A 143,197-nucleotide genomic window follows, 5' to 3' on the forward strand; every position below is an offset into this window, starting at 1 on the left:
GTGGTTTTTATGACAATGTTAAATGAGTAAATAGTTTTCACCCTGGCCTCTTTGCTTGTGGCGTTTCTGCAGCTGTCTTGCCGTTTTAGGAAAAGCTAGTTAGCCTATCTCCCAGAAGTTAACGAGCTGCTAAACTAATGTTCTACTACAGGTAGTCACGCTTATGTTTCGTGACGTTCTTGACATAAGTGACTGTGGCTAGCAAGTTAGCCACCGCTAGCTTCACTTTTCGCCAAAAACACTTAATTCAAGCCTAAACCGTCAAACGGAACGTTCGCGCGAATACAAGCAACTCAATCGGACCAAGACGAACATTTTGACACCGACGTTGTCTATGTTGTGCAAAGTTGTAGCCTACTCTTGCCGAAGGCCAGCACACCCATCAAAGGTTGTGCTCTTGTCGAAGGCAGGCACACCCAACTAGAGATAGGGAGGACAAACGTTCTGCTCTCAATGTAATCACAACGGAGAGTTCCAAGCGTCAACAAATGCTAAACTGAACTTATTGCTCATTTAAAATTGTCATAAAAAACACACTTGTGAGATTTAATGTACAATACGATGTACGATGAGTAGTAGTCAATTTTCGCTTGTTGACTGAGACGTTAGCATAATTAGCCTGTTGGACGACATATACGATAGCGGTCTGTGATACATCCGTTTTCAATCGTTAAAATAATAAACATGGCTCACATATCAATGAACGTTTTATGATTTATTATGAGATAATATTACTAGTAAACAATTAATGGGTACAGTTATCATTATATACCTGTAGTTTTAAGCCAGTGTAGCTCACTGTTATGCTGTACGCAACGCGGTTTAGAGAAACTTCTATTGCTGTTTACATTTACATTTAGTCATTTAGCAGACGCTCTTATCCAGAGCGATTTACAGTAAGTACAGGGACATTCCCCCGAGGCAAGTAGGGTGAAGTGCCTTTCCCAAGGATACAATGTCAGTTTGCATGACCGGGAATCGAACTGCCAACCTTCAGATTACTAGCCCGACTCCCTCACCGCTCAGCCACCTGACTCCCATCTGACTGTTTAGGAAGCCAAACGGCGACAGTAAAATCTCGGCCCTCCCCTTACAAAAATCAAAATTCCCAGATGAGTTTTTCAATTGGTGAATCAACCTGTCACTCTAATTAGAGCCAATCCCTGTGCGAATACCATCCCGTATGTGGCACAGAGATTTTCCCATTTTAACACGTCTGTAATGGGCTGAGAGTACTTTGAGCCATTGGCTACTAACCTGAACTTCAATGCCACAGCCTCAATTTGATGTAATTCTGTTCATGAAGGTCTCCTCTACAGGACTGTGAAAACCGCTAACCTTTCCCAGCTGGTTTTTTTTTTAATAATCGAGCTTAAGTCCGAGGAGTGCCTGTGATTTACTGAATTCTGACAGTAGCTACCTAGCTTGGAATGCCCACGACAGACTGATGTTATACTGGCTTTGTTTTAGTTTTACAGTGCCTAAGTGGCATCATGACATGGTTGCGTTTTGACGTTTTTGGTACATTGGGCTTCATATAACATTTCTATTTTGAGTATACTTGTATCTTGCAAGGTTTGCTATAAAAAAAAAAAAGTATGTTCATACTCGGAAAAAGGCGCGTTTTTATATTCCCTTCAACTCCGCCATCTAGTGACTTTTTTTGTGAACTGATCTGCATTATCTTCAATCACAAGCACATAATGAGACAATTATATATCACATAGATTAAACAACACATTTAGCCAATCCCAAATTTAAGTAGGCTATTGTGTGAAACGTGGTGGACATTTGGATTTGAATGAGTGACAGTGATCAGCTCAACGTGACTTTCACTGAGCGCATTAGTGAACGTTTATTTTGGGGTTATTTAGAGCCTTTGTTGCTTTTAGGCGGGAGTCTTCACAATATCTTGCTCAGACCTGAGTGGACATTCAACAGAAACATTTCGTTGCCCCTGAAATTTAGGTGAACGCTGTCCCTAAAATAACAATCATACTTATGATGGATGTTGCTGTTTCGGATGCCAGACATGCCCCTATCAGCCAGAAAGGCGGCTATGCGGGCATTCACACGCCTTCGGGCCCGTTCAATCCCATACACACTGGTACCAGGTACATGGTTCCGATAGACCCGCCGGATGATATAAGAAAATATGATCTTGGTACTGGGGTACTTTTGCAGTAACCATCCAAGATCGTTCCTCATTTGGATCATCAGAGAACACGACGTTTGAGAGGCCAGGTTGTTTCCGCCTAGATGTACGATCATTACGTCGGGACCTGGACCCGGTGTTCTCTGGAGAAGAGGCAGGAGCTGCTCCCATATCATACCCCTCTTCCCCATCCACTCAATCTGGCACATCAAGCCGAGGGTGGCTGTGTCCCGTGGCCGTGTCGCAGTCAGGTGGCGTTCAAGCCAGTAAATCAGCGAGCTGCCGATTATCCACACGCGTGGCTTTCGAAGGAGTTGGAGTTTGTTTTCCATAATTGTTGGTAAGTAAAGTCTGAAGACAAATGCACTTATATTTAAACCCCCTTCTATTTTTTTAAAGGGACGAATAACTGCTTACTATTGGTCTATCATAAAAGGGCGGGAACATGTTACAATTTACCACAGTGACAGGGGGGAGGGGCACAAGTGAGTGACAGGGGATATGATCTTATTGGGTATTAATCAGAGTAAACAAACCAATTATATCCAGCTAAGCACCCTTCCCCCCAGCAACACACACAAACACCCCAGCAACACATTGTAACTCATACAAAGATTAAGCCAATCAATTGTTACTGTCCACCCCTCCCCCCCTGTCAGTGAGGAGTTACTAGTTAAAATCTAATAATTCATTACTGACAGAGACAAGCAAGACAACATGAGCTGCAGCAAAGAGACAAAGAGTGAAGGTAGTATGGTGTTCAGGGAATGTGAGAGATTAGGTGTAGAGTTGCATAATTTATCAGGAGAGAAAGATAAGATCGATATCAAGTTGTTGACCAATAGGGTCTTGTTTGAGATTCACAGGTTTGTATCTTTGATGGATGTAGGTACAGTGATTCAAAGTGTGGTTGACATTTTGTGTTACAACTTTGTTTTAAATGTAGATGATCGCAGGGCTCTTGAGAGGTGGGTAAGTACATATATCAAGAGAGCGTTGTCAAGGAATCGTAGATTTGTACATAGAGAAAGGGTCGCTTTTGAAGAGAAATCAGTTAATTTTGGTCAATGTACACAGGCTGAGAGCCAGGAGCTAGTAGCTAGTATCGAACTGGAATGTGTCAGGGACGTAGACAAGGTTGTTGTGGATGTAGAAAGGGAACTGAAGGAAAGGGATCAATTAGTGCAGGACTTTGAGGTTCTGCTTAAAGAGAAAGATAGGATAGACAATGATAGGAAAGAGAGAGGTTTGAAGCTGTATGAGGCTGAGGTTAAGATCAGCAGCTTGCAGTGTAAGCTAGACAAGTGTAGTCAGAGGTTCTCAGATAACCATAGCTCTAGATCCCTGGTTAAGAAGAAGTTGAAGAGGAGGGAAGATAGGCTAGCACTGAAAGAGCAGGAGGCTGAGAGCCTTAGGCTTCAGAACAGTGTGTTAGAAGTGGCCAAGGAAGAGTTAGAAGAAAGGTTAGTAGGTCTGAGTCAGGGACTATCACAAATGAAAATTGAGAAAAGGAGGGAGACTCTGCGTTCTAATTATTTAAAAAGAAAGACCGATTAGGTAAGTGGTAGAGCGTCTAGTTTAGTAGAGCAGGTTCAGAGTTTAAATGAGCAAGTGCAGTTTTGGAAAGGGGAACATGCTGCCGCACAGGAGGAACTAGACAGGTTTATACAAGGGCAGGTCCCCACTTTTGAGCATGGTAGGTATTCAGATGTTGTTAGGGAGGTGTACATGGATTTGATCACAACTATGGGGGTGAGTTCCACCAAAGCATCTGAAGTTGTGAAAGTTGTGTTGCAGAAGCTTGGCAGGTCCAAGATAGGAAGGCTTCCTAGACAGTTTTTTTTGTAAATATATGGTGTTGGAAGCAAGACAGGTGTCGTTACAGCATCTGCAAAGTACTCTGTTGTCAGAGAATAACTTGACCCTTTGCACAGATGCAACAAGTACGTTTGGACACAAATATGGCACTGCAGGCATCTTTTTAAAGGATGGTACTAGACTCCATTTAGGTGTGAGAGAACAGGCATCCGGTTCTGCCCAGTGCACGTTTGATTATGTGCGGGAGATGATTCATGATGTTGTTAGCAGTGGTGGTGAAGAAGTTAGTGATTTTTGTGAGAAAGACATTTTCTCCAAAATTAAGAACCTGATGAGTGACAGGGCTAGCACAGAGAAGAGGTTCAAGGAAATACTAGCTCAGTACAGAGCCAGTATCCTGCCTGACATAGTTGAGGACTTTGATCAGTGCAGTGAGGTAGAGAAAGCAAGACTCTGTGTGGTGAATGAGCTGTTCTGTGGTTTGCATCTCATTGATGGTCTGGCCCATCAAGCAAACACTGCCTTGTCTACCTGGGAAGACATGTTTTTTGGAAGTGCAGAGATTGGAAGCTCTAGGCACCCCGGTTTCCAGAAGAGTTGTGGTGAAAGCGGAGCTGTACACCTTTTGAGAATAGTGTGTAAGCTCATTCAAGAGCGTGGCTGTGAAAAGAGTGGCAAGCCGGTTCAATTTCGAATTTTTTTGATGGAACGGAACGGATTTCGTTCCCCTTGCTCCTTTTAAGGGAAACAGGGCAAATGTCACCTTTTACAAGTCAGCAGGTTTGTATTTTTTGAGTAGGGATATTTTGGATTTCTCTTGTGCCAATAGAAGTGCCAATAGGTTAGTAGAGGCTGTGTATGAGGATCTTAATGTTCCTCATTTCCTTGCAGGTTGTCGGGCCTTGGGGCTTGTAGGGAAGTTAGTTGTTGATCCTGTGTGGGAGGCACTTTCTAGGAAGGAAAATGTGATGGTAACTAGAGAGGGTACAATTTCTGGGGAAATTGTAGGGTGTGCTTGCTTGCTTCGGTTGCACAGGGGTCCGTTTTTGAATGACATTTTTACAACTGATATATCTGTATATTTTATATTAAAATGCATACTTATTATTTATAAAGATTACATAGATTTAAAAGCATTTTTTTTGTGCTGCTCATTTACAACTGAAAATACGAGTGAAGTGTAGAATTAAATATGATGTCTTCTCATTTCCCCTGCAAGAGGCAGCCTCATAGCTGAATCAAAACGAATAAATTTGGCAGACCGGTGTAAAAATTGACCTAATCTCTATGACTTAAACGTCCTTTTAAGTTTTCCCTTCTCGTGATATTTTCAGGCATTTAGCCTACTCATATTGCATTCATTCATGAATAAAGAACCCCCTTTGAAGATTATTCTACGACGTTACTGGCAGTAGAAGATGGAATCGCGATTCAAACAGTACCATCTGCTAACTGAAAATATGCCCCCAAAAACGTAAATAAGATTGACATGTATTTAGTGGAAAATCGCTCATTCATAAAAAGCTCACTGGTAGCGATCATTGTCAGTAACAACGCAAAATGCGATATAGCCCTGTGTGGAGAAGCTGCCCCGGTAAATTGTACTACTACGGTACAGTACTAGACTACTGCTGTGTTCGTCTCTGTAGCGATTGCGTTGGTTGAATTGGATTTAACGTTCCGTTGTACGGTTTAGGCTGAAATTAATTATTTTCATGAACAGATTGACAAAGTTTAGGCTGTGGCAATGAAGTTCAGGTTAGTAGTTAGATAGACTTTTGATTTAAGTAAGGGGAGTGCCGAACATGTTCTGTCGCCGTTTGACTTCCTACAGCTGTGTAGATGTTTTTGTAGTGTCTCGCGTAGGCTACAGCGTTGCAGTGATACACTGGATTGAAACCACAGGTAATGATAATTTCACTCACAAATCGTTTACTTGTAATCTAATGTCATAATAAATCCTACAACGAAAATGTATATGTGAGGAATGTTTATTTTAACGATTGAAAACAGATAACGCTACATCATAGACCACTGTAGTATGTGTTGCCCGGGCAACACAGGCTAATGTCATGATGCTAATACTTCAGTGAAATAGTAGACTACTGTTTCCGAAAGTAGATGTACTTCCTTAATAATATCAGCTTATACTGTACATTACACATCACAATTGTGTGTCATATCACAAAGTAAAATGAGTAAATAGTTATCACCCTGGCCTCTTTGCTTGTGGCGTTTCTGCAGCTGCCTTGCAGTAAAGCTATAGTTAGCCTAGCTATCCCCCAAGTTAACAGATGCGAAACGAATGTTCTGCTTAGAGAGTGGCAGGTGGATGGAGCTTCACTTCTTACAGGGGAAGTGACTCTCTTTGAGGACATAGCTGTCCATGATAGTCCTGTTTTAAAGTGTTTGACTAGAAAGACTGACATAGATTTTGATGGTTTGACAGTGCAGGCTGTCGAGATAGTTTTAGCCAGCCTGGTTAAGGTGTGTGGCAGCATGCTAGCGGACCACTTAGTGCATGGACGCTATGCAGATGTGTCTGAGGAATTGGTTGACCAACTTGCCTCAGCACCTAAAACCCTAATGTCAGTTGTGAGCGCGACTTTGGGGTTTTTGATAGGCTTCTTCGAGAGAAAGCTAGGGCAAAGGTCAACACACTAGAGGGCATGATGCTTTTCAAGCAGAATCGGTCTTGGGAATGGCTGTCAGGGTTAGATAGAGACAGGACAGGTGTTATCTGTAGCTGGAGCATCAGTGCAAGAACAGAGAGCCGTTTTCTGTGAGTGTGCTCAAGCCATTAGGGATGAGAGACTTAGAATTTTGCAGGCGTCTAGGGTCAAAGAGAGAGAGAGAGGGAAGTTAGGGATGTTGCCACAAAGCAAAAGCTGACATTGGAGATCAGTAAGTATGGGGGCTTGTGGACAACTTTAGATGAAATAGATGAGCAACTAGAGAGTTTAGGTGAGAGATCCAAACTGTTAGCTGTATCAGCACAGTTGAGGTTTAGACGGGTGGTACTAGGGATGAAAAATGAGAATGGTGTCTTCAATCTAAGTAAGGACAGGAGAAGATTGCCTTCAGAGACTCTTACTAGGAATCTTAGGAGTGTAGTTCAGACACCTCTGGAGTTGGAGGACACTGAGGATAGGCAGTATGGGTGTGCATCAGCACACCCATACTGCCTATCCTGCATACCCATACATTTACCCATACTGTATCAGCACATGCACGGTCTGGTTGCGTGCATAGACTGTCGCTACAGTGATTCTAACAAATAAATTGCAGTCATTCAATGCATTCTGTATGAAAGCAAGGTTTAGTTTAGTCCACAGACTTGTTGTGTTAATTGAGTGCTAAGCGTTTTGTCATTTCAGTACGAACAAATGTGCTTAACCAATTGTAATTTTTTTGTTGCTGCTTGCCACACTGTTTTTCTAATCTGTTTTGGATAGGTCACCGATTTCGGTACAACACCTACACCTGTATTGTTTAGTCTCGGGCTAGGGCAGAGATTGCAGAATTCAAGCAACAAACAACTGCAACAGGTGATTTAACTTTATTTTCAATTTGACCAAATACCACAATGTTTTATTCTCCATCATTCAATGTAGGTTTGAACCTCGCAAAGTCATCGCAGATTAAAATTACTATTCAAAATATGTATTGCTTTTATGAGGTGGCAGAACCTATCGCTTATTGCCTGATGTCCAGTGCCCTTGGCTCGAGCACTCACGCCACCAGCATAACAAAGCTGAAGGGGTGCATTGACGCTGAACGAACTTGATGGGTACGTTTGACGCTGAACGAACTTGGTGGGTACGTTTTTTAGGGGTAAGTCTTGCCTCATAAAATCATTCACAGCTGGGACACTCAAAGATTCTCTAAAAAGAGAGAACTCTAAAAGAGAAAATCATTAATGAGTTGTGTATCTCAACACTTGCCAAACTTAAAGGTCCTGTAAAAGTGGACCTAGAAACGAGTTTTAAATTTGCCACACCACAGAATAATGTGTTATTAACTACCCATCCAAATTCGAATGAAAAAATAACACCGACAAGTATGTTAAATTAGGCTTTGAAATCGTGAAAAAATCAGCAGTCTTCTCTGCTTGAGACTGGGGGGGCGTGTCGCCTGAAGGAGCTGAAGCTCCGCCACTCGCTGCCTAGTGCCTACCTCCGACCCAGACAATGGACGCTATGTCAAGCCGAACAAAACCGTATAGAATTACAATTTATTTGTTCAATGAGGGAAACATAAAGATGCATATAAATGAAATGTTCCCCTGAGCTGTAACAGTAAAAATGGACACCAGAGACAGCAGACAGTGAGCTCTCCAACTAGGCTACTTCTAACACATTAGCTATATCACCAAAATACCATCATTCTACACCGAGTAGCCTAATATCAATTTAGCGGTTTGCACTAACTCATAGCAGAGATTAGCCTGACGTTGTCATACTCATAATTCTAGTCAGAATATGAGTCTGAAAACTCCGTTGGGCTGTGACTACGGGGCGTGTTTCAACCGAACTCGTAAAACAAATGCCTCTTCGCTCAATTGGATAGACCTACAACCAATCAGAGCAACGTAATATGTTGTTTGTTGAAAACGAATTCAACCCAAGGGCTCTTTTGTGACGTTGTTGATTACGTTACTGTTGATCATCTGTCCATCATCGTATAAAGCCCGCCCTGGCAATTTCATTGGTCCGCCCAGATCCTGGTTTTATGTAGTTGTTCCCAATACGAGACCCTCCAGACCCAACTTCCCGACCAAATTGTTTTACGGGCGGGGAGAAGTTGGGCTGGCAGCCAGGCTAAGCAGAGATACCTCTGGAAAAGTTATCTAGTATAATTATAACAAGCACACAGAACCGAGTGATGAACTGCTGGCGGCGGTGGATGGTCCAGGTGCGACCGGAGGATGAACGGCCGGAGGGGCGATGCTCGGTATGGCTCCGCGCTGCAAGAGAAGCCGCGGCTTCTCTTTGTGTGTTGGTGAACCCCGTCTGTCTCTGGTCCATGTTAAAACTGTCCGCCGTGAAATGGTCAGTGCAGAGGCGGCTGTTGGAGTTTATCCGAAGCTTTCCATGAGCGTGGCTCTTCACAAAATCTATCCACCTATTTTTCCTTTCATTATCAATAGGGAACTTAAATGGCGTTGCAGCGCAGCTGGATTTCTTGCATCCAGGGAAGATGCAGTTGTGGGTGGTGGGAGACATCCTGAAGCTAGCTAGCTAGCTGATGTAGGCTACAATAACAGTACAGCAGGAGGAGCCATTCAGTGATCTGGCGTAGATAGGGCATTTTTTGGCTCCGCCCATTAAAACCTGATCTGAAAACGGAAGAGAAACTGTTCTTTGGTTTAACTCCACATTTCAGTGTGACAAAGTCTTAGCGCTTTGCACATGCTTTCAGGAACTCATTTCACACGTATATAATGTACTTAGAAGCAAAACATGGAATTTACTTTACAGGATATTTAAAATAAAATAATATTACATTGTACAACATTGTATCCATAGAAGAACTTGACACAAAGTATGGTGTCAAAATGAAGACTTTAATTAGAGAATCAATAAAAACATGATCATGAAACTATAAACACTATAATTAAGTAAACAACAATAAAAAGAAATAGGTAAAAATAATGCCTGTCTTGCTTGTTCTGGTTTTTGATCTTCTGCTGTACTTTCTATGTGCACAATCTGGTGTTTTTAGCATGACGTACAGTGAATGAAATCAAATGTCAGGTCCTCAGACAGGTCTTTCCAAAGCCTTGGGGTGCTAATGGTAAAATCCTTAACAATCCTTCAGTATTGACACAATTATCAGAGTTCATCAAAACTACTAAGTATTGTATTCCTTAAATTACAGATACAGTTTCAGATACCTGCATGACCCTCAACAGCTCTTGTAATTAAAACAATAAACAAATCAACCAATTTTACTCAACTGATGGGTCAAACACACAGACACTCTAAAGGGCTACAGAGATAAAGAAGTCAACCAGAAATTAATATTGAGCACCTTGATGGGTTTCTTATGAAATTACCAATGTGTGCTTCGAAAGTGAAAGGTGTCAGCCAGTGTTTACCAAGATTCTACCCAGTCTGACACAGATTCCCCTCCATTGTTACAGGGATAGAGTATCTTCCCTGTGTCCTGTCATGTTGGACTGTAGATCTTGTGTTACTGCAAGTGCTGTCCCAGTCGGTGCAGGCCAGTAATTCTTCCAGCTGTGGGTCATTCGCAAGCTCTCTCAGGTGGTGACTGCTGAGACAGCTTGGCCCCAGACATCACTGCTTTGGGGTTTTTCTATGGTGGACACACAGGTGACTCTTCAGATGGCTATTTGTTTTACCTGAATAGTCACAGAGGTCACAGCTGTAGGGCTTCTCCCCAGTGTGGATTCTGCGGTGATATGTGAAACTGCTACCACTGCTAAAGGTTTTACCACAGAGGTCACAGCTGTAGGGCTTTTCTCCAGTGTGGATTCTGCGGTGAACTGTGAAACTGCTACCACTGCTAAAGGTTTTACCACAGAGGTCACAGCTGTAGGGCTTTTCTCCAGTGTGCATTCTGCGGTGAACTGTCAATTCCCCAGCCTGGCTAAAGGTTTTACCACAGAGGTCACAGCTGTAGGGCTTCTCTCCTGTGTGGATCCTGCGGTGATCTGTGAAACTGCTAGTATGGCGAAAGGTTTTACCACAGAGGTCACAGCTGTAGGGCTTCTCTCCAGTATGGATTCTGCTGTGAGTTTTCAAACTTGAAGCCTGGCTAAAGGTTTTACCACAGAAGTCACAGCTGTAGGGCTTCTCTCCAGTGTGGATCCTGCGGTGAACTGTCAATTCCCCAGTCTTTTTAAAGGTTTTACCACAGAGGTGACAGCTGTAGGGCTTCTCTCCAGCTCTTGTGGAGGTCTCAAGCGCCTTAATAGGGGGATAAAATCAAGTCATCTGGCAACCAAATCCTTTACCCCCAGACTCGGCTTCAAGCGCTTTGTATTGTGTTTGTGAGTCAGCTTGACTAGTCTCCATCGGAATTTACGCTGCTTGCGCTGTTCTCTTATCGAACACACTGAATAACCTTACTGGATTTTATTATTGACATTTTATATTCTACTTTGAATATCACAATGATATCGGCGAGGGAACCATGGACTGTTTCTCAGAGTGGAATATAGAGGGGGCTTTAATTTCGTCGCCTTCGGTTCTCTCACCCCTGTTCTGAGAGAGCTTTGAACCCAGCCACAGGCTCGTGCTGGGTTGTTGTATTTCAGGTAAAGGTATAAGTGTTGCTAGCTTACAAAATATCGGACGGATATGTGGATAAATATCCCCCCCACCTAAACAAAAATAAATACATAAAGGACAGATTTTTCTCATTAGTGTCCTTTGAAATTTGAACTTTACGGCATTGTTTTATTCCTACCAATTATGCACAGGTTACCAATACATAAATAGAATGAATACATTGCACGCAGTATTATTGTTTTATCTGTTGCACAGTCAGACTTTCACTACTGACAAGCTGTCAAAAATCCAAACCTGCTTAGTTATGTGCTCCTAAGTCGCAGTATATTACAAGTGAATGTTTACACAGATGTCTTTTAACAAGACAAGTATGTCTGCATTTCTGTATAAATAAACTTGATATGCAGGGGAGATTCTAGGGCAAGCTGGGGCCAGGTGTACTGTTAGCGGGGCCAGTTACATTCAACATTATTGTTGTCAAGCAGTTTTCTTCATCTTTTCACACATTAACAGGCAAAATTCCATTATGTTTATGATTATTCTCCTTTCAGGGCTTGTGTTCAGGTTAGATATTAATCAGACAAACACCTATGTGTTCTCCCCAGGGGAACGCATTGGTGGGCCAGGCCTTTGAAAGGAGCAGTTAAGAAGTTATAGCCACCAGTCGTCTCACTAAAGGCTGATAACAGATGGTGTCGGCAAAGTGATGCGTGTCTAACTAGAGAGGGTACAATTTCTGGGGAAATTGTGAGGTGTGTTTGCGTCAGTTGCAGATGGGTGCGTTTTTTTCTAACTTACATTTTACAAGTAATATTTCGGTCATTTAAATAGGTAGCCTATGCATACTTATTATTTATGAAGATTGCATAGATTTAAAACCATACATTTGTTGCTGCTCATTTACTAGGTTATTCCAAATACTAAGAGTGACGTCGTAGCAACCCAGGGGCCTTGAAGGCCTGATTTACAATGAAATAGGACTCAGAGACATTTAGCGTTTACATAAATTGTCCTTTAATGACGGATGTCAGGGTAAGGGTATGGGACAAACTTTTAATCAGGATTCTTCCCGTCCGGGGTCTGTTAGTCTTCATGGGGTTTGGTCTTGTGGGGGTTATCTCATCAGTTCAATATGTAACATTTAGCAACAACAACATTTAGCCTAATGCATAAAAAAATGATGAACAATGATTTGATACACATAGCCGTTAAATGTATGGCTATGGTAGTTTGTGATTTCAAATGTTTAGGCATCAGGCATAAGCCTATATCTCAATCTAAATTATCCAAGTATAATTATCATAGCTATACCTATAATTGTTAACAGTAGCCTACAATTGCAAAACGAACCTAAAATCCATATCCTCCATTTTCCCGACACAAAAACCATGTTAAAAAGTTAGGCTACTGGATAATGTAAAAAGTAAAAAAAAGTTAAAAAAAAGTTTACTGGAAGCAATCATTGTCAGTAACAACGCAAAATACAACCGTTTGGTCCAAGTTTGTGTTCCAGGTTGAGGTGGTTCACGATCTGTTCCTCACAGATCATTTCTGGAAAAAAGCATGCTAATTATAACAAGGTCAAAATGAACGATTCAAGTAATTACAGGGGTATATGTTTCTTTCAGGGGCATCAATACAGTATATGCTCTATTGATTAATTTACTGAAATGGCTTTAAATAAAAGCCATCTAACATAAAAATGTGTAGACATCCATAAATATCAACAAACTACAATCTTCATGTTTGTTTTACCTGGGATTGGGAGCAACAGTGGAAACGCACGTCATTGAGAGATGTGTGGTCGATCAGCCAACTCTTGTACTTGTCCATCTTGGTTTCAATGCCGCAGATGCCCCCATTGCGACATTCCTGGCTCCAGGTGCCGTACTCTCCCCACTCATAGCCGTTACCCTCCAGAACTGGGTCGCTGCTGCAGCGGAATTTGATGTTATTGACGGCAGTGTCGTCATCAAATATGCCCAGGTGTGGCTCCACACGCAGCTGGAAGGAGACGAGTGTTCCCGTGGGGCAATACTGAGGGCTCGACCAGTCACCATAGCTGGAGACAATGAGTACAATGGGGAAGGGAGAGGGGGAAAAAGGTCAAAGAGATCATGAGGGAGCATGGAACAGACAGAGGGTGCTCTTTTGGTGAATTACCGGGGATATACAGGTAAAGTTACTCAAGTTTCCTCAATTCTCATATCTTAACAACATTTTTACTAAGAAATTGAACATGATCAGACAGAAGCCTGACCTGTACCCTATATTTAATCTACTCACACAAGGCAGAAGGCCAAAGTTTACAAAGAAGTTTAACAAGTCCGTAAGAGCTAAAGTGTTATCTTACTATCCAATGTGAGACTCGATTGTATGAAGGTAGCGCCTGTCCTCGCCTTTGGCACAAATGAGGCGAATGCCATTGAGGGAAGTGTCATCCCTAGAATATTGACGAGGTTGCACCTGAAAGAGAGTAGATAGACACATGCTAGCATGAAATTAACCCAAATAGTAGTGTGGGTTACTTCTATGCACAACTGTATTGATTCCAAAACTGACAAACATTTGAACCAAACTCTCACAAACTTGCAATTTGTAAATTGACACACACAATACATAGTTTTTACCCTCAGACTGAACCCAACAGCATAGAACGTGTCAGGACACATCTCAGGCCATTTCCACGTCCCAAACTTCTCTCCATTGGACACGATAAGCACAGATGAGTAGGGTCTGCTACTGTATGCAGTGCCTGCACGCTCTATGGACGTCTTCTCCCCATATGCAGAGAGGCCAGGGGACAACGTAGCAAGGACCACAGCAATTGGGAGAAAGATGGCCATGTTTACAGTCTCTCAGCCTGAAGACACAGAAAGCCAACTGAGAACTGATATCTCTTATAGCTTGACCTGGCCTAATGTGGCCTCCACATTGTAAATAATTAACATATAAATAACAGTCTTTTTACCAGCATGGGTGGTAGAACAGGGGGGGGGTTCAATGCCAACAGGGGGGTTCCAGTAAGCGAGTTCAACAAACTGTGAACCTAACCCTGGTCTCTGACTTGATTTACTGTAAAATGGGAATCCTTTACTTTTCGGTTCCAGTAAAGCTGATATGAACTAGAGAGCAAGGCCGTAGCCATAGAGTCAACATTGGGGGGGGGGGATGCAGACCTGCAACCTGCAAAAACTCATTTCAGGGAGGTGGCTCTTAGGGGTAGCTTGGCCCCTGCCTGATGGGAGTGTTGTTATCTATATGTTGATTATTTACAGTCTTGTGAACCAGCATGGGTAGTAGAACAGGGGGGGGTTTCAGAAAGTGAGTTCAACAAACTGAACCTAACCTAAGTTGATTTACCGTATTTTGCGTCACGGAAGCTTTAGGTATATGCAGGTAGCAAAATGGTGTTAACTTCACTTATGTACTGAACCATACTATTTAACTTACTATAATATTATCCTAAACCGTGCAACGATACAGCGACGCAACATTTCTTTTTGAAAATGTGTTTTTTGGGGAGCTAAAGGTGACGTAATTTTACAACAAGGGGTCTTACAGGGTTAATATGGCGCCGCGACCACTGTGTGACGTCACATGAAACCCATGAATAGGCTACTTGCTCAGGTGCGTTAGGTGCGCTAGGTTTATTTGCATTTAAAATACCTTTGTTATTGGTTGCTCTGAATGTAGCGTTTGTTTTCTCTATTGATTTTGTTACATTGTCATCATGATTATCTTACTATTTGTTTTTTGCATTTTAAGTTACTTGTCCTTGTGTCTGCTTTCAATTGTTGGACAATAGAAGTGGCTGAACTCCTAAGTCACTCTATCAAGAGAGAGAGCATTTTTATGTGTCCCTGACAAACAAGAGGTGAATATGAGTTGTATGTGCTGGTTTTAAAATGTAATCCTATTTCATGTATTTTTTGTTATTTTATGTGTCCACAGGAGGATTGTGTTGTGAACTTGAATCGCTGTTTTTTCAACCACCACTGTTCTACCATTTAGTCTGATTGTTAGCTGAGTTCCAGTTCAAGTCTTTTATGGTCAGATGCACAAAACAACACAAGGTCATACTGGGCACTGAAATTCTTAGGACAAGACAACGCAAAGCAACCTGGCATAACACATGCATCACATTCTAGTAATGTTTTCAGTGTTGTAAAATGTATATTTACTGGTTTTATAGCCAAGAGTTTTTTCGTGCAGAGGCCCAAAATGTGTTTACTTATTCTCTTGTCTTTGCAAAGATATATTTGGCCTACTGCAGCCACCGAGTACCGGTGATAGGCAATTTGAATTTGAATGTGTCAGGCAATTGTTCTTTCATATAGCCGGCGTCGCTATTTTGGTTTGCAGGATGGGTTTACAAAAGGAGAAGCTAAATCAATCACTGAGTTTGATTAGCCTACTATACTTGCTCAGGTGCGTTAGGTGTACTAGGTTTATTTGCATTTAAAATACCTTTGTTATTGGTTGCTCTGAATGTAGCGTTTGTTTTCTCTATTGATTTTGTTACATTGTCATCATGATTATCTTACTATTTCGATGATAAACTGTTTGGTGTGAATGTCACATTTTTATCTTCTCTCTCTCTGTAGATCTGGAGGAAGTACGACGCAGACAGCAGTGGGTACATATCTGCAGTGGAGCTGAAAGTAATTTTGACCTTACCGTAAACAGACTCAAAGTAAAGTCCAGAAGTCTCCTAAAATAAGGATGTTTAATTCCCTGTATTGTTATTTTGAACTATAACGTAACCCTTTCATCTGCACCAGCATGTCAAACCCTAACCCTAGTTTGTCTTACTCTTACACTGGTGTGTCTGTCCTTTAAAACAGAGTTTCCTAAATGATCTGTTTCTACAACAACAGACAACTGTATCCTCCAGCAAACTGGAGGAGTACACAGATGCCATGGTAAGAGGTGACATCATTGCGTTTGCCTGAAGGAACATATACCGTATATGCGTGAAACCGTCCGTCAAACTCCTGAAGTTTGCGGACGACACCACCCTTATTGGGCTCATCTCTGGTGGAGACAAGTCTGATTATAGGTGGGAAGCAGCCAACCTGGTGACCTGGTGCAGCCAGAACAACTTAGAGCTCAATGCTCTTAAGACAGTGGAGATGGTTGTGGACTTCAGGAAGAACACAGCCCCACTCACCCCCATCACCCTGTGTGACTCCCCAGTCAACACTGGGGAGTCCTTCCGCTTCCTGGGCACTATCCTCTCCCAGGACCTCAAATGGGAACTGAACATCAGCTCCCTCATCAAGAAAGCACAACAGAGGATGTACTTCCTTCGGCAGCTGAAGAAGTTCAACCTGCCAAAGACAATGATGGTGCACTTCTACTCAGCCATCATTGAGTCCATCCTCACCTCCTCCATCACCGTCTGGTACGCTGCTGCCACTGCCAAGGACAAGAGCAGGCTGCAGCGTATCATCCGCACTGCTGAGAAGGTGATTGGCTGCAATCTGCCTACCCTCGAGGACCTGCACACCTCGAGGACCCTGAGGCGAGCGAGGAAGATTGTGGCCGACTCCTCCCACCCTGGACACTCCCTGTTTCAGTCACTCCCCTCCGGCAGAAGGCTGCAGTCCATCAGGACCAATACCTCACGCCACAAAAACAGTTTCTTCCCTTCCGCTGTTGGCCTCTTCAACAAGGCGAAGGGACCACACTGACTCTAATGACTTCCTGCTTAAAACACTGCTTTTTGCACTGCATTACAAAATTGTATCTTGTACATTTGTATTTTTTGTAATATTTGTATTTTTATATTGTAATTTACGGCAACTTATATTTTATTTTATTGTATATTTAATTTAATTCTAATCCCACTTAGTACTGCTAGTTTATGTACCCTTAGTATAGATAGTCCACATATTTAAATTTTAGGTCCCTATATGTTTATTGTATGCACCTTCCTGCCAAAGCAAATTCCTTGTCTGTGCAAACTTTCATGGCGAATAAATCCCATTCTGATTCTGATTCTGAACACACATGCAAGCAGCTAATACAACCCAAACTCTTTCCCTATAACAAAGTGATTTATTCCTCTACAGGGTGCGGCCTATGAGATCAGACAGCAGTCTAATTAGCTTAATGCAACCATCACCCTCTAGTGTGGCCGACATTAACTCGGTCCATAAAACAGTTTTTGGCTCATCTTCATCTTGGCGCAGCATCAAGCATTTCAGCTGATGTGACAAAAAACGATAATTTAAACACATGACTTGAGCACCTGACATGAACGTTCTGTATGAAAAGTTAGATTTATATTTCATTAATAGAAATAGAGGAAACTCCTAATGTACACTACTCGTGCTGTGGAGCTTGTCCAATATTTCTCATCTGCCAATACACTGTTCCACAGACTCCATTTCAGAATTTGTAACTCAGACAAACGTTAAATTACCCTCTAGACTCATAACCCCATTTAGAGGAGAGCAGCTCTGACTCTGGGCAGACAGGGAGATCACAGCGCTCCAGAGAGACTAAGACAGACACCAGCTGAGTTTTCTGAAGTAAGTGAAATAAAGATTTTTCTGTCCCCTAAATGAATGAGACTCTCAGTCACCAGAGCTTCAGGAGAAACTGTGACTATCTGGTCACTCTTGGTCTGTTTACCACCGGCCAGCACTGCATCTGGAATGCCTTAGTCATATCATGTCATATGTCATATCATATCTCTATGTCATGTCAGGATTCGGAGAAAGTTGACTCAACATTGTTCTCAAGTCCTTCAGACTAACTAACAAAATTGTTCAACATACACCAATCCCTCTTTTTAAAAGATGAAGATCTTTTACAAAAATAAAGATGGATGCTTGGATTTGAACGATTTGGCCAGGTATTATATACCCTTCAGTCATTCTGCTAGACAGGCATTATATACCCTCCAGTCATTCTGTTAGACAGGTATTATATACCCTTCAGTCATTCTGCTAGACAGGTATTATAGCCTTCAGTCATTCTGCTAGACAGGTATTATAGCCTTCAGTCATTTTGCTAGACTGTGTTTGGTGTTCTTGTGTCAACCACTACATGTTTGTGGAGATCTGAAGGAATGTGACAGTTTTGATTGGCTACTTGGAAATGCTGCCATACTGCTTGAACCTGTACAACACCTCAGATCTCCACAAGTGCATAGTCAGGGGTATAGTGTTTGATATTTTCCTTCTCATTTCAACATCGAAAGGATTTTCTGAACTAATAAGAGTTACATGTAATACCCCTAATAGAATTCTGTCTCTGGAAGAGAACTTCCTGCTTGAGTTCAAACTGGATGTGAGTCCCTGCCTCCTTCGTCTCTTGTATTCCACAGCTTCATTTTCTTAGGAAAAACACAATTAATCTGCCGCTCTGTTTCTACAGGCCTGCAGCAAAGAGGAGCGGAAGAGAGACTTTGAACACATCTTTGACCACTATGATGTTGTGAGTGAGCCTGACTGAGAAAAACAAGATATAGATGCAAGGCTTCCTTTCAGATTAAAATGATACACATGTCCAACAAGAAACTATTATATATTATTGTGTTGTAGTTATGCCAATGACCGTCCCACTGTAGCTATGCAACAAGCTCATCCAATAAAGTCACCCTGATTCTTCTCTAATGAATAGGATCACATTAATTAAAATCCAATAAAAACAATTAAAAAACAATAAAAAACTAAACAGTGGAATGTTAATGATTATATATTCAATATGCATATTGTACACAATATTTTACATGTTGTTTTTTTTCTGCTTCTCAGAATACATCATGTAAGCAAATCTTAACAGGCAAACTGTACATATTGTTCTCTCCTACCCCATTTCCTCTCTCCCCACCCTCCTACTCTTCCCAGCCCAGCATCATAGGTCCTGAGCTGGACAAGCTGCAAGCAGTGTTGCTTGGCCACTGATTTTAGTATGTAGTGGTTTTCTGTTATACCAGAGGCCTGTTCCATAAAGGCCGCTCAGAAAAGTTGGACTGAAAGTCCCAAACCTGACTTGAAAGCCTTCTAAAGCCTAAAGAATCTCTTCTGTGCTGTGAATTATATTCATAGGCAACACTCAGTCACACACCAATTTATATGGTAAGTCTACATTGTGATCCTTGCAGGTGTGCGCCAGCCGCCAGACCGTTATGTAAATCTGACTTTTGAGGTCAACAACGATACAAATCCTCGATCGCTAATTTTCCTGGCAGGACTACGCTGTCTCTACAGTGATTCTAACAAATAAATTGCAGTCATTCAATGCATTCTGTGTGAAAGCAAGGTTTAGTTTAGTCCACAAACTTGTTGTGTTAAGTGTGTGCTAAGAGTTTTGTAATTTCAGTACGAACAAATGTGCTTAACCCTTGTGTTATCTCCGGGTCATTCTGACCCATCAGTCATTGTGACCCACCGTCGTATTGCGACATCTTTACCGCATACAAAAACAAAGTGAAGCATTTTCTTTTAACCGTTGGGCTGTCTCAGACCCCCCACATTGCAAATGTTAAAAGAAAATTATTTGTATTTGTTTTTGTATTGGGTAAAATTGGGTAAACACAACGATGGTTCATTATGAACCTTTGGGTCATGTGACCCGAAGGCAGCACGAGGGTTAACCGATTTTTTATTTTTCGTGATTTTTTTGTTGCTGCTTGCCACACTGTTTTGCTAATCTGTTTTGGATAGGTCACCGATTTCGTTACAACACCTACGTATTGTTTAGTCTCGGGCTAGGGCAGAGATTGCAGAATTCAAGCGACAAACAACTGCAACAGGTGATTTAACTTTATTTTCTATTTGACCAAATACCACAATGTTTTATTCTCCATCTTTCAATGTATTTTGCCTGTACATAAATGAACCTCGCAAAGTCATCGCAGATTAAAGTTACCATTCAAAATATTTATTGCTTTTATGAGGAGATGGCAGAACCTATCGCTTATTGCCTGATGTCCAGTGCCCTTGGCTCGAGCACTCACGACACCAACATAACAGAGCTTAAGGGGTGCATTGACGCTGAACAAACTTGATGGGTACGTTTTTGGGGGGTAAGTCTTGCCTCATAAAATCATTCACAGCTGGGCCACTCAATGATTCTCTAAAAAGAGAGAACTCTAAAAGAGAGAATCATTAATTAGTTGTGTATCTCAACACCTTTGCCAAACTTAAAATAAAATGATATTACATTGTACAACATTGTATCCATAGAGGAACTTGACTCAAAGTATGGTGTCAAAATGAAGACTTTAATTAGAGAATCATTAAAAACATGATCATGAAACTATAAACACTATAATAAAGTAGACAACAATAAAAAGAAATAGGTAAAAATAATGCCTGTCTTGCTTGTTCTGGTTATTGATCTTCTGCTATACTTTCTTTGTGCACAATCTGGTGTATTTAGCATGACGTACAGTGAATGAAATCAAATGTCCTCAGGCAGGTCTTTCCAAAGTCTTGGGGTGATGATGGTAAAATCCTTAACAATCCTTCAGTATTGACACAATTATCAGAGTTCATCAGAACTACTAAGTATTGTATTCCTTAAATTACAGATACAGTTTCAAGAACAACCTGCATGACCCTCAACAGCTCTTGTAATTAAAACAATAAACAAATCAACCAATTTTACTCAACTAATTGGTCAAACACACATACACTCTAAAGGGCTGCAGAGATAAAGAGGTCAACCAGAAATTAATTGAGCACCTTGATGGGTTTCTTATGAAATTACCAATGTTTGCTTCGAAACTGAAAGGTGTCAGCCAGTGTTTACCAAGATTCTACCCAGTCTGACACAGCTTCCCCTCCATTGTTACAGGGGTAGAGTATCTTCCCTGTGTCCTGTCATGTTGGACTGTAGATCTGGTGTTACTGCATGTGCTGTCCCAGTCGGTGCAGGCCAGTAGTTCTTCCAGCTGTGGGTCATTCGCAAGCGCTCTCAGGTGGTGACTGCTAAGACAGCTTTGCCCCAGACATCACTGCTTTGGGGTTTTTCTATTGTGGACACGCAGGTGACTCTTCAGATGGCTATTTGTTTTACCTGAATAGTCACAGAGGTCACAGCTGTAGGGCTTCTCCCCAGTGTGGATTCTGCGGTGATATGTGAAACTGCTACCACTGCTAAAGGTTTTACCACAGAGGTCACAGCTGTAGGGCTTTTCTCCAGTGTGGATTCTGCGGTGAACTGTGAAACTGCTACCACTGCTAAAGGTTTTACCACAGAGGTCACAGCTGTAGGGCTTTTCTCCAGTGTGCATTCTGCGGTGAACTGTCAATTCCCCAGCCTGGCTAAAGGTTTTACCACAGAGGTCACAGCTGTAGGGCTTCTCTCCAGTGTGGATCCTGCGGTGATCTGTGTAACTGCTAGCATGGCGAAAGGTTTTACCACAGAGGTCACAGCTGTAGGGCTTCTCTCCAGTGTGGATTCTGCGGTGAACTGTCAATGCCCCAGTCTGTTTAAAGGATTTACCACAGAGGTCACAGCTGTAGGACTTCTCTCCAGTGTGGATCCTGCGGTGATCTGTGTAACTGCTAGCATGGCGAAAGGTTTGACTACAGAGGTCACAGCTGTAGGGCTTCTCTCCAGTATGGATCCTGCAGTGTACTCTGAATGTGCCAGCCTGGCTAAAGGTTTTACCACAGAGGTCACAGCTGTAGGGCTTCTCTCCAGTGTGGATTCTGCTGTGATTTTTCAAATTGGAAGCCTGGCTAAAGGTTTTACCACAGAGGTCACAGCTGTAGGACTTCTCTCCAGTGTGGATTCTGCGGTGAACTGTGAAACTGCTACAACTGCTAAAGGTTTTACCACAGAGGTCACAGCTGTAGGGCTTTTCTCCAGTGTGGATTCTGCGGTGAACTGTCAATTCCCCAGTCTGTTTAAAGGTTTTACCACAGAGGTCACAGCTGTAGGGCTTCTCCCCAGTGTGGATCCTGCGGTGATCTGTGTAACTGCTAGCACAGCTAAAGGTTTTACCACAGAGGTCACAGCTGTAGGGCTTCTCTCCAGTGTGGATTCTGCGGTGAACTGTGAAACTGCTAGCACAGCTAAAGGTTTTACCACAGAGGTCACAGCTGTAGGGCTTTTCTCCAGTGTGGATCCTGCGGTGATTTTTCAAATTGGAATCCTGGCTAAAGGTTTTACCACAGAGGTCACAGCTGTAGGGCTTCTCTCCAGTGTGGATTCTGCGGTGAACTGTGAAACTGCTAGCCCAGCTAAAGGTTTGACCACAGAGGTCACAGCTGTAGGGCTTCTCTCCAGTGTGCATTCTGCGGTGAACTGTCAATTCCCCAGTCTGTTTAAAGGTTTTACCACAGAGGTCACAGCTGTAGGGCTTCTCTCCAGTATGGATCCTGCAGTGTACTCTGAATGTGCCAGCCTGGCTAAAGGTTTTACCACAGAGGTCACAGCTGTAGGGCTTCTCTCCAGTGTGGATCCTCATGTGCTTCTTAAGGTTACTGGATGAGGAAATGCTCTTCCCACATGTATCACAGTGATGTGTCTCCATAACTCAGCTCTCTCTTTGTTCTCTGTCTAGTCTCTCTGGATCCTGTCTTGTATCTAGTCTCTGGAAGCTTGTTTCTCTCGTTGATCCTCTGTCTGGTTACTGCTGTTTCTGGTTGAGTCTCTCTATGGTTGAGTCTCTCTCTGTAGTCTCTCGGATTGAGTCTCTGTTGTCTCTCTGGAGCCTTAAGATATCTTCTCTGTCTAGTCTCCGCCCATGACCAAGTATAATTGGCCAGTAGGGGATCTGGATGAAACAGTTCCAAGTTAATGAGAACTCAGCTTTCCCATATGAAGGAACTCTTTTGTCTGTCATAATGTCCACTTTTCACATGTAATGTTGATCATTTGGTAAGATGTGTATGTTTTTCAGGTTTGTTTTTACTGGAGAAAAACACAACTCTGTGACAAAAAAACTTTATCTCTGGCATACAACTCCTCTTTATTTTAATTGGGTTTTCTTCAAAATTATAGGCTATATGATTAACCTACACAATACGGATTAAATGCAAATTAACCATAAAATGACTTTGGATTGGAATTGCAAAGTTTTAAATCCAAATCTCTATTGTGTGTGTCTCAAGTTCTATTTAAAAACTGAGAATTTGTTGAGGAAAGTAATCTATGCTTCTATTTAATATGTTCTATATCTCTGTTGAATGATGAATATAATCTATGCTTCTGTTGAATAAAAATACAATCAATGCTTCAGATATACCAAAATGTGTAATAACCATGTTGAACATATATTCCAGATACAATTAATGCTTCAGATAAAATAAGTAATGATTATGATTATGCACCAGTACATGACAGTGTCTGAGAGAGTGAGAAGAGGGTCATTCTCAGATAATGTATCCTTTCATGAGAAGAGGAATGCAATTAGTCAGCATACTGGCAGGCAGGGGTGCACGGGGTGATTTGATTTGCTGCAGAGAATGTGGAAGTCAAGGCCAGTAAGAGGTAAAGGATAGGGGAGGCAAGATTACCACCGCACCATGACCGCACAATGCCCGTACCATGACCACACCATGACTGCACCATGACCACACCATGACCACACCATGACCGCACCATGACCGCACCATGACCGCACCATGACCACACCATGACCGCACCATAACCGCACCATGACCACACCATGACCACACCATGACCACACCATGACCACACCATGACCGCACCATGACCACACCATGACCACACCATGACCGCACCATGACCACACCATAACCGCACCATGACCACACCATGACCACACCATGACCACACCATGACCACACCAAGGGACAAGGAGAGGGAACAATGGGCCTCACAACTCTTGAGAGTCAACACCAGGTGAGAAGAAACCAAAGGCTTTTGTCTTCTCTACTCTACGATGCTAGACTGGTAACATTGACTGGTATCGCCGATCTACACTGAGACACCTTTGGTGTATTGTATTCATTGTTTGATTTGCATAATTTTTCATTTTATTAAACTATTAAGAACTTGGTCTGCCATTTCACCTGGTGTTCTTCTCCACCCAAATTAGAACCTCAACAAATGGTGACCTCCGACGTGTTTGGGGGATAGATCTGGAAGAGTAGGTCCCCAAGAAGGGAACCCAGAAGATGGAGTAAGGGGGCAGGGCGGTGGTGGTTGACTGACACTCACTCGGGCCCATCATAACCAGGTAAGCAGAGCCTGTTTAACCGAAACCTGCATAGCTTAGGACCCAGTAGCTTTAGGAGTGAGTGTCTGTAAACTGCTGTTAGGCCTGTGACCAAAGACTGCTAGAACCAAAATGACACTGTAAAGATACTTGTAGTTCAGATAAACGTTGATGCAAACTCAAAGATAGATAGATCCCTGATGTAATTTTTAATTTAAAGAACAGCATTTTTTTTCCAGAGCAGCTGTAGGATTAACCAGACACTGAGTCTTGGAGCGATATAGGATGGAATACTAGCACATATGACTGGGGATACAAGCCCAAAGCAGCAGTAAAGAGGGTTAGTGGGGGTAAGAACCAGCTGGAAAGGTTTTCAGTAATCAGAGGGAAGGCTAGGGTTAGGCTGTCAGGGATTGCAAACCAAAAAATGTGTAACCCTTGAAGAGGTCTGTCCTTCAGTAACCACTGATTAGTTAACAATGATTAAATATAATGATTACTTTATTACTTTTATACTGTTTAAAATGCTCTGAATATAATAAACAATGTTTGATCTATACCCTGCTAAATTAAGCTCAGGAGCACATAACCCTTGGTTATATCCGGGAGAGAAATATGCCTATCTATTAATTATGTTTCTTGTATCATTGATAAACCGTTATTATGCTGTTTTCTTATGCCTGCATGGCCATAAGTTCGTTATTTGTCAGGTGCGACTAGGAAATGCCTGTGACACTTGGGTAGGTGAGAGGTCACAATATTACCAAAGTGTATAATGCCATGCAACTTTTAATTAGGAAAATAGAAGGAACATCAGGGCCATTTCTAGGAGCCCTATCTAAAGACCTAAACAAAAGCTATCTAGAATGCAGTGTCCTTTTTTCTGTGCTTGTGATGGCTATGCTAATCGTCTCATATCCTCCCATATTGTGATACTATTTAAATCTATTTAACTCCCTTGATTTCCTGTATTCATTGTCCAGCCTTCTGAGACACTCAAGTTGAGTATATCAGACACCTGCACCTTACTGGATGTAGTCCACGGTATGGTAAGATGTGTCTGTGATACAGCCCCCTGCCCCGACAAAGGGCCCAGTCCACTGGAAGTGCTTCTCATCTGTTGTGCATGGACATCCCCCACCCTACAAAGGACAAAGTTAACCTTGAGAGTCTGCGTTCCTGTTTCTGTGTTATGGTTCTACTGCAGTGTTGCTCCCCTCAAGCTTGCGCTCGCCACCCCGGCCTTGGACACAGCTGTGGCTTGCCGCAAGCTTTTGCTCCAGCCTATCTCCACCATCCCTCCCACACACCCAGCCTGAGAGCCAGGCTGTATAGGGTGGGCGTAAGGGCAGGTTGGTCAAGGCCTGGGACTGTCAAAAAAGCCTGCCTCAAGCCTAGGGCTCTCCCCTTTGGTCCTGGGCGGGCTTGGTGACCACAGCTGTGGATCAGGGCTGGACTGTGATGTTGTGGGGGTTGGTGGACAGAGGGGTGAGTGTGGGGGCGAAGGTGCCATGTTTTCTGTATGTGTCTCCTGTGTGTCGTAGGAACTACATTTACATTTAGTCATTTAGCAGACGCTCTTATCCAGAGCGACTTACAGTAAGTACAGGGACATTCCCCCTGAAGCAAGTAGGGTGAAGTGCCTTGCCCAAGGACACAACGTCATTTGGCACGGCTGGGAATTGAACTGGCAACCTTCAGATTACTAGCCCGACTCCCTCACCGCTCAGCCATCTGACTCCCGTAGTTACTTGCTGCAGAGAGGGTCACAGTCGGTGGTAAATAATCAAATGGTAACAGAAAAAGGCAAATTCTGTAATCACCACATAAAGTTTCTAACTAAAGTTACATTCAAAATGTTGGCTACGAAAGTAGCCTAAACACTGAAGATCATTCACCATAAAAACCAAGAGAATATACGTGCAAATGGACTGGATTCTTTATTCAGATCAATAGAAAATCATTAAATGTAAATCAATATTATATAGGCTATATTTTTTGTAGACGCTGTGAATTTGAAGCAATCTAGGCCTATAGCCTATACATATCCCATTATTACATTTAAACTGTCACTATAGTGAAACAGACTTGTCTGCCGTAATGCTTCTGGGTTTCTTAAAATTGATGAGAAATGACTCAATTCTGACAGGAAAATCGAAATATTGAGTAATTATATGAATTGTTACTAAATTAAAATGTATAACCAAATGTATACAGAAGGCAAATATAGGCTACTTTTAGTATTAACCTAATATAATAAAAGCATAATTTAGGCATAAAACATGTATGAATAATTTATAGTGACCAAAGTCATGTTTTTAACACTGATATTATCTTGATCGAAGAATTTAAATGACAAGAAGATCTTTGAACACAAGAGATTACTTGATTATGAACCTTTCCTATATTTAGGCTTCTTTCTGCACCGTCTCCGAAACTACATAATCTGGCCAATAACCCACCACTCATTACATTTAAATTAAATGAGTTATCATTATTAAAACGGATCCATTTGAGCGTATATAGCTATATTCAGAAAATTACAAGTATTTGTAAATTATGTAATTTAACATCAAAATAATTGAACATGAACATTCACCAGTTGATGACAATGCTCACAATGATGATTGTGAGGCTGGTGATAAAATATATAGTAATATGTATACGTTATTATTACCTTATAATTAACAACAATAATAAGGATGGAAATTATTTGTACGATCAAATAATCAAATAATTCATAGCCCAACATGATTTGTAATTTAAATGACATTGTTACACAACATATGTTTGTAATTGAGTGTTTGAGTCGTTTCACAATAATTTTGTAAAATATTTGATCGTGCAATAATCCAACATGCACAAACTTGCAATAGTGACTTCTAAGGTAAAGCAATCTGATTATAAATACTTCGATTTTTGAACAAGCATCTGTACTGGGTAGGCTTCCTCTAAGATAAGTTCAGGAGAGAACTACATGAACGACAGCCTGAGGACCAACGTGTTTGTGAGGTTCCAAGGTGAGCCTGTGCCTGCATCTTCCTCACTGCCAGAGCCCTGCAGGTGGGTGGTGTAGCTCTCTCCTCTTCTCTCTTCCACCCCACATCTCGCCCCTTCACCTCTCTCCTCTTCTCTCTTCTATCCCACCTATTTCCCCTTCAGCTCTCTCACTGTTTGTAGATACCAGTTTGATCTCCAGTTGTATTTAATCTTGCTATCCTTCTCTCTAGATGCCCCTGCCCTCTAGACCTCACTGGTATCTGCTGTTCGGAGCCACTGACGAGGAGATCAAGGAGATCTGCCTAACAACTATCAAACTCTACACCAGGAAGAAGGTAACACACACAAAAACTGTCCGCACTAAGCCACATACATATTATTCTCTGTCTCCTCAGCCTAACTACGATCATCTGGAGAAGGAGGTGAAGAGGAGGAAGATGTTCCTGCAGGAGGCCAAGCTGAAGGTCAAGGGGCTGAATCCTGACGGGACCCCCGTGCTGTCTGCCCTGGGGGGCTTCTCCCCCGGCTCCAAACCTTGTGAGGGCAACCTTTTAGTCTTCATTCAACCTTTATTTAACAAGGAAAACCTGTAGAGACATAATCTCTTTTTCAAGGAGACCTGGACACGAATGGCAGTAGAGCGATATTCAAAAGTTACATTGACCACATGTATGACAGTACAAAATCAGTACGCAATGGTTATAACATCCAGTTATAACCATTCCTTGTTCAGTAGATTGGACTGCAGCTTGGTCCACTACCAGAGGATGACGCGTGCGTGTGTGTTCTCCCAGGTTCTCCTAATGCTGTGAAGTCAAGAAGGATCCTGACAACCCTGCGCTCCAAGAGCCCACACAATGGGTGAGACCCCTACACACAAACATATACCCACGCTACTACACACACACACACACATACACATATACACACACTACTGCACACACACACACACACCACTGCACACTACTGCACACTACTGCACAAACACGCACCACTGCACACTTACTTCATACTCCCTCTAGGCCCAGAGCCGTGTGAAGCTCATCTCCTCTGAGTGTAATGCCCTCCCCTGCCTCTCAGGATGAGGAAGGAGGCCAGGATTGGCAGGAACAGCAGGAGTGGGAGTGGCTCCCGGTCCAGAAGACTGCAGACAGTAAGACACCTTTCCTGCATCTTTAACCTGGGGTTATTGGGAGTTGATGTCTAGATGAGTTTGGTGTAGGCCCTCTCGTGCCACAACGAGAGGGCTCTCGTGCACGAGAGTGGCGGAGGCCACCACCACCACTGTGGCGGGGGCGAGCGGAGGGAGAGGTCCCGGTCATACGAGCGGGAGAGAGAGAGGGAGCGCGCTCACAAGATCAAGCACCACGGCAGCAGCGGCCACTCAGGGCACGGACGGCACCGCCGCTGAGACGGGCCGGGAGAGGAGGCCGGACCCTGACGATGACTCCTCCTGGGGCTCCTCTGACTCAGACCAGGGGGACGACGCGGCCCAGAGGAGCTCAGCTCTGCGGCCTCCTGGAGGGCTCCCGTCCTGGCCTGCAGCGGCCTCCTTCATTCAGCTTTGATTTCTTTCTCTTCGTCCTCTGCAAACACTCCAGCACAACCCTTTTTTAGTTTCAATGTAAAGTCATGGACTATGGAAGTGTAAATGTCATTTCCATAGTCCATAACTTTAGGCTTTAAAAGAACTGCTGACGTATTGTGAACGCTTTGATTTATAAAAGCCCTACTCAGTGGAAGAAGGAATGAGTATAAACAACAATAAAAGGATCGTTCAGGAACGACATCACAGCTTTTTGCACAAAATAGACTATAACAGACAACTTACAAGGGTTGTGTTTGTTAGATTTATGATTTGGACAAGCGTGCATTCTTCTAAACCCGTATTCTGTACAGAGTACATGCCTCTAAGCCCCCAAGCCCCCAACACAAGACCCCTCTTCTAGAACGAGGTGCTGCGACGGGACGTGTATCACTGCACTTCGTGCCGCTCAGTGGGGGTTTCATAAACAATTTATTCCACACATGACATTGTACAGAACACGGTCTGGTTGCGTGCATTACCACAGTCTACCACTAGATTGGAGTGGTAGCCTGTACAGATGTGCAACAGATGCTCATGTACTCACTGTGTCAACTCATTGAGAATCTCTTCTGTGCTATGAATTATATTCATAGGCAACACTCAGTCACACACCAATTTATATCGTAAGTCTACTTTGTGATCCTTGCAGGTGTGCGCCAGCCGCCAGACCGTTATGTAAATCTGACTTTTGAGGTAAAGGGTCAACAACAATACAGATCCTCCATTGCTAATTTTCCTGGCAGGACTACGCTGTCTCTACAGTGATTCTAACAAATAAATTGCAGTCATTCAATGCATTCTGTGTGAAAGCAAGGTTTAGTTTAGTCTACAGACTTATTGTGTTAATTGTGTGCTAAGAGTTTTTTGATTTCAGTACGAACAAATGTGCTTAGCCTAACCAATTGTATTTTTTTTGTTGCTGCTTGCCACACTGTTTTGCTAATCTGTTTTGGATAGGTCACCGATTTCGGTACAACACCTACACCTGTATTGTTTAGTCTCGGGCAAGGGCAGAGATTTCAGAATTCAAGCGACAAACAACTGCAACAGGTGATTTAACTTTATTTTCAATGTGACCAAATACCACAATGTTTTATTGTCCATCATTCAATGTATTTTGCCTATACATAAATGAACCTCGCAAAGTCATCGCAGATTAAAATTACCATTCAAAATATTTATTTCTTTTATGAGGAGGTGGCAGAACCTATCGCTTATTGCCTGATGTCCAGTGCCCTTGGCTCGAGCACTCACGACACCAGCATAACAGAGCTGAAGGGGTGCATTGACGCTGAACGAACTTGATGGGTATGTTTTTGGGGGGTAAGTCTTGCCTCATAAAATCATTCACAGCTGGGCCACTCAATGATTCTCTAAAAAGAGAGAACTCTAAAAGAGAGAATCATTATTGAGTTGTGTATCTCAACACTTTTGCCAAACTTAAAATAAAATGATATTACATTGTACAACATTGTATCCATAGAAGAACTTGACACAAAGTATGGTGTCAAAATGAAGACTTTAATTAGAGAATCAATAAAAACATGATCATGAAACTATAAACACTATAATAAAGTAAACAACAATAAAAAGAAATAGGTAAAAATAATGCCTGTCTTGCTTGTTCTGGTTATTGATCTTCTGCTGTACTTTCTTTGTGCACAATCTGGTGTATTTAGCATGACGTACAGTGAATGAAATCAAATGTCAGGTCCTCAGACAGGTCTTTCCAAAGCCTTGGGGTGCTAATGGTAAAATCCTTAACAATCCTTCAGTATTGACACAATTATCAGAGTTCATCAGAACTACTAAGTATTGTATTCCTTAAATTACAGATACAGTTTCAGATACCTGCATGACCCTCAACAGCTCTTGTAATTAAAACAATAAACAAATCAACCAATTTTACTCAACTGATGGGTCAAACACACAGACACTCTAAAGGGCTACAGAGATAAAGAGGTCAACCAGAAATTAATATTGAGCACCTTGATGGGTTTCTTATGAAATTACCAATGTGTGCTTCGAAACTGAAAGGTGTCAGCCAGTGTTTACCAAGATTCTACCCAGTCTGACACAGCTTCCCCTCCATTGTTACAGGGATAGAGTATCTTCCCTGTGTCCTGTCATGTTGGACTGTAGATCTGGTGTTACTGCATGTGCTGTCCCAGTCGGTGCAGGCCAGTAGTTCTTCCAGCTGTGGGTCATTCGCAAGCGCTCTCAGGTGGTGACTGCTAAGACAGCTTTGCCCCAGACATCACTGCTTTGGGGTTTTTCTATTGTGGACACGCAGGTGACTCTTCAGATGGCTATTTGTTTTACCTGAATAGTCACAGAGGTCACAGCTGTAGGGCTTCTCCCCAGTGTGGATTCTGCGGTGATATGTGAAACTGCTACCACTGCTAAAGGTTTTACCACAGAGGTCACAGCTGTAGGGCTTTTCTCCAGTGTGGATTCTGCGGTGAACTGTGAAACTGCTACCACTGCTAAAGGTTTTACCACAGAGGTCACAGCTGTAGGGCTTTTCTCCAGTGTGGATTCTGCGGTGAACTGTGAAACTGCTACCACTGCTAAAGGTTTTACCACAGAGGTCACAGCTGTAGGGCTTCTCTCCAGTGTGCATTCTGCGGTGAACTGTCAATTCCCCAGTCTGTTTAAAGGTTTTACCACAGAGGTCACAGCTGTAGGGCTTCTCTCCAGTGTGGATTCTGTGGTGAACTGTGAAACTGCTAGCACAGCTAAAGGTTTTACCACAGAGGTCACAGCTGTAGGGCTTTTCTCCAGTGTGGATCCTGCGGTGATTTTTCAAATTGGAATCCTGGCTAAAGGTTTTACCACAGAGGTCACAGCTGTAGGGTTTCTCTCCAGTGTGGATTCTGCGGTGAACTGTGAAACTGCTACAACTGCTAAAGGTTTTACCACAGAGGTCACAGCTGTAGGGCTTTTCTCCAGTGTGGATTCTGCGGTGAACTGTCAATTCCCAAGTCTGTTTAAAGGTTTTACCACAGAGGTCACAGCTGTAGGGCTTCTCTCCAGTGTGGATCCTCATGTGCTTCTTAAGGTTACTGGATGAGGAAATGCTCTTCCCACATGTATCACAGTGATGTGTCTCCATAACTCAGCTCTCTCTTTGTTCTCTGTCTAGTCTCTCTGGATCCTGTCTTGTATCTAGTCTCTGGAAGCTTGTTTCTCTCGTTGATCCTCTGTCTGGTTACTGCTGTTTCTGGTTGAGTCTCTCTATGGTTGAGTCTCTCTCTGTAGTCTCTCGGATTGAGTCTCTGTTGTCTCTCTGGAGCCTTAAGATATCTTCTCTGTCTAGTCTCCGCCCATGACCAAGTATAATTGGCCAGTAGGGGATCTGGATGAAACAGTTCCAAGTTAATGAGAACTCAGCTTTCCCATATGAAGGAACTCTTTTGTCTGTCATAATGTCCACTTTTCACATGTAATGTTGATCATTTGGTAAGATGTGTATGTTTTTCAGGTTTGTTTTTACTGGAGAAAAACACAACTCTGTGACAAAAAAACTTTATCTCTGGCATACAACTCCTCTTTATTTTAATTGGGTTTTCTTCAAAATTATAGGCTATATGATTAACCTACACAATACGGATTAAATGCAAATTAACCATAAAATGACTTTGGATTGGAATTGCAAAGTTTTAAATCCAAATCTCTATTGTGTGTGTCTCAAGTTCTATTTAAAAACTGAGAATTTGTTGAGGAAAGTAATCTATGCTTCTATTTAATATGTTCTATATCTCTGTTGAATGATGAATATAATCTATGCTTCTGTTGAATAAAAATACAATCAATGCTTCAGATATACCAAAATGTGTAATAACCATGTTGAACATATATTCCAGATACAATTAATGCTTCAGATAAAATAAGTAATGATTATGATTATGCACCAGTACATGACAGTGTCTGAGAGAGTGAGAAGAGGGTCATTCTCAGATAATGTATCCTTTCATGAGAAGAGGAATGCAATTAGTCAGCATACTGGCAGGCAGGGGTGCACGGGGTGATTTGATTTGCTGCAGAGAATGTGGAAGTCAAGGCCAGTAAGAGGTAAAGGATAGGGGAGGCAAGATTACCACCGCACCATGACCGCACAATGCCCGTACCATGACCACACCATGACTGCACCATGACCACACCATGACCACACCATGACCGCACCATGACCGCACCATGACCGCACCATGACCACACCATGACCGCACCATGACCACACCATGACCGCACAATGCCCGTACCATGACCACACCATGACCGCACCATGACCACACCATGACCGCACCATGACCGCACCATGACCGCACCATGACCACACCATGACCGCACCATGATCGCACCATGACCGCACCATGACCGTACCATGACCACACCATGACCACACCATGACCACACCATGACCACACCATAACCGCACCATGACCACACCATGACCACACCATGACCACACCATGACCGCACCATGACCACACCATGACCACACCATGACCGCACCATGACCACACCATGACCACACCATAACCGCACCATGACCACACCATGACCACACCATGACCACACCATGACCACACCAAGGGACAAGGAGAGGGAACAATGGGCCTCACAACTCTTGAGAGTCAACACCAGGTGAGAAGAAACCAAAGGCTTTTGTCTTCTCTACTCTACGATGCTAGACTGGTAACATTGACTGGTATCGCCGATCTACACTGAGACACCTTTGGTGTATTGTATTCATTGTTTGATTTGCATAATTTTTCATTTTATTAAACTATTAAGAACTTGGTCTGCCATTTCACCTGGTGTTCTTCTCCACCCAAATTAGAACCTCAACAAATGGTGACCTCCGACGTGTTTGGGGGATAGATCTGGAAGAGTAGGTCCCCAAGAAGGGAACCCAGAAGATGGAGTAAGGGAGCATGGCGGTGGTGGTTGACTGACACTCACTCGGGCCCATCATAACCAGGTAAGCAGAGCCTGTTTAACCGAAACCTGCATAGCTTAGGACCCAGTAGCTTTAGGAGTGAGTGTCTGTAAACTGCTGTTAGGCCTGTGACCAAAGACTGCTAGAACCAAAATGACACTGTAAAGATACTTGTAGTTCAGATAAACGTTGATGCAAACTCAAAGATAAATAGATCCCTGATGTAATTTTTAATTTAAAGAACAGCATTTTTTTTTCAGAGCAGCTGTAGGATTAACCAGACACTGAGTCTTGGAGCGATATAGGATGGAATACTAGCACATATGACTGGGGATACAAGCCCAAAGCAGCAGTAAAGAGGGTTAGTGGGGGTAAGAACCAGATGGAAAGGTTTTCAGTAATCAGAGGGAAGGCTAGGGTTAGGCTGTCAGGGATTGCAAACCAAAAAATGTGTAACCCTTGAAGAGGTCTGTCCTTCAGTAACCACTGATTAGTTAACAATGATTAAATATAATGATTACTTTATTACTTTTATACTGTTTAAAATGCTCTGAATATAATAAACAATGTTTGATCTATACCCTGCTAAATTAAGCTCAGGAGCACATAACCCTTGGTTATATCCGGGAGAGAAATATGCCTATCTATTAATTATGTTTCTTGTATCATTGATAAACCGTTATTATGCTGTTTTCTTATGCCTGCATGGCCATAAGTTCGTTATTTGTCAGGTGCGACTAGGAAATGCCTGTGACACTTGGGTAGGTGAGAGGTCACAATATTACCAAAGTGTATAATGCCATGCAACTTTTAATTAGGAAAATAGAAGGAACATCAGGGCCATTTCTAGGAGCCCTATCTAAAGACCTAAACAAAAGCTATCTAGAATGCAGTGTCCTTTTTTCTGTGCTTGTGATGGCTATGCTAATCGTCTCATATCCTCCCATATTGTGATACTATTTAAATCTATTTAACTCCCTTGATTTCCTGTATTCATTGTCCAGCCTTCTGAGACACTCAAGTTGAGTATATCAGACACCTGCACCTTACTGGATGTAGTCCACGGTATGGTAAGATGTGTCTGTGATACAGCCCCCTGCCCCGACAAAGGGCCCAGTCCACTGGAAGTGCTTCTCATCTGTTGTGCATGGACATCCCCCACCCTACAAAGGACAAAGTTAACCTTGAGAGTCTGCGTTCCTGTTTCTGTGTTATGGTTCTACTGCAGTGTTGCTCCCCTCAAGCTTGCGCTCGCCACCCCGGCCTTGGACACAGCTGTGGCTTGCCGCAAGCTTTTGCTCCAGCCTATCTCCACCATCCCTCCCACACACCCAGCCTGAGAGCCAGGCTGTATAGGGTGGGCGTAAGGGCAGGTTGGTCAAGGCCTGGGACTGTCAAAAAAGCCTGCCTCAAGCCTAGGGCTCTCCCCTTTGGTCCTGGGCGGGCTTGGTGACCACAGCTGTGGATCAGGGCTGGACTGTGATGTTGTGGGGGTTGGTGGACAGAGGGGTGAGTGTGGGGGCGAAGGTGCCATGTTTTCTGTATGTGTCTCCTGTGTGTCGTAGGAACTACATTTACATTTAGTCATTTAGCAGACGCTCTTATCCAGAGCGACTTACAGTAAGTACAGGGACATTCCCCCTGAAGCAAGTAGGGTGAAGTGCCTTGCCCAAGGACACAACGTCATTTGGCACGGCTGGGAATTGAACTGGCAACCTTCAGATTACTAGCCCGACTCCCTCACCGCTCAGCCATCTGACTCCCGTAGTTACTTGCTGCAGAGAGGGTCACAGTCGGTGGTAAATAATCAAATGGTAACAGAAAAAGGCAAATTCTGTAATCACCACATAAAGTTTCTAACTAAAGTTACATTCAAAATGTTGGCTACGAAAGTAGCCTAAACACTGAAGATCATTCACCATAAAAACCAAGAGAATATACGTGCAAATGGACTGGATTCTTTATTCAGATCAATAGAAAATCATTAAATGTAAATCAATATTATATAGGCTATATTTTTTGTAGACGCTGTGAATTTGAAGCAATCTAGGCCTATAGCCTATACATATCCCATTATTACATTTAAACTGTCACTATAGTGAAACAGACTTGTCTGCCGTAATGCTTCTGGGTTTCTTAAAATTGATGAGAAATGACTCAATTCTGACAGGAAAATCGAAATATTGAGTAATTATATGAATTGTTACTAAATTAAAATGTATAACCAAATGTATACAGAAGGCAAATATAGGCTACTTTTAGTATTAACCTAATATAATAAAAGCATAATTTAGGCATAAAACATGTATGAATAATTTATAGTGACCAAAGTCATGTTTTTAACACTGATATTATCTTGATCGAAGAATTTAAATGACAAGAAGATCTTTGAACACAAGAGATTACTTGATTATGAACCTTTCCTATATTTAGGCTTCTTTCTGCACCGTCTCCGAAACTACATAATCTGGCCAATAACCCACCACTCATTACATTTAAATTAAATGAGTTATCATTATTAAAACGGATCCATTTGAGCGTATATAGCTATATTCAGAAAATTACAAGTATTCGTAAATTATGTAATTTAACATCAAAATAATTGAACATGAACATTCACCAGTTGATGACAATGCTCACAATGATGATTGTGAGGCTGGTGATAAAATATATAGTAATATGTATACGTTATTATTACCTTATAATTAACAACAATAATAAGGATGGAAATTATTTGTACGATCAAATAATCAAATAATTCATAGCCCAACATGATTTGTAATTTAAATGACATTGTTACACAACATATGTTTGTAATTGAGTGTTTGAGTCGTTTCACAATAATTTTGTAAAATATTTGATCGTGCAATAATCCAACATGCACAAACTTGCAATAGTGACTTCTAAGGTAAAGCAATCTGATTATAAATACTTCGATTTTTGAACAAGCATCTGTACTGGGTAGGCTTCCTCTAAGATAAGTTCAGGAGAGAACTACATGAACGACAGCCTGAGGACCAACGTGTTTGTGAGGTTCCAAGGTGAGCCTGTGCCTGCATCTTCCTCACTGCCAGAGCCCTGCAGGTGGGTGGTGTAGCTCTCTCCTCTTCTCTCTTCCACCCCACATCTCGCCCCTTCACCTCTCTCCTCTTCTCTCTTCTATCCCACCTATTTCCCCTTCAGCTCTCTCACTGTTTGTAGATACCAGTTTGATCTCCAGTTGTATTTAATCTTGCTATCCTTCTCTCTAGATGCCCCTGCCCTCTAGACCTCACTGGTATCTGCTGTTCGGAGCCACTGACGAGGAGATCAAGGAGATCTGCCTAACAACTATCAAACTCTACACCAGGAAGAAGGTAACACACACAAAAACTGTCCGCACTAAGCCACATACATATTATTCTCTGTCTCCTCAGCCTAACTACGATCATCTGGAGAAGGAGGTGAAGAGGAGGAAGATGTTCCTGCAGGAGGCCAAGCTGAAGGTCAAGGGGCTGAATCCTGACGGGACCCCCGTGCTGTCTGCCCTGGGGGGCTTCTCCCCCGGCTCCAAACCTTGTGAGGGCAACCTTTTAGTCTTCATTCAACCTTTATTTAACAAGGAAAACCTGTAGAGACATAATCTCTTTTTCAAGGAGACCTGGACACGAATGGCAGTAGAGCGATATTCAAAAGTTACATTGACCACATGTATGACAGTACAAAATCAGTACGCAATGGTTATAACATCCAGTTATAACCATTCCTTGTTCAGTAGATTGGACTGCAGCTTGGTCCACTACCAGAGGATGACGCGTGCGTGTGTGTTCTCCCAGGTTCTCCTAATGCTGTGAAGTCAAGAAGGATCCTGACAACCCTGCGCTCCAAGAGCCCACACAATGGGTGAGACCCCTACACACAAACATATACCCACGCTACTACACACACACACACACATACACATATACACACACTACTGCACACACACACACACACCACTGCACACTACTGCACACTACTGCACAAACACGCACCACTGCACACTTACTTCATACTCCCTCTAGGCCCAGAGCCGTGTGAAGCTCATCTCCTCTGAGTGTAATGCCCTCCCCTGCCTCTCAGGATGAGGAAGGAGGCCAGGATTGGCAGGAACAGCAGGAGTGGGAGTGGCTCCCGGTCCAGAAGACTGCAGACAGTAAGACACCTTTCCTGCATCTTTAACCTGGGGTTATTGGGAGTTGATGTCTAGATGAGTTTGGTGTAGGCCCTCTCGTGCCACAACGAGAGGGCTCTCGTGCACGAGAGTGGCGGAGGCCACCACCACCACTGTGGCGGGGGCGAGCGGAGGGAGAGGTCCCGGTCATACGAGCGGGAGAGAGAGAGGGAGCGCGCTCACAAGATCAAGCACCACGGCAGCAGCGGCCACTCAGGGCACGGACGGCACCGCCGCTGAGACGGGCCGGGAGAGGAGGCCGGACCCTGACGATGACTCCTCCTGGGGCTCCTCTGACTCAGACCAGGGGGACGACGCGGCCCAGAGGAGCTCAGCTCTGCGGCCTCCTGGAGGGCTCCCGTCCTGGCCTGCAGCGGCCTCCTTCATTCAGCTTTGATTTCTTTCTCTTCGTCCTCTGCAAACACTCCAGCACAACCCTTTTTTAGTTTCAATGTAAAGTCATGGACTATGGAAGTGTAAATGTCATTTCCATAGTCCATAACTTTAGGCTTTAAAAGAACTGCTGACGTATTGTGAACGCTTTGATTTATAAAAGCCCTACTCAGTGGAAGAAGGAATGAGTATAAACAACAATAAAAGGATCGTTCAGGAACGACATCACAGCTTTTTGCACAAAATAGACTATAACAGACAACTTACAAGGGTTGTGTTTGTTAGATCTATGATTTGGACAAGCGTGCATTCTTCTAAACCCGTATTCTGTACAGAGTACATGCCTCTAAGCCCCCAAGCCCCCAACACAAGACCCCTCTTCTAGAACGAGGTGCTGCGACGGGACGTGTATCACTGCACTTCGTGCCGCTCAGTGGGGGTTTCATAAACAATTTATTCCACACATGACATTGTACAGAACACGGTCTGGTTGCGTGCATTACCACAGTCTACCACTAGATTGGAGTGGTAGCCTGTACAGATGTGCAACAGATGCTCATGTACTCACTGTGTCAACTCATTGAGAATCTCTTCTGTGCTATGAATTATATTCATAGGCAACACTCAGTCACACACCAATTTATATCGTAAGTCTACTTTGTGATCCTTGCAGGTGTGCGCCAGCCGCCAGACCGTTATGTAAATCTGACTTTTGAGGTAAAGGGTCAACAACAATACAGATCCTCCATTGCTAATTTTCCTGGCAGGACTACGCTGTCTCTACAGTGATTCTAACAAATAAATTGCAGTCATTCAATGCATTCTGTGTGAAAGCAAGGTTTAGTTTAGTCTACAGACTTATTGTGTTAATTGTGTGCTAAGAGTTTTTTGATTTCAGTACGAACAAATGTGCTTAGCCTAACCAATTGTATTTTTTTTGTTGCTGCTTGCCACACTGTTTTGCTAATCTGTTTTGGATAGGTCACCGATTTCGGTACAACACCTACACCTGTATTGTTTAGTCTCGGGCAAGGGCAGAGATTTCAGAATTCAAGCGACAAACAACTGCAACAGGTGATTTAACTTTATTTTCAATGTGACCAAATACCACAATGTTTTATTGTCCATCATTCAATGTATTTTGCCTATACATAAATGAACCTCGCAAAGTCATCGCAGATTAAAATTACCATTCAAAATATTTATTTATTTTATGAGGAGGTGGCAGAACCTATCGCTTATTGCCTGATGTCCAGTGCCCTTGGCTCGAGAACCCACGACACCAGCATAACAGAGCTGAAGGGGTGCATTGACGCTGAACGAACTTGATGGGTATGTTTTTGGGGGGTAAGTCTTGCCTCATAAAATCATTCACAGCTGGGCCACTCAATGATTCTCTAAAAAGAGAGAACTCTAAAAGAGAGAATCATTATTGAGTTGTGTATCTCAACACTTTTGCCAAACTTAAAATAAAATGATATTACATTGTACAACATTGTATCCATAGAAGAACTTGACACAAAGTATGGTGTCAAAATGAAGACTTTAATTAGAGAATCAATAAAAACATGATCATGAAACTATAAACACTATAATAAAGTAAACAACAATAAAAAGAAATAGGTAAAAATAATGCCTGTCTTGCTTGTTCTGGTTATTGATCTTCTGCTGTACTTTCTTTGTGCACAATCTGGTGTATTTAGCATGACGTACAGTGAATGAAATCAAATGTCAGGTCCTCAGACAGGTCTTTCCAAAGCCTTGGGGTGCTAATGGTAAAATCCTTAACAATCCTTCAGTATTGACACAATTATCAGAGTTCATCAGAACTACTAAGTATTGTATTCCTTAAATTACAGATACAGTTTCAGATACCTGCATGACCCTCAACAGCTCTTGTAATTAAACCATAAACAAATCAACCAATTTTACTCAACTGATGGGTCAAACACACAGACACTCTAAAGGGCTACAGAGATAAAGAGGTCAACCAGAAATTAATATTGAGCACCTTGATGGGTTTCTTATGAAATTACCAATGTGTGCTTCGAAACTGAAAGGTGTCAGCCAGTGTTTACCAAGATTCTACCCAGTCTGACACAGCTTCCCCTCCATTGTTACAGGGATAGAGTATCTTCCCTGTGTCCTGTCATGTTGGACTGTAGATCTGGTGTTACTGCATGTGCTGTCCCAGTCGGTGCAGGCCAGTAGTTCTTCCAGCTGTGGGTCATTCGCAAGCGCTCTCAGGTGGTGACTGCTGAGACAGCTTGACCCCAGACATCACTGCTTTGGGGTTTTTCTATTGTGGACACGCAGGTGACTCTTCAGATGGCTATTTGTTTTACCTGAATAGTCACAGAGGTCACAGCTGTAGAGTTTCTCTCCAGTGTGGATCCTGCGGTGATTTTTCAAATTGGAAGCCTGGCTAAAGGTTTTACCACAGAGGTCACAGCTGTAGGGCTTCTCTCCAGTGTGGATCCTGCGATGATATGTGAAATTGCTAGCTCTGCTAAAGGTTTTACCACAGAGGTCACAGCTGTAGGGCTTCTCTCCAGTGTGCATTCTGCGGTGAACTGTCAATTCCCCAGTCTGTTTAAAGGTTTTACCACAGAGGTCACAGCTGTAGGGCTTCTCTCCAGTGTGGATTCTGTGGTGAACTGTGAAACTGCTAGCACAGCTAAAGGTTTTACCACAGAGGTCACAGCTGTAGGGCTTTTCTCCAGTGTGGATCCTGCGGTGATTTTTCAAATTGGAATCCTGGCTAAAGGTTTTACCACAGAGGTCACAGCTGTAGGGTTTCTCTCCAGTGTGGATTCTGCGGTGAACTGTGAAACTGCTACAACTGCTAAAGGTTTTACCACAGAGGTCACAGCTGTAGGGCTTTTCTCCAGTGTGGATTCTGCGGTGAACTGTCAATTCCCCAGTCTGTTTAAAGGTTTTACCACAGAGGTCACAGCTGTAGGGCTTCTCCCCAGTGTGGATCCTGCGGTGATCTGTGTAACTGCTAGCACAGCTAAAGGTTTTACCACAGAGGTCACAGCTGTAGGGCTTCTCTCCAGTGTGGATTCTGCGGTGAACTGTGAAACTGCTAGCCCAGCTAAAGGTTTGACCACAGAGATCACAGCTGTAGGGCTTCTCTCCAGTGTGGATCCTGCAGTGTACTCTGAATGTTCCAGCCTGGCTAAAGGTTTTACCACAGAGGTCACAGCTGTAGGGCTTCTCTCCAGTGTGGATCCTCATGTGCTTCTTAAGGTTACTGGATGAGGAAAGCCTCTTCCCACATGTATCACAGTGATGTGTCTCCATAACTCAGCTCTCTCTTTGTTCTCTGTCTAGTCTCTCTGGATCCTGTCTTGTATCTAATCTCTGGAAGCTTGTTTCTCTCGTTGATCCTCTGTCTGGTTACTGCTGTTTCTGGTTGAGTCTCTCTATGGTTGAGTCTCTCTCTGTAGTCTCTCGGATTGAGTCTCTGTTGTCTCTCTGGAGCCTTAAGATATCTTCTCTGTCTAGTCTCCGCCCATGACCAAGTATGATTGGCCAGTAGGGGATCTGGATGAAACAGTTCCAAGTTAATGAGAACTCAGCTTTCACATATGAAGGAACTCTTTTGTCTGTCATAATGTCCACTTTGCACATGTAATGTTGATCATTTGGTGAGATGTGTATGTTTTTCAGGTTTGTTTTTACTATAGAAAAACACAACTCTGTGACAAAAAAACTTTATCTCTGGCATACAACTCCTCTTTATTGGGTGTGCTCAAGCCTTCGGCGAAAGCACAACCTTTGTTCTCTCACATATATATTATTGGGTGTGCTCAAGCCTTCGGCGAGAGCACAACCTTTGTTCTCTCACATATATATTATTATTATTCTTTTTGCCCCCCTAAAACTCAGTCAATATTTGGCCTACATAGACAACCTAGGTGTCAAAAGTTTCGTCTTGGTAGCGATTGAGTTGCTTCTATTGGGATTTACGTTCCGTTGCATGGTTTAGGCTCAAGTTACGTTTTTGTGGCGAAAAGTGAAGCTAACGGTGGCTAATTTGCTAGCCACAGTCACTGACGTTACTAACGTCACTACGTCACGAAAACACGCGTGACTACCTTTGGCAGAACATTCGTTTCGCATCTGTTAACTTGGGGGATAGCTAGGCTAACTATAGCTTTACTGCAAGGCAGCTGCAGAAACGCCACAAGCAAAGAGGCCAGGGTGATAACCATTTACTCATTTTACTTTGTGATATGACACACAATTGTGATGTGTAATGTACAATATAAGCTGATATTATTAAGGAAGTACATCTACTTTCGGAAACAGTAGTCTACTATTTCACTGAAGTATTAGCATCATGACATTAGCCTGTGTTGCCCGGGCAACACATACTACAGTGGTCTATGATGTAGCATTATCTGTTTTCAATCGTTAAAATAAACATTCCTCACATATACATTTTCGTTGTAGGATTTATTCTGACATTAGTAAACGATTTGTTGGTGAAATTACCATTACCTGTGGTTTCAAACCAGTGTACTGTAGCTCACTGCAACGCTGTAGCCTACGCAAGACACTACACAAACATCTAGCTACACAACTGTTTAGGAAGTCAAACGGCGACAGAACATGTTTGGCACTCCCCTTACTTAAATCAAAAGTCTATCTAACTACTAACCTGAACTTCATTGCCACAGCCTAAACGTTGTCTATCTGTTCATGAAAATAATTAATTTCAGCTTAAACCGTACAACGGAACGTTAAATCCAATTCAACCAACGCAATCGCTACCAAGACGAACACAGCAGTAGTCTAGTACTGTACCGTAGTAGTACAATTTACCGGGCAGCTTCTCCACACAGGGCTATGTCGCATTTTGCGTTGTTACTGACAATGATCGCTACCAGTGAGCTTTTTATAAATGAGCGATTTTCCACTAAATAAATGTCAAGCTTATTTACGTTTTGGGGGGCATATTTTCAGTTAGCAGATGGTACTGTTTGAATCGCGATTCCATCTTCTACTGCCGGGTAACGTCGTAGAATAATCTTCAAAGGGGGTTCTTTATTAATGAATGAATGCAATGAGTAGGCTAAATGCCTGAAAATATCATGAGAAGGGAAAAACTTAAAATGACGTTTAAATCATAGAGATTAGGTCAATTTTTACACCGGTCTGCCACATTTATTCGTTTTTTTCAACGATGAGGCTGCCTCCTGCAGGGGAAATGAGAAGACATCCATTTCATTCTACACTTCACTCGTATTTTCAGTTGTAAATGAGCAGCAAAAAAATGCTTTTAAATCTGTCATCTTTATAAATAATAAGTATGCATTTTTATATAAAATATACAGAAATATCAGTTGTAAAAATGTCATTCAAAAACGGACCCCTGTGCAACCGACGCAAGCAAGCACACCCTACAATTTCCGCAGAAATTGTACCCTCTCTAGTTTTAATTGGGTTTTCTTCAAAATTATAGGCTATATGATTAACCTACACAATACGGATTAAATGCAAATTAACCATAAAATGACTTTGGATTGGAATTGCAAAGTTTTAAATCCAAATCTCTATTGTGTGTGTCTCAAGTTCTATTTAAAAACTGAGAATTTGTTGAGGAAAGTCATCTATGCTTCTATTTCATATGTTCTATATCTCTGTTGAATGATGAATATAATCTATGCTTCTGTTGAATAAAAATACAATCAATGCTTCAGATATACCAAAATGTGTAATGACCATGTTGAACATATATTCCAGATACAATCAATGCTTCAGATAAAATAAGTAATGATTATGATTATGCACCAGTACATGACAGTGTCTGAAAGAGTGAGAAGATGGTCATTCTCAGATAATGTATCCTTTCATGAGAAGAGGAATGCAATTAGTCAGCGTACAGGCAGGGAGGGGTGCACGGGGTGATGTGATTTGCTGCAGAGAATGTGGAGGTCAAGGCCGATGAGAGGAAAAAGATAGGGGAGGCAAGATTACCGCACCATGACCGCACCATGACCGCACCATGATCGCTCCATGACCGCACCATGACCGCACCATGACCGCACCATGACCGCACCATGACCACACCAAGGGACAAGGAAAGGGAACAATGGGCCTCACAACTCTTGAGAGTCAACACCAGGTGAGAAGAAACCAATGGCTTTTGTCTTCTCTACTCTACGATGCTAGACTGGTAACATTGACTGGTATCGCCGATCTACACTGAGACACCTTGGTGTATTGTATTCATTGTTTGATTTGCATAATTTGTCATCTTATTAAACTATTAAGAACTTGGTCTAAGAAGGGAATCCAGAAGGCGGAGTAAGGGGGCAGGGCGGTGGTGGTTGACTGACACTCACTCGGGCCCATCATAACCAGGTAAGCAGAGCCTGTTTAACCGAAACCTGCATAGCTTAGGACCCAGTAGCTTTAGGAGTGAGTGTCTGTAAACTGCTGTTAGGCCTGTGACCAAAGGCTGCTAGAACCAAAATGACACTGTAAAGATACTTGTAGTTCAGATAAACTCAAGGATAGATAGATCCCTGATGTAATTTGTAATTTAAAGAAAAGCATTTTTTTTCCAGAGCAGCTGTAGGATTAACCAGACACTGTGAGTCTTGGAGCGATATAGGATGGAATACTAGCACATATGACTGGGGATACAAGCCCAAAGCAGCAGTGAAGAGGGTTAGTGGGGGTAAGAACCAGCTAGAAAGGTTTTCAGTAATCAGAGGGAAGGCTAGGGTTAGGCTGTCAGGGATTGCAAACCAAAAAATGTGTAACCCTTGAAGAGGTCTGTCCTTCAGTAACCACTGATTAGTTAACAATGATTAAATATAATTATTACTTTATTACTTTTATACTGTTTAAAATGCTCTGAATATAATAAACAATGTTTGATCTATACCCTGCTAAATTAAGCTCAGGAGCACATAACCCTTGGTTATGTCCGGGAGAGAAATATGCCTATCTATTAATTATGTTTCTTGTATCATTGATAAACCGTTATTATGCTGTTTTCTTATGCCTGCATGGCCATAAGTTAGTTATTTGTCATGTGCGACTAGGAAATGCCCGTGACACTTGGGTAGGTGAGAGGTCACAATATTACCAAAGTGTATAATGCCATGCAACTTTTAATTAGGAAAATAGAAGGAACATCAGGGCCATTTCTAGGAGCCCTATCTAAAGACCTAAACAAAAGCTATCTAGCATGCAGTGTCCTTTTTTCTGTGCTTGTGATGGCTATGCTAATCGTCTCATATCCTCCCATATTGTGATACTATTTAAATCTATTTAACTCCCTTGATTTCCTGTATTCATTGTCCAGCCTTCTGAGTCACTCAAGTTGAGTATATCAGACACCTGCACCTTACTGGATGTAGTCCACGGTATGGTAAGATGTCTCTGTGGTACAGCCCCCTTTCCCCCGACAAAGGGCCCAGTCCACTGGAAGTGCTTCTCATCTGTTGTGCATGGACATCCCCCACCCTACAAAGGACAAAGTTAACCTTGAGAGTCTGCGTTCCTGTTTCTGTGTTATGGTTCTACTGCAGTGTTGCTCCCCTCAAGCTTGCGCTCGCCACCCCGGCCTTGGACACAGCTGTGGCTTGCCGCAAGCTTTTGCTCCAGCCTATCTCCACCATCCCTCCCACACACCCAGCCTGAGAGCCAGGCTGTATAGGGTGGGCGTATGGGCAGGTTGGTCAAGGCCTGGGACTGTCAAAAAAGCCTGCCTCAAGCCTAGGGCTCTCCCCTTTGGTCCTGGGCGGGCTTGGTGACCACAGCTGTGGATCAGGGCTGGGCTGTGATGTTGTGGGGGTTGGTGGAAAGAGGGGTGAGTGTGGGGCCGAAGGTGCCATGTTTTCTGTATGTGTCTCCTGTGTGTCGTAGGAACTACATGAACGACAGCCTGAGGACCAACGTGTTTGTGAGGTTCCAAGGTGAGCCTGTGCCTGCATCTTCCTCACTGCCAGAGCCCTGCAGGTGGGTGGTGTAGCTCTCTCCTCTTCTCTCTTCCACCCCACCTCTTGCCCCTTCACCTCTCTCACTGTTTGTAGATACTAGTTTGATCTCCAGTTGTTATTTTATCTTGCTATCCTTCTCTCTAGAAGCCCCTGCCCTCCAGACCTCACTGGTATCTGCTGTTCAGAGCCACTGACGAGGAGATCAAGGATATCTGCCTAACCACCCTCAAACTCTACACCAGGAAGAAGGTAACACACACACACACTGTCCGCACTAAGCCACATACATGTTCCACCACACTGTTTCCTACCTTTTTGGGATCCTTGATTGCAAGGGCATCTTCTCTGTCTCCTCAGCCTAACTACGATCATCTGGAGAAGGAGGTGGAGAGGAGGTAGATGTTCCTGCAGGAGGCCAAGCTGAAGGTCAAGGGGCTGAATCCTGATGGGACCCCCGTGCTGTCTGCCCTGGGGGGCTTCTCCCCCGGCTCCAAACCTTGTGAAGGCAACCTTTTATTTTTCATTCAACCTTTATTTAACAAGGAAAACCTGTTGAGACATAATCTCTTTTTCAAGGAGACCTGGCCGCAAATGGCATTGGAGCGATATTCAAAAGTTACATTGACCACATGTATGGCAGTACAAAATCTGTAGCCTACGCACAACTTCCTGTTATAACCATTGCCTTCCTTGTTCAGTAGATTGGACTGCAGCTTGGTCCACTACCAGAGGATGACACGTGTGTGTGTGTTCTCCCAGGTCCTCAATGTTGTGAAGTCAGAGGACAAGTCCCCAAACCCCCAGAACCTGAAACCTGTCAAGAAGGAGCCGGACAACCGAGCACAGGGCTCCAAGAGCCCACACAATGGGGGAGACACACACAAACACTACTGCACATTCACACACTACTGCACACACACACACTACTGCACACACACACACACTACTGCACACACACACACACTACTGCACATACACACACTACTGCACATACACACACACTACTGCACACACACACACTACTGCACACACACACACTACTGCACACACACACTACTGCACATACACACACTACTGCACACACACACACACACACACACACACTACTGCACACACACACACACCACTGCACACTTGCTTCATACTCCCTCTAGGCCCAGAGCCGTGTGAAGCTCATCTCCTCTGAGTTTAATGTCTCTTCTCTGCCCCCCCCCCCCCCGTCTCTCAGGATGAGGAAGGAGGCCAGGATTGGCAGGAACAGCAGGAGTGGGAGTGGCTCCCGGTCCAGAACACGCTCTCACTCGTGTTCCCGCTCTCCTCGCAGACAGTAAGACACCTTTCCTGCATCTTTAACCTGGGGTATGTAATTTCCATAGTCCATAACTTTAGGCTTTAAAAGAACTGCTGACGTATTGTGAATGCTTTGATTTATAAAAGCCCTACTCAGTGGAAGAAGGAATGAGTATGTATAAACAACAATAAAAGGATCGTTCAGGAACGAGCTTTCTCGTTCCTGCTTTTTGCACAAAATAGACTATAACAGACAACTTACAAGGGTTGTGTTTGTTAGATCTATGTTTTGGACAAGCGTGCATTCTTCTAAAAACGTACTCTGTACAGACGCAAAGATTAACCGGGGGTCTCCAGAATGAGAGAAAGGGAGGCAATATTTTTTACAGCTGGATGCAGACTCTTGATTTCCAAACCTTTTAGGATTGTGGTGAATTTGTTACACTGGTTTTTAGTCTGTGTTCATGTCAGATTTTTACTCAATAAAAAAAAAAAAAACCATGACAGCCGCGTCACTGGGTTCTGTCTATGAAGCTGGTTGAACGCAGAAGGTGGGTCAGGCTTCTCTGTGTGAACGTAAAAGCAACATGAAGAATGGTGTCTTGATGTCATGTTCTGGTATACATGCCTCTGAGACCCCAAGCCCCCAACACAAGACCCCTCTTCTAGAACACTTTAAGGTGCTGCGACGGGACGTGTTGAGCTAGCTTTATGGAACCGAATGAACTAGAAATGAGTCCGACTAACTGACACAAGTCTGGCTTATTCAGTAAACTCGCTTTATGGAACAGGTCTCTGTTTTCTTTGTTATTGTAGGTTTTGATATATGATATGATATCTTTTAAAATTAAAAGAAAGAAATGGTGTAAAGTTAAATGCAAAGTACTCTAGGGTTGCCACCCGTCCATTAAAATACGGAATCGTCCCGTATTTGAGAATAAAATAGTGCGTCCCGTTTTGAATCAATACGGAACGGGTTTTGTCCCGTATTTTCAGAGTTGTCTTCAATGCAGCATCCCATGCAAATCATCCCACCCGCATTCTGTGAAGACTCGTCATATTCTACCCCTGATTGGGTAATACTCGCTGCCATCGTTGGTTTGATGGTTTGTTTCAGGGTCACGGCCAATCAGAGTCAGAGGGCGGGTCTCTTGGTGGAGAGTATCTGGAGCTCCAGATACCCCCCCACCCCCACCCCCACCTAATAAGAAGTACACTTATAAAAGGAAGTAGGCTTGACATGCTCCAATACTGCAGCCTACTACATCTGGTCCAGTGATGTTATCATGTTCATGATGTTCATGGAAGATCCTTTGCAAGTCTCCTGCACCAGCCTATATATATTTTTTCCCAATATACCTTTTTGAGTATCAAAGCATTTGTTTAATTTAAAGTTAATAAGTTATGGATATGTTAATTTAATAAGTTAATAAAATATGGTTCACATCTCACAAGTTCCTCCAAAAGTCTCACTGTCAAACTTTGTTGGCCTATGTTTATTATCGTCATAGCTGTGTATTCAGCTATGACGATATGACCACTTGAGTTGTGATAGAGAGAGACTGAGTGCATCTGTTCACACTGATTTCAATAGCAGATATCTTTTTATAATGTCCATGTATCAATCCCCCCCCCCCACCCCCCGCTGCGGCAGGCGTCCCTTATTTTTCTGTATTGAAGGTGGCAACCCTAACTTTGTTGTTTCTATAAAATATCAAGAATGACACCCGTTTCCTTCATACATATGCTGTTCCACCGACAGATAGCACAGTGTAACGATGCAGCAGGCTAACAGAGGGTCAAACGTTTGAAACACTTATGCCACAGCTCAACACTTAGCAAGAGGAAAAAGGGAACCCAATTGTGTGTGGGTGACTTCCTGCAAAGCTGCAATGAGCCGTATACTTCTTAGGCAAACAAGACACTACACAGGCACCCAATAGACTGTAATGATGCTAGTCTTAAGTGGATACAGGCTTAGATCCCTCGCTATTTGCTCTCATTGTTCAGTGAGATGTGTGTCGTGGTGGACTGTGTTTGGTTTGTTATCTGGGAGTGGCAGGTGGGCGGGGGGATGAGTAAAAAAGCTGCCCATTGACAAACAATGTACTGCTTTTAGGGTTGTATGCTATGTTCAGAGGACTAACTTTAACATTGGTGCCAGATGTTTCTATTTGTTTGGGGGTAAGCATGAAGTCTGTTAGTGTCAGGATTGCGTTTTAGATATCGAAGTCTGTTAAATCACATTTCTTCTTCAGATCTCAATATTTCCTGTTTATTACCATGAAAGCATTTCGGATCAATCGTGCATTACAACAGAGGTCCGTGTCTGATGAATGGAAGGCTTCTGAGCATGTCCAGGTGGGATACTAATGGAACAGGAAGATGTATTAACAGAACACAGTATGGTGTCTCATGGAGAGCGTGGGTTTCCATGGAAACCACTCCGCCCCATTCATCAAGAGAGGCAGGGATGGCTTCCTCCCTGGATCACAAGTAATCACCTGACCTGTGGGCCACACAGTGGTCCAGTCAGATACAGCTAACACACTGTACACACACATATATTTTATATATATATAAATCTCAATATAAAGTTGAATCTGAACACAAATTACATCATTAAGAAGCACCAATATAACCAATGTTACCAATAATACATAGGAGTGTAACAAAAGTGTTCCTTAGGAAACACTATGCTAAAATGTACTTTACCATAGGCCTTCTAAGTATCTGACTAATATGGCAATGAAATCACACATCAGTGAAAGTTTTCCCGTAGGCTGATGCAGCAAAAGACTTCCTCACAGTGTATGTACCATATACTGATCCGGAAGTTTATCTGCAAAGAAAGCAACCCATTATCAGATATGCAGTCAACAAACATGAGTAGAACGTTAGCGTGATAATAGTATCAGCTGCTGGAGCTGTGACCATGAACACACGTTTATTAGTCTGTTGACAGTTACCTGTCAGGTGTCTCACCTACCACGCGATGGTTGGCAACAGACACCCTGATAAACAGATAGCATATGTGTGGCGGCCAGCGGAAACCCGTCAAATGTCGCGGCCGCTCATTGTTGGCTATAAGCCAGAGATTTGTTTTGTATAGCCTAGTTAACACCCTAAACTTCATTGTAATGTACAACAAGTTGATTACTTGTGAAAAGCAGTTAATTTCAACGGGTTTTGGACATGTTAGCTAGCAAGATTTTCAAGCCATGTCAAATCGAATTATGAAACGGAGTGGAATCTTTGAATGCAGTTTTCTAGCTTAGGCCTATCGCTTTTTGACACAGGCCAACTTTAAAATGGTGTAACTTCAGTTGTGATAAAGATATTTGAGTGATTTAAACAGATTTGTATTCAGGGGAGTTTGTAGTTTCCAAATATGTATAATACCCAGAAAGTCACATTTTCACCATGTGAAGGGTTTCCGCAGGCCGCCACACATATACTGATATAAAATAGAATGATTTGGCAATTACATGCACCTGCTCACACACACATGCTCTCTCTCCACCTCCTCAAATTTACCCATCTTAATATCTAAGTGTAAGGGAAGGGAGACCTCTCCCGGTAAGGAATCATTACAGAGAACATTTGAATTGTTTCTCAGATAGGCTACCTACTGTAGCTAGGCTTCTGCTGTTTTGTTACACACAGTTGACCGCTCAGGCATTTTGCTCTTGTAGCCACTAGGTGGTGCAAGATTACCGAAAGCTGCCGTGCTTCAAACTGTTAGGGTTGCCAGGTTTGAATATAAACTAAAACAGTTTACGTGGCTTTCAAAGCCTTAGACGAATAACATATTGATTATAGAACAAAAACTGTCAGCATACATATCCTAAAAACGTTGACTGCTTTGCCTTAAATATCTGTAGGTATTGATGGTAAACAACGTTGGTTCAAAAGAAACATATTAGGCTACAATGTGTAGGAAGCCCATGATGACGTCCTATAATTGGTCTAATGAAAATATGTTTGGCAGAGGCATCTGTGGGAAGAGCACAACAAGCTCTTGTGGAGGTCTCAAGCGCCTTAATAGGGGGATAAAATCAAGTCATCTGGCAACCAAATCCTTTTCCCCCAGACTCGGCTTCAAGCGCTTTGTATTGTGTTTGTGAGTCAGCTTGACGAGTGTCCATCGGAATTTACGCTGCTTGTGTTGCACACTTGAAGAAAGTGATACTCTCAACAGTGTGCGGGGGGAGATTGTCTTCTTTTATTCAAACTTTAAGGTTTCACTTCCACACAACGACTGCTTCTTTGTCTTTCCCTCGACAACTCGTCTAGCTTAGCTTTTTTCTTCTTCCTAACCGTCATGCAACTGCAGTATCATTTCTTACTAACAGCGCCATCTAAGGCCAAAACATGCAACAGCATAGTAAATTAAGAAAATAAAAGGCCACAAAATCATGAAACGGGACCAAAGAAAAGACAAAATGGGGGGTATGCCACACTCTCCCCTGCTTAACTAAATGTCGTCCCGACATTTCCCGGCTCAGTTCCTTCTGTTTTAAACAGTTTGATCACTTACAGGTTCGAGTCCATTATTCAAGACACACATCTGATGACAGATTTCACATCTATCTCAACTTAATGCCATGTGTTAAACAGAGGAAGTCATTGTGCACTACGACAACCATCCATTTACTCCGCTGTGTTCACGGGTAGCTTGTCTTGACTGGAATAGGCGTGACCTTTGACCTGTAGTGTAATCACATCAAATAGAATCTCATACTTCAATGATACTAATAACACATCACTTTTCCTCATATCGTTTTGTTATAAGATTCTTTTCAGTCTTTTCAACCATACTCCTGTAAACACATTATCTTACAACCACCATTTCTTCTTCAATTATCCTTGTGCGATTCTAAGTGTACAAACTGACTTTGTGTGGGCCTATACAAACTAAAAGTAGCTTTTCTTAAACATTTTCTTCACAACACATTTCCATTTTCACTCCATCCTATGACTTTGACATGAACAGGAACTTACAAATTGCATCCATCCTAATACTGGATGGCAAGAACTGGCATCTCTAAAATGCATCATATGATTTATAAACCTACATAAACCTAATTCAGTTACGGTGGGCTGAGTCCGGATAAGCACTCTTCCATGCTGTGCTGGAATTCGGAGGGTGCGGCCGACAAGCCAAAAGGGATTCGGATCCACTTGTATAGGCCCCAGGGCGTTATAAAGGCTGTGAGTGGTCTACTACTCTCTTCCATGAACCCTTGATGGTAGGCCTTGCCTTGGTCTAACACTGAAAACCAGGCACTACCATGTAAACTATCAAGCATATCTTGAATGCGGGGAATAGGATGGCGATCTGGCAGAGACTTACGGTTGAGTTCTCTATAATCACAGCACAGACGGAGGTTCCCATCTTTTTTCCGCACACAGACAATGGGAGATGAGTAGTGTGACCTTGATTTTTGGATCCAGCCCCTGTTTAACAAGTCCTCTAAGTACTCTTTTACTTCTTTGTGAAGTGGCTTAGGCACAGACACATAGGTACGTCTTACAGGTGTTGTATCTGTGAGTCTGATTTTCAGTTGTAGGGAAGGGATGTATCCAACGTCATCATCGTCTCTGGCGAACGCTTTGCATTCCTCCCTTAACATCTGCTTCACTTGTCGCTGCTGAGCCAGGGGGAGGTGAGTCAGTGTGAGTGGTGGGTCCCACCTTTCCTCGTCCTCCGCTGTCCTTCTCTCAGGCTCAGGCTCGTCCTCTCTGCTGGCCTCTGGACATTCAACGGGAGAAGCTGGCCGGGAAGTGACTGGCTTGGCGTCCACTGGATAGACAGCTTTGACAAGTTCAACCTGTCCCAACACTGTGCGTGGGCTCAGGGTGACATCATGACTGGTGTTATTGGTGATAGGCAGTGCTATGCGAGAATATGTCCCTTTCCTAAGAGTCATCATGCTCTCTGACATACTCAGGCCATCTGGCCAGGAGGCATGTTCATCAGGCAGAAAAAGAGCTTCTTGACTGGACAGTAGCGGACCTGTTCTCACTGCGCATTTTACAGTTCTCACCTGACCAGCTGGGATCACTTCCTTCTGCCTGCCCACTCTCACTAGGCCGTCACTGCCCTGAGGGTCACTGTTTTTAATAATGTTCACTAACATTTCAGTCTTCTTACAGTTAAAAGAGAAAGCTGTGCTCACAGCCTGTGTTATTACTTCATGTGGACCCTCCACACCCTTCTTTAATAACAGTTCAATTACATTGTAACCAATGATTGGTTCTTCTGCTGCTCCTTTCTCACCTGTCACAAGCATGGGCACTTGAAGCGTGAACTCTGGAGCATGTGATGGGTCTAGCTGGAACGTGACCTCCACCCACCCTAGGAAAGTGATGTCGGTCTGGTTGACAGCTTTCCCCACAAGTGAACCAGGGCCAAGGAGATCTTCAGTGCTCCGTACCTTCACCTTTGGGATGCACTTCTTCCTCCAGATGTCATTGATGAGACACACTTGCGATCCAGTGTCCCATAAGGCTTGGGTCTTCACTCCATCTAGGTAACAACTCACCATGCATCTCTTTCCAATAAGACGCAGCAGCTGTGAATGATGTCGAGGGGAGATATGGCTAACATAAGCAGACCCTCCCAATCTTCCACCTGGGGAACACCTTTCTGCTCGCAGTCTCTCTTCTAATTGGAAAATGCTTTCTCTGAGAATAGTTGGGGTGTAGGGTGACCCGCTCTGTTGTTCTGGAGTGGCAGGGGAGGTATATTCTACGGTCTGTCCTTTGATATTAGCTGAATCAGTGCTACCTCTTGTGTTCCTTTGGCCTCTGCATCCTTTTGAGAAGTGTCCACTCAGGCCGCATTTGAAGCAGTGGTCACACTGTTCATCTTCTCCCCGGTCTTGACATCCTCTGCATGCCCTCTTCCCTCTGCTTTGGAACTGGCGAGATGGTCTTGCTGAGTACTGAACATTCTTTCTCAGCTCAGCCACTTCCTCTCTCAATTGTTTCACTGCATCCATCAGTTCAGTTTCTGCTGGACTTTTTGCAGCTTGTATCTTCTGGCTTTTAACACTGGCCTTGACTGAAGTGCTGTGTTCAGACGGCTGGCCAAAGTCTGCTTCCCTGTCACTATACAGCTGGTAAGTAGTTGTTTCTGTTTGTAGCTCATTTATTCTGGCTGGCTTATTCTGGATACTTTTCTTCAATTTCTGCTGTGTCTCCCAATCAACAGCAGCATCATTCATTTTCTCTATTAGTATCTCGTCAGTCACTCCTAGATCATCCAGGTGAGATTTCAGCTGCATTTTAACATTATCACTCAGTAGTCCTGTACTGACTGACCTAAGAAACTTCTTCTGAATGAGGTCTGGGCTATACTGTACGTCTGAGCTGGCATCTTTTGCAGCTGCCAGTAGCCTCTCTTTGAGTTCAACTGCACGAAAAATAAAGTTTTGAGGGGATTCTTTTGCATCTTGAGTTATGTTAATGAGTCTGTGGAACATATCTGTAGTACTGTTTTCTTTGAAATGGGCTTTGAGAATCGTCTTCAAGTGCACCAGTGTCAAATTACTTTTAGCTTCCAACATCTCACGTAAACTGAGCCCTGGTGTAGCCACTTTTACTACCGCTTCAACAATTTCGAAATCACTGTGGCCCTTACGTTTTCCAGAGTCTATTTGGTGTATGAGGTTAGTGTACGATAACTTATCTTTCTGCCCCAGCTCACCGATCTGGCCATTAATTCGAAACTCACGTCTGATAACCACTTCAGGAGCTCTGGGGAATGGAAGCTCTGGTGAGCTAGGCGTTCTGTTAATTTTCTCCCGAAGCCGACTTATTTCTTCCTCGAGCATTTTGGTCGACGTCTGGAAATTAAACTGCATTTCAGCATACCGTTTTTGTAGCCTTTGTAGCTCCTCATCATTTTCTTCATCCCTCCTTGGTTTGGGCGCGGTTTCTCTCAAGCGCTCAGCTGTAGCTAACAACTCTTGCACAAATGTCTCTGCTATGTCATATTCCTCCTCGTCAAAAGCTTTATCCACTGTCTCATTAATTTCTCGGATCAACGTGTGCCTCTTCTCCTTATCTGGTGAAACTTTGGCTTGGATACACACCTCTCTTAGCTGTTCAATCGTTAGCCGACACAGTAGCTCCGTTAGCTGATCCTGTAGCTGCTCCAGCTCCATTTTGCGTATTCCAACGTTTCTTCTTTTTTTTCAGACGTCTTTTTGCATCACGTTGGGTCCCTGTTCGGGCGCCAATTTTGTTGCACACTTGAAGAAAGTGATACTCTCAACAGTGTGCGGGGGGAGATTGTCTTCTTTTATTCAAACTTTAAGGTTTCACTTCCACACAACGACTGCTTCTTTGTCTTTCCCTCGACAACTCGTCTAGCTTAGCTTTTTTCTTCTTCCTAACCGTCATGCAACTGCAGTATCATTTCTTACTAACAGCGCCATCTAAGGCCAAAACATGCAACAGCATAGTAAATTAAGAAAATAAAAGGCCACAAAATCATGCCACACTTGCGCTGTTCTCTTATCGAACACACTGAATAACCTTACTGGGTTTTATTAGTGACATTGTGATATTAAAAGTAGGATATACAATGTCACTAATAAAATCCAGTAAGGTTATTCAGTGTGTTAGATAAGAGAACAGCGCAAGCAGCGTAAATTCCGAATGGACACTCGTCAAGCTGATATCGGCGAGGGAACCATGGACTGTTTCTGGAATATAGAGGGGGCTTTAATTTCGTCGCCTTCGGTTCTCTCACCCCTGTTCTGAGAGAGCTTTGAACCCAGCCACAGGCTCGTGCTGGGTTGTTGTATTTCAGGTAAAGGTATAAGTGTTGCTAGCTTACAAAATATCGGACGGATATGTGGATAAATATCCCCCCACCTAAACAAAAATAAATACATAAAGGACAGATTTTTCTCATTTGTGTCCTTTGAAATTTGAACTTTACGGCATTGTTTTATTCCTACCAATTATGCACAGGTTACCAATACATAAAAAGAATGAATACATTGCACGCAGTATTATTGTTTTATCTGTTGCACAGTCATACTTGCACTGCTGACAAGCTGTCAAAAATCCAAACCTGCTTAGTTATGTGCTCCTAAGTCGCAGTATATTACAAGTGAATGTTTACACAGATGTCTTTTAACAAGACAAGTATGTCTGCATTTCTGTATAAATAGACTTGATATGCAGGGGAGATTCTAGGGCAAGCTGGGGCCAGTTGTACTGTTAGAGGGGCCAGTTACATTCAACATTATTGTTGTCAAATAGTTTTCTTCATCTTTTCACACATTAACAGGCAAAATGCCATAATGTTTATGATTATTCTGCTTTCAGGGCTTGTGTTCAGGTTAGATATTAATCAGATAAATGTGTTCTCCCCAGGGGAACGGATTGGCGGGCCAGGCCTTTGAAAGGAGAAGTTAAGAATTTATAGCCACCAGTCGTCTCACTAAAGGCTGATAACAGATGGTGTCGGCAAAGTGATACGTGTCTAACTAGAGAGGGTACAATTTCTGGGGAAATTGTGAGGTGTGTTTGAGTCAGTTGCAGATGGGTGCGTTTTTTTCTCACTTAAATTTTACAAGTAATATTTCGGTCATTTAAGCCTATGCATACTTATTATTTATGAAGATTGCATAGATTTAAAACCATACATTTGTTGCTGCTCATTTACTAGGCTATTCCAAATACTAAGAGTGACGTCGTAGCAACCCAGGGGCCTTGAAGGCCTGATTTGAAATGAAATAGGTGAAAATAGATGAAATAGGACTCTTAGACATAGACATTTAGCGTTAACATGAATTGTCCTTTAATGACGGATGTCAGGGTAAGGGTATGGGACAAACTTTTAATCAGGATTCTTCCCGTCCGGGGTCTGTTGGTCTTCATGGGGTTTGGTCTTGTGGGGGTTATCTCATCAGTTCAATATGTAGGCTACATTTATAGAAAATCAATTTAAATAAGAACATTTAGCAACAACAACATTTTGCCTAATGCATTAAAAAATGATGAACAGTGATTTGATACACATAGCCGTTAAATGTATGGCTATGGTAGTTTGTGATTTCTAATGTTTAGGCATCAGGCATAAGCCTATATCTCAATATAAATTATCCAAGTATAATTATCATAGCTATACCTATAATTGTTAACAGTAGCCTACAATTGCAAAACGAACCTAAAATCCATATCCTCCATTTTCCCGACACAAAAACCATGTTAAAAAGTTAGGCTACTGGATAATGTAAAAAGTAAAAAAAAAAAAAGTAAAAAAAGTTTACTGGAAGCAATCATTGTCAGTAACAACGCAAAATACAACCGTTTGGTCCAAGTTTGTGTTCCAGGTTGAGGTGGTTCACGATCTGTTACTCACAGATCATTTCTGGAAAAAAGCATCATGCTAATTATAACAAGGTCAAAATGAACGATTCAAGTAATTACAGGGGTATATGTTTCTTTCAGGGGCATCAATACAGTATATGCTCTATTGATTAATTTACTGAAATGGCTTTAAATAAAAGCCATCTAACATAAAAATGTGTAGACATCCATAAATACCAACAAACTACAATCTTCATGTTTGTTTTACCTGGGATTGGGAGCAACAGTGGAAACGCACGTCATTGAGAGACGTGTGGTCGACCAGCCAACTCTTGTACTCGTCCATCTTGGTTTCAATGCCGCAGATGCCCCCATTGCGACATTCCTGACTCCAGGTGCCGTACTCTCCCCACTCATAGCCGTTACCCTCCAGAACTGGGTCGCTGCTGCAGCGGAATTTGATGTTATTGACGGCAGTGTCGTCATCAAATATGCCCAGGTGTGGCTCCACACGCAGCTGGAAGGAGACGAGTGTTCCCGTGGGGCAATACTGAGGGCTCGACCAGTCACCATAGCTGGAGACAATGAGTACAATGGGGAAGGGAGAGGGGGAAAAAGGTCAAAGAGATCATGAGGGAGCATGGAACAGACAGAGGGTGCTCTTTTGGTGAATTACCGGGGATATACAGGTAAAGTTACTCAAGTTTCCTCAATTCTCATATCTTAACAACATTTTTACAAAGAAATTACATGATCAGACAGAAGCCTGACCTGTACCCTATATTTAATCTACTCACACAAGGCAGAAGGCCAAAGTTTACAAAGAAGTTTAACGAGTCCGTAAGAGCTAAAGTGTTATCTTACTATCCAATGTGAGACTCGATTGTATGAAGGTAGCGCCTGTCCTCGCCTTTGGCACAAATGAGGCGAATGCCATTGAGGGAAGTGTCATCACTAGAATATTGATGAGGTTGCACCTGAAAGAGAGTAGATAGACACATGCTAGCATGAAATTAACCCAAATAGTAGTGTGGGTTACTTCTATGCACAACTGTATTGATTCCAAAACTGACAAACATTTGAACCAAACTCTCACAAACTTGCAATTTGTAAATTGACACACACAATACATAGTTTTTACCCTCAGACTGAACCCAACAGCATAGAACGTGTCAGGACACATCTCAGGCCATTTCCACGTCCCAAACTTCTCTCCATTGGACACGGTAAGCACAGATGAGTAGGGTCTGCTACTGTATGCCGTGCCTGCACGCTCTATGGACGTCTTTTCCCCATATGCAGAGAGGCCAGGGGACAACGTAGCAAGGACCACAGCAATTGGGAGAAAGATGGCCATGTTTACAGTCTCTCAGCCTGAAGACACAGAAAGCCAACTGAGAACTGATATCTCTTATAGCTTGACCTGGCCTAATGTGGCCTCCACATTGTAAATAATTAACATATAAATAACAGTCTTTTTACCAGCATGGGTGGTAGAACAGGGGGGGGGGTTCAATGCCAACAGGGGGGTTCCAGTAAGCGAGTTCAACAAACTGTGAACCTAACCCTGGTCCCTGACTTGATTTACTGTAAAATGGGAATCCTTTACTTTTCGGTTCCAGTAAAGCTGATATGAACTAGAGAGCAAGGCCGTAGCCATAGAGTCAACATTGGGGGGGGGGGGGGGGGGGGGGGGGGGATGCAGACCTGCAACCTGCAAAAACTCATTTCAGGGAGGTGGCTCTTAGGGGTAGCTTGGCCCCTGCCTGATGGGAGTGTTGTTATCTATATGTTGATTATTTACAGTCTTGTGAACCAGCATGGGTAGTAGAACAGGGGGGTATTTCAGAAAGCGAGTTCGACAAACTGTGAACCTAACCTAAGTTGATTTACCGTATTTTGCGTCACGAAAGCTTTAGGTATATGCAGGTAGCAAAATGGTGTTAACTTCACTTATGTACTGAACCATACTATTTAACTTACTATAATATTATCCTAAACCGTGCAACGATACAGCGACGCAACATTTCTTTTTGAAAATGTGTTTTTTGGGGAGCTAAAGGTGACGTAATTTTACAACAAGGGGTCTTACAGGATTAAGATGGCGCCGCGACCACTGTGTGACGTCACATGAAACCCATGAATAGACTACTTGCTCAGCTGCGTTAGGTGGGATAGGTTTATTTGCATTTAAAATACCTTTGTTATTGGTTGCTCTGAATGTAGCGTTTGTTTTCTCTATTGATTTTGTTACATTGTCATCATGATTATCTTACTATTTGTTTTTTGCATTTTAAGTTACTTGTCCTTTTGTCTGCTTTCAATTGTTGGACAATAGAAGTGGCTGAACTCCTAAGTCACTCTATCAAGAGAGAGCATTTTTATGTGTCCCTGACAAACAAGAGGTGAATATGAGTTGTATGTGCTGGTTTTAAAATGTAATCCTATTTCATGTATTTTTTGTTGTTTTATGTGTCCACAGGAGGATTGTGTTGTGAACTTGAATCGCTGTTTTTTCACCACCACTGTTCTACCATTTAGTCTGATTGTTAGCTGAGTTCCAGTTCAAGTCTTTTATGGTCAGATGCACAAAACAACACAAGGTCAGACTGGGCACTGAAATTCTTAGGACAAGACAACGCAAAGCAACCTGGCATAACACATGCATCACATTCTAGTAATGTTTTCAGTGTTGTAAAATGTATATTTACTGGTTTTATAGCCTAGAGTTTTTTCGTGCAAAGGCCCAAAATGTGTCTACTTATTCTCTTGTCTTTGCAAAGGCATATTTGGCCTACTGCAGCCACCGAGTACCGGTGATAGGCAATTTGAATTTGTATGTGTCAGGCAATTGTTCTTTCATATAGCCGGCGTCGCTATTTTGGTTTGCAGGATGGGTTTACAAAAGGAGAAGCTAAACCGATCACTGAGTTTGATTAGCCTACTATACTTGCTCAGGTGCGTTAGGTGGGCTATGTTTATTTGCATTTAAAATACCTTTGTTATTGGTTGCTCTGAATGTAGCGTTTGTTTTCTCTATTGATTTTGTTACATTGTCATCATGATTATCTTACTATTTCGATGATAAACTGTTTGGTGTGAATGTCACATTTTTATCTTCTCTCTCTCTGTAGATCTGGAGGAAGTACGACGCAGACAGCAGTGGGTACATATCTGCAGTGGAGCTGAAAGTAATTTTGACCTTACCGTAAACAGACTCAAAGTAAAGTCCAGAAGTCTCCTAAAATAAGGATGTTTAATTCCCTGTATTGTTATTTTGAACTATAACGTAACCCTTTCATCTGCACCAGCATGTCAAACCCTAACCCTAGTTTGTCTTACTCTTACACTGGTGTGTCTGTCCTTTAAAACAGAGTTTCCTAAATGATCTTTTTCTACAACAACAGACAACTGTATCCTCCAGCAAACTGGAGGAGTACACAGATGCCATGGTAAGAGGTGACATCATTGCGTTTGCCTGAAGGAACATATACCGTATATGCGTGAAACACACATGCAAGCAGCTAATACAACCCAAACTCTTTCCCTATAACAAAGTGATTTATTCCTCTGCAGGGTGCGGCCTATGAGATCAGACAGCAGTCTAATTAGCTTAAATGCAACCATCACCCTCTAGTGTGGCCGACATTAACTCGGTCCATAAAACAGTTTTTGGCTCAACTTCATCTTGGTGCAGCATCAAGCATTTCAGCTGATGCTACAAAAGTGACAAAAAACGATAATTTAAACACATGACTTGAGCACCTGACATGAACGTTCTGGATGAAAAGTTAGATTTATATTTCATTAATAGAAATAGAGGAAACTCCTGATGTACACTACTCGTGCTGTGGAGCTTGTCCAAGATTTCTCATCTGCCAATACACTGTTCCACAGACTCCATTTCAGAATTTGTAACTCAGACAAACGTTAAATTACCCTCTAGACTCATAACCCTATTTAGAGGAGAGCAGCTCTGACTCTGGGCAGATAGGGAGATCACAGCGCTCCAGAGAGACTAAGACAGACACCAGCTGAGTTTTCTGAAGTAAGTGAAATAAAGATGGATGCTTGGATTTGAACGATTTGGCCAGGTATTATATACCCTTCAGTCATTCTGCTAGACAGGTATTATAGCCTTCAGTCATTCTGCTAGACAGGAATTATACCCTTCAGTCATTTTGCTAGACAGGTATTATAGCCTTCAGTCATTCTGCTAGACAGGTATTATAGCCTTCAGTCATTTTGCTAGACTGTGTTTGGTGTTCTTGTGTCAACCACTACATGTTTGTGGAGATCTGAAGGAATGTGACAGTTTTGATTGGCTACTTGGAAATGCTGCCATACTGCTTGAACCTGGACAACACCTCAGATCTCCACAAGTGCATAGTCAGGGGTATAGGGTTTGATATTCTCCTTCTCTCATTTCAACATCGAAAGGATTTTCTGAACTAATAAGAGTTACATGTAATACCCCTAATAGAATTCTGTCTCTGGAAGAGAACTTCCTGCTTGAGTTCAAACTGGATGTGAGTCCCTGCCTCCTTCGTCTCTTGTATTCCACAGCTTCATTTTCTTAGTAAAAACACAATTAATCTACGTTTTTCTTTTAGCTTTCGCTTTGATATTGTTATCAAAATCTATCTTCGTTTTAAGAATGTTATTCTCATCACAGGGATGTAGAGAGAGTTTATCCCCCTTCCGTGTTTGACAGAGCAAGACTGGAGCGTTGGAGGGGCCTGAGGTGGACGGCTTTGTTAAAGACATGATGGAATTAGTTAAGGTGAGCAGGCATATTTATATTCCCCAAAATAAATAAATGGTGTAAAGTTAAATGCAAAGTAGCCTACTCTAGGGTTGCCACCCGTCCATTAAAATACGGAATCGTCTCGTATTTGAGAATAAAATAGCGCGTCCCGTTTTGAATCAAAAAGGAACGGGTTTTGTCCCGTATTTTCAGAGTTGTCTTCAACGCAGCATCCCATGCAAATCATCCCACCCGCATTCTGTGAAGACTCGTCATATTCTACCCCTGATTGGGTAATACTCGCTGCCACGGTTGGTTTGATCGGTTTGTTTCAGGGTCACGGCCAATCAGAGTCAGAGGAGGGCGGGTCTCTTGGCGGAGAGTATCTGGAGCTCCAGATACCCCCCCCCCCCCCCCCACCTAATAAGAAGTGCACTTATGTTCATGATGTTCATGGAAGATCCTTTGCAAGTCTCCTGCACCAGCCTATATATATTTTTTCCCATTATACATTTTTGAGTATCAGAGCATTTGTTTAATTTAAAGTTAATAAGTTATGGATATGTTAATTTAAGTTAATAAAATATGGTTCACATCTCACAAGTTCCTCCAAAAGCTTATTTTTTGTGGTCTCACTGTCAAACTTTGTTGGCCTATGTTTATTATCGTCATAGCTGTGTATTCAGCTATGACGATATGACCACTTGAGTTGTGATAGAGAGAGACTTAGTGCATCTGTTCACACTGATTTCAATAGCATATATCTTTTTATAATGTCCATGTATCAATCCCCCCCCCCCCACCCCCCGCTGCGGCAGGCGTCCCTTATTTTTCTGTATTGAAGGTGGCAACCCTATAGCTACCAAGACGAACACAGCAGTAGTCTAGTACTGTACTGTAGTAGTACAATTTACCGGGGCAGCTTCTCCACACAGGGCTATATCGCATGTTGCGTTGTTACTGATAATGATCTCTACCAGTTTTTATGAATGGGCGATTTTCCACTAAATAAATGTCAAGCTTATTTACGTTTTTGGGGACATATTTTCAGTTAGCAGATGGTACTGTTTGAATCGTGATTCCATCTTCTACTGCCGGCTAACGTCGTAGAATAATCTTCAAAGGGGGTTCTTTATTAATGAATGAATGAATGCAATAGGAGTAGGCTAAATGCATGAAAATATCACGAGAAGGGAAAAACTTAAAAGGACGTTTAAGTCATAGAGATTCGGTCAATTTTTACACCGGTCTGCCAAATGTATTCGTTTTGATTCAACTATGAGGCTGCCTCTAGCAGGGGAAATGAGAAGACATCTATTTCATTCTACACTTCACCTGTATTTTGAGTTGTAAATGAGCAGCAAAAAAAAATGCTTTTAAATCTATGTAATCTTTATAAATAATAAGTATGCATTTTTATATAAAATATACAGAAATATCAGTTGTAAACGGACCCCTGTGCAACCGAAGCAAGCAAGCACACACTACAATTTCCCCAGAAATTGTACCCCCTCTAGTATTGTATTATGTTATGAATGTTCTGAAAATAATAAATAATGTTTGATCCATACCCTGCTATATTGGCTTATGAGAACATGACCTTTGGTCATGTCCAGGAGAGAAATATGCTATATCTATGAATTATGTTGCTTGTGATATTGATAAATGGAGTTTGGTATGGTATGATGTCTCTGTGGTACAGCCCCCTGCCCTGACACAGGGCCCAGTCCACTGGAAGTGCTTCTCATCTGTTGTGCATGGACGACCCCCACCCTACAGACACCCAGCCTGAGAGCCAGGCTGTATAGGGTGGGCCTAAGGGCAGGTTGGTCAAGGCCTGGGACTGTCAAAAAATCCTTCCCTTAAGCCTAGGGTTCTCCCCTTTGGTCCTTGGCGGGCTTGGTGACCACAGCTGTGGATCAGGGCTGGGCTGTGATGTTGTGGGGGTTGGTGGACAGAGGGGTGAGTGTGGGGGCGAAGGTGCCATGTTTTCTGTATGTGTCTCCTGTGTGTCATAGGAACTACATGAACGACAGCCTGAGGACTAACGTGTTTGTGAGGGTCCAAGCTGAGACCATCGCCTGTGCCTGCATCTTCCTCGCTGCCAGAGCCCTGCAGGTGGGTGGTGTAGCTCTCTCCTCTTCTCTCTTCCACCCCACCTCTCGCCTCCCGTCCTGGCCTGCAGCGGCCTCCTTCATTCAGCTTTGATTTCTTTCTCTTCGTCCTCTGCAAACACCCCCCCCCCCCCCTTTTTTTGTTTCAATGTAAAGTTATGGACTATGGAAATGACATTTAAAGTGTAAAGATGGTTTAAATGCTGACGTATTGGGAACTCTTTGATTTATAAAAGCCCTACTCAGTGGAAGAAGGAATGAGTATGTACAGTACCAGTCAAAAGTTTGGACACATTTTCCCATTTAATTGAATGTACAACAATAAAAGGATCGTTCAGGAACGAAATTTTTGCACATAACAGACAACTAACAAGGGTTGTGTTTGTTAGATCTATGATTTGGACAAGCGTGCGTTCTTCTAAAGCCGTATTCTGTACAGACACAAAGATTAACCGGGGGTCTCCAGAATGAGAGAAAGGGAGGCCATATTTTTTTACAGCTGTATGCAGACTCTTGATTTCCAAACCTTTTAGGATTGTGGTGAATTTGTTACACTGGTTTTTAGTCTGCACGTGTTCATGTCAGATTTGTACTCAATAAAATAAAAATAAACCATGACAGCAGCGTCACTGGGTTCTGTCTATGAAGCTGGTTGAACGAAGTCCTACCCTGCAGAAGGTGAGTCAGGCTTCTCTGTGTGAACGTAAAAGCAACATGAAGAATGATGTCTTGATGTCATGTTCTGGTATACATGCCTCTGAGACCCCAAGCCCCCAACACAAGACCCCTCTTCTAGAACGAGGTGCTGCGACGGGACGTGTATCACTGCGCTTCGTTCCGCTCAGTGGGGGTTTCATAAACAATGTATTCCACACATGACATGGTACAGTACACGGTCTGGTTGTGTGCATTACCACAGTCTACCACTAGATGGGAGCGGTAGCCTGTACAGATGTGCAACAGATGTACTCACTGTGTCAACTCATTGAGAATCTCTTCTGTGCTGTGAATTATATTCATAGGCAACACTCAGTCACACACCAATTTATATGGTAAGTCTACATTGTGATCCTTGCAGGTGTGCGCCAGCCGCCAGACCGTTATGTAAATCTGACTTTTGAGGTAAACAACGATACAGATCCTCGATCGCTAATTTTCCTGGCAGGACTACGCTGTCTCTACAGTGATTCTAACAAATAAATTGCAGTCATTCAATGCATTCTGTGTGAAAGCAAGGTTTAGTTTAGTCCACAAACTTGTTGTGTTAAGTGTGTGCTAAGAGTTTTGTAATTTCAGTACGAACAAATGTGCTTAACCGATTGTATATATATATATCTCTTTTTTTTTTTGATGCTTGCCACACTGTTTTGCTAATCTGTTTTGGATAGGTCACCGATTTCGTTACAACACCTACACCTGTATTGTTTAGTCTCGGGCTAGGGCAGAGATTGCAGAATTCAAGCGACAAACAACTGCAACAGGTGATTTAACTTTATTTTCTATTTGACCAAATACCACAATGTTTTATTCTCCATCATTCAATGCATTTTGCCTGTACATAAATGAACCTCGCAAAGTCATCGCAGATTAAAGTTACCATTCAAAATATGTACTGCTTTTATGAGGAGGTGGCAGAACCTATCGCTTATTGCCTGATGTCCAGTGCCCTTGGCTCGAGAACCCACGACACCAGCATAACAGAGCTGAAGGGGTGCATTGGGTAGGATGGGTACGTTTTTGGGGGGTAAGTCTTGCCTCATAAAATCATTCACAGCTGGGCCACTCAATGATTCTCTAAAAAGAGAGAACTCTAAAAGAGAGAATCATTAATTAGTTGTGTATCTCAACACCTTTGCCAAACTTAAAATAAAATGATATTACATTGTACAACATTGTATCCATAGAGGAACTTGACTCAAAGTATGGTGTCAAAATGAAGACTTTAATTAGAGAATCATTAAAATCATGATCACAAAACTATAAACACTCTAATAAAGTAAACAACAATAAAAAGAAATAGGTAAAAATAATGCCTGTCTTGCTTGTTCTGGTTATTGATCTTCTGCTGTACTTTCTTTGTGCACAATCTGGTGTATTTAGCATGACGTACAGTGAATGAAATCAAATGTCCCCAGACAGGTCTTTCCAAAGTCTTGGGGTGATGATGGTAAAATCCTTAACAATCCTTCAGTATTGACACAATTTTCAGAGTTCATCAGAACTACTAAGTATTGTATTCCTTAAATTACAGATACAGTTTCAAGAACAACCTGCATCAACAGCTCTTGTAATTAAAACAAACAAATCAACCAATTTTATTCAACTTATGGGTCAAACACGCAGACACTCTAAAGGGCTACAGAGATAAAGAGGTCAACCAGAAATTAATATTGAGCACCTTGATGGGTTTCTTATGAAATTACCAATGTGTGCTTCAAAACTGAAAGGTGTCAGCCAGTGTTTGCCAAGATTCTACCCAGTCTGACACAGCTTCCCCTCCATTGTTACAGGGGTAGAGTATCTTCCCTGTGTCCTGTCATGTTGGACTGTAGATCTTGTGTTACTGCATGTGCTGTCCCAGTCGGTGCAGGCCAGTAGTTATTCCAGCTGTGGGTCATACACAAGCTCTCTCAGGTGGTGACTTCTAAGACAGCTTGGCCCCAGACATCACTGCTTTGGGGTTTTTCTATTGTGGACATGCAGGTGACTCTTCAGATGGCTATTTGTTTTACCTGAATAGTCACAGAGGTCAAAGCTGTACGGCTTCTCTCCAGTGTGTATCCTGCGGTGATATGTGTAACTGCTAGCATGGCTAAAGGTTTTACCACAGAGGTCACAGCTGTAGGGCTTCTCTCCAGTGTGGATTCTGCGGTGAACTGTCAATTTCCCAGTCTGTTTAAAGGTTTTACCACAGAGGTCACAGCTGTAGGGCTTCTCTCCAGTGTGGATCATGCGGTGAACTGTCAATTCCCCAGTGTGTTTAAAGGTTTTACCACAGAGGTCACAGCTGTAGGGCTTCTCTCCAGTGTGGATTCTGCGGTGAACTGTCAATTCCCCAGTCTGTTTAAAGGTTTTACCACAGAGGTCACAGCTGTAGGGCTTCTCTCTAGTGTGGATCATGCGGTGAACTGTCAATTCCCTAGTGTGTTTAAAGGTTTTACCACAGAGGTCACAGCTGTAGGGCTTCTCTCCAGTGTGGATTGCGGTGAACTGTGACACTGCCAGCGTGGCGAAAGGTTTTACCACAGAGGTCACAGCTGTAGGGCTTCTCTCCAGTGTGGATTCTGCGGTGAATTGTCAATTCCCTAGTCAGTTTAAAGGTTTTACCACAGAGGTCACAGCTGTAGGGCTTCTCTCCAGTGTGGATTCTGCGGTGAATTGTCAATTCCCCAGTCTGTTTAAAGGTTTTACCACAAAGGTCACAGCTGTAAGGCTTCTCTCCAGTGTGGATTCTGCGGTGAATTGTCAATTCCCCAGTCTGTTTAAAGGTTTTACCACAGAGGTCACAGCTGTAGGGCTTCTCTCCAGTATGGATTCTGCAGTGAATTGTCAATTCCCCAGTCTGTTTAAAGGTTTTACCACAGAGGTCACAGCTGTAGGGCTTCTCTCCAGTGTGGATTCTGCGGTGAATTGTCAATTCCCTAGTCAGTTTAAAGGTTTTACCACAGAGGTCACAGCTGTAGGGCTTCTCTCCAGTGTGGATTCTGCGGTGAACTGTCAATTCCCTAGTGTGTTTAAAGGTTTTACCACAGAGGTCACAGCTGTACGGCTTCTCTCCAGTATGGATTCTGCGGTGAGCTGTTAAATCCCCAGTCTGTCTAAAGGTTTTACCACAGAGGTCACAGCTGTAGGGCTTCTCTCCAGTGTGGATCCTCATGTGCTTCTTGAGGTTACTGGATGAAGAAAGGCTCTTCCCACATGTATCACAGTGATGTGTCTCCATAACTCAGCTCTCTTTTTGTTCTTTGTCTGGTCTCTCTGGATCCTGTATCTGGTCTCTGGAAGCTTGTTTCTCTCTGGTTGATCCTCTGTCTGGTTACTGCTGTTTCTGGTTGAGTCTCTCTATGGTTTAGTCTCTGTTGTCTCTCTGGTTGAGTCTCTGTAGTCTCTCTGGAGCCTTACGGTGTCTCCTCTGTCAAGTCTCCGCCCACGATGAAGTATGATTGGCCAGTAGGCAGTTTTCACCTATAAATGTAAACTTTTGACTGTCATAATGGGCCACTTTGCATCTGTAATGTTGCATCTGCCTTCCGGACATCCAACTCCGCCTTTTATCCAACCACACCTCATTCTGCGTTCTTCTGCGGCGAAGACCCTCTTTGGGATGTTCAGAAACTACACCTGTGGGTTTTCATAAACGGCACCCCCTCATGTTGACTACATGTTAAATCAGTCGACATATTGCAATTATTGTCATGTTTAGCCAAGTCCCCCACCCCTAATCCTCAGAAAAAGCCTGTATGGATCTTGGTGGTGAGGTAGCTAGGCTATTGATTTTCTTTTTTGGCATTATGCTCGTTCCTCTTTCCCAATAATGTTTTCAATTCAACGCAGGATACATGCGACAGCCATCCTGTGAATGCACAGGCTACACGTAGGCTACTTATCGAAAGCAGGCCTTTACTCTCACTATGAACACCTTTATAAGCCTTTTTATTGTTATATTTCAAGGAAATTATTTTATCTTTAAAGAATAGAAGCCTTCTTAACTGTAGTGTAATTTTGTTTTTTTGTTGAAACTATGTTGAACGCATTAACCCCAGACAAAACAAAAGGATGAATTTCATTTGTACCCACATCATAGGTAATGAGGGGATGGGGGCTCAGCGTTGAAACGGGAGGTGTGTGTGCTTCATTGTGGGTATTATGGAAGAGAAAAACAAACTTCTGGGACACGGACATCATGGTGGTTGGATTAGCGCAGGGGTAACCCTGGTCCTCGAGAGCCACTCTCCTGCATGTTTTAGATGTTTCCCTGCTCCAACACACCTGTTTCAAATGAATGGGTTGTTATCAAGCTCTGTAGAAGCTCTGTGTTGGAGCAGGGAAACATCTAAAACATGAAGGACAGCGGCTCTTGAGGACCAGGGTTGCCTACCCCCGGATTAGCATATCACATTAGATTCATATTTAGGAGTGAATCAGGACAAACACACTCACTAGATGATTGATAAACAAGTATTCCATTATAACTGCTAGTGGATAAGATGATCTTTTCTGAGCAACTTGTAATGTTCCGTCATGGCAGTAATTCTCAGAGATTCATAAGGTTTAACAATGGTAAAGTGGTTGAGAACAGATGTTTGCAAATCAGTGTTGTAAGGCTGGGTGTCAACCTGCCCCACCTCTCATATGGTAAAATCTGGAGTTACTGGACGGAGTCTCAACTTGTTGGCTCTCACACCTCATTGTGTAACTTACTAGCATTTCTAGTCATATGTTGATAAGTAAGGGTCAAGAAGTGGTCTGATTGGTTGTCCTTGTGTATAAAGGGAAATGTGAAGCATTGTTCTGTGGATTCTTGATCTCATGAGACTTGATCTCCTCAGCTCTGGCTTTGTCCTTGTACTCATTTTCTTTGCTCACCTCTTGCTGTCTCTCTGATTTACAATAATCATGGTAGCGTGGGTTACACTTAACCTTCATGTTGTAACATGTTTGCCTTGTAATTGATTTCATTCATTTGCAATGTTATTAAATGTATATTTCATTTAACCTTACTTTGACCATTCTTTCTCTGATTTAACAAACTAGTCAAATAACTGTAATTCCATTGGTATTGGAATTATTTGGTTCATGCTAATACACTGTTCAGTTTTTCATCTTCCTTTAAACCATAAGGGAATGCGTTTTGGTTGTTTGGACAATATTTAACCCCTTACAGTGTTGTAGAAAAAACATCACACTGCTGTAATTATGACGATGGAGAAATGATCATGGTTTATAAGATTGATATAGAACCACTTAATTACCTTTTTTTACTTGTATACGCTATATTATTGAAAACCAGATGCAAAGCTGTTGATGGATTAGAATTGCCACTAAAACATGGCCAAATGTGGAAGTCCAGATACATGGGGTTTGAGTGCCGGAGAGAAAAGAATGTGTGTAGGCCTCTCCCATGAAGGACTACATAGCCCAGATATGGAGAACTACAACCGCCTGATATCAGGGGACAGATTTATGTCCTTAGACTCAGTGTCCCTGTGCCGCTGGGGGCCAGGGTTACAGCCACGCAACAGTGACTTCTGACTCAGCAAGAATCAGAAAGACAAGCTTATACTTACTAGTGTTTGTGTGCCTCGTGTTGTGTGTGTGTCGTGTGTGTGTGTCTTGGGTTGTGTGTGTGTGTCTAGTGTATGTTGCAGCATCCCAGGCTGAAAGACCTGTGCTGACACTGTCGAACATCACCCTTCTTGTCCAATTAGTCCTGCACTGGGCTGAAGTGACAGCACACACTCGCTCACCTGTGTAATTACCTCCTCTAGCAGATTATACAACCAGAGCTCTCAACACTGCTGTTGGAACCACAACAAGACTTGCATCTTAGAGTGGGAGAATGACACACACACACACAGGATACACACACACACACAGGATACACACACCATGCTACCCCAGCGTACCGGTCCTGCAGGACAGTGAAGTAGTGGTGACAGTGGGAGCCGTTGATGATGACATCACCGGAGCCTCTGTCTGTCAGCACCACCGAGCCCGTCGCTGACTTCCTCCTTCCTGAAACACAGGAAGAATTAAAGAGAAAGTAGGGGGAATGTACAAGCAATGTAAATTTTGTGACCATTGACCAACCAGGCGTAAAATGCATACATCTGAGACCAGAGATAATGTACCAATGACAAAAGATCTCAAAATAATGGAAAGCAGATATATAGACAAATGTCCGGAGAAAAAGTTAGTCGGACTCCGGGCTCTACTCTCTTTTGTTGGAATCGTTCTTCTGTGTTGGATTCTAATAAAACACTTTGCATCTTACTTTGCTGCCTTTTCCGTGCTCTTTCAAAAACTTGGATATTGGATGAAAACTTGGATATTGGAATACATAGTTGGATTATTTTACTTCGACAACAGTGTTAAACGATTACTTTGGTGCAAGTAATATAGACATGTTAAGGGGTATACTCTGGACATTGTTGTAAATCTCTGCGTATGTCCGTCTGGTAGAAAAAGAGACACATGTTCGTTTTACAGGGCAAATAAAACCACAGAGACGTCTGTGTTTGTATTCCATCTATTCCATTATCTTCATTTATCTTTTTCATCCTGCATATTTACTGGTCACTGATCCGTTGGTCTAAGATGATTCATATGAAATGTTCCAATAAAGTTGAAAATGTTTCCAGCTTTGCAAAATATTTATATAGACCGTACATTTATCATCCAGTAAGAGAGGGCCTCTCCTAAACCATACAGACACCCAACACACATGTAGGCTGTGCTCTTTTCACATTTACCAACTATTATGAATATTAACTCAGTAAAATACTGCCCATCCTCAGATTTTTACTCGATAAAAAAAAAAGACCATGTCACTGGGTTCTGTCTATGACGCTGGATGAACGAAGGTAAAGTCATACCCTTTAGAAGGTGAGTCAGGCTTCTCTGTGTGAACGTAAACGCAATATTAAGAACATGTCTTGATTTCATGTTCTGGTATACATGCCTCTGAGGCCAACACAAGACCCCTCTTCTAGAACATTTTAAGGTGCTGCGACGGGACGTGTATCAATGCACTTCATGAAAAATATTTATTCTAATCGTGACAGGGGAGTACAATGTGGTTGCGTGAATTACCACATTCTACCACTAGATGGTAGCTGTAGCCTGTGCTCGGTAGTAAATCAAGGCAGGCACAGAATATTTCGTTTTGGACTGATGCTACACTACACTCATAGGCATTTTACTGCGGGTGTAGGGGTGCATTTGTACCCTCTACTGTTGGGATGGAAAAAATACATTTCCAAATTAATGGAAATGTATTTAGCGTGATGTCAGAGTTTTATCATGGTTTGTTGTACTGACTTTTTAATTTTTAACACTCATCAGTCATCATCGACTTAATGTGTGATTATGCAACAGATGCTCATGTAGGCCAACTCATTGAGAATCTATTCTGTGCTGTGAATTATATTCATAGGCAACACTCACACACCAATTGATATTGTGTGTGTGTTATGTAAATCGGACTTTTAAGGTAGGCCAGGCCTAAAGGGTCAACAACAATACAGATCCTCGATAGCTAATTTTCCTGACAGGATGCTGTCTCACAAAATGTAACTTTAATGATTTTAACAAAATCATTCAATGCATTCTGTGTGAAAGCAATGACGCTCCCATGTTACCCCGCTCTTCATCTCCCTCCACTGGCTACCCATCACGGCCCGCATCAGATTCAAGACTCTGGTACTGACCTTTGGAGCGGTGAACGGGACTGCACCTAACTACATCCAGTATCTCCTCCAGCCTTACACCCCCACCCGCCACCTTCGGTCTTCTTCTCACAACCGTCTGGTGGTCCCACCTCTCAAGAGCGCCCGCTCCCAACCGAAGCTCTTCTCCTGTCTGGCCCCTCAATGAATCATCTCCCCACCTCCATCAGAGTCACTCACTGTTTCTCCACCTTCAAGAAAAGGCTAAAGACGCACTTGTTCCGGGAGTACGGTAAGAGAGATTTGTTGGATCAGATGTTAGTTTATTTCCTCCAGATAAACAATGACACGTATTGAGGGACTTGTTGTACTTGTTGGTTGCTCGTAACTGATTAAACTGTAGCCTTACTCGCTGTGAATTATATTATGGTTGCTTGCTTTCCTCCAGGTACTCTAGCACTTTCGAGGTTCATGTTGTTTAATTGTAATTTGTTTAAGTAGCCTCCATGCTCTTCTGGCTCTTCCCATTGGCACTTATTTGCGTTTCACAATGTATGCTTCATGTTTTGGCTATTCGCAAGCTATCTCGTTATGATCATTGACCTATATGCACTTTTTGTAAATCTCTCTAGGAAGTCCCTTTGGGTAAAAGCGTCTGCTAAATGAGTAAATGTATCCACAGTTTAGTCCACAGACTTATGTTAATTGTGTGCTAAGAGTTTTGTGATTTCAGTACGAACAAATGTGCTAAACCAGTTTTGATTTTTGATGTTGCTTGCCACACTGTTTTGCTAATCTGTTTTCGATAGGTCACCGATGTTGGTACAACACCTGTATTGTTTATAGCCTCAGGCAAGAGCAGAGATAGTAGAATTCAAGCAACAAACAACTGCCACAGGTAATATAACTTTATTTTTAATTTGATCAAGACCACAATGTTTTATTGTCCATCATTCAATGTATTTTGACTATACATAAATGAACCTCGCAATGTCATCGCAGATTAAAATTACCATTCGAAGTATTCATTCCTTTTATGAGGATGCGGCAGAACCTATCCATCGCTTATTACCCGATGTCCCGTTTCTTGGCTCGACAATCAAGACTTAATGGGGCTGAAGGGGTGCATTGACGCTGAACGAACTTGGGTAGGCCTACGTTTTTGGGGGACATGTCTTGCCTCATAAAATCATTCACAGCTTGGACACTCAATGATTCTCTAAAAATAGAGAACTCTAAAAGAAAGAATCATTAATGAGTTGTGTATCTCAACACTTCAGTTGCCAAACTTAAAATAAAATGATATTACATTGTACCACATTGTATCCATAGAGGAACTTGACTCAAAGTATGGTGTCAAAATGAAGACTTTATACAGAGGTCACAGCTGTAGGTCTTCTCTCCAGTGTGGATTCTGCGGTGAACTGTCAATTCCTCATTCTGTTTAAAGGTTTTACCACAGAGGTCACAGCTGTAGGGCTTCTCTCCAGTGTGGATCCTGCTGTGATCTTTGAAATGGCCAGCCTGGCTAAAGGTTTTACCACAGAAGTCACAGCTGTAAGGCTTCTCTCCAGTGTGGATCCTGCGGTGATATGTGTAACTGCTAGCACGGCTAAAGGTTTTATCACAGAGGTCACAGCTGTAGGGCTTCTCTCCAGTGTGCATCCTGCGGTGATATGTGTAACTGCTAGCATGGCTAAAAGTTTTACCACAAAGGTCACAGCTGTAGGGCTTCTCTCCAGTGTGGATTCTGCGGTGAACTGTCAATTCCCCAGTCTGTGTAAAGGTTTTACCACAGAGGTCACAGCTGTAGGGCTTCTCTCCAGTGTGGATTCTGCGGTGAACTGTCAATTCCCCAGTCTGTTTAAAGGTTTTACCACAGAGTTCACAGTTGTAGGGCTTCTCTCCAGTGTGGTTCCTGCTATGATCTTTGAAATGGCCAGCCTGGCTAAAGGTTTTACCACAGAGGTCACAGCTGTACGGCTTCTCTCCAGTATTGATTCTGCGGTGAGCTGTTAAATCCCCAGTCTGTCTAAAGGTTTTACCACAGAGGTCACAGCTGTAGGGCTTCTCTCCAGTGTGGATCCTGCGGTGATATGTGTAACTGCTAGCATGTCTAAAGGTTTTACCACAGAGGTCACAACTGTAGGGCTTCTCTCCAGTGTGGATTCTGCGGTGAACTGTCAATTCCCCAGTCTGTTTAAAGGTTTTACCACAGATTTCACAGCTGTAGGGCTTCTCTCCAGTGTGGATCCTGCAGTGATATATGTAACTGCTAGCACGGCTAAAGGTTTTACCACAGAGGTCACAGCTGTAGGGCTTCTCTCCAGTGTGCATCCTGCGGTGATATGTGTAACTGCTAGCATGGCTAAAGGTTTTACCACAGAGGTCACAGCTGTAGGGCTTCTCTCCAGTGTGCATCCTGCGGTGATATGTGTAACTGCTAGCATGGCTAAAGGTTTTACCACAGAGGTCACAGCTGTAGGGCTTCTCTCCAGTGTGGATCCTGCGGTGATATGTGTAACTGCTAGCATGGCTAAAGGTTTTACCACAGAGGTCACAGCTGTACGGCTTCTCTCCAGTGTGGATTCTGCGGTGAACTGTCAACTCCTCAGTCTGTTTAAAGGTTTTACCACAGAGGTCACAGCTGTACGGCTTCTCTCCAGTATGGATTCTGCAGTGAGCTGTTAAATCCCCAGTCTGTCTTAAGGTTTTACCACAGAGGTCACAGCTGTACGGCTTCTCTCCAGTGTGGATTCTGCGGTGAACTGTCAACTCCTCAGTCTGTTTAAAGGTTTTACCACAGAGGTCACAGCTGTAGGGCTTCTCTCCAGTGTGGATCCTGCTATGATCTTTGAAATGGCCAGCCTGGCTAAAGGCTTTACCACAGAGGTCACAGCTGTACGGCTTCTCTCCAGTATGGATTCTGCAGTGAGCTGTTAAATCCCCAGTCTGTCTAAAGGTTTTACCACAGAGGTCACAACTGTAGGGCTTCTCTCCAGTGTGGATCCTCATGTGCTTCTTGAGGTTACTGGATGAAGAAAGGCTCTTCCCACATGTATCACAGTGATGTGTCTCCATAACTCAGCTCTCTCTTTATTCTTTGTCTGGTCTCTCTGGATCCTGTATCTCTGAAAGCTTGTTTCTCTCTGGTTGATCCTCTGTCTGGTTACTGCTGTTTCTGGTTGAGTCTCTCTATGGTTGAGTCTCTGTAGTCTCTCTGGAGCCTTAAGGTGTCTCCTCTGTCACGTCTCCACCCATGATCAAGTATGATTGGCCAGTAGGAGAAAGGCAGCATTCAACTATAAATGTAATCTTTTGTCTGTCATAATGGGCCACTTTGCATATGTAATGTTGATCAGTTGGTGAGAGGTGTATGTTTTTGATAGGATTATTTTGACTGGAGAAACACAAAACACTGTGACAAAAACTTATTTGGCATACAACTCCTCTTTATAGTCATTTGGTTTTCTTCAAAATTATAGGCTATATGATTAGCCTACACAATATGCATTAAATGCAAATTAACAATAAAATGACTTTGGATTGGAATTGCAAAGTCTTAAATCCAATGATAATAATATACACTGTCTCTATTGCATGTCTCAAGTTCTATTACAAAATAGAAAATAAATTACTGAAGTTTTATGAGCACTCATATTAGCTCCACTGAAACAATACAGCACTATTTGATGACGCCCACGAGAGCGGTAAAAACTTTACTAAACAGGACTAGCTACATAGTACGGTGGCCCTGAAGTGCAAATCACATCCACTAACATGAGTGCATCCCCCAAATGAAAACACTCCCCCCAAATACGAGTCAACTCCCCCCAAATAGGATGACTTGCTCACCTCCCCCCAATACAAGGACACGCTCCCCCAAATGGGAAACGACATTACATTAACTCAAAAACACATTACATTAACTCAAAACGGAAAGGGTTGGTACTACACTTCGTTTCTGAATGGATGCAGTAACTAACAAGAAATTGATCGACAGAAGTACAAAATGCAATAGCTTGACAGAGTTACGTGCACCAGGACATTTGTTTGGCTATCGAAGCATGTAGCAAGTAGTAGGCTACTAATGCAAAAGTATAAATTGCATGTTAAACGTCAAAATCGATAGTGAAACAACCATCCTGGTCCACGTAACTTCCATTACCATGAAGTTGATCGTTTTGGTTGGAAGAAAAGAAGAAACATTTGTGTTAACAATTCAGTCATGACTTGCACTACTCTATATTTTAATCAGGGACATTCCTATGAAATAATCTTAGATATGCTGTTAACATTTCACAACATTAAAATAAGTAGCCTATGCGCACGCTAAAAACACAGTTGAAGGAAGCAGGACTTTTCAGAAGAAAAACTAATAGTCCACAACAGAAGAACGAAATGCCACAAAGTTATGTGGACCAGGATAATTGTTTGGCTATCGATTTTTACGTTTAACACGCAATATATAGCCTACTTTTGCATAAGTAGCCTACTATTTGCTACATGCTTCGATAGCCAAACAGATGTCCTGGTGCACGTAACTCTGTCAGGATATTGCATTTTGTACTTCTGTCGATCAATTTCTTGTTAGTTAGCCTACTGCATCCATTCAGCAACGAAGTGTTGTACCTACCCTTTCCGTTTTGAGTTAATATAATGTGTTTTTGAGTTAATGTAATGTCGTTTCCCATTCGGGGGAGCTTGTCTTTGTATTGGGGGGAGGTGAGCAAGTCATCCTATTTGGGGGGAGTTTACTCGTATTTGGGGGGAGTGTTTTCATTTGGGGGACGCACACTCATGTTAGTGGGTGTGATTTGCACTTCAGGGCCACCGTAACATAGGTACTTTGAGAGACACAGCTATCTGGTGACTGTCTTCCGGACATCCGACTCTGCCTTTTATCCAACCCCTAATACAACCCCACCTCATTGGGTGTGCTTTGCCTTCGGCAAGGGCTCAACCGTGCTTGTTCTCTCACATATATATTATTGTTATTTTTATTATTTTCCCACACCTAAGGATCAATCAATATTTGCGCTACATAGACAACGCCAGTGTCAAAAGGTTCGTGTTGTTTGCGATTGCGTTGCTTGTATTTTTATTCAAGTTCCGTTGCACGGTTTAAGTTGAAATTACGTTTTTGTGGCAAAAAGTGCCTTTTGTCGCCCAAGGGAATCAGTGCAAGCCCAACGTCACAACGTCAGCACACGTTGGCAACGACGCGTAACTACGACGTGCATAGATGTAGTGTAGTGCATTTTTTGATAAAATATACAGAAATATCAGTTGTAAAAATGACAGTTAATAAACGGACCCATTTGCAACCCACGCAAGCAAGCACACCCTATAATTTCCCCAGAACTTGTACCCTCTCTAGTTAGTATTGTTAGTTTCATTTTGTACAGCTAGATTGCAGGGAAATAGTAAATCAACAAGCCACTTGACTACTTTAGGTAATGAAAGTTTACTGCAATATCTAATAATAATAACAATACAAATATTATTTATGTTTTATTATGTCAAATTTTGCACCATTAATTAGAGATGTTAAATTAATTCATGGACTCTATTTTGAGTGTTTTATCTTTGTGTCTCGTTTATATTACATAGAATGAGGCACAGGAGGAGCACAACAATTCCTTTGACCCAAAGCCTGTCCGGTGAAAGAAGCGCAACAGACAAGGGCTTGTAATTCCTCAAAGGCCGCCATCCAGTAGGAAGACCAGTTGCATGCCACCTAGTCAGTAGTCTCACTCATATTTATAATTTTAAATGTTTGCTTCAAGTTTTTGCCTTTTTAGTTTTTGTATTTTCTTTAAGGATAATGTCATTACTTAATTTATTAACACAGAACTCTCCAGATGTGAGCCACCAGATGTGCGTGTTGCCAATGTCAACCCAACAAAAGGTACTTACTTGTATGAAATGTGTATTGTAATTGCCTGGATATATTCAGCTTTTAATTTGTTGAGGTGTCATTTATGCAGCCAGAAGTAATACAACCAACAATGTTTGGTTTACTTTCTGTCAGAGTTTATTTATTTATAAATTATTTCCTGTCAGTGTCTGAAACTGAGGTGCTTCGTCAGAAGCTCCTTGAGATGCTGGTGGATGGAGTTGAGGACAAAGCAGTGACTGGTGAGGCGTCACCTGAGTCAACTGCTTATGCTACTGATTGGGAGATCAGAAACACTGTGTCCTCACAAAAGTGGAATTGAAAATATGTTGGCTAGTCAGGATCCACATCCAAACAGCAGGTGCCAGTGTGGCAAACAAGCCGTTGTGAGGTGTCTGGACTGCCTGCCTCTCCCATTCCTTTGTGAGGACTGTGATGCTGCTGTTCACACACACTTTGTCCTGCACAACAGAGAGGCAGTAACTGGAGGGGTTTTGTGGATTGGGGGGTGTATGCTGTTATTGTTTATTTAAACAATTAACATTTACAGTTTTTACCATTTGTTTTTCATTGTTAATGCGGCTGTTACCTATACCGAGGCCAGATCGTGTCTGTGGCTGTTCAACAGGCGAAAGTCATGTTTCACATGGCAGAAATGTGGCTCTTATAACCATAAATGGTAAGTGGACATTTTGTCACAGACTATACACACAATGCATGTTAAATGATTTTAGTGCATGCGAGAAGTCGCACAATCTGAGTGTTGGGTTAAGAGATCAATAGCTAAGGGTTAACATAAATCTGTTCTGGTTATTAAAAGTCACGTTTATAACTTCACCGGAAGTGTAGACGTGATTTATTTATTTCCGGAAATGCGTATCACTGTCTTGTGCATATCTATGGTGCATAAACCCAAACAATGTATATAACACTGTATATTCACACAAAACCAGGGACCACCTTTGTCCCGTATTTCATAGAGACAAAGTTGGCAACCCTACATATGTCATTTAGCGAATGGTAGCCATTTAAACAACAAAATCGCTTGGGATCTGTAGACGTTTCCAAGGTGAAAACAATTAAGGCCACATCATAATGGAAATGGTGTATAAAGTAAGCTGGGGTTCCAAGATACATTTCATTAGGAGTCTGACAACGAAAGCCTAAACATGGGCTGTATTAACTCTTCAAATGAAAATATGCCCTTACTGTCCTGGCAGTTCCACAAAGGTTTGATTTAGCTTCAAAATCATATTATTATGATAAAATACATAAGTAAATGTATTAGAATATGATATTAGAACATTTATTGATCTATTCTACTCTTGGTAAGAGTAGAATACTCAAGCCCTGAATGATCACTGTCACCTATTCACGGACAGTAAAAAAATATGTCGTTATTGTATGCACTGCTGTTTGCAGACTAGCTCCAGCGCTCGTTGCTGCGTTGCTAAATGATAGCAACTCACCAGGACACTTCACCAACTCTCCACTCTTTCTCCTTGGACCATGCATTTAATTGGCTTTGACGGCCTCAAGTCTCGGCAATTCCTTATTCGCCCTCTCACATCTAACAGGTCCGAAATTATACGGCTGCGGGCCATCATACATATTGTGGTTTTTGCCACCTCTTCCTCATCCCAGTCAGTCGCCATAGTTCTAGTACAAGGTTGAGGCTAGTCTCCTCCACGTCTCCCCAACGTGACGTCATCAACGAATTGCGCTAATTAGCTAATACCAAAAACGACAAAAACTGGTGGTCTTTAACACCATTTGGAGACACCATTTGGAGATTTTTAAAATGATATACATATCTTGAGTGCTTTATGTACCCATTAATCGACAGTGGTGGTTAACCTGCAACATTGCCTTTAAAGACTGTTTAAAACTATGGCTACGGGCTATTAATCAGAAGGTTGTTGGTTCGATTCCTGGCCGTGCCAAATGACGTGTCCTTGGGCAAGGCACTTCACCCTACTTGCCTCAGGGAGAATGTCCCTGTACTTACTGTAAGTCGCTCTGGATAAGAGCGTCTGCTAAATGACTAAATGTAAAACAATACAACTGACAAACAACAAAACAAAGTTAATGTAGGAAGACTACAAATATCAACAAAGCCACTGACTTATATTTAAAGTTAAACATGAATCTGGATGTTAATAACTACAACTACTACCGTTTGAACTTCTTCCCTTTCTTCTTCTCCACCAGAGCCCGTCTACGGAGAGCCTGTCCACTCCCTATTAAGCCCCATTGTACCGAATTTGGTTGCAGTTCCACTGGGGGTGATCGCTGGCATGAGGCAATGAGTGCAAAATGAATGAGAGTCTATGGAGCTAGACGGCTAAATTGGACTCTTTCGCCTGATTGTCGTTGAGAAATCTCATATTTGATTGTAGTTTTTGCATTGATTCAACATTGATTATAGGTCGAAAGTTGAATGAACGAGTACTTATGTCCTTTCAATTTCTTACAGGGTGAGTCGTTGTTGCCCATAACATTATGGCCAACAACAGCTAATGAATGCTGATTGTATGACGTCATAGACATTTTAAAAGGATTTCTAGAACAAAAAGCAATAAAAAAAAAAAGCAGCTGGAAGGTGTGAGGAAGGTCACGGTCATCTTATTTATTTGGACCTTGGCTATGCACGGTCAGCGATCTAATCCCTTACATTTGTGACTTGGTACATCTCTGGTCTTGCTGCTTAAAAGACGGATCCACTTCCTGGACATGAAGAGAAAAGGGGAGGTGCCACTTTCAATCACAGAGGTTATCTTCTGTGATTGGCTGGCTTCTCAAGTCAATAATGTCCTTTACTGCACGGTAAAATCAAATCATTAGGGTCACCCAACACTGTTTAACCAAAAGCTAATGAGACAACAAAACGATATCTCAGGTGTGATTAAAACATCAGGTATTTAGAAAGACAGAAAAGCTACAGTACTGTTGTTTTTGTGAAGGATGTGGAGGAGCACTTTGAAGGATGGCTGTGAGTTGGCCTGGCTGGGAAGAACACAGTCAGAGGAAGAATCAGACAGACCAAAGTACACTGGCCTTCAGGTGGTTCTCCAGACTCCTTAATAACATAATAATTAATTTGTTTCCTTTCAGAACTTTGAGATCAACACCATCCTCTACATAGCCAGCATGCTCTCAGAGGCCAGCAAGAAGCTGAAGGCACGGCGTGCTGCATCAGCCAGTTAGACCTAAATCTGTCCTAGTCATGTTTGGGATGGCCCCAGACGCCAGTGTGGAGACTGGACAGAACACTGAGGAGAGCTCAGCTGCCAAAGCCACAGAGGTTAGTGACTTAGTGAGAGATTCAATTAATGGAGCTTGGAAAATGTGGGATATTCCTTTATCTGTAAATGTCATACTGCATGTGTTTTTCATGTCAGGCTCTGATGGATGTTGACTTGTTTGGAAAGTCTGACAATGTGGATGCCCCCATTATTGAGGCCCCTGTTGTTGAGGCTCTGATCATTGCGGACCCCATCATTGAGGCCCCCACCTCACCCCCCACCTTGAGAAGGCAGATATTGCTGAGGTCTACACCATCAATGAGGCCCCAACTGTTGAGGCCCTCTTTCACATCGATGATGCTCTCACCTCCGTCCCCAGCAAGATCCTCCAGCCAGGTAGGAAACTCACACACAAAGACTGTGAGGTGATTTTACATGGTGAAATAATGCCTGAAATTAAAATGCCTGCTTTGCTCTTCGCTCGCATCTTCCAAGCCATGTGCTGCGGATGTTGCCATGCCTCCCGCGATTAGGGAGCCTACCGTCTGGCTGTTTCACTTGCCAATCATAAACCAATGGTCTGGTCTTGTTCCTGGACAACCTCTGACTATTTAGAAAACTAGGGGGATACAATTGGACTTATTATTTCATTAGGTGTGTATTTGAACTTATTTAAACAAACCTCCCCTGAATGTATGTTCCCCTCTTTGTCACATACAGAGCACACACTTACCAATTCATTCTCTAAGGTCCATCACACAATGATGCACACTGGTAACATGAAGTCAGCTACCATACAAGCATTGTCTTTATTAGTCAGAAATGAAGGTGGATGTTTGACAGTGAAATGAACACTCCAGCACTGATCTAGCAGCCTAGTTTGAGTCAACTGAAGCTTGTTAAGATCTCTCCTTGCTGCTGCTTATTATGACTACCCAATAATTTGACTTGATTCATGTTCCACTCAGTACTACACAGTTTACACGTTTGGAAAAAAATATTGTATGTGCTGATGTAGGCTATACCAGGTGCATTTTAAATAAAAGCTTCATTGGCACACACATTTGTATCACAAAAACCTACATTTCACCGTTATTTGGGCCCTGGCATAAAATGAGCAGCTAACATAATTCCACTGAATCATATCATCAGCACATAGGAAAGTGTGAAAAATTTATAGTCAGGTGAAATCACTATCATTCTGATTGCATTACGAGAGCAAATTGATTGTTATAAAAGGGGGGATTCTTTGTTTTTATTGAATGTTTTTGCCAAAAAAAAAAGCCTTTAAAACTAATGAAATTTGAATAATTGTTTTCCAGTATACAATAGAAACATGTGAAATAATCTACAATTACCGCCCCAGCCAATATTGCAAAAAAATAAAGAAATTGTCACTACCAATACTTTTGGCCACGACAGTACATTCTATTGCTGCATGCTACACCTGTGCAATAGCGCCTGAGGAAGGTGTTGATTGTATCATATGAAATGCAGTCTGTGACAAGTGTGTGTATATATGTCTGAGTCTGTGTGACAATGAGTGACAGTAAGTACAAATTCTCAACAGCTGACAGAAGAGAACAATTGACTTCAGACTGTAAGATTAGAATGACACCAGAAGGAGTCAGGAGAGTCTTAGCAAGACTCTTCACTTCAAGGTCAGAGAGCTCCATGAATACAGTAGAGGAAGAAGAGATGAGGAAGAGACAACCCAGATGGAGGTACTGAGAACAAAGACCTGACGTGTCCCCTCTGGTGAACAGATTGAGATTACTGTAACCGGGATACACATTTGTAAGTCTGTGATTGTTGAACCATATACTATTATTACTTGGGTCATTCCTTCCAAAACATTATATTTGTTCTGCTTTAGTCATACCGTTCACTATTACATTCATTAAAACCTTCAGCGAAAATGATTACTGATATATGATTCTATTGTGTGATTATTCTGAATTTGTTTTATAATCAGTTGTACTTTTCCTCTGACAAAACCAGATCTTTCTTTTTCAATGTGTGACAGGAGTGATGATCAGAGGGGCAGAGTTTTTACCTCCATCATTCAGACAGGGACTGAAGTATGGATAGAGTTTCTCAGTGAAGGTGCAGCCAGTGAAAGAGTAGATATGAGACCTGGCCTCCACATTATAAAAGGAGACCAGACCCTCCTCATAGTCCACAAACACCCCCACCTTCTGGGGCTTCTGTCTCAGGGAGAGGAGGACAGAGGGGCCAGCCAGAGCCCAGAATTGATCTCCATTCCTCAGACATACAGTCCAGTATCCATTAATAGGGGTCAGTCTGATGATCCCCTTCCTGTTGATGGACTCTCTGGCCACTCCCAGATCCCCGTCAGTCTTCCCCTCAACCTGCACCTCATAGTAGAACCTCCCTGAGGAGAAGCCCTGCTTTCCCAGGACACAGGGACAAAGACAAAACCTCTCTGGGTTGTCAGGGAGATTCTGCATTCTGTCTCCAAGTCTCACTTGTTTCCCATCTTCAGACAAGATAAGGTTGGAATAAGCTGTATCAGGGTCCAGAGTCACATTCACTGCATACTGCTGAATCCTCTTCAGTTCAGTGTCAGACAGCTTCTCCATCTCTTTATTGAGTGTCTCCTCCAGCTGAGACACAGCTCTCCTCACTGCCCCAACACTCAGACCACTGTGGACACTGATCTCAGACCAGTCCTTGGTGTGTGGAGGGGTGCTCAGGGATGGGAAGCTCTGGAGCAGGTGGAGGTGGTCCTCAGTGTGTGAGAGCTGCTCCAGCTCAGTGCTTCTCCTCTTCAGCTCAGTGATCTCCTGCTCCAGATCTTGAATCAACGCTTCAGCCTGTTTCTCTGCTGCTTTCTGCTTCTCCTCAATCCCCTCAATGAGCGCAGCCTGGCTTCTCTCAATGGAGCGCACCAGAGCAGTGAAGACCTGAACACTGTCTGATATCTCTCTCTTTGCATCTCTCTTGCTGGTCTCTACTGAGAGTTTGATCTCCTGAAGATTCCTAGATCTTTCTTCCATCATCTGCTTCATCTCAGCCATCATCTTCCCAAGATCATTCTTTTTTGGTCTGTACTCGTCCTTTAAAGTGACAGTGTCATGAGTCTTGTGGTCTGTTCTCATACACATGACACAAACACACATTTGATCTTTCCTACAGAAGAGTTCTAACAGTTTGTTATGCTTCTGACACATCCTGTCCTCCAGGTTCTTCACAGGGTCGATCAGCTTGTGTTTCTTCAAGGCTGCAACTCTCTGATGAGGCTCCAGGTGAGTCTCACAGTAAGAGGTCAGACACACCAGACAGGACTTCAGGGCCTTGAGCTTGGTACCTGTACAGATGTCACATGACACTTCTTTAGATCTGGCTGGTCGTAGGGGTTGGCTGTTGGGTTTACCTTTCACTGACTTCCTAAACTGAGCAGCCATCTCAGAGATGAAAGTGTTGACACAAAGCTCAGGTCTCCTATAGAACTTCTCCCTGCACATGGGACATTGACACAGGTCACTGTTGTCCCAGTACTTGGTGATACAGGCTTTGCAGAAGTTGTGTCCACATGGAATAGAGACAGGATCAGTGAACACATCCAGACAGATAGAACACTGGAACTGATCTTCATACAGGAGACTGCTGCAGGAAGCCATTTCTACACCGGAGAGAGATCAAAATGGAAACCATGAAAGCTGAGATGAGTAACAGAGTCATTTGATACGTGACAGTTTGAGATTTTGAATAGTTCAAGAAATAGTGATAAACGCTCATGTTGGTCACACTTTGATTTACATAAGAACCGGCAACCTTCAGATTAATAGCCCAATACCCTAACCGCTCAGCCATCTGACTACACATATTCTCTAACATGAACATACTTTAATGAAATAAATAAAAACTACATGACAATGCTACATTATACGTGTCAGTCCTTGTAATTTAGACTACTCACCTGTGTGCTTTGGTCTTGATATTCTCTCTAACTGATGAATACTTGTAGAAACAGATTCTTGTTATGTGCGTCTGTTCTGTGCTGAGGTACTGTAAGTCTGTCCACTTCAGTTTCACTTCAGTGAGTTGACGTAACAATGCTCCTCCTCCCTAGCTATAGTACTTAGAACTGTTTACCCTTTACTGACTAGATAGATTACCAGTAAATACCAGAATGTGTGGGTGTGGATGATCAGTGAACACATTATATTGTACAAAATGGGGAGAGAAAAGTGAGTTTGTTTTCTGAGCTCAACAGAGTATCTGCTCAATGCATGTTTACCTGGCTGATTAGCAGCAAAGGAGAGGAGTGTTTGTGTGCAGTAGAACTCAATATTTAAATATGGTTACATTAATAATCTCTTCTCATCTTTTATTTTGTCTTCCTACCTCACTTTTTCAATCATCTCATCCTTCCAGGTGGGTATTTCAGGAAGCAGTTGCTGCAACATTGTGTGTCAGCTGGAGAGTTAACTTACCCAGTTATGTCGCATAACCTGCTTTCTGGAAGAAAAAAAACCCTGGTTTCTGCCTTCTTGTTTTGAACCCGGTTATGTTGGCACTAAAGGTGTTGACACCTACACACACAGTCACACACACACAGTCACGTACACAAACACTTGCACACACATTCTGATCATTGATTAGATAGGATTTTTTCTCTCTCTCGAGGTATCGCCATTGTTTGTGTTTGTTTTCTTGCTTCCTTTGTTTGTTTCCCACTGTTTCTTTGAGGTTTGAAAGTCAGTTTTGTAAATGTTTTTCATGCATGGAGCATGAAAAACAGACCTATAAAAGATCCTTTACATTTACATTTAGCAGACGCTCTTATCCAGAGCGACTTACAGTAAGTACAGGGACATTCCCCCCGAGGCAAGTAGGGTGAAGTGCCTTGCCTAAGGTCACGTCATTTGGCACGGCTGGGAATAGAACTGGCAACCTTCAGATTACAAGCCAGACTCCCTCACCGCTCAGCCATCTGACTCCCTTTCTGACACTAGTACTCATCTTTGTGAGACATTGGAGATGGAGGGCCAGAGTTCTTGCCCCCCTTATTTAAAGAAGAGCTCAAGAACAGGTAAAGTTTCTCTATTAAGATGAAGCCAGTGAAAGAGTAGATATGAGACCTGGCGTCCACACCGTAAAAGGACACCAGACCCTCCTCATAGTACACAAACACCCCCACCTTCTGGGACTTCTCCTTCAGGGAGAGGCGCAGTGTAGAGGTGGTGCCAGCTATGTACCCCTGGCCATCCCTCAAAGCTTTGACCTGTAACCTTTGAGAGGGTCGAATAATATCATCACCTTGCGTTTGACTGGGCCATAAATTGTCATGCTTGTGCAGTGTTCCACAGCTGTCATTGGTCTAGTACACCTGACTGATCACACATTCCATATGCATATTCCATTTACATTCCATTTACATTTATGCATTTAGCAGACGCTTTTATCCAAAGCGACTTCCAAAAGAGAGCTTTACAAAAGGGCAGGTCACTGATCAGTGACCAGTGGAGTCAGATGGCTGAGCGGTTAGGGAATCGGCTATTAATCAGAAGGTTCGATTTCCGGCTGTGCAGAAGGACGTGTCCTTGGGCAAGGCACTTAACCCTACTTGCCTCGGGGGAATGTCCCTGTACTTACTGTAAGTCGCTCTGGATAAGAGCGTCTGCTAAATGACTAAATGTAAAATGATTATAACAACGAGACGCCCCAAACATTGCGGGTAGCCAAAACATGAAGCATACATTGTGAAAACTAAATAAGTCCCAAAGGGAAGAACCATAAGAGCATGTAGTTGAACAAGTTACAGTTAAACAATTAAACAACACCTCAACAAGTGCACGGGTGTACCTGTGGAAAAAAGCAAGCAACAAAAATATATTACATCGCAAGTACAGAAGTTTTAAGTCAGTTACAACTAACCAACAAGAGCAACAAGTCTCTCAATAAGAGTCATTGTGATCCTGGAGGAAACATCAGGTCCAGCCAATCATTCCTAAGTACAGTTGTACTCCTGGAACAAGTAAGACTTTATTTATATAGCACATTTCATACAAGAATTGCAGCTCAAGGTGCTTTACATAAAATCAATAAAAACAATAATACAAGTGATAAACAATTCAAACAAAAATAAAAATCCCAATAAGATCTCTGTTCAAGAGAGAAACCAACTTTAAACATGCATCTTAAAAGTAACAATAATATAATTAATAAAAGTAGGAAAACCCTTTTGAGATCAAATTACTTAAATGCTTCGGTAAAAAGGTAGGTTTTAAGCTGTCTTTTAAAAATGTCTAGAGTGTTTGCTTCCCTAATATTTATGGGTAATTTGCTCCATAGTTTTGGGGCGTAATTGACAAAGGCCGAATCACCAATCTTCTTATGACTGCTTCTGGTGACCTCTAATAGGCCTGCATTTGATGATCGCAGTGTTCTAGCTGGTGTGTAGTTTATAAAGGAGTTAGCAATGTAGCTAGGTCCTTGTCCGTGTAGAGCTTTGTATGTGAGGAAAAGGACCTTAAAGTCAATTCTGAAGGTAACAGGGAGCCAGTGTAAAGTAGCTAGGACAGGACTAATGTGTTCTCTCCTTTTAGTTTTGGTTAATAATCTAGCTGCAGAATTTTGAATGAGCTGTAGTCTTTCAGTGGTTTTCTTGGGAATACCAGTGAAAAGTGCGTTACAGTAGTCCAGCCGGCTGGATATAAAAGCATGAATTAACTTCTCTGCATCATTTTGGTTTATGAATGGTCGTACCTTTGCTATATTCCTCAGGTGAAAGAAAGCTGTTTTGGTCACTTTATTAATGTGAGAGTTGAAATTCAAATCTGAGTCCAGGATTACACCGAGACTCGTCACCTCTGGTTTAAGACAGGGGGTTAAACCTCCAAGATTCTTAATAAGCATCTCTCTTTTGAATTTGGGGCCACATAGTAGGACTTCGGTTTTGTCTTCATTTAATTAAAGAAAGTTAGCGTTCATCCATTTGTTTATTGCCAACAGGCAGTTGGTAATGGAATTGATGGCCGTTGCATCGTTGGGTTCAGTGGATATATATAGTTGTGTGTCATCCGCATAGCTATGGAAATCTATGTTATGTTCTCTGATTATGTCGCCGAGTGGTAACATATAAAGAGAAAAAAGTAATGGACCTAAGCAGCTTCCTTGAGCAACCCCGTAGCAGTTCTCATGTTTCTTGGACCTATGGTCACCTAAACTAACATAAAACTTCCTTCCTGTGATATATGATTTCATCCAGTTCAATACACTATCCGTGAACCCAATAAGCTTTTCCAGTCTATTGATTAGGATGTCGTGATCAATTGTATCAAATGCTGCACTGAGATCTAACAGGATAAGGATAGAGACTTTATTTGCATCAGAGTTTAGTCTGAGGTCGCTAATTATTTTGGTGAGAGCAGTTTCAGTACTGTGATATTTCCTGAAACCTGACTGCGAGACTTCCAGGATGTTATTTTCTTCAAGAAAAGAATTTAATTGTACTAAAACTATCTTTTCCAGTACTTTACTAATAAATGGAAGGTTTGATATTGGTCTGTAATTTGCAAGTAGACTGTTATCCAATTTGGGTTTCTTTAATAGGGGCTTTACAACAGCTGTTTTGAAGGCATCTGGGAAAACGCCAGTTCTAAGGGATGTGTTTATAATCTCTAGCACCGGACCTGAGACACTATCAAACACTCGCTTAAAGAATGTTGTGGGTATAGGATCAATATCTGAGGTTGTGGAGTTAGATTCGCTGACAATTTTGGAAAGTTCACTAAGTGTGATACAGGTAAATGTGCTCATGGTTATGTTGCAGAATCTACTGATGTCAGTTTTGACCCCACTATTAATAATACTAGCTCTGATCAAAGTTATTTTGTTCTTGAAGAACAAAGCAAGCTCTTCACATTTAACTACTGAGGATGGAGGTGGAGCAGGAACAGTGTTTAGCAGCTGGTCAATGGTGGAGAAAAGAACTCTGGAATTTCTGGCATTTTCTGTAATAATGTTGGAGAAATATTCTCTCCTTGCTAGACGGATGGTTTTGTTAAAGGTGGTTAGTGTATCTTTGTAGATATTGTAGTGGATAGTGATCTTTGTTTTCCTCCATTTTCTCTCTGCTGCACGGCATTTTCTTTTTGTTTCACTAACATTTTTATTTCTCAGCCATGGGGAGGTTCTGCTTGTGCACTTCTTTTTGGTTTTCAGTGGTGCAACAGAGTCTAACACAGATAATAGTGCATCATTGAGGTTCTCTACCATTTCATTCAGAGAGAAATCATGGTTAGTCGGCTCATATAGAGCAAATTGTTCAGAACATTTAATCATAGCTGTATCGTCTAAATATCTTCTATGGACTAAGAATTCTTTTTTGGTTTTTGTTAGGATAATTTCCACATTAAAAAGTATATAATGATGGTCTGAGAGGGGTAGATCAGTTATTGAAATATTATTGATATTTAGTCCAGTTGTTATCACTAGATCTAGTGTGTTTCCGTGTCGGTGTGTTGGGTCTGTTATGTGTTGAGTTAGATTGAAACTGTCAAGGAGATTTAAGAGCTCAATAGTTCTTGGGTCTGCTTTTTTATTTACTTGGATATTTAAGTCTCCGTTTAAAACTACTTTGTCATATCTAGTGACACATAGTGATAATAGTTCAGAGAATTCTAGTTCTATTCTAAGTGCGTCTTGAGCCCTTTCTTGAAGGTGGGGAGACAGTCTATGCACTGTTGCAACTTTTCACCTTCCTTAACGACAAAATGTTTTATCTAGCGATAAACTGGTACTCAATCTTCTATTTCAGTTTCAGCCTAACTCATTTTGTCTCATTAAAAACGGTTGCTACCACAACAAAAGTCTTGCAATGGGCCGACTATAACCTTTAGTTATTGTTTCGCTCCTTAGAATTATACTTTTATATTTTATTTATACATTCAACTTTTTATTTATTTATTAAGATCCGTATGTGTTTGTGAAAACTTACATTGCAATAAAAACAGATTCTAATTAACCCATATTACATTTCAATAAAATAAAGCGAAGTGAGGGACACTATACAAACATGACAATGGACACCCAGTGCACGTGTTCTGTTGTGAGTTCCAAAAATACCAGTTTATCGCTAGTCGCTCAATAAAACATTTTGACGTTAGGGAAGGTTAAAAGTCACAAAATGTCGCTAGATGATGTCATACACTAATAGAATAATGTGTCCACCCTTTACATGTGTTTGCTTCTCTGTGCTTACCGTACTGTAATACCCTATTTAATTCCCTATATTTATCAATAACTCTCAGAGAGAAAGTTAGAAGCGACAGAAACGTAATCTTTTCTCTCACACAGTGCTCTGCTAACCCTAACTTCAAAAACAGGATTGAACAACTGTCTAAAAATCTATTGTGATCAAGCACATGAAAAGAATTATATTAAAAAGTCAAATTAAACTCTTTAAATCTGAAACTGAAGGGAAGCAAATATTACAGATTTGTGATTGGTCCTTGACAACAGTGTTTGCACATGCACAGCTCAGTCTATTTCTGCTGCTGTGCCTTCTTGCCTGCTCACTTCTCTGTCAGTCTCACTGAACAAAGTAGATGCAGAGAGGCCTGGGCAAGACAGCAAGACCATGCGCTCGCTGGGCGAACTGGCGACTTTCTTCTATGGAAGGTAGCTAAGGTTCATCCGAAAAGTCGCTAGATTTGTCTACATTGTCACTTAAGTAAGAGTTGGCAGTAGGCTACTAACAAATCCAAAATTATTGTCCAGTACAAAATCATATTCCAAATGAAAATCTATATCCAAAACAGTCCTTTTCTCTAATAAACATAGAATCCTTGCTTCAATGCTTTATATTTATGAACAGAATGACGGTCAAAAAACGTTTTGGCTTCAAACATTTACTAAAATGTGTTCTTATCATACAAAAATGCTAATGTAATGGGACAAATGACAAACACCAATTATAGTTTAACCAATACTGAATTATTATTTGCTTATTAACGTTCTAAATATTTTCAACGGTCCCCACTGCGCGAGTAATGTTTCTGAAACGGTAGCTAGCTGGCTTTAGTTAGCTTCCGTGCTAAGTTACCTAGCATTTTGAAGCCATACTACAGCGTTTGTCACACAGTTTTTGTCTATTGGAAATGTTCGAAATCATATATACAACGAGAGTAACAAAACGTCATCTTGGTTGAATACCTCAACAGCGCTCCTCTGTACAGTCATCGTATCAAACCCGTTCATGATACCGGTGTGCATCATTGTGTGATGGACCTTAGAGAATGAATGAATCGCGGGAGGCACGGCAACATCTGCAGCAAATGGCTCGGAAGATGCGAGTGAAAACACGCCTCGCCCTCTTAGCCTTGCTGATGGGGACTTCTGGAAGAGCAAAGCAGGCATTTTAATTTCAGGCATTATTTCACCATGTAAAATGACCTCACAGTCTTTGTGTGAGTTTCCTACCTGGCTGGAGGATCTTGCTGGGGATGGAGGTGAGAGCATCATCGATGTGAAAGTGGGCCTCAAAAGTTGGAGCCTCATTGATGGTGTAGACCTCAGCAATAGCAGCCTTCTTAACAGAGGTGGGGGCCTCAATGATGGGGTCTGCAATGATCAGAGCCTCAACAACAGGGGCCTCAATAATGGGGGCATCCACATTGTCAGACTTTCCAATCAAGGCAACATCCATCAGAGCCTGAAATGAAAAGCATATGCAGTATGAGGATAAAGGAATATCCCACTTTTTTTTTCTTTTTTTTTACAGTTTTAATAGCTAAAGCTCCATTAATTGAATCTCTCACTAAGTCACTAACCTCTGTGGCTTTGGCAGCTGAGCTCTCCTCAGTGTTCTGCCCAGTCTCCACACTGGCGTCTGGGGCCATCCCAAACATGACCAGGACATGGCCTCCCATGATGTCGGTGAGGAAGGTGAGGAGTTTCAGACAGAGTGTCAAGGGCCTCAGCCAAGAGCTCTGGCAGGAACATCTCTGAGGCCTTACCCAGGATGGCGTCTACCATATCAGAGCACCAGTCCTGGGAATAACGGACCTGAAGTAGGACATCACCGGCCTCTTTGACAGAAGAAGAGATTCTCTTCAAGATGGCCGCAGCCATTCCCACTGCCATGTCAGCTAGAGCAAGGTAGGTATGGATCTTGGAATGGGGCCACAGGGCAATGAGGACCCTGGGGACCAGCTCCACCACCACCTGTTTGGGGCTGAGGAGGGTGGGGGAGCTCGGCTCCCTGGAGAAGTTGGCCATGATGGTTGTCACACCACTCTGAACACAGGTGCAGAGCCTGTTGTTGGTCGGAAGCAAGAAAGAGAATGAGGTTGGAACCTGAATCCACTGTCCATTGATGATTTAAGGTGAAGAACGTTCCACTTCTGGAACAAGCCTGATCATGTTTTAATGTTTCTGATACTTTTAAAGGCTTGTTTAAAATGGCAATGTCTGTGGGAGTAGGTCCATTTTCATGTATAAACAATTGAGAAACCAACATACTAGATGTTTCCACTGTAACTTTCAATTATTTTGGGAAATATACATTAAAAAAAGCTTATTTCGGGTTTTAACAGCGACACAAAAGAAAATAAATATGACACTTACCAATTGAGTCTGACCTTAAGTCAGACTCAATATGAAAACAGCGATTTATGGAGGGCTTCTTTAGTGTGCATGAGTGGAGAGAGTGCATTTAGGAAAAGGACATGATAAACAAAGAGTTCCCATTAATGTTATAAACTGTGCTATCGTTAGTACGTTAGTTGCCCCGATACATTTTCATGTCAGCATCCTCCGCACAAGCACGTGTGTGCAGAACAATGGCGCAACAGACTACCGTTTGAGACCCTGTGAGACCTAAGTTTGCCCATATTTTAGCAGACATTTTGACTAGTCTACTTTTACTGGGGCTTAAGCGGCTGTAATTTACCACATGCCGCACGTGACTTTTGTGCCTACGATTAGCCACTTTAGGTGAAAAAACTGAAAGATAATCGGCATGACACCTAGATGTAGCCTGGGTGCCAGCCGAACTTAGCCCCGCCCACACATTTTTTGGTCGGGAAGTTGGATCTGGGGTCGCTCGGTTGGGGAAAAACTATATCCGAACAAGAGCTGTTCGGACCAATCAAATTGTCAGGGCGGGCTTTTTTACGATGATAGACAGATGATCAACAGTAACGTAATCAACCACGTCACCAAAGAGCGCTTGGGTTGAATTTGTTTTCAACAAACAACATACTACGTTGCTCTGATTGGTTGTAGGTCTATCCAATAGAGCAAAGAGGCATTTTTTTCCGGGTTCGGTTGAAACACGCCCCATACTCACAGCCCAACGGAGCGGTATCAGACTCATATTCTGCCTAGAATTATGAGTATGACAACGTCAGGCTAACCTAGATGCCTAGGAGATGCAAAATGTGAAACAAAAACTCTGCACGGGTCGACGGGCAGCAAATGATAGAGAAAAACACCTTGATAAAGTGCCAGCTAACTAGCTAGCTAGGCTAACACCAGCACGTTAGCCAACATGACATGAAAAGGCTGAGAAAAAGAAAATAAAAAAATAAGACAAATATTGCTGAATATGATGAACAAGCTGCTGATTACTTTGAGTACGTTGTTTCGTTAGTATTTAGATTCATAAAAACACATTTAATCTTACCTTTTCAAAATGACCTCCGGCAACCAGACTTGTTCGTCTCACTGCCGTCTTCTCTAACTGCCGTTTTCCCCCCGGGCAGATGGGTTGTGTTCTCGCGTTATTTCGTGATCTCACGAGTCCATAGAGTGCAACATCAGTTTGGCTAGATTTTATCACGTTATCTCAACACGACTGAATCTAACAACTGTTAAGTTGTTGAATTGTATGCAAATCCTACATGATTTAATTACGTTCACCTTTACAACACGTTCACCTTTGAAACATGAATATTTATCAAATTACATGTTACAGTTTTGTAAATTTAATAACCAGCCAGTTTCCTTTTTTTCCCAGTGTAGGCCTACATAAATCATTACAGCCTTTATAATGAAATGTATATAAGTAATGAAAATTACCTTTTGCATGGGCATGTTGAACCTCAATATGGCCAATGAGGATGTTGAAAGGTCTTGCCTTTTCAATGACGTGAGCATAAACTATTTCACACTCTTTCGTGGAGATGTCGGTATCTCCGTCTATCATGAATGACAAGTACTGGGTCGAAGACATTTTGGCACAGGTCTTTTGCTTGAGAGTGTCTGAGATCAGAGCCCCCATGGCCACCAGAGGGCCCCTAAGAGCACATGAAATTACAGCTTAATTTTATATCAATCTTTAACATAATATATATATATATTATGTTAAAGGGGTGATTGATTGTAAAACCGATTTTACCTTGTCATAGTTGAAAAATGACAGTTTGGTGTGTAAAATAGACATACAGTGAACCTCAAAGTCCATTGAAACCTCTTTCCTATCAAAATTTCACTTTTTGAAACTGCAACTTGCAAACGCTAGCTTTTGAAACAGTGCAAGCATCAACTTTGTCACGCCCCAAAATTTACATTTACCCGCCCTCTGGTTTTCTGGTCCAGGAACATAAACGGAGGTCGCGTAGATCTCCGACACCTTTTTAGCTAACTGCGCGCTGCTCGGTACTTCCACAGGAATTACAAAAGTTTTCAAGATATTGAAAATGGAGCGCCGTAAATGCAGTGTTCCAGGCTGTACCGGGCAATCCTGACACTTTTCACTATCTTCCCAAAGAACAAGACACTAGACAGGCATGGCTGATGTTTATATATGGGAATATCCCTATTAAGTACGACACTTAAGTATTAATTTGCTCGAACCATTTCTCCGAGGACACTTTTGAAAACTGGGGACAATTTAAATCAGGATTTGCTAAGAAGCTGAACCTGAAAAGAGGTGCTGTTCCGACCTTAGTTTCATCACAACCGCAAGCTGTATGATGTTGTCGCTAACAGTTATTAGCAATGCTAACGTATCCTGCCTGTATCTGGGTCATTCTACGTAAATGGTGGCTTTCCTGTCCCGGCCTTGACCACCAGGAAAAACACTTAAAATTGTCAGATAACGACACAAAATATATGTTTTTTGTTTTAATTGAAGTTTTTTATTGTTAATAAAACATATGTAAGACAGTCATATTGCAAAAAAAAGTTTTAATATATTGTAGAACATAGTCAGTACCAATAAATTGTCTTGTCCCTCGGGTCAGGGGTTGTGGTTTAGTGACATGTTTTGAGTAAAAATATATTTTTTACTCCCCCTTTAAATGTCATAACACAAAGTAAAATAGTATAGTTATTTCAGGGACTACTTAAACTAAAATATCAACTAAATATTATAAATAATTTACAGGGAATAGCTGTCCCTCAGTTTCATGTCACTGGTGTTACAATTTATAAAAACCAACACTTTGAAAACATGCAACATCCTTGCCAACTTCTTCCTGGGTCAAAGGTTCATTGGAGGCGGGGCTGATTTCAAAAGGACATGGTGAGTGTGCACTCTCTCTTCATCTTTTAGCAATTTGATAAATAATTTTTTTCATGCGAGGATTTAAGATATGTCACTGGTGTTCTACAGATTATAGTAAGGGGAAAGGAAATTTGATTAAAATAATTGATCAAATTGCATGATTGAGTGATTTATTTGCCATTTAAGAAGTGTGGTTTGAGCTACTGTGGCCGCCATCTTAGATATGCCATGTGGTCTGCAGATTTGTCACTGGTGTTATTGTCACTGGTGTTACTGTTCCTGCTGGTAACACCGCCGAAATAAAAGAGAGCTGTAAGACAGTTCTATTTAAGAGACGATGTCAGCCGGCAAACCCCTGGCAAGAAAAACACTATCACCCTCAGAAAAATAAAGAAACAGAGGAGGCTCCTTTGTGATTCCCAGAAAAACCTCCACATGAAATTTGTTGCTGAGCATGGGCAAAACATTTCATATGCCTTCTTCTGCAGGGAGAGACCCTTTTGCAGGGGCGGTGCGTCCCATTGGGCAAGACGGGCAGTTTCCCGGGGCCTCGGCCACTAGGGGGGCCTCGTCGTATGTAAAAAAAAAAATATTTATTTGTTTTATAATTAAAATAAATCACTTGTCATTGCAAATAAATTACAATTCAAATTCTATTCTTTATAGCTAAATGTTTCTCTAATTCATCATAGAACATAATTCAGGTCATACAACGTTTCTGTCGGGAGAGTGTGAATTTCCGCGATCATACATACTCCACCACACAACAAATTCTCCCGGCAGAAACGTCATATGGCCGAAACATGAAACGATTTCAAAGTGGCAGTCAAAAAAGAAATAAGAAAAGGGGGGAGGAGATGTTAATTGAGAAAATACCTAAGCTAACGCAGTTTTTCAAATCAAATAATGCGTCCGTGGAAGATGAAGACGTTTCAAGTGCTGCTGGGCCAAGTTCAGGTAGACATATTGCTAGCAGCAGCAAACAAACAGCCACAGCCATTTCAACACCAACTAGCCTTGCCGGCCTTTCTTCTAAAAACGATGAGCCATCATGTACCACATCTGCCCATATCCCTGAAGCTGACACCTGCATTGAGGAGGCACATGATACTGCCATGGTCATCGTCCCTGCTCAAACACAAGCACAGAGATTCACAGTTGAAAACTTTTAAATGAAAATGAAAAACGGGGAACAAATTACAAGGAAGTGGCTAGTCTACTCAACCAGTGCAGATGCAGTTTATTGTTTTGCATGCCGCATCTTTGGAAAAAACAAAATCGCACTCACCAAAAATGGATTTAGTGCATGGAAACGTATCGGAGAACATCTCATAAGTCATGAGCGCAGCAGGGAGCACGTCAATAATATGGAGAATTGGCGCCAACTAGTGGCAAGATTGAAACTAAACACCACAATTGACTCCGTGAACCAAGAGTTGATAAATAAAGAAATTGCCCACTGGAAAATGGTGCTGAGGAGACTCTTTGCCATTGTATGCCATTTGGCTGAACGAAATTTAGCATTTCGAGGACACACTGAACACCTGTACCAATCCAGAAATGGGAACTTCCTGGGTCAGGTTGAATTAATGGCCCAATTCGACCCAGTAATGAATGAACACTTGAGAAGAATCCAAAGCCAGGAATGCAAAGATCATTACCTCAGCAAACAGATACAAAATGAGATCATATCTGTAATAGCACAAAAGACCACAGAAGCTGTTGTATCTCTGATAAAGAGAGCCAAGTACTTTGCTGTCATAATGGACTGTACACCAGACAACAGCCATACTGAACAGCTATCCCTTGTAATGCGCATTGTAAACTGTGAAGAAAATGTGGGTATTTCCATTGAGGAGCATTTTTGTTTTTTGTGGGGGGGGGGCCTCAAAATTGTTCTTTGCCCTGGGCCTCCAACTAGCTAAAACCGCCCCTGCCCTTTTGGGTGGTGACCCCACAGGAGAGAGACCGAGAAACTTGCCAGTGCAAGACCCATTAGAACTTACAGTTTATGGTGGATAAAATGCACAAACTTGGTCTTTCACAGTCCAGCAATCTGGAAGAGATGGCAGATAACAGTCTGTAACAATTCAAAGACATGCGCCTATGGTGAATGCCAGAGCCATATAAAAAGAGAGTTGCGACACGCTTTGATCTCGCCGACACGTGATCACGTGGTTCATGTAGCTCGCTGTAGTTCCAAAAAACCCCACTGCTGTCAACCGGTTTGAATGGTTTTCAATGAAGCTGGCCAACGGAAGTCGCTTTCTCAGGCAAATGATGAATGAAACAGGCTCGGTTAAAGAAATCCGATATTCTGGCTATCTTCAGCAGACTCGTATCTACAAAAGGCAGTCCTCCCAGACGTGTTTGGTGTAGAATGGAGTGAAATACAACATTGTGAACACTCACTGCCAGTGAAACACAGGAAAAAAGCTAGAGCTTTTTTGTCACGTGGTTCCGGTAGCTCCCTGTAGTTAAACAACCCCCACTGCTGTCAACCTGTTTGAATGGTTTTCGGCAAGACAGACAGCAGCACCATCGATTCACAGACATTTTCGGTATATTAACACATAATGTCAATTGGTTACTGGTGTGTTGTATCATGTATGTCTGATACTTTATTAACATATGTATTACATGAACTTATACATAACGCAATATTGTGCAGCAGAGCTAGAAATGGCTATGCTAGCTACCATACTGTATAAACTGTACTGTACCATTCTGTACATACCAAACAGTAGCCTAATGAGGACTATATTGTTCCACTTAACGTTTAACCTTAGACGGTTGAAGTAAATGGGTCTTGTTAAACGTTTTTTTATTCATCAGCCCACTTACAATTTAGCCTACCACATTAACACTTATATTTGTAGTACTTGATGCAAGTTGAATCTAACCATTATCACCAGCAACTGCTCAATTTAAGACAAGAAAGGAGTTTGGTAAATAGAACAGAATAAACAAGGCAACCAACTGCATTCAATAAAACATTTTATTGTACAATATGTCCTGTGTTCTTCCACTCCTTGTGTTTGTAGTGATCCGGTGATCTTCTGGCTATGATACATGTACAGCTAGCTAGAGTAAAAGTGTTGCTTACGTAGACCTACAGTCTAGCTCCAACTGCATTTAGAATCTAACAAGCTTACGATAAACTAAAGCTGGCTATATAAAATACTACTAATAACAATTGATATGTGGTGGTCGAAATATGAAAAAATGCAGGATTTTCGTGAATTTACCAGCTAACTTGCTTCGGACCACTTAATTTGCAATTCATTGTTGCTAGCTCTACTAACTAGGCTAATAAGAGCTATGTATGGAACACTTACTTTTTATGCCAACGAACACCAATAATTAGAACTAATTTGACAGACTATAAGCCAACTGACTTCTGGTTATGATACACGTGCTCTCTAGCTAGCTTCAGTAAAAGTGTTGCTTATGTTAGATACTAGCTAGACCTACAGTCTAGCTCTAACTGCGTTTCGAATCAAACAAGCTATAATCTTACGATAAACTTTATCTAAAGCTAGCTATATGAAATACTACTAATAACAATTGACATGTGTTGGTAAAAATATGAAAAAATGAAGGATTTTCATCAATTTACCAGCTAACTTGCTTCGGAGACACTGAAAATGAATGGGGTTGAACGGTGGAAAATGCAATGTTTGGAACTACAGGTCGCATGTGACACGCTTTACTTCCGCATTCCTCGATAACAATGGGAGTCTATGGAAGTGTCGCAACTCTCTTTTTCTATGGCTCTGGTGAATGCCAAGAATGTGAACGATCAACTGTACCACCGTCCAGACAGCAATCAAACAGAGGTGTTGCTCACCCAGTGGTGTCTGGAGAAGATCGAGCACAATAGAGCAAATGAAGGACAAGAGAGAAGTAGCTTAATCACCGTGAAGAAGAATATAGCCATAACAGAGGAAGAGCTGGTGACCCAGTTCCAAAATAGGCTCTTTAAAATCAGGAGACATCTGTTCAACATCAGATGGCAGTACAGCATCTACCGGACCCTGAGGGAAAACCTGACCAATGATTGCCTGATCCATATACATTTTAGTGAGAACTTCACTTGCAAGTATGCTTCAGAGATCCAGTCAGTTCACTTTGGGGGGTCACACAAACAAGTGACACTCCACACTGGTGTCCTCTATGTGGGGAAGGAGCCCTCCATCTCCTTCTGCAACATCTCACCCAGCAGAAGGCATGATCCAGCAGCCATATGGGCTCACCTGGACCCCATCCTGGACATGATAAAAGACCAGTACCTTGCCGTGCAACACCTTCACTTCTTCAGTGATGGTCCAGCCACACAATATAAACAGAAGGGCAACTTTTACATGGTTTGCACGGAACCTTACAAGAAGGGCTTCCAGGGGACTACGTGGAACTTTTTCGAGGCCAGTCACGGAAAGGGTGCTCCGGATGGAGTGGGGGGTTCATTGAAGAGGTCAGCCGACCTCTTGGTCCGTCACGGGAGAGACATAACGGATGCAATGTCTTTCTATCAGGAGTTGAGGAACTCTGGCAGTCAAATACAGTTGTATTATGTCAGTGAGGAAGAGGTGGAAAGAAAGGCACAGATGATGTCTGGGGTACCTCTGGTAACCATAAAAGGAACCATGCGAATGCACCAGGTTATAAATATCACACCTGGCATCCTGAAATATAGAGACATAAGTTGTGTCTGCCAAGCGGCGAAAGGCGTGTGGGATTGTCCATGTTATGGACTCCAAGAAGTCACCCTCCCGACAGTGTTGCCTAATGGCCGTGATCTTTCACCTCCACATCAACCAGGTGTCATCGACCCGGATACCTCAGCTCCACTTCGTCCAGATGACATTGAGTCTCACCACAGTGGACAGTGGTGCATTGTGAACTATGACGAACAACCATACCCTGGCGTTATACTGGAGGTCGAAGAACATAATGTGCAAGTAAAGTGCATGCACAGGAATGGAGTCAACAAGTTCTACTGGCCAAGCCCAAGAGATGATATCAACTGGTATGGAGATGACCAGATTGTTTGTCTGATGCCAGAGCCGCTGCCAGTGAACAAAAGATCAGTTCAGATTGACCACAGTATCTGGAAGTACTTAGAGGAGCACCTGGATGTGTGAAAATGGCAGATGTGAACTGGACACTAGTGAAGAAGCCATCTGTGGCTAGAAAGCAATGGCTTGATGATTATAACAGTGGCATGCGACACAATAACATGGCAAAGACAAACATATCTCACGTACAAGTGAAGAACAGATAGTACAGGATATATTCCATGAACATGTTTTGCTGCATACAAAATGTTCGTATCAGTGCTTTTGGGAAATCAGTTTTAGTTTACATTCAATGTTAGTGTTTCTAATGTTCTAGTGGACATGTTTTATATGTTTGTAAGGCAATGAAAGACACATTTAGTCAAAAGCCTTAATCTTTTGGTCTTAATCTGACCAATAACCTTCATTTTATTGTTCATATTAAATTAACACATTTTATGAAATCTGAAATTATTTGTAATGTAAAATATTACTAATAAATTGATAACATTTGTTTGAAATAATATTATGTTATGCAATTGGTTTCACATTGCGTCACTGGTGTTACATTGCGTCACTGGTGTTGCTGCTTGGCATATTGGTGTTCTGGCATCAGAGTGCCCAGTTTCATAGAATATGTTTTTTGTTTCTACCTAACTGTTGCTGTATTCATTATGAAGCATGTTAAGGATATGATCGTTCAATTTTGATCACTTAACCTCAATTATTTCTAATGTTACAACAAAAAACACAATGGTAGAAATAGAAAAATGTCACACAATAAAACTTCACACATCCCTGTTTAAAGTAAATTATTACTAATCAAGAACATTTCTTAATATTATCATTAACTTTGCCTGTCTTTGATTATATATGAAAATTAAATAGTCAAATCATTGTGGAAAGCCTCAATTGTCATCTAAAATATAGGTAACACCAGTGACAAAAAGGCAGCACAAGCATTTTTTTATGTAATGTAGTAAAAATATCCAAATACATTAAGCTGTCATTTAAGTTGATTTATAATGTTAAGAGGTTAACTATTATCTGACTAAGATTTGGTATTTAAAAAAATAATTACTTTTTTTTTAAGTTGTCTGTTCAAAAAGCCACCATTTTCGTAGAATGACCCATCTAGCATCGGTAGAATGTGTGATGATTTAGTTTATTGGCAATGGGGCTAACGTTATTTCTTGTTCCTGACTGTTTCATTCAAATAAATAACCTGTGCTGTCATGTAAATCTACAATTCAAGATGCATGTTTGTCCAGGTCTATTTTTCAGCAAGATAGCTAGAGCTAACTGAAGCTGAGTTGAATCACGATAGTTTGTTTGGTAAGCTGTAGTGTAAGGGGCCCCATTATCGTCCACTCTAAATCTCCAACGTTCGGGGGCCCATTATCGTCCACCCTCGAGATGAGAACGTTTTTACCGTTAACTTTCAGAAGACGGTTTGCTGCAGCAAAAAAAGTAAGTAACTCTCCGATATCGATACATCTTATATTGTCTCAATACCAAATTACAGCCCCCTACGTGAACATATTCATATTTAAATACACCGTTAAAGACATATGTAGCTAGCCAGCTAGTTTTAAGACCGTGTCAAATTTGTGATAGAGCTACAAAACGACGGTCGAAAGATAGTCTAGTTAGCATAGCGGGTAGTTAATCAAACTGTCAGTTGTCAACCTCGATCTAATTTTATATCATATCATCTACTGGGTATCTGACAACTGCCCACTTCAATAAGAGATCCAGATTATCAATTGTCTTACCTATTTTGTAGACTATCTTGCTCTAGTGAATATGATGCCATGACAACATTTGGATTGGCGTTTTTCTCGCAGCTGTCTGCGACTGAAAGTTTTAACAAGGCTAGAGCTAGGTTACAATGTATCCGATACATTCCGTCACAAGGATTTCAACCAGGTTACAGCTGGCGTGTTCTGATTGCAGGCATTACTATTGGATTTGGTTTTAAAAGACCAGAATATCAATAAAATAACAACTGATACATGCCATTTTCTGTCAAGAACATGACAATGTTGGTTAAGAGTGTGGTATAGGCTACAAACGTGTTATTGGGTGTGCTCAAGCCGTGACTACCTTTGGCAGAACATTGGTTTCGCATCTGTTAACTTGGGGGATACTAGTAGCTAGGCTAACTATAGCTTTACTGCAAGGCAGCTGCAGAAACGCCACAAGCAAAGAGGCCAGGGTGATAACTATTTGCTCATTTTACTTTGTGATATGACACACAATTGTGATGTGTAATGTACAATATAAGCTGATATTATTAAGGAAGTACATCTACTTTCGGAAACAGTAGTCTACTATTTCACTGAAGTATTAGCATCATGACATTAGCCTGTGTTGCCCGGGCAACACATACTACAGTGGTCTATGATGTAGCGTTATCTGTTTTCAATCGTTAAAATAAACATTCCTCACATATACATTTTCGTTGTAGGATTTATTCTGACATTAGTAAACGATTTGTTGGTGAAATTACCATTACCTGTGGTTTCAAACCAGTGTACTGTAGCTCACTGCAAAGCTGTAGCCTACGTGAGACACTACAAAAACATCGACACAGCTGTTTAGGAAGTCAAACGGCGACAGAACATGTTCGGCACTCCCCTTACTTAAATCAAGTCTATCTAACTACTAACCTGAACTTCATTGCCACAGCCTAAACGTTGTCAATCTGTTAATGAAAATAATTAATTTCAGCCTAAACCATACAACGGAACGTTAAATCCAATTCAAACAACGCAATCGCTACCAAGACGAACACAGCAGTAGTCTAGTACTGTACCGTAGTAGTACAATTTACCGGGCAGCTTTTCCACACAGGGCTATATCGCATTTTGCGTTGTTACTGACAATGATCGCTACCAGTGAGCTTTTTATGAATGAGCGATTTTCCACTAAATAAATGTCAAGCTTATTTACGTTTTGGGGGGCATATTTTCAGTTAGCAGTTTTATATAAAATATACAGAAATATCAGTTGTAAAAATGTCATTCAAAAACGGACCCCTGTGCAACCGACGCAAGCAAGCACACCCTACAATTTCCCCAGAAATTGTACCCTCTCTAGTTTAAATTGTGTTGGTGTAATATATATTAAAGAGGTAGCCTATAGACCATATAGTAATAATAAGTATTAATTTTCTTCGAATTAGAGAGCAAGCATTTTGTTTTAGACATCAACTATTATTGAAGCTTATCATAGATACCTCTTCATATGACTGTTATGAACTCTAGATAACTGAAATAACATAGTAGTTTCTTAATTTATGGTAGTAACAGATATCAACATTTTATTTAGATGAGCCAGATTAGCAAAAGGAAGCTGTGGATGGAGGAAGATATGCTCAGGGCTCTGAGAGCAGTGGAGGAGGAGGGTGTATCAGTGAGGCAGGCAGCCAAGATCAACAATGTGCCACGGATGACGCTGGCGGATAGGGTGAAGGGCCGGGTAACCCATGGCCACAAGTCTGGGCAAGGGCTCCTGTTAACTGACCAGGATGAACAAGCCCTTGTCCAGTACTGCCTCTACAGCGCAGGCCATGGGTTCCCACTCACCAAGGCCCAACTCCTGGCATTTGCCACCGCCATTAGGTATGTTCAATATTACATATGTACCCCCCAAAATACTTATTGTAAATCAAGTTCATATATTTATATTCTGTTATTAAAGGAGGAAGAGAGACCCTACCGCCACCAAGCTCCTCTGCAGGAGATGGTGGCGGAACTTCCGCCAGCGTCACCGTGGCATTCTCACCATGAGGGCGCCGGACAACATCGACCGAGCCTCGTCTGCCAGGGAGAAAAATGTGGGGCAGTTCTACAAACTACTTGGAAGGACACTGGAAGAGAACAGGCTGAGGGAGAAACCCCGACAGATACAGTCAGGTCCATAAATATTTGGACATTGACACAATTTTCATCATTTTGGCTCTGTATACCACCACAATGGATTTGAAATGAAACAATCAAGATGTGCTTTAAGCGCAGACTTTCAGCTTTAATTTCAGGGTATTTACATCCAAATCAGGTGAACAGTGTAGGAATTACAACACATTTTATATGTGGCCCCCCCCTTTTTAAGGGACCAAAAATAATTGGACAAACTAACATAATCATAAATCTAATTGTCACTTTTAATACTTGGTTGCAAATCCTTTGCAGTCAATGACAGCCTGAAGTCTGGAACCCATAGACATCACCAGACGCTGGGTTTCGTCCCTGGTGATGCTCTGCCAGGCCTCTACTGCAACTGTCTTCAGTTCCTGCTTGTTCTTGGGGCATTTTCCCTTCAGTTTTGTCTTTAGCAAGTGAAATGCATGCTCAATTGGATTTAGGTCAGGTGATTGACTTGGCCATTGCAGAACATTCCACGTCTTTGCCTTAAAAAACTCTTTGGTTGCTTTCGCAGTATGCTTCGGGTCATTGTCCATCTGCACTGTGAAGCGCCGTCCTATGAGTTCTGAAGCATTCAGCATCTGAATCTGAGCAGATAATATTGCCCGAAACACTTCAGAATTCATCCTACTGCTTTTGTCAGCAGTCACATCATCGATAAATACAAGGGAACCAGTTCCATTGGCAGCCATACATGCCCACGCCATAACACTACCTCCACCATGCTTCACTGATGAGGTGGTATGCTTTGGATCATGAGCAGTTCCTTCCCTTCTCCATACTCTTCTCTTCCCATCATTCTGGTACAAGTTGATCTTGGTCTCATCTGTCCATAGGATGTTGTTCCAGAACTGTACAGGCTCTTTTAGATGTTTTTTGGCAAACTCTAATCTGGTCTTCCTGTTTTTGAGACTCACCAATGGTTTACATCTTGTGGTGAACCCTCTGTATTTACTCTGGTGAAGTCTTCTCTTAATTGTTGACTTTGACACAGATACGCCTACCTCCTGGAGAGTGTTCTTGATCTGGCCAACTGTTGTGAAGGGGTTTTTCTTCACCAGGGAAAGAATTCTTCTGTCATCCACCACAGTTGTTTTCCGTGGTCTTCCGGGCCTTTTGGTGTTGCTGAGCTCACCAGTGCGTGCTTTCTTTTTAAGAATGTACCAAACAGTTGATTTGGCCACACCTAATGTTTTTGCTATCTCTCTGATAGGTTTGTTTTGATTTTTCAGCCTAACGATGGCTTGCTTCACTGATGGTGACAGCTCTTTGGACTTCATATTGAGAGTTGACAGCAACAGATTCCAAACACAAATACCATACTTGAAATGAACTCTAGACCTTTTATCTTATCCTTGTCAATGAAATAACAAACTCCCTTTATGAGGGAATAACATACACCTGGCCATGGAACAGCTGAGCAGCCAATTGTCCAATTACTTTTGGTCCCTTAAAAAGGGGGGGGCCACATATCAAATGTGTTGTAATTCCTACACCGTTCACCTGATTTGGATGTAAATACCCTGAAATTAAAGCTGAAAGTCTGCACTTAACCCTTGTGTTATCTTCGGGTCATTCCGACCCATCAGTCATTGTGACCCACCGTCGTATTGCGACAAATTTACCTCATACAAAAACAAAGTGAAGCATTTTCTTTTAACTGATGGGCTGTCTCAGACCCCCCACATTGCAAAGGTTAAAAGAAAATTATTTGTATTTGTTTTTGTATTGGGTAAATTTGTGTAAACACAACGATGGTTCGTTATGAACCTTTGGGTCATGTGACCCGAAGGCAGCACAAGGGTTAAAGCACATCTTGATTGTTTCATTTCAAATCCATTGTGGTGGTATACAGAGCCAAAATGATGAAAATTGTGTCAATGTCCAAATATTTATGGACCTGACTGTAGATGAGCTGCGCGCTGATTGGTTGGTTTACAACGAGTGAAGCTGTGGCGCAAAGACGCAACACGGCCAACACTCACTGAAACAACGAAGGTGGAGACTTGAAATAAAAACGTACAAATAAATCTATTGTGTCTACACAACACTGTTTTCAACAGATTGACTAGATATAATTTGAAATGATTACGTTAGTTGTTTCCCCTTCTGTTGTCGAAGCACACTGGATCAACTTAGGTGGGTAGAACGTTACAGCTTAGCAACCAAACTATATCGTGATTCAACTCAGCTTCAGTTAGCGAGATAAAAAATAACCTGCCAAAGATCTGGACAAACATGCATCTTGAATTGTAGATTTACATGTACGGGTTATTTATTTGAATGAAACACAGTCAGGAACATGAAATAACGCGTTAGCCCCATTGCCAATAAACTAAATCATCACACATTCTACCGATGCTAGATACAGGCAGGATACGTTAGCATTGCTTATAACTGTTAGCGACAACATCACACAGCTTGCGGTTGTGATGAACCTAAGGTCGGAACAGCACCTCTTTTCAGCAACAGCTTCATAGCAAATCCTGCTTTACATTGTCCCAGGTTTTCAAAACTCTCCTCGGTGACATGGTCCGAGCAAATTAATACTTTAGCGTCGTACTTAATAGGGATATTCCCATAGATAAACATCAGCCATGCCTGTCTAGTGTCTTGTTCTTTGGGAAGATAGTGAAGTGTCAGGATTCCCGGTACAGCCTGGAACACTGCATTTACGGCGCTCCATTTTCAATATCTTGAAAACTTATGAACTTTCTTATTTGTAATTCCTGTGGAAGTACCGAGCAGCGCGCATGCAGTTAGCTAAAAAAGTGTCGGAGATCTACGCGACCTCCGTTTATGTTCCTGAACCAGAAAACCAGAGGGCGGGTAAATGTACATTTTGGGGCGTGACAAAGTTGATGCTGCAAGTTGTGACGTCACAACTTGCACTGTTTCAAAAGTTAGCGTTTGCAGGTTGCCGTTTCAAAAAGTGACATTTTGATAGGAAAGAGGTTTCAATGGACTTTGAGGTTCACTGTATGTCTATTTTACACACCAAACTGTCGTTTTTCAACTATGACAAGGTAAAATCGGTTTTGCAATCAATCGCCCCTTTAAGGTGACGTTTAAGTCATATAGGTTAGGTTCATTCTACATAACATGTAGTCATTTAGCAGACACCCGTATCCAGAGCGATCTTCTTCGGAGACTGCCTGTTGAGGTTTGGATCACGTATGAACGTGGTGTCCCTGCTGAGCCAGAGACAACTCCTGTGTGTGGAAGGGGTGTTTGGATGTTGCGGCCCATCAGGAGCTGCGCTGGTGATACTCCATGGGCAAGAGGAGTTGCTCTGTATGCCATAAGCGCTTTGTGAGGGTCCTCACTCTTCTGCAACAGGGATATCACAGTCTTTACTGCACGTTCAGCTTCCCCATTGCTTTGCGGGTAACGGGGGCTACTGGTTACATGTTGAAAGTTGTAATCCTTAGCAAAATCTGCAAACTCTGCGGCAGCATACTGCGTCCGTTGTCTGTGACGAGTGTATCTGGCACCCCATGGCAGCTAAAGATGGCTTTTATGTTCTTAATCACAGCTGTTGCTGAAGTGCTTGTGAGATTGGCAACCTCAATGTAACGTGAGTAGTAATCAACGACTACTAAATACTGACCCTTCTTCCACTCAAACAAGTCAGCTGCTAGCCGTTCCCATGGGCGTGATGGCAAGGGTGTGGTCATCAGAGGTTCTGTGACATTTTGACTCTCTTTAGCACAAATTTCACACTGACGTACCTTCTCTCTGATTTGATTTGTCAGCCCAGGCCACCACACTGCTTCATGGGCCCTGGCCATGCATTTCACCATGCCTTGGTGCCCTTGTGAATCTTGTCCAAGATGTCCTGTTGCATGCTTGCTGGAATCAGTAGTCTCCTTCCTTTCATCAACAGGCCATCCACCATCAACAGGTCATTTCTGTATTGCCAAAAGTTCTTCAACTGTGGCGCAGAACTGTTTCTTTCCCACCCTGTGTGGATCAGGGAGGACAGCTGCTTACACACAAGATCTTCTTCTTGTGCTCTTCTTATTTGTAGCAATTCCTCAGTTGTGGCTGGGAGTTGCCGAATGACCTCATTGATGTGAGCTGTCTCTGTTGCCGTACACAGGAGTGGAGCTCTTGATAGAGCGTCAGCTGTGATAAGATTTTTCCCTGGCACATGTACTATCGAGTAGGAAAAACGCAGGTCTCAATCTGAAGCGCATAATACGAGGCGGGACGTCATCCAGCGGCCTTGAGCTTAGAAGACTTATTAATGGTTTGTGGTCGGTTCGCATCTCAAAGTGTAGGCCCAGGAGGTAGGTCTGAAATCTTTCGCAAGCCCAGGTGACAGCAAGGGCCTCCTTTTCGATTTGGGCATATCTGCGCTCTGTCTCAGTCATGCTCGAGATATGAAAGCCACTGGCCTCCAGTCTCCAGATTCTTGAAGTTGAGACAAGACCCCTCCTAATCCATAAGAGGATGCATCTGCTGAAACCCTGGTCTGTTTCTCTGGACTGTACTGGGCAAGGACAGTAGATGAGCTGAGCTCCTTTTTCACCTTTTCAAAGGCACACTGCTGCGCTGCTCCCCACATCCACATGTTGTCAGCTTTCAGGAGGTCTCTGATTGGCCCTGTGAGCTCTGCCAGGTTAGGAGAGAATTTTCCCACATAGTTGACCATCCCCATGAAGCGTTTTATGTCGGCCACGTCTTTGGGTGGCGGCATCTCTCTAATCGCCCTGATCTTCTCGGGATCTGCTCGTATGCCCTCTGAACTGACAATGTGTCCGAGAAATTTGACCTGCTTCACTGCGAACTGACATTTGTCATTCAGAGTTAGGCCTCGCTGCTGCAACCTTTGCAATACTTGATGCACTCTGTCATCATGCTCTCTGGGCGTAGCACCGAACACCAGGATGTCATCTGCATGACACAAAGTTCCCTCCAGGCCGTCAAGCATCTGTGTCAGTCGGTTCTGAAAGTGTTCTGGTGCGGACGATATTCCAAAGGGAAGCCAATTAAAACAATAACGACCTATTGGTGTGATGAAGGTGGTGAGTGAAACTGAGTCTTTGTTTAAAGGCACCTGCCAAAAACCCGCAGGAAAATTGACTGTCATGACGCGTCTTTTTGAGTGAAACCAATATAAATGTATTATTATGTATTGAATTACGTCAAACTGATCTTATTTTATTTAATGCCAATGTATTCCTTTACAATCATTATCAAAACTACCCAATAAGACCATTTGTATATGTTTAGTGTTTTGCACCTCCCTGCCACAGTAAATTCCGTGTTTGTATAACATACATGGCGAATAAACCGAATTCTGATTTATTTAAAAAAATTACCTCAGGAAACCTTAACTGTCATGTTGCGTCTTGTGCAGCCGCAACCTAAAATCATTAGACTGAACACTACTGTTAGGACTTGATATTTCTCTTTCTTAAAATACAATTACTGAACAGTTATTACTGATGCTATAGTCAACCTTATTTAATATATTATGAAATAGAAAACAGGTACAGTAGGGTCTAATACTGTGTGGCGCTCCCTTTGACTCCAGTGGTGGCACTCCTGCTTTGTCAGGACGGGGTTCAAATCCCTGTGGTGTCTTTTGCCTTTATTAGTAGACTTAGCATGATCAATATATATGATCATCAATATACTGTATTGTAGCCTAACTGTGGCGCACCAGCAAAAACAATATCTAGAAGAACTCGAGCTTCATCTATTATGCCACAAACGATAACGCTTAGTTATCATTCTCAGATTGCTCTCCTGTCTCTGTCCCTTGTCAGGACATGTGAAGCACTAGGTCTGGTCCCCTGGTGTTCTCCACCACCATCCACACGTGTGTTCACAATGTGTGATAGGCCTGAATAAAGGATTGTCGTTTTCTTTGTCTATTTCTACAGCTATGACATCAAAAGAGTCCAAGAGGAGGAGGACCTACACCCCTCAGGAGATGGAGGTAAGGGTGGCAGAGGTGAGGGGGGGAGGAGTGTGAGGGAAGTGGCCAAGGAAAGTGGCATGCCTGCCACAACCCTCCAGGATTGGGTGACTGGTAAGTACACCCATGGGCCCCACACCAACCTGGCCATCACTCCGGATGAGGCAGAGGAGCTCATCAGGTACTCCCTGTGGATGGCAGACCATGGGTGGCCATTGAGCCGGGCCACCATATAGGTGTACGCGCTGGAGATGGTGAAAGCCTCAGGGAGGGCATCTCTTGTTAATCTGGAGCGGGGCCTGAGCGACAACTGGTGGTCACGGTTCCGGGCTCGCCACCCGGAGCTGTCTACCAGGATCCCCAGCCATATCGACAGGGCCAGGGTATTTGCGGCCACGGAAGAAGCCATCGATGGCTTTTTTGATCTCTACGAGCCAATCTTCCACCAACACGGCTTCCACATGAAACCGCACTTGGTTTTTAATGCCGATGAGACGGGGTTTGGGGACAAACCCAAGTCCAGGGAGCGGGTGCTGGCGCCTAAGGGCAAGAGGCACATCTACCGGCAGCAGGTGACCTCCCAGGAGCACATCACTGTGCACAGCTGCATCAGTGCTGCAGGGGCAGACATCCCCCCCTTTGTCATCTTCACTGGCTGCCTCCCGAGTGCTCCATATGCCCTGGAAGGTCCCCCTGGTGCCATCTATGGCAGGTCAGAGAAAGGCTATATGGACAGTGGCCTGTGGCTGAAGTGGTTAGGCCACTTTATCAAACATGCCCCCCCAGAGAGGCCTCTGCTCCTTGTGGTCGACCAGGCGGAGCCACATAAGAACAGGGAAGTCATCCGGTTCTGCAGGGAGAACATGGTGGTGGTTGTGTGCCTCCCTGCGCACACCACCCACGTGATGCAGCCACTGGATGTGGGGGTGTTTGGTCCTCTGAAGAGGATTTTTGACCGGGATGCTGCCCGTCTTGGCCTGGTGAGGGGGGATGTTTTTTTGGGGAAAAAAAAACTTTTCCCCTCTCCTTAAGGAAGCTTGGCCTAAGGCTGCCAAGCCTGAGAACATCAGAGCAGCCTTCAGGAGGACAGGCCTCTTCCCCTGCAACAGGGGAGGCTATGACAAGACACAGCTGACCAAAGTCAGACCTGCACCCTCCACGGCGACCACCACCGGCCCAGCCCCGTCCACGGCGACCACCACCGGCCCAGCCCCGTCCACGGCGACCACCACCGGCACAGCCCCCACCACGGCGACCACCACCGGCCCAGCCCCCTCCACCGGCCCTGCCCCCCCTGCAGCAACCCCTTGCTGCCGAACCTGCACCTGCCATGGACCTGCCCAATCCAATCCTTTGGTGCGAGCAGGTCTGGTCTCAGCCAAGTGGGGAGACATTTTAATGCCCCCAGTGATGGCCAACCGTCAAGACCAGCGGCTACCAGTGGTGAGGAGGAGGCCACCACTTGGTGCTCGGGTCGTCACCAGTGACGAGTACAATGAGCTGCTGGTCCGACAGGAGGAAGAGGAGAAGGAGGAAGCTCGGCTTGGGAGACAGGCAGAAGTGCTGAGGAAAAGGGAGATGGCGCAGAGGAAGAGGGAGGAGGCCCAGAGGAAGAGGGAGGAAAAGGAGAGGAAGAGGGCAGAGAAGGAGAGGCAGATGGCAGTAGTGGAGGAGCTTGGCGGACACTGCGCTGTCTGCCGTAGCCTATCCCCTCCCTCAGGTGAGGAGGCAGGTGAGGAGGATGCCATCTACGAGTGGGTTCAGTGCGAACTTTGTGAGCTCTGGTTCCACCTCACTTGTTTGATGATTGTAAGTGTGCCAGCAGGGGACTGGTACTGCCCCAAGTGCTTCCTCAGTGAGATCTAGCACTTGGTATATATGTTTGCTATCTTTGGCTATTTTACCCAGTTCTGTTTAATGTTTTTGTTAAATATGTTCTGCATTTCAACAGTTTAATCTTTAATCAGTTTAATCTTTTAACTTTAATGTTAATAGTTTTTTGGGGAGGCATATGGATCAGCGTTCTCATCGCGCCTCCTGTCAGTACCTGTTCTTATGCAGGGAAGCTAATGATCCTAATATATTTCTAAACACAACATCTCACAGTTCTCTATTGAAGGCAGGACTCCAATTGATTTACAATTCTATATGTATGTATATTTATATTTAGTCATTTAGCAGACGCTCTTATCCAGAGCGACTTACAGTAAGTACAGGGACATTCCCCCGAGGCAAGTAGGGTGAAGTGCCTTTCCCAAGGACACAACGTCAGTTGGCATGACCAGGAATCGAACTGGCAACCTTCGGATTACTAGCCCGATTCCCTCACCGCTCAGCCAACTGACTCCCCTATGTGTAGAATATGTAGTTATGCTAGTTTGAGACCACAATAGCTATGGAAATAAAGAGTGAATGCAGTTATGGATTGAAGTTGGCTTTGTCCACATACAATTTGTCCATTTCACAACACCTTGTATTTCTAATGCTGAGAAGTAGCCTAGCCTAAGGAATAACTTGTCCCTGTGAGAACCCTGTGACGGACGGCAACTTTCCACCAGCTTTCATTTTGACACGCATATTCAAGGCAAGGGGTAACCTCTAGAATCACAGGAGCTTCCACTGTGTTCCCATAAAGTATCCCTGAAAACCTGTGTGCTAGCGAATAACTGCCTACAACCACACAAATACAAGCTCCTATTCCAACTTTCTTGTGATGAAAGAAAGTGTAATGTGTTGCCTTTCACAAGCAAAAGCAAATCTAAGTGACTTATTTGGTTATTAAAATAATGGGCAATTAGAATAGTCCGTAATATACATACTTAGGGTAATTTATATGGATAGTATACTAATAATGTATATTAGGTTATTATACATATTATTATCATCCATATAATAGTATCCATATTATACATGTGCATATTATGTATATTATATTATGAGTATAAACACATAAGTTTCTTATATGTGTCTAACAAGTGTCTTTAAATGTTTTATCGTTGTGGTTGTCAGTTAAACATGTTTCCATCTGTTGGACCCCTGGTGGAAAGAAGCAAACGTTACACCATGAGTTAAATAATATCGGAAAACGGAACACCGTGAGCTACTCATGATGTTCCGAACAACGCCGGATGTCGCCGTTTTTTTTTTTTTTAACGTGTATTATTGGTTCAACATCATGTCAATCATAGCTCAGAAAGTTGCCAAGCGTTTTCCGGCAACTACGATGCTATCAGATTAGCTGTAGCCTTATTTTTGACCGTTGCAGCCTCATTTGAAGTCGCTATACGTCCGAGTTTGTACGGAACACCTTGAGTCTACAGTAACGTTAGCTTGCTCGTAGCACAATTCAGCTTCTCCAGACAGGGCTCTAGACTGAGACCAAAAAGTCTCTTTTGACTGACAATGATCGCTTCCAGCAAACTTTTTTTGCATTAGCCTTTCCCCCTAAATAAATATCAAGCTTATTTTCGTGTTTGGGGGCATATTTTCAGTCAGCAGGTGGTACTAGTACTGTTTGAATCGCGATTCCATCTGAAAAATACTGCCGGTGACAACGTGGTTAGAATAGCTTGTTTCAAAGGGGGTTCACCTTGTTTATTAAATGGACCCATTTGCAACCGACGCAAGCAAGCGTACCCTACAATTTCCCCAGAAATTGTATCCTCTCTAGTTATTTTATTGTTGTTTGTTTGAACTAGCTAGGTTTGCCGTGGGGTTAGCACAGAAGCAGAAGTGGTAAGACCTGTTTTCCGGTTTAGTCATGTGACGTTCGACATATACCCGAGTCATTTGGTAAGTAGTTAAAAATATCCATGGGCATGTATATTTAATGCAACATTTAAACATTATTCGGTTAATACACTCTTAATAGTATAAATTAATGGATAAGGATTGTAGTAAGTTTAATCGTATTTTATGTAAATATGTATACACCCTATTTAATTAGACAAGCAGTCATTAAACCTAGCATTAGCTGGACAATGTGAGTGTTGTCAAATCGTGTAAATTGATTCTCATGGATATAGGAATAAGGTGGTGTTCATGTAGCTACTGCTCAATTGTTAGTCATCACTCACATTGTCCAGCTAATGCTAGGTTTAATGACTGGTTGTTAATGACTGGTTGCCTCTGTTTAATACTGATAACAGACTCACGGCCTACAGAACGGGTGTAAATAGCATAGATATATATATATATATATATATATAAAGACTAGATGTCTTACGGCGGAGTCTAGAACGTCCCCACATGGCGGCCATCTTGCTACAGTCAACTCGCTCACCCATAACATTGTGTTGATGCTGCATGTACTTTTTAAATGACCATAACTTGCTCAATTTTCAACCGATTTTTAAACGGTTTGGTTTGTTATCAATGTGAGAGATGTCGTTATGCCACTGCATACTTATGAATAATTATGTTTTTTTTTTTTTAAGAATAGAAGTAGTGGAATAACGATCACTGCTTAAAGATCCTGTAAAGTGGAATTGAAAACGAGTTTTAAGTTCACCACACCACAGAAGAATGTGTTATTAACTACCCATCCAAATTCGAATGAAAAAAAAACCCAGATAAGTACGCTACTCCTTATCCCGTTAAGGAGTAGCGTCACACATGTGATTCTGAACATTCCAACCGACTATTTTACGATAGACAAAAACTATATGACAAACGCTATAGTATGGCTTCAAAATTAACAATTAGGAGGCTAACAAGTAACACTAGCAGGTAGTAGCATTGCTACGAGTATTATGCTAGGTTGCTAGGTAACGGAAGCTAACTAAAACTAGCTAGCTTCCGTTTTGGAAAAATAACTCACTCCTTAACCCTTGTGCTGCCTTCGGGTCACATGACCCAAAGGTTTATAACGAACCATCGTTGTTTACCCAATTTTACCCAATACAAAAACAAATAATTTTCTTTTAACCTTCGCAATGTGGGGGGTCTGAGACAGCCCAACGGTTAAAAGAAAATGCTTCACTTTGTTTTTGTATGCGGTAAAGTTGTCGCAATACGACGGTGGGTCACAATGACTGATGGGTCAGATTGACCCGAAGATAACACAAGGGTTAAAAGGTTAAATTAGGCTTTGAAATCGTGAGAAAATCAGCGCTCTTCTCTGCTTGAGACTGGGGGGGCGTGTCACCTGAAGGAGCTGAAGCTCCGCCCCTCGCTGCCTACCTACGACTCAGATAATGGACGCTACGTCAAGCCGAACAAAACAGTATAGAATTAGAATGTATTTGTTCAATGAGTGAAACATACAGATGCATATAAATGAATTGTTCCCCTGAGCTGTAACACAGGAGTAAAAATGGACACCAGAGACAGCAGACAGTGAGCTCTCCAACTACTTCTAGCACAATAGCTACCATTTCACCAAAATACCATCATTCTACACAGAGTAGCCTAATATCAAGTTAGCTCGTTTGCACTAACTCATAGCAGAGATACCTCTGGAAAAGTTATCTAGTATGATTATAACAAGCACACAGAACTGAGTGATGAACTGCTGGAGGCGGTGGATGGTCCAGGTGCGACCGGAGGATGAACGGCCGGGAGGGCGATGCTCGGTACGGCTCCGCGCTGCAAGAGAAGCCGTGTGTCCCTGAACCCCGCCTGTCTCTGGTCCATGTTAAAATTATCCGCCGTGAAATGGTCACTGCAGAGGCGGCTGTTGGAGTTTATCCATTTACATTTAGCAGACGCTCTTATCCAGAGCGACTTACAGTAAGTACAGGGACATTCCCCCCGAGGCAAGTAGGGTGAAGTGCCTTGCCCAAGGACACAACGTCATTTTGCACTGCCGGGAATCGAACTGGCAACTGTTAAGGATTGTGTAACTAGGTAGTGGAGAATAATACAAGGTTAAACATCGGACCAAGTTATTTGTAGTTGTAGTACAATGAATCAGTCGATGATGCAACAGCAGTCTCACAGAATGTTCTATTCTGAGTCTCAGAATAGAAGGCTTGTATCTACAAAAGGCAGTCCTCCCTGACATTTATAGTGTAGAATGGAGTAAAATACAACATTGTGCACACCAGTGAGCGACCCGAGTCTGACTGAGGCTAACAACGTCAAAACAATGTAACGGGGACGCAGTCTCACTCAGATTGCCAGTTTTACACAAATCACAAAAATAATCGGACCACCTGGCTAAAAGCAGAATTCCCATATCTCTTGCCCTGCTTGACTTTTTAGGTGTATAATTGACTGTAAAACTGTAAAATTATGAACTTTGTGACATGACGTGAAGACATGGCTGCCGCATAAGACTATGCGGTCTACCGGGCGACATTCTCACTCAAATTTCAAGACTTTTGTAACCCAAATCAAAATTCTGATGTGACAGATCAATGGGGAATCGCTTTTTCTCTTAAAGGCTGTCCTCCTCAATCTTTTTAGTCTTTTTAAATCGAACTATTTGTATAATCCGTGTACTTCTCTAGCCATTATAAAGGCTATCCTTTCCCGGTTTTCTGCAGCCACATTGTGTGCGTATCCTGAATGTTTACAAACAAATAATTGGTCTATATGGAAATTAAATAGCGTTGCAGCGCAGCTGAAGTTCTTGCATCCAGGGAAGATGCAGTTGCGGGTGGAGGGAGACATCCTGAAGCTAGCTAGCTAGCTGATGTAGGCTACAATAACAGTACAGGAGGAGGAGCCATTCAGTGATCTGATGTAGATGGGTCAAAATGACGTAGATAGGTACTTTTTTGGCTCCGCCCATTAAAACCTGATCTGAAAACGGAAGAGAAACTGTTCTACGGTCTAACTCCACATTTCAGTGCGACAAAGTTTTTGCGCTTTGCACATGCTTTCAGAAACTAATTTCACACGTATATACTGTACCGAGAAGCAAATCATGGGATTTGCTTTACAGGATCTTTAAATAAGAAAGTCAATGGGAACTATTTTTTCTTCCGCTGTGTCTGTGCTTATCATTAGTTCATCAGCGGCAGCGCGCCGCGCTCTCTCACTCAGTGAAAGCACACTCAGCACAGATTCGAGTGCATTGCTGCGGTCATGACTGAAGGAAAAATAAGCATAATCTGGAGTTATTTCACTCCAGTTAACAACGATGAAGCTTCATAGAAGTATCGGTATCGACGATACTGGCCTTGAAAGTACTTGGTATCACAGGGTATCCGCGGGGTCTTAAAAAATATTAAAAGTTGATAAATCCATTTTGGGAAAATTAAGGCCCTTAAAAGGTATTAAAAAGTATTAATCCCGATTTTATGAGGTATTAAATTTGGTTCAAGCTATAGACCATTATAGACCAAAAAGTCCCTGAATAAATGTATTTTCCTCCCCATATTATAAACAATGACATGCTCGTTAGGTGATGTCGCCCTCTACATGTCGCAGCGAAACAGACTCCGAAATGGGGAAATGTAAATTTGCGGACTCCTGGTTGGAGAAGGATGAGTTTATACAATGGCTGAAGCCTGTCGCTGAAAACAACCGTGAGGCATTCACACTGCAGCGACGTGAATCGCTTGCCATCGCTCGCTTTCCCACAGTGCACCACGCTTGGGGGGTGTCAGACAGATTAATGCAGAGTTGTAGTTCTCTAAAGTCACTGGAAAAAGTAAAAAAGTAAGGAAAAGTGTGCAGACTTGGGTTTACGTACTCGCAATATCGATCAAAATACAACTTGTAGCCTATACAAAATACAAAAATGTTTAATAGACATACACGTTGACATGTGTAAACACGTTTTATTATATTATTCGAAGTCTCTACTAATCTGTCGATACGACTACTGTAGGGAGTTTCAGCCGGGTTACCTAGCTAGTTACTGTACCACAGAACGAAGTCACGTAATGTAACAAGACTGAATTTGAAAGTACAAAAAAAACACCAGGAGCACCGACAACGTTGGCAAATCAAATCAACATTTATTTGTATAGCCCTTTTTACACGCAAGCATGTCACAGAGGGCTTCACATACACCCATAGAACTGCCCCTCAACCAACCTAAACCCTCAGGGAAGACAAGGAAAAACTCACTACAGGAGAAAAAATGGAAGAAACCTTGGGAGGAGCAATTCAGTGAGGGATCCCCTCCTCCAGAGACGGTTGGTGAAAGAGAGGAGCAGAACACAGGCTTAACATAGTCATACAGCAGGGAAGTGTCAATGGGTTTTGAAAAACCAAAATCCATTGTTCGACTTGGTAGATATAGGAAGGGACCGGGAAACTCACTGTTGCCCGTCATGGAGACCGGTTTCCGGTTGGCGACCAGGTCCAGCGTTGGCATCGCTCGAGTTTCTTCCATCAGTCATTATTATTTAGCCAAATCCGTATTGTAATAATTATAAATCCATGCACATGTGTTGTTATTTTATTGAAATGAAACGTAACATGATAGGACTAGGTAGGTCTATACAGTGCCCAGAAAACAAATGTTGATGATTCGTCAACATTGTCAACAGTAATAATAATTAGTAAAAAATAAAGTCCCCCCTGTTCACAATCGGCCTACATATCACAAATGTTAAGAATAAGAAAAAATCAGTGTAATCTAGTTTAATTGATATAAAAACCGTATCGTATAAAGTCCGTCCATCCGCATCGACAGGTAACGGCTTTTTCGGTGGTGTAGCTGGTTAAAGCGTTGTACGACAACGTATTGATAATGCAAGTCTGGATACCCGAGTCCGCGCCCCATTGCAGGGAACCTCGGAAGATATTCTTTAACTTTTACTGTGAGAAAATGACGTAATACTAACGGCCTACAGATGTATGACAACATTTTAATGTGTGAGCACTAATATCAGATAAAAATGAACACATGTAGCCTTAATTAAAATATTAAATAACGTAGGGTAGTCCGTCGGAGACAACCACTACGCCTCATTCAGCTATATGACGCTGTTCATTTTCAATGCGCCGATAGTTCGGCTCTTTGGGCCGGCACAATCCGGAAGAAACCACCAAAGCTTCACAAGGCATCGTTCGCCCATCCCTAACTAGTACTAGTGGCTTAACCCTTGTGCTGCCTTCGGGTCACATGACCCAAAGGTTCACAACGAACCATCATTGTGTTTACCCAATTTTACCCAATACAAAAACAAATAAATATAATTTTCTTTTAACCTTCGCAATGTGGGGGGTCTGATACAGCCCGACAGTTAAAAGAAAATGCTTCACTTTGTTTTAGTATGCGGTAAAGTTGTCGCAATACGATGGTGGGTCACAATGACTGATGGGTCAGAATGACCCGAAGATAACACTATCTATCGTGCCGTGGTGTACTGGCAGCATCATACATTTAAGCAATTCAAGACTTGCATGTGCAGTAAGTAATGTCACATTAAATAACGTAGCTATTTAAACTCAAGCTTGTGTGGTGCGTCGCTGTGTTCAATGCCACAGGCTAAACCAGGTTAGCTATGTCAAAAGAAATGTTTTTCATTTCCTGCACATTCAGTGAAGTTTGGCTAGCAACATCAGCTAGCCTAGCTGGCTCGTAGCTTCTTTATGCAGCTTCTCCATGCAGGGCTCTAGACTGAGAACAAATGGTTGACTTTTTTATACTGACTGATCGCATCCAGCAAACTTCTTTTGAATTAGCCATTTCCCCCTAAATAAATATCAAGCTTATTTACGTGTTTGGGGGCATATTTTCAGTTAGCAGATGGTACTGTTTGAATCGCGATTCCATCTGAAAAATACTGCTGGTGACAACGTTGTTAGAATAGCTAATTTCAAAGGGGGTTCGGCTTGTTTCATAACAAACGGACCCATCTGCAACCGACGCACGCCCTACAATTTCCCCCAGAAATTGTACCATCTCTAGTTCCTCTTTCAAGTAATAAGCCCATGTGTTCAAGTGTTGAGCATTAAATTAGCTGCATGGTCTGTAGAGATCTTGGGACGAAGCTGCAATAGCGTACATAACAGAATGTGTTTCATTCTGGAGAAATTGTGTAAATGTTTTATGTAGTTAGATGGTCCGAGGAGAATGAGTGGAGTTGGTGAAGCGCCCTTGTGAGTTGCAGTCATTCGCCATAGTTTTAGTACTAATCTGAGGCTAGTCTCCATAGATATCTATGTTATGTCTATGGATATCTATGCCTAGTCTCCTCCACGTCTCCCCAACGTGATGTCATCACCAAATTGCGCTAATATGCTAATGCTAACACCAAAAACGACAAAAACTGGTCTTTAACACCATTTAGAGACACCATTTGGAGATTTTTTTAATGATATACATATCTTGAGTGCTTAATGTACCCATTTATCATCAGTGATGTTTAACCTGCAATATGGCCTTTAAGTCACGCTCAGAAATGTTTCATTTGCATATTAAAATCACCAAAAAATCGAGCCGGGGGCACGCCCACCCCCTGCGACACTGTCACCTTTTTTACTCTGAGGAGTTTGCAGGTCTGTATACAGTAACAGGTTTACTTTATTTGTAAAATCTAGATGTTACATGTAAAAGTTACATGTGATACACACAGACAAACACACACCACAGGTTTACATAGAAAGTACATACACACACTTACATTTAACAGTCATAGAAATGACTAAACAAGAACGTTTTTAACCTCATTTTGAATGTCGAAACAGTATCAACCTCCTTAATTGAGACGGGTAATTTGTTCCAGAGAAAAGGTGCTCTATATGAGAACGCCCTGCCTCCAGCAGTTTTTTTTCTTAATTTTGGGAACCACCTGATAGCCGGCATCTTGAGATCTAAGTGTCCTTGCGGGGCGATAGGGTGCAAGGAGACCAGAGAGGTACGGTGGTGCCAATCCATGCAGAGATTTGTAGGTTAGTAATAGAACTTTGAAATCCGCTCTGGCTTGGATAGGGAGCCAGTGTAGAGAGACGAGAGTAGATGTTATGTGATCGAACTTAACTGATCGAGCTAGCAGCATTTTGCACCCGCTGTAAATTTTTTAAGTAGGTAAGTGGGAGGCCAGAGAACAACACATTGCAGTGGTCCAGTCTGGATGTAACAAATGCATGTATTAGTTTTTCAGCATCATCCTTTGAGAGGAATTTTCGTATTTTACGTTTATGTTTATGTTACGTAGATGGAAAAATGCAGTTCTGGTAATTTGCTTAGTATGGTACTCAAACGAAAGGTCTGGGTCCATTGTAACTCCTCGATTTTTTACCAGCTGGCTTTGAGAGACTTGGACGCCATCTAAGTCTAAGGTCAGATTGGATAAATTATTTCTGTATTTTTTAGGACCGAAAATTTGAATCTGTTTTATCCGAATTGAGAAGAAGGAAATTTGCTGTCATCCAAGTTGAAACACATTTTTCCATAGCGCAACCCTGCGCCAGGCCTCATTCTTTTTATTAATGTCTCTGTACAAATACAGAGACGCATTGTACAGGACTGGATATGCAGCCACACAGGCAATTAGTTTCTCTATCTTGAAACTGAAAGCTAGAAATGTTTACCATGGTTGCTACGTTACGAGAAACAAGAACACTCCGACGCCCATGTTAACAAACAATTTCTAAAAACTTGTAGGCCTAATAGATTTTTTGTTTGTCTTAATGTAAGTAATTAATTTAGTAATTTTCATGGTGATATATAAAGGTTAAAAATGTTACCCTATTCACATGAGAAAAAGAATGAATAGGCGTATGAATAGGATTTTTTTTTAACTTTCCCCTAATGGGATTCTTCTGGGCTTTTTTTCCCTTATCAGGACATATTGAGGATACAAAATCAGTTGAGTCCTAGGTTGACCCCCGTTTTGGCTTAAAATGACTGGACTATATCTGAGTTCTGTTGTATGGTTGTGCTCTATAGATTTATTTGCAAACTACAACTGTTTATTAAGTTAAAGGTTTGTTGCAGATTAGAACTTGAAGTGGCGATGAGGTCTTAAAATATTTTGAGAAGGTCTTCAAAAGTCTTAAAAAGGTATTGAAATTAACTTCAGGATTCCTGCATATACCCTGTATCAGATTGAAAAGAAAATGATTGGTATCGCCCATCCGTAGTGTGAGGTGAAATGCGGTGATTTATTTCAGTGTGACAGTAAATAAACGTTTACATTTATATATATATATTTATGTACAGTATTTATTTTTGCTCTGTAAGCCAGGGCGGGAGCAACGGTGGCTTAGCGCATTGATTCATTTGCAGTCTGGATGCGGAGTGTGTGGGTCTGCTGTTGTTTGCTCTGACTGCAGCTAGGCATGCTGCGCAAGGCTATTGTGAGACTGACCACCTGTGAGTGCTTTGGGACGGCGGAGGAGCGCACGGCAGCACCCGCTGATCGTTGAGGACAGTACTGCAAAACGATGTGTGCTTTCACGTCAGTGTCTCCAAAACACCAACCAGTCTCCAACAACACCAGAAAAAGTCGCTAGATTTGTCGCTAGTCGCTTTTGACAATAAAAGTTGCCAGGGTTTAAGTCAGCAGATATAACGAGAAAGTTGCTAAGTTGGCAACACTGCACTCCTCCTCCACGGGCTCATCCTCACTCGCCCTCTTCCTGCAACATTGCCTTCCATTTTTGATGAGGACAGGTACACTGACCTGTTGCCTTTTTATAGTGCTTACACCTGATTGGTATGTTCACAATTAAGCACTTAGTGCTTGTAAACCTGACGCCCATGTTGATCCATTCATTCACGTGTGGCATTTAACAAGGCAGTGTCTTGGAAAGGCAATTACAGATTTTTCCAATTCCTTCAGCACTATTTTGAAAACAGGGCTCACTTTGTCAAAACACAACACACGATTTACACAACTAGACACACAAGTAGCAGAACACCTCCAATCTTTTGCAAAATGAAACACTTCAAAATTGTACAGTCATGTATAAAAAACAATTTCTGTCACCGTATGCCACACACACGGTTCATAAAATTGGACTCTGTTTGAACCAGTTACACACTGCTGTGCAAAATTTAAAACAATTTTACACTATTCTTTTCTAATGATATAACCTGCTTTATTTTGTCAGAAATATTGTTACAGTAGAGTACGTAAATTAAATGACACAACATGAATATGTTGACCAAACACAACACACAAGACCAGTACTGCACACTGCTGAACATATTTGGAGTCCAAGAGGGCACAAGTCAGGAGGCCGTCCTCACTCCTCTTCAGTTCAGAAGTCGAGCACTCTGAAGCTGCTACTTCGAATCTCATGGCACTGAGAATCACCCCAAGGGTCCTCTTGGTCCAAGAGATGGACGCCTTCGGAGGGATGATCTCAAATGCACGATCTTCAAGAGCCGACAGCTGGTCTGCAGCTTTCTGCAGGGTCCTCAGTGTGCTGTCATAAAGCTTCTGGCTGGAGGAGTGGACCTGATCCCAGAACTTCATGCCACCAGATCTTGTCTTTGTTGAGACCTTGTGCTGCTCAACCACCTCATGGAGATCGTCTAGGATCGCACCAAGCAGGTTCTCTGAGTTCTCAGACGAGACCAGCAGAGATGGACGCTCTGAGCTCTCTGGATTTGCCGCATGAGGTGAGCCATGAGGGGTCGACGGCTGGCAAGAGAGCTTCTGAGTTGGTCTCCTCATGGCCTGCTGGAACAAATATTTTCCTTTGGTTGCATACTCTTTTATGATGGTTCCCACTCGCGTGTCATGAGCCAGGCTCTGCCCAGCTGTGGGTGGGCCCTGAGGACGTAAAAAATCAAGGTCTCCAGGACCTCGGTGGTTCTGTGTCCACTCCCTGACAGGAGGAGCGGTAGATGTGGGAAAAGGACATCTCCGGACGTCTTAGGATCAGCGAATGATCCAGGATAACCGAGATGCCTTCAATGATCTCATCGATCTCCACTTCCTCTACGCCCTTGTTTATACAGGCCAACATCTGTTCGTTGGCCAGCTGCTGGAGTTTGGTCAAGCCTTCGTTCTTGGCGCTCTCCCGATAGCAGAACTCACTACTTATGGCTCTGCAGGCTGCTGTCACCGTGTCTACAGACCGGATCAACAGAAGCCTGATGAGAGACGGGGGCAAACTTTCCAGAGACATCTCGTTCATCAAAGAGATGCTCTCGTCCGCCATCACATCTCCCATCCTGGAAGTGCTCACCAGGGGGGTCAGTTTGGCCGCTGCCTTGCTGACCATCTTCTTAGCTACAGAGGAAACATCCAATGAATCCCATCCTGTGAGGGAGGAGTTGTTCCCTGCTCTGGATGATGAAGACTGGCTTTCCAGCAACTCAACAGCACTTTTCACTGATTCAATGATCTCATCGACCAGGGAATGTCCAGAGCGACCGCTCCCCAGTTAACCCTTGTGTTATCTTCGGGTCATTCTGACCCATCAGCCGTGTGACCCACCGTCGTATTGCGACAAATTTACCTCATACAAAAACAAAGTGAAGCATTTTCTTTTAACCGTTGGGCTGTCTCAGACCCCCCACATTGCAAAGGTTAAAAGAAAATTATTTTTATTAGTTTTTGTATTGGGTAAAACTGGGTAAACACAATGATGGTTCGTTATGAACCTTTGGGTCATGTGACCCGAAGGCAGCACAAGGGTTAAGGGATCATGATGAAATCCTCAGTTAGTGATAGGCTGGATCGTGATGCGGACGAGCGCTCCGTCCTGCATGGCCCAAACTGCTCCTCCAGCTGCAGCTCCACAGCCTGGACAACGTTGGTCCTCGACATGGTGGTCAGGAGCTCTCCGAGGGACTTTCCAGAAGACAGACTGCTGCTCCCTGACCTCCTCAGCAGCGGTAGAGTCTGCACGTCGGCACAGACAGCAGAGAGGAAGTAGTTCACAGAGGAAAAGGTTCCAGGCCCTTGTGCTTCTTGTTGGATTGCGGCCCTGGCTGCTAGGACGTTGACGATGACTGCCACGATCACCTCAGCTGCCACAGAGCCCAGACTGGCCTTGGCCTCCACCTGCAGATCCAGAGAGGGGGTTCCACTGTGTCTGCTGAGTGCCACCTGGCTTTCTGCGTCAGCCTGCAGCATGGCGGAGACTTTGGTCAGCATCTCCTGGGCTAGCAACCCGGCAGCTGATGTGCTGCAGGTCTGGGCGCCCGGAACATCTCGGCTGGCGTCCAAGCCAAGCAGCAGGTCTGGCAGCCTGTCGTTAATCAGCTGCAACACCCGCTCTGATCACAGAGATGGGGAGCTTGGTGCGGCTCGACAGGGCTGAGGAGCAGGCTGTCTTCATCACCCTCTGGCTGGCAGACGTGGTGCTGCTGCCGGCTGTGCCGGGGGGCATTCTCTTCACTCCACTGACGCCCTGGTAAGTGGACACAGCCTCCAGGGCTTCCAGCTGGTCTTTTGACCTAGTGGCGGGTAGTGAAGGAGGGGGCAGATCAGAGGGCTCGACCAGGTCCATGTCCTCCAAACTTGGAGGCCTCACGGTCAACACCCTGATGAAGGTCCCCTTTCCATCCTTGGGTCAAAGGGAACAAAGGAGCTGAATGTTAGTGAGAGAAAATCTAGCCTCGGATACTATAAATGTAGCATACAGAGACACACAGACAGGTACACACACCTGAGTCTCCATCTTCTCCAGCTCTTTGTCTCCAGACAGACTCCCCTCTCTTCCCTCGTTCACCCCCGGCTGAGATGAGTCTGTCTTATCTTTCTCCATGTCTCATCCTCAGACTGCCTCAGGTCACACTTGCTGCTGCAGTCTGGTTTGAGAGAGGCTTTCACACCTGACCCCTGAAAAGGCAGACTTTTCCAAAGAACAGAGAGAATATATTGACTTTTTCAGAATAATATAATATCTACATGAGAACATTGTCTTGGAAATGTAAACCTTACCACTTAAAAAAATTGTAAGCTGTAAGGTGCAAAACAATCTAAACATTTACTTGAATTATAATTAGTGGTGGGCCGTTATCGGCGTTAACGCGCTGCGACTCTTATCGGCGATAAACAAAAATATTGCCGTTAATCTATTCTCAAAGTTGGGTTGGGAGCTGGGTCTATACTACGCAAGCTATGATGACTTTCACCTTGATATTTTAGCGCGGATGTATACCTAGCCGAATTGCACTGTAGGGGGCGAGAACGAGTCTTCGAACCTGTGTGTATGCCTTGTGTATGAAATTATCACATCAAACGTGACGTGCTAACATGGATGCAGCTATGAAGCCGCCTGGAGGGTGTTCCATCAACGTCGCTAACGCAAGTCGCGCTAACACGAATAAGTCTCACTTGGGTAAACGTCAACTTAGACTTACAGTGCGTTCACACTGCAGCGGAGCGGGCGGCGCGTGGCGTCGGCTTCCAATTCATTTTCAATGAAACCAGGCGTTGACGCTCGCGTAGGGCATTGTGGGAAGGCGAGCGGAGCGGAGCGTTGCAAGTTGGATTTTCTCAACTTTATGTAAATGAGGAGCGTGAAAACGCTAGCGTTGGCCAATCGGATTGTTTTCTTGTTTCTTGTAACGTAGCAACCTTTGGTCATGATAAACATTTCTAGGTTTCACAATTTCAAGATGGAGGAGAAACTTTTCGTATGTGTCTGCACACCCAGTTCTGTTCAGAACAAAGTTACTAATGTGACGAGCCTGAATTTAAAGATTACATTAAACTAATAATGCATGGTGCATGGTTGCCGATGTCGTCATTGTTCCTAGTGTGTTTTTATAGCCTACTTTTAAATTCAGTCTCGTCACATTACGTGACTGTTCTGTGCCACTGCTAGCCCAGCCTACAAACGACTGGTTGAGTGACCGGTGGCGTAACATGTATTCTACTGTAATCTTGCACTAGTAAAATCTTGCACTTACATAAATGTTGTGTAAAAGTGGTATTTTGATCGATATTGTGAGTACATGAACCCAAATCTGCACGCTTGGCCATGACTACAACAGTGACCTTAGAGAACTACAACTCTGTATTAACTTGTCTAACACGCCCCCGAGCGTGGTGTACTGTGGGAAGGCAAGCGATGCAGAGCGTTAAAAAACGCTGCAGTGTGAACGCACTGTTAAGCCTCAAGCCGTTCCACTAACGTTCCGTTCCACTAACAGGCAACGCTAATTCAAGCTAGACCTCAATAAGCTTAGACTGTGCAGCCCAGATCAGGCGATCGTCGAAAAGAGGAGTTATGTCGCAAAAAGTATAGCGTAAAGCAGCAGAGGTGTGTTGTTTCAGCAGCGTAAATTGATTTTTTGAGTTTTTTTGTCCCCAAAAAGGGCAATGTTGCCGCAATTAACATGGCAAGGGAGACAACTTGTCAAACCATTACGACCGTTAAAATGCGTAAATTGTAGACTTACCAAATCTACTTAACATATATATATATATGCATTTAGGCCTACTGATAATTAGCGTAATTTGATGAGCTGTCTGAAACCGTTCTGACAGGCTAGCCTATGGTCGATATTCTCAACAGGAGACTGAGAATAATAGCCCAAAAAAGAACGTGGCAGCAATTGAAAATTGTAGGATAAAATGTTGTCAAAGAACGGATACGCCATAATTGATTGTAACTTGTCTAGACGCTCTGCTTAGTTTCTAAATCCTTATTTTATGTCAATTAACCAATGGCTTTTGAAAACAAAAGTGACATTATTTCTTAACTTGTTTATTTAAATTAATATATTTTTTGGAGATTATAGAATATGTTGTGCTTATTAAAGTTATGCATTGTGCTTATTAAAGTTATGAACTTAAAAGTGTGCTCAGGCTTAAACATTGGGTCTCACACTGGGTGTGGGAAGCAGGCTGTTCTTTGTGTCTCTATCTCTTCATTTTCAGAAACAACCTTGAAACCGGGTGGAGACGGCACCCGAGCAGGTGGGACGCGTAGGCAAGAACAACTCCCTGATGCACGAGAGAACAAGCTCAACCCTTTTTTAATACTTGTGTTTCAATTGCACTGTATAAATATATGCTGGGGAGGGACAGATAGCCAGTTGGACTTCGTGAACCAGCCCAAACTCTGTTGCGGGTAGGGAAACTTAGACAACCCCAGAGCTCTGTACTTGTTGATTTCCAACTGCTGCATTAAAGCTGATATTATCGGACCTCTGCGACTCCAGACCACTCTTTCTAGAACACAGATTTGTGTCATTGAATACCATCATTACATATTGGAATAGACACAAAGATTTTGAATCCTTCAATAGTTTTGCGTCTAGGTTAACTTGTTTGAGGTGTGGATTCTAGCTACATTTCTGTTATTCGCTCTGCCCGCAGCGCGTTAGCAATCATAGCTGCACCATCACCGTGGCAACCAAACAGACATGCGCCACTCAGTCTCTTACACAGGTGATTGGTATTAGCTGATTAGTGGAGACACAAGACAAGCTATTCAGTCAACTAGTCTCATTAAAAGACTAAGAGCACCTACTAATTCTGCAGATGCTGCTAATATCTCTTTTACTAACTACTATTGCTAATGGAACTGTTTTGTTCTACTACGCCACTGAATGCGTTCACTTGACCATGAGAAACCCGATTACTAGCAATTGTCGGTTTATGCCAATAATACGATTACTCCGTTTACATGTGTAATTAGTTATGCGATTACTCAATAAACGCGTCTACATGATTATTTGTATTAATCGTTGTATGCTCCACGGACAAAACTTCACCACCATCATCCTTCTGCAACAAAGTGTCGCCGTGTCTTCCTGTGTCGGCCCTACTGCGGTTTCATTCAATCAACACAAAGGGAGTCAGGTGTCTGAGCGGTTAGGGAAGCGGGCTTGTAATCAGAAGGTTGCCAGTTCGATTCCCGGCCGTGCCAGATGACGTTGTGTCCTTGGGCAAGGCACTTCACCCTACTTGCCTGGGGGGAATGTCCCTGTACTTACTGAAAGTCGCTCTGGATAAAAGCGTCTGCTAAATGACTAAATGTTAATGTAATGAATCCTACTAAGAAACCCGAGTAAACGCACTCAATGCTACTGCTACTGCTATTACTATCCCAACTATAATTTCAGCTGTTAAAACTATAATATTCTTGTTACGACTAGCCTACTTCTTCTGTTTAAAAGTTAAGCTTTCAGCTTCTCCCGCATTGTATTTAAGCTCTTAGCTTTGTTAGATGATGCAGTTCAGCTTCCACACTGCCTCTTGAAATTCAACTATTTCTTCGATTGCTTCTCACCGTTCAAACTTATGCTACATGCTTTTTATTACCGCTGTTTGCAAGGAACGTAAATTATCCTATTGTTTAATAACTTTCCTTCTAATGGCCACTAACAGTCTAGCTAGTCATTTGCTAAGTAAGGTATGTTGATATGTATTTGAAACGTATTTGAGACATCCCAACCTAGCCCTATACCTAGAAAATCTTCCACCAGACGGATAAGACACATCTACTGAAAATAAGTCACATGCAGCATTTAAAATGAACAATTATGTTTTCATGAAACAATGCACAACATTACTAAGATTGAATATTTATTGCAACAAATAGGCTAACAATTCAGAGCTGTAAAAAACAACTGAATAAATAACTATAAATATAATTACAATGAACATTTAACATTTATTTATGCCAATAAATAACTATATACACAATTCCTATAACTATATACACAATTGAACATATAAATAAAAGAAAGCAAAGAAATCAAAATAAAATATTAAATTTTTCGTAATTTCCTGCACCTTTTTCCCTATTAATTTAATTTTGACTTTCATCCCGGGTTCAGTCACCAGGAGCTCGATTGGCTCCCACAATCGCTCCTCGATAATTATGGTCCGGCCGTCTTCTAAGAGGAGGTTGAGGGTCCCCGGATCTCCCTCATTCTCCATCACCCCAAGGGCACCCACAATGTCCACTGAGCGGACCTCCTGTCGAGGGAAAAGTAGACATTAGCTACCCCTCTGTCACCCACAACCCAACGAGCAATCATTACCGTTTTTAAACATGCAAATAAAATACCCCAGCACAGAGGCATTGCATTTTAATTTAAGATGTTCTTTACTGTTCCTTTTTTTTATCTGCACTTCACATACAATGCAACATCAATTGAGCAACCTTTGCTGTGTGTAGATTGAAGCTGGATAGTGTAAAACATTGACTGAAAAATGAATGTCTGCTTCAATGTAATAAAAAAAACAAGTAGGCCTACCTCCATGGTGGAGTAGTTTGTGGATTGCAGTCTGACCCCGTAGGCTGACTTTCCGGCCATGAGGTGGGATACTCTAATGTGTGCCCCAACCTGCAGTTCACACTGCAGCCTCCCTCCAGAGACACAGGGACATCTGTGTTTCCCCCTGTAGAAGGTAATGTGAAATATTATTTTAATTTCATTTTTTTCTCTCTCTCTAATATATATATATATATATATATATAAATGTAGGTATAGGCTACTGTATATATGTATGAAGTGGATTGACATACCTGCTGCATCGTAACGTTGCGCAGGGGAACGACATCTCTCCCCATTGAGATTTCTTTCAATTTTGACATCTGATCAAAATGGATGTTTCAGTTAATGTACATTTTAAATGAATTTGCACAAACTTCTAAACCTGTTTCCTTAAATAAACCACCGTATGCTGAAACTTAATTTACCTCGACCACCTCGCCCATCACACTTATCATCCTCCTCGCATCCCTGCATGTGGACAGCGGAGTCAGCGGAGAAGGGGGATGGATGAGCGCTTCAGCTAAACTTTTTAGCTCTGCACTGAGCGCTATAGGAGCGCTTCGGAAGAACAACGTATGTTTGCATACGTTGATCTGATAGGGGGGAGACTGCCCTCTCAGGGAAAGGCCCTTGACTACATTACTCCCACCCTCCTTGATTTTTTGTAAAAACTCCTCATAAATGGTCATTTTGGCCACTGAATGACCGTCAGAAATTGCGGCCACAGTGTTCAGTTTGGTGCTGGCCGCCATCTTTGTCAAACAGGCCACCACCCTAGGCTGCTCCAACGCCAACACCACACACAGGTGGATTGGGGGTCAAAAATAGAGCGTTGGAGGCGTTGTTCCTAAAAGTTTATCTAAGGCCATTCTGAAATATTAAAATACACACAGTGTTAAGAATAAGCTATGTGCATAACTACATACAAGCAACATCTTACAAAATAAATAAATCAAAGTTAGAACGTTTCAAGCTATTAATTGTAGCCTTTATCATTTGAGAATTTCATTTATAATTTGAATTTTGACAGGAATAATCTTACATATAGGCTATTCCCTCTGATGTGAACAGAAATTGCCGTTTAGTGGGTGCCTTTGACTTGAGCGCGAGTTGTTTTGTAACCAGCACTCAAGTCAGAGGCGGCTACTAGGCTAACCCTAACCGACTTTTATTTGAGTTCTGAAAACAGATATGACCTCTTTGATCAAACTCAAACACTTTCTTCTGTTTGTCTATTTATCCGTGAATTGAACGTTTCTTGGTTCCGTGTTAAAGTGTACAAGTGGCTATCAACAAATTATTGTAGGCTACACAATCAAGTTTTCACCCAGTTCTGTAACATGTTAGACATAAATTGACCAAAAAATCAAAGTAAGAACGTTTCAAGCTGTTGATATCTCTAGTTAAGGATGGTGGTAGGCTGTAACAAGAGTACAACCTGACACATTGTAGCCTACTACAATTTGTAGCTAGCTAGCTGCAACACATCTTTAGACTAACTATAGGCTAGGTTAATATTACTAGTAAGCTAAATATCATAAACATTATCTAACGTAAGCTAGACTTAGCAACACATTATTTTTTTATAGTAAATATTCCGAAAAGTACCATATAGTATATTTTTCTATGGACTCACCTGGTAACGACAACTGCTCCCTCTAATGACAGTTGACGTTAATGACATTAACAGGAATGACAGTTGAAAAATGTGAGTGCCTCTCACACACCGGTGCTGGATGGGTGCGTGAGTAGCCTCTGAGCGCCTCTCACACACAGGGGTTGGATGGGTGCGCGAGTAGCCTATATATTCCCGCGGCCAATTCAAATTGTGTTGTTTTTCCAAATGTGTGCAAGTATGATACAAATGTTAGTACAAACTACAAATACTGGCATATCAAGAATACGATACACACACAAATTATCCTTAATTTGTTTTATTGAAAGAGAACAGTAAAAGTTCAACCCACAACACCCAACACTCAAATAAACTGACGGATATCGCCATAATTTGGTCGAAATATGCCAATTATTGGCCTAAATCAGCCCATGTCCGCACAGCCAAATCCTAGCCAAATCTGGCAATCTATTCTGGGCCATAGCCGGCTCAATTTAAAGATCCTGTAAAGTGGACCTGAAAACGAGTTTTAAGTTCGCCACACCACAGAATAATGTGTTATTAACTACCCATCCAAATTTGAATGAAAAAATAACACCGTAAAGTATGTTAAATTAGGCTTTGAAATCGTGAAAAAATCAGCAGTCTTCTCTGCTTGAGACCAACCTGACCTCACAGTCTATTCGTAACATAGTGTACGTCTTTCTGTGTCCCTCGATTTCGTATACTATGTTACGAAAAACCGAACCACAAGGTGGCGCTTCACCCGACATGTCACCTAAAATTTGTGTAGCTTATCGTAAATTAATATTCAAATACTGCATTCATATCCACAATAACAATTATACAAATATAAAATATATATTACTGTACAATATTTACATATTGCTCTCTGCTTTAAAGCTCAATTCTGAAGTGCTTTGCGAGCACCCGTTTGTGGCATTTTAACGGGACGGATCTTCAATCAAAATGTGACATCCTTGGTTACGGCGCTGACAAGTGACGTCCATTGCTTTAGAAGTTGGCGGTAAGTACCTACCTAAAGATGTTCAGATTTTTTTTATTTATTGTAAATTCACCCTTTCAGGCCAAAAATGTGTAATCATTATGTAATAGTTAAGCAAGTAAACTCAAGGTAACCATGGGGATGCTCCAACGTGGAGTTCTAACTTAATTTTGTGAAAGTGCATGGTAATAAATGCATGTTAGCCATGCAACGTTAGTAAAATGGCTAATTAACGGTACGCTAGCGGGGTCAGAGCATTCATGAAGGCATTCAGTTATTTACTTATATTTTATCTTATTGTATATTTTATTTAATTCTAATTCCACTTAGTACTGCTAGTTTATGTACCCTTAGTATAGATAGTCCACATATTTAATTTTTAGGTTCCTATATGTTTATTGTATGCACCTTCCTGCCAAAGCAAATTCCTTGTCTGTGCAAACTTTCATGGCGAATAAATCCCATTCTGATTCTAATTTAAATGAAAATACTAATAATATCTATTTATGTCTCCCCTGTCCCCCTGTGTGTGTGCACCTTCCCCTTCTTTAATTGTACGTTTTGCTCCTTCCCAATATCCTCCCCTGTCTTTGCCCCCCCCCCCCCCCCAACACACACCTGTCTCCTCAGATTCATCTGTCATCTCTCTTTAACATTGACCTCCATATTCTATTTGTCTACTTGTCTGCCTCTCGTCTCATTGCCTGTTGTCCATCTGTCTGTCTGTCTTCCTGTACTGTATATTTATTGTCTGTCTGCCTTGTCCTTTTGTGTGCCCGCCATTTCTGGCCCGCCCCAACGGTTCTTTTAAGAACCAAAGTTCTGCTGTCAAGTAAGTTTAACATTGAAACAATAGTAGGTACCATAATATGACCGTCCTTTATGCTACCAATATGTAATACATGTACAAACGAAGTCCCCTGATATGTGTAGTGACCTACATTTTTGTAAATGATTTTTTGACACAAATATTACAACTATCTAAGATATCAGTTAAGATTGAAATATGTTGGCCTGTAATTTACTTTTCCATAGTATGGCTTCAAAGGAAGATGCTGAGGATGCTCATCTTAGGGAGCTTCTGAAACAAGGTCAAGCTTATGCCAAGGACCTTAATCCTGAACCGGTAATAATGATGATGAATCTAAAACTGTGTGAACAATACACTAGTACCTGAACTTGGTCATTATTCCAGTTAATAACATATATCTTTTTGTAGGCTAAGAACAAAAAGAGGACCACAAAAAACAGGTTCAGGATTAGTTGGAGAAAGAGAGATGTGCGGGGAGCATTAGTCCCACAAACTACCAAATGTCGATCTTCAACTGGTAAGTTGAATATTTAAAGGTTCTGGAGTAATGCAACATTATAGGATGCATTTCTTCTGAATAATTGTTCTCTCAGCACCCAGGGCTGGAACGAAGAAACGCAAGGACACTGTCAGTAACACACAGGACCTTGTTGAGGACAGGGATCATCAGGAATCAGTTCTTTGTGAGTAACAAATGTTTTTATTTTAGTTTGAACAAGTAATGCCAAACTCAAAAATACCTCTTCAGTTAATGTTCTGTACTACCAATTTCTTTCATCTACAGATTCCCTTCTTCAAGCGGTCAAAGAAATGTTACTTGATGGTCAGCCAGCAGCCCCTGAGTGTGAGAAACACACAGAGGCACAAGATTGGGGAATTCGAAATGCCTGTTCTGCAGAGAGGTGGAAAGTGTCCCGCCCGCATCTCATCAACAGCATGCTGTCAGATGAGGCAGTATTGCCCACCACCTGCCAGTGGTGTAGGCAAGGAGTGGCTGTGATGAGGTGTAGTGAGTGCTTACCTCACCAGTATCTGTGCATGGCCTGTGACAAAGAGCAACACACCAGACATGTTCTGCACAACCGGAGATCCCTGATCTAGTCAACTACCTCCACCCTGTGCCTCCCACCTCATTTGTCAGCCAGGATGCTGACGGGCAATATTCCCTTACCCACCAAGGTAAGGTGTTTGGTCATGAAACCTCCTCTAAATGTCTAATGTAATCTAACATCAATACTGTAAAATGTTAGATTTGGCTTGAGGCACTTATGCAATGACTATTAGGACATTAGACGCAAGATTACTAATACACAATCCCCAAGATTATACACAATCCCCATGCTGTGTCTTTTAAATATCTTTGTAGCTCAACTTCTACCTTTAGAGGTATCAGCCTGCCAAACCTGCCAGCTCCCCATGACTGTTAGTGTGGGGAGGTCCATTGTTTTAGTGACCATGAATGGTGAGTTTTACACATTCATTCACGAACAATCATTTTATTAATCTCACATGTGAACACGCATACTCTTGCAGGTAGCAGTGAATATCAACAAACACAAATATATTGCTGTTAAATTATGTCCTGTGACATTATTACCACTTTAGGTCGCTATGATCTTGTCCTCCCTGAAGCACATTGTGAATGTTGTGCCTCTCATTGGACACCTGCGCTGGAAGACGTTGTGCAAAGTGGGTACTGGCCAGGGACGGTCAACTTCAATAGTCTGTTTCATGTTGACGTTTTCCAGTCATACCTGGAGTTAAAAATGTCAGCACCTGGACTGTCCCGTCTGGCATTTACCACAATGCTAGACAAAAAAAACAGCCGCTTTGGAAGAGTGAGTACCGTGTGTGGCACTAATAGTGGATATATTCATCACTGCCTGGTAAACTATACACATTGTATATGTTTGGACAAATAAGATAAGAAATAACCTACATAGTATCAGACTATTCACTGATATATTTTTTTTATTGAAACAGAGTGGTAAAATATCTGGAGACACTTCCCACTAAAGCTTCATGGAATGGGCCATCTGCAGATATGAGGTTGACAAGATGTGCCAGGAGCAGCCGTTTGTCTGCCTTCCATGCACTCCCGAAATGCTTGCGGTAGCAGTGGATGGCAATCGCAAGCATTATCGTTTCAAGAAGGCAGGGAGGTATGTAATGCAAACTATTTACTGGTAACTCCTAAAGTATCCGGACAGTAATCTTCCACTTCCACGTTAATAGAAATAATACAATGTAATAAACATTGTGTTGTAGAGTACCATCTGTTAACAGATTTAACTCCTTTGTGTAGTCAGGACAGTCATGGCCACTTGGAAGGTGTTTTCCTTTGCGAGGACAGCAAGGTGTCAGAGTATGTAGACCATGTCCACAAGGCCACCAAACATGTAAGTAATTTCTGTTTGTGACGTAGTTATTATTTGATTACAAGTTTGAATTTTAAATATTGTGTAGACCTTCATTGAACATTTTCAGGGATTTTGTGTGTGTCTATCCGAAGGTTCCCGGAAAGGGTGTCTGTGGTGGGGCTGAATTTGCTGCTGCTAAGGAGATCTCCAGAAAATCTAGCAGCAAGCTTGATGAAGAGGGCATTGAGCTTGCTGTCTGCAGGCATGGCACAATCCTTAGAGGCCTTAATATGTTTAGGGGGGAAATATATGCATATGCCCTCTACTTGCAGAAGGAATTGGGCAACACTGCAACTTTCTTCTGCACTGATCTTATGTGCAAGTACTGGCCCTACTTGCAGAAGGTCTGCAGAGTATGCCCAGAACTACAACATCTTCTAGGCATGAAGCCCTTTCTTTCTGTCCTCCATGCAAAGGCCCATGGAATGAAGTGTGAGGTACTGAACCAAACCTTTACTTCCTTACCTTTGTTATGGTTCCAGTTAACATAATCAGTACATGTACTGGATATTATATGGCATGTCTTCTGGCCCAATAGATCAAATGGGGTGGGGGGTTCCAGGAGAATGCTGCCTGCACCCTGGGAGAAGAAGTGGAGCAGGCCAACGCCTTCCTCTCCAGGATAGCCATTTCCACAAAATATATGTCAAAAGCTGGTAAGCATATTGACTTCTTTCACATCAACATGCATTCTAGAGCATGCCCTTGCACTGACCAATGTTCCTTTGCAGCACGCACTGACATGATCACACTCTTGTGCATGGGATGGAACCAAGCCAAGGTCCAGCACATGAGCTCCTACCTCAGCAGACAATTCCTGAAGGTACCCTGGAATGTTCTCAATGCAATAAAGCATATATATATATATATATATATCTCATGTAGATCAACCATCTCATTCAGCCTTTGTTTTAGCCGTACGTCGTAAAGTTTCCTTATTTAGACCAAGCAAAGTCTGCAACAACAAAAAGACAGCTATGAGGCCTTAAAGACAGAACTCCACAATCCTGCAGTGGGTGACCGATGTTCAGGAGTGGGCTGAGAGTGGTATGTCCGTACACAAAATGAACATTATATAATTTTACTACTGCTGATAGACTACAAATGTCATATGAATGACTGTCGATCTGGGTTTAGCAAGAATGCATGAAAGTATTTTCTGTCCTCAACTCATGTTTGTACTTGGGTGTTCTCTTTTCTTAACCAGCACCAGTGGAGGACAGTGATGCACCTGTGGAGTTGCAGAAGAAGATGGAGGAAATGTCTGCCAGCATCAGGCAGAGAACACATCGGCTGTACAGGCAGAATGGTTTGTTAGAGATCGGTTCAAGAAACCAGCCATGGCCATAATGTCAATCTAGGACACATGTCTATGTTAATGTTTTTCAGACACAAACAAGGGTCGCCACAGGATGAGAGCCAAAATAAGAGAGGAGAAAGGGAAGCTGGCTGCCCTGGTCCTGGAACATAATACACTTGTCCAGCCATCCGAAAGAGTGGAGTCAGTGGAGTTAATCTTCCAGCCGGAATACATATTCCCCTGGCACGTTCCAACATCTGGTATGTAGCCTATAATTGTCATAAAAGTGAGCAAATCAAAGTAGTGCTTTTGTGTTGTCCAGCACTTTTCGCTCATGCTTCTTATGGTTACTTGAATTAAAGTTTCCTTGAAATTGTAATATATTTCATGATGTTTTTGCGATGAACTGTGCTGACCGTTAAACACTGTGTAACATTTTTTGTTTATTTTCCTGAGGGCATTTACATAACATTTAGTCATTTAGCAGACGCTCTTATCCAGAGCGACTTACAGTAAGTACAGGGACATTCCCCCGAGGCAAGTAGGGTGAAGTGCCTTGCCCAAGGACACAACGTCCTTTGGCACGGCAGGGAATCAAACTGGCAACCTTCAGATTACTAGCCCGATTCCCTAACCGCTCAGTCACCTGACTCCCCCTGAGCAGTAAGTTATTGGGTGTGCTCAAGCCTTCGGCGAGAGCACAACCTTTGTTCTCTCACATATATATTATTATTATTTTTATTTCTTTTTGCCCCCCTAAAACTCAGTCAATATTTGGCCTACATAGACAACGTAGGTGTCAAAAGTTTCGTCTTGGTAGCGATTGAGTTGCTTCTATTGGAATTTACGTTCCGTTGCATGGTTTAGGCTGAAGTTAAGTTTTTGTGGCGAAAAGTGAAGCTAACGGTGGCTAATTTGCTAGCCACAGTCACTGACGTTACTAACGTCACTACGTCACTAACGTCACGAAAACACGCGTGACTACCTTTGGCAGAACATTCGTTTCGCATCTGTTAACTTGGGGGATAGCTAGGCTAACTATAGCTTTACTGCAAGGCAGCTGCAGAAACGTCACAAGCAAAGAGGCCAGGGTGATAACTATTTACTCATTTTACTTTGTGATATGACACACAATTGTGATGTGTAATGTGCAGTATAAGCTGATATTATTAAGGAAGTACATCTACTTTCGGAAACAGTAGTCTACTATTTCACTGAAGTATTAGCATCATGATATTAGCCTGTGTTGCCCGGGCAACACATACTACAGTGGTCTATGATGTAGCGTTATCTGTTTTCAATCGTTAAAATAAACATTCCTCACATATACATTTTCGTTGTAGGATTTATTCTGACATTAGTAAACGATTTGTTGGTGAAATTACCATTACCTGTGGTTTCAAACCAGTGTAGCTCACTGCAACGCTGTAGCTTACGCGAGACACACGACAAAAACATCTAACTTACACAGCTGTTTAGGAAGTCAAACGGCGACAGAACATGTTCGGCACTCCCCTTACTTAAATCAAAAGTCTATCTAACTACTAACCGGAACTTCATTGCCACTGCCTAAACGTTGTCAATCTGTTCATGAAAATAATTAATTTCAGCTTAAACCGTACAACGGAACGTTAAATCCAATTCAACCAACGCAATCGCTACAGTACCAAGACGAACACAGCAGTAGTCTAGTACTGTACCGTAGTAGTACAATTTACCGGGGCAGCTTCTCCACACAGGGCTATATCGCATTTTGCGTTGTTACTGACAATGATCGCTACCAGTGAGCTTTTTATAAATGAGCGATTTTCCACTAAATAAATGTCAAGCTTATTTACGTTTTGGGGGCATATTTTCAGTTAGCAGATGGTACTGTTTGAATCGCGATTCCATCTTCTACTGCCGGGTAACGTCGTAGAATAATCTTCAAAGGGGGTTCTTTATTAATGAATGAATGCAATGAGTAGGCTAAATGCCTGAAAATATCATGAGAAGGGAAAAACTTAAAATGACGTTTAAATCATAGAGATTAGGTCAATTTTTACACCGGTCTGCCAAATTTATTAGTTTTGATTCAACGATGAGGCTGCCTCTTGCAGGGGAAATGAGAAAACATCTATTTCATTCTACACTTCACTCGTATTTTCAGTTGTAAATGAGCAGCAAAAAAAAAAATGCTTTTAAATCTATGTAATCTTTATAAATAATAAGTATGCATTTTTATATAACATATACAGAAATATCAGTTGTAAAAATGTCATTCAAAAACGGACCCCTGTGCAACCGACGCAAGCAAGCACACCCTACAATTTCCCCAGAAATTGTACCCTCTCTAACTGCTTTTAGATAAAATGAATAGAAATTGGCGAAAAAGGTTTGTGGGTAGTAATAGCCACTTTCGATACTTTAGAGGCAAAAGCAATTAGGAAATAACACTTAATACTTATGAAATCAAATATCTAGTAAATATTATCTAAATATCTATATCTAAATCTAGTTTTACAAAATGTTATCATTGTATTAATGTATTCCTATTATTTTGTGTTCTTAACCACATAACTGTCTTTTGTACTTATTTTTGTTAAACAACTTTTTGCTTCAGATACTGACATTCTCACAAAAAAGAAGGTCTTTGAGAAGGTCATGGGTATCCAGAGGCTGGAGGAGGAAGAAGTGGTCCTCGTCAAAGAGATGAAGCAGCACTGGGAATACCTGAAGAGACGTGCGGAGGTCTTGGAGCAGTCAATCTCTGGTAACGAAAAAGTGTGCATGTACACATTAACTCATTTTACATTGTTGCGATTTAGTAGCAGTTTCAATTAGGTTACTCTGGTGTTTTCCGTTGAGGACACAAATGTTTAAATAAGCTTATTTATTTATTTAGGTGACTGTTGGAACCTGTCACCAAAAGGGAGGAAGGGACTCCAAAGTTTGCACCAGAGGAAACTTACAGAGTTGAAGTCTCACCAGGCTGTAGTGAGACAGATGTATCTCCAACACCTCCACCTGGATCTTACAGAACCCGACCTGGACCTGGAAGAACTCCTGGAAGAGGGCCAGGACTGTTTAAGCTCTGACACCAGCTCAGATGATGACGACGATGTCAACACCTAGGCATCGACAGAATATCAATGATATGCCTTTGAATTTGGGTATTGTGAGACAAATAAATGCTTTTCTAGAACAATTTCTTGACTGGAAATCAATACATTTTACTTTTCTTGCTTCAGGTCTATGTACCTGTTTTATCAACAACATGCTCTACATCAGATCATGTTGCCTACCACTGATATCTAATAACATCTGCTACCCCAAAAAGGCATTACAATATATTTTCATGTTTCTATTCCCCTTATTTCAGGCAGTAAGATTCAGTAGTAGTTAATGAACACTTTGTACAATGCATATTTTGGCTCGTATTTTGTTTACATACTAACACTTCTTTCTGTCTACCTGTATTACGCCCTCCACAGGCTCTGCCCGTCTTTCTGTTTCTGTCTTTCTGTTTGTCTGTGTATGTGTGCATCTCCAGGCTCCAGTGATCCAGTCCATCCTACCTGCACAAGATCCACACCTGCGGTCCAGTTTCCCAATAACTTGCGGTGACATACCCTGGTTTGCCCTGGTAGCTACGTTCCCAGCCTCATTGTACTTCCAAGTCTATTATCTACTATTTGTATTCAAAGTGTTCTAATATTGCACTTTCTTGTGTCCCATGGGTTTTGTGTTTTATTGTCCAATAAACTTTGGTATTATTTTTATAAACATTGACTTGCATGGTTGGACTCACTTATGTAAGCCTACAAGCAACCGTCTGATTCTTTGCTTGGTGGAGGTAAGAGTAGACTACCTATGAAGAGAAGACTTAGATTAAAAGTTAGGCCATTACAAGCGGATGTAAATTTGTTATCCTATTAACACCACATTGCATACAATTTTAAATGATGGATTCCTTGTGGCTGAATATGAATAATCTGTACTGGGAGTGCGGCGCGATGACGTCACATTCAGAATAATCCATGCCTTTATAAAGGTGATGGCATGAAGGTAGGCTATATGAATTATAAATTATATATTCTCATTTTTAGAGTGTTGAACACGTGGTAAGACGTACACA

General features: G+C 42.3%; 10 protein-coding genes, 1 long non-coding RNA gene and 2 pseudogenes across 12 annotated transcripts; 7 read left to right on the forward strand and 6 right to left on the reverse strand.

Annotated features, from left to right (window-relative positions):
* Nucleotides 1–12,237: 12,237 nt before the first annotated feature.
* LOC134038125 (vitelline membrane outer layer protein 1 homolog) lies at nt 12,238–14,144 on the reverse strand. Its single transcript, XM_062483741.1, has 5 exons — nt 13,863–14,144; nt 13,586–13,698; nt 12,988–13,294; nt 12,770–12,783; nt 12,238–12,273 (listed from the first exon to the last, which is right to left on the reverse strand). Exons 1-4 carry the CDS (start codon nt 14,076–14,078, stop codon nt 12,778–12,780), a joined length of 642 nt encoding a protein of 213 aa, XP_062339725.1. The 5' UTR covers nt 14,079–14,144; the 3' UTR covers nt 12,238–12,273; nt 12,770–12,777.
* A 380-nt stretch (nt 14,145–14,524) lies between these two features.
* Nucleotides 14,525–62,879, forward strand: LOC134038076 (secretagogin-like). Its single transcript, XM_062483669.1, has 7 exons — nt 14,525–14,556; nt 15,073–15,109; nt 15,840–15,896; nt 16,080–16,157; nt 18,042–18,097; nt 18,489–18,681; nt 62,804–62,879. The coding sequence occupies exons 1-6, from the start codon at nt 14,525–14,527 to the stop codon at nt 18,583–18,585; spliced, it is 357 nt and encodes a 118-aa protein (XP_062339653.1). The 3' UTR covers nt 18,586–18,681; nt 62,804–62,879.
* Nucleotides 20,668–22,951, reverse strand: LOC134038122 (zinc finger protein 271-like). The gene has a single exon (XM_062483739.1). It carries the CDS (start codon nt 22,733–22,735, stop codon nt 21,206–21,208), a length of 1,530 nt encoding a protein of 509 aa, XP_062339723.1. The 5' UTR covers nt 22,736–22,951; the 3' UTR covers nt 20,668–21,205.
* LOC134038128 (cyclin-L1-like) lies at nt 27,375–29,015 on the forward strand. Its single transcript, XM_062483744.1, has 5 exons — nt 27,375–27,448; nt 27,616–27,720; nt 27,781–27,922; nt 28,122–28,246; nt 28,466–29,015. Exons 2-4 carry the CDS (start codon nt 27,616–27,618, stop codon nt 28,154–28,156), a joined length of 282 nt encoding a protein of 93 aa, XP_062339728.1. The 5' UTR covers nt 27,375–27,448; the 3' UTR covers nt 28,157–28,246; nt 28,466–29,015.
* LOC134038120 (zinc finger protein 271-like) lies at nt 31,229–41,835 on the reverse strand. Its single transcript, XM_062483737.1, has 3 exons — nt 40,927–41,835; nt 39,815–39,824; nt 31,229–32,038 (listed from the first exon to the last, which is right to left on the reverse strand). Exons 1-3 carry the CDS (start codon nt 41,804–41,806, stop codon nt 31,231–31,233), a joined length of 1,698 nt encoding a protein of 565 aa, XP_062339721.1. The 5' UTR covers nt 41,807–41,835; the 3' UTR covers nt 31,229–31,230.
* On the forward strand, nt 36,926–38,566 carry LOC134038127 (cyclin-L1-like). Its single transcript, XM_062483743.1, has 5 exons — nt 36,926–36,999; nt 37,167–37,271; nt 37,332–37,473; nt 37,673–37,797; nt 38,017–38,566. Exons 2-4 carry the CDS (start codon nt 37,167–37,169, stop codon nt 37,705–37,707), a joined length of 282 nt encoding a protein of 93 aa, XP_062339727.1. The 5' UTR covers nt 36,926–36,999; the 3' UTR covers nt 37,708–37,797; nt 38,017–38,566.
* On the forward strand, nt 45,937–48,959 carry LOC134038077 (cyclin-L1-like; annotated as a pseudogene).
* LOC134038124 (vitelline membrane outer layer protein 1 homolog) lies at nt 57,569–59,510 on the reverse strand. Its single transcript, XM_062483740.1, has 5 exons — nt 59,231–59,510; nt 58,954–59,066; nt 58,358–58,664; nt 58,135–58,150; nt 57,569–57,602 (listed from the first exon to the last, which is right to left on the reverse strand). The coding sequence occupies exons 1-4, from the start codon at nt 59,444–59,446 to the stop codon at nt 58,145–58,147; spliced, it is 642 nt and encodes a 213-aa protein (XP_062339724.1). The 5' UTR covers nt 59,447–59,510; the 3' UTR covers nt 57,569–57,602; nt 58,135–58,144.
* A 4,409-nt stretch (nt 62,880–67,288) lies between the features above and the next one.
* LOC134038119 (zinc finger protein 208-like) lies at nt 67,289–76,432 on the reverse strand (annotated as a pseudogene).
* Nucleotides 76,433–83,273: 6,841 nt separating this feature from the next.
* On the reverse strand, nt 83,274–86,510 carry LOC134037913 (zinc finger protein RFP-like). The gene is made up of 2 exons (XM_062483480.1): nt 86,425–86,510; nt 83,274–86,127 (listed from the first exon to the last, which is right to left on the reverse strand). Exon 2 carries the CDS (start codon nt 86,123–86,125, stop codon nt 84,494–84,496), a length of 1,632 nt encoding a protein of 543 aa, XP_062339464.1. The 5' UTR covers nt 86,126–86,127; nt 86,425–86,510; the 3' UTR covers nt 83,274–84,493.
* A 47,995-nt stretch (nt 86,511–134,505) lies between these two features.
* On the forward strand, nt 134,506–136,461 carry LOC134038078 (uncharacterized). Its single transcript, XM_062483670.1, has 6 exons — nt 134,506–134,570; nt 135,180–135,381; nt 135,585–135,675; nt 135,769–135,877; nt 135,954–136,043; nt 136,145–136,461. The coding sequence occupies exons 3-6, from the start codon at nt 135,586–135,588 to the stop codon at nt 136,459–136,461; spliced, it is 606 nt and encodes a 201-aa protein (XP_062339654.1). The 5' UTR covers nt 134,506–134,570; nt 135,180–135,381; nt 135,585.
* Nucleotides 136,462–136,465: 4 nt separating this feature from the next.
* LOC134037787 (uncharacterized) lies at nt 136,466–137,362 on the forward strand. 2 transcript variants are annotated; one of them, XR_009932578.1, is made up of 4 exons: nt 136,466–136,539; nt 136,727–136,822; nt 136,966–137,049; nt 137,344–137,362. It is a non-coding gene; the product is annotated as an uncharacterized LOC134037787 (long non-coding RNA). The 2 variants fall into 2 exon arrangements; XR_009932577.1 differs by lacking the exon at nt 137,344–137,362 and having other exon boundaries at nt 136,966–137,260.
* A 20-nt stretch (nt 137,363–137,382) lies between these two features.
* LOC134038079 (uncharacterized) lies at nt 137,383–142,461 on the forward strand. The gene is made up of 10 exons (XM_062483672.1): nt 137,383–137,522; nt 137,666–137,759; nt 137,873–138,217; nt 138,319–138,436; nt 138,512–138,603; nt 138,776–138,827; nt 138,988–139,089; nt 139,170–139,340; nt 141,683–141,832; nt 141,965–142,461. The coding sequence occupies exons 1-10, from the start codon at nt 137,383–137,385 to the stop codon at nt 142,192–142,194; spliced, it is 1,494 nt and encodes a 497-aa protein (XP_062339656.1). The 3' UTR covers nt 142,195–142,461.
* The last annotated feature ends 736 nt before the right edge of the window (nt 142,462–143,197 follow it).

The sequence above is a fragment of the Osmerus eperlanus genome, chromosome 17, assembly GCF_963692335.1.
Source record: "Osmerus eperlanus chromosome 17, fOsmEpe2.1, whole genome shotgun sequence".
Lineage (NCBI taxonomy): Eukaryota > Metazoa > Chordata > Actinopteri > Osmeriformes > Osmeridae > Osmerus > Osmerus eperlanus.

Excerpts from the sequence above, each read along its gene's own strand:
- LOC134038125 (XM_062483741.1), bottom strand. The coding sequence starts at position 14,078 with ATGGCCATCTTTCTCCCAATTGCTGTGGTCCTTGCTACGTTGTCCCCT. Across the intron at positions 13,699-13,862 it reads CTGTTGGGTTCAGTCTGAGG|GTGCAACCTCGTCAATATTC; the intron begins GTAAAAACTATG and ends ACTCTCTTTCAG. Across the intron at positions 13,295-13,585 it reads ATCGAGTCTCACATTGGATA|CTATGGTGACTGGTCGAGCC; the intron begins GTAAGATAACAC and ends CATTGTCTCCAG.
- LOC134038076 (XM_062483669.1), top strand. The coding sequence starts at position 14,525 with ATGGGTAGTAGAACAGGGGGGGGTTTCAGAAA. Across the intron at positions 15,110-15,839 it reads GTGTCCCTGACAAACAAGAG|ATCTGGAGGAAGTACGACGC; the intron begins GTGAATATGAGT and ends CTCTCTCTGTAG. Across the intron at positions 18,098-18,488 it reads GATTTGAACGATTTGGCCAG|AATTCTGTCTCTGGAAGAGA; the intron begins GTATTATATACC and ends TACCCCTAATAG.
- LOC134038122 (XM_062483739.1), bottom strand. The coding sequence starts at position 22,735 with ATGGAGACACATCACTGTGATACATGTGGGAAGAGCATTTCCTCATCC.
- LOC134038128 (XM_062483744.1), top strand. The coding sequence starts at position 27,616 with ATGCCCCTGCCCTCTAGACCTCACTGGTATCTGCTGTTCGGAGCCACT. Across the intron at positions 27,721-27,780 it reads AACTCTACACCAGGAAGAAG|CCTAACTACGATCATCTGGA; the intron begins GTAACACACACA and ends CTGTCTCCTCAG. Across the intron at positions 27,923-28,121 it reads CTCCCCCGGCTCCAAACCTT|ATTGGACTGCAGCTTGGTCC; the intron begins GTGAGGGCAACC and ends CTTGTTCAGTAG.
- LOC134038127 (XM_062483743.1), top strand. The coding sequence starts at position 37,167 with ATGCCCCTGCCCTCTAGACCTCACTGGTATCTGCTGTTCGGAGCCACT. Across the intron at positions 37,272-37,331 it reads AACTCTACACCAGGAAGAAG|CCTAACTACGATCATCTGGA; the intron begins GTAACACACACA and ends CTGTCTCCTCAG. Across the intron at positions 37,474-37,672 it reads CTCCCCCGGCTCCAAACCTT|ATTGGACTGCAGCTTGGTCC; the intron begins GTGAGGGCAACC and ends CTTGTTCAGTAG.
- LOC134038120 (XM_062483737.1), bottom strand. The coding sequence starts at position 41,806 with ATGGAGACACATCACTGTGATACATGTGGGAAGAGGCTTTCCTCATCC.
- LOC134038124 (XM_062483740.1), bottom strand. The coding sequence starts at position 59,446 with ATGGCCATCTTTCTCCCAATTGCTGTGGTCCTTGCTACGTTGTCCCCT. Across the intron at positions 59,067-59,230 it reads CTGTTGGGTTCAGTCTGAGG|GTGCAACCTCATCAATATTC; the intron begins GTAAAAACTATG and ends ACTCTCTTTCAG. Across the intron at positions 58,665-58,953 it reads ATCGAGTCTCACATTGGATA|CTATGGTGACTGGTCGAGCC; the intron begins GTAAGATAACAC and ends CATTGTCTCCAG.
- LOC134037913 (XM_062483480.1), bottom strand. The coding sequence starts at position 86,125 with ATGGCTTCCTGCAGCAGTCTCCTGTATGAAGATCAGTTCCAGTGTTCT.
- LOC134038078 (XM_062483670.1), top strand. The coding sequence starts at position 135,586 with ATGGCTTCAAAGGAAGATGCTGAGGATGCTCATCTTAGGGAGCTTCTG. Across the intron at positions 135,878-135,953 it reads CAAATGTCGATCTTCAACTG|CACCCAGGGCTGGAACGAAG; the intron begins GTAAGTTGAATA and ends TTGTTCTCTCAG. Across the intron at positions 136,044-136,144 it reads TCATCAGGAATCAGTTCTTT|ATTCCCTTCTTCAAGCGGTC; the intron begins GTGAGTAACAAA and ends TTTCATCTACAG.
- LOC134038079 (XM_062483672.1), top strand. The coding sequence starts at position 137,383 with ATGGAATGGGCCATCTGCAGATATGAGGTTGACAAGATGTGCCAGGAG. Across the intron at positions 137,760-137,872 it reads TCCACAAGGCCACCAAACAT|GTTCCCGGAAAGGGTGTCTG; the intron begins GTAAGTAATTTC and ends GTCTATCCGAAG. Across the intron at positions 138,437-138,511 it reads AAAATATATGTCAAAAGCTG|CACGCACTGACATGATCACA; the intron begins GTAAGCATATTG and ends GTTCCTTTGCAG.